The sequence below is a fragment of the Podarcis bocagei genome, assembly GCF_964188305.1.
Source record: "Podarcis bocagei genome assembly, chromosome: 16".
NCBI lineage: Eukaryota > Metazoa > Chordata > Lepidosauria > Squamata > Lacertidae > Podarcis > Podarcis bocagei.
This window is the reverse complement of record NC_138142.1, coordinates 33,351,307-33,473,202: the sequence shown is the minus strand read 5'-3', so window position 1 is coordinate 33,473,202 and position 121,896 is coordinate 33,351,307. Positions and strand designations below refer to the sequence as shown.

Genomic DNA, 121,896 nt, shown 5'->3' with positions numbered 1-121,896 from the left:
AGCTGAATATGGGAGAGAATAAGAATTTGCTTTGCTCAGCAACCTGCAGCCTGCCTGGCCTGTGCCAGGGTGCCTCAGAACAGCCGGTGAGGGACTGGGCCGCCGCGGAACAGGCTGTTTCTGCTGCCTTTGGTAGTGTGAATGATCTATATGCTATTGTCCTGTTTCTCCCCAAGTCTCTATTTTAAGCCCTCAGCCGGCAAGTATTAAGGTCAGTTCAAGGCAATGGGAGCAGACTCAGCAAAGCATTTCTACACAGGGGAAAAGTCTACATGTCCACAGTGATGCCCACACTATATTTTCTGTACCCTCAAAACACACCATACCCTGCAAGGCAAAACCTTCTAGAGGAATTACAGCAAAACTAATTAAAAGTTTTGTAGCAGCTTAAAAAATAACAGATGCTTATGATGGCGAAAGCTTATGTAGCAGTTTGCATAAAGGGTTATCCTCGTTTAGCAGGTATATAAATACTTGTTATTATTGTTAATTTATTACCTGTCCTTCACCCTAAGGTCCCAGAGCAGGTTACAGCATTAAAAGCAACATTTAGAACAACTTTCATGATGGTCTAATGACATTGCAATATAACAGAATACCAAACCAGAAAAACTACCGTATGGAAAGTCTGTAGCATAGTATGAAAATCCTCTGTAACAGAATATAACTATGCCAGCTAATTCTAAACAAGTAGCTGGACATTTGTTAGAAATAATATTATGTAGCTGCCTTCTTTACCTTGAGCAATCCGGCTGTGATGGAGGGCATAGTAGTAAATTTTGAATTGCAGGTGCCTATTCTGGTAGCCCATATAGTCATTATTAGGATGAGAACAACTGCAATCCTAGCTTCTTAGGAGTGTTGGTTAGTTCTGACTGAATGGGTTCAGCTTATGAATCAGGCATCTTTTAAAGGTCTTCATCCCACTGAAATGCAACCTCTAGCTTTTAATTAGAAATGCAAATAGGCATTATTATCTAAACTGCTGGCATGAAGCTGGAACCTCATCAAAGGAAAAGAAAGAAGTGTCTAGCCTCTTGTTTCCCTCTACAGTGGTACCTCAGGTTATATACGCTTCAGGTTACAGACTCCGTTAACCCAGAAATAGTGCTTCAGGTTAAGAACTTTGCTTCAGGATGAGAACAGAAATCGTGCTCCGACGGCGCGGCAGCAGCAGGAGGCCCCATTAGCTAAAGTGGTGCTTCAGGTTAAGAACAGTTTCAGGTTAAGTACGGATCTCCGGAACGAATTAAGTACTTAATCCGAGGTACCACTGTATTCTAATCTGTTACAAATTTGAAAGCTTTGTTAACACTTCACTCACTTGCCAGAACAAGAAAAGTTACTTAACACTGCCAGTGCTTCAACCAGCAGGTGACATTATTTGCTCCTGCTCGGGTGGGCAGAAGTAATCCCAGAGCTGTGTTTTCCCTCATCATTACACCACTGCTAATACTTTCTATTAAGACCAGCTAAAATAGGAGAAAGGAGAAAGCCAGCTTTTGTGTTCAAGGTTTCGTTTTTAAAAAATAAATTAATGCTTGTTTGTTTCATTGTGACCTTTTTGTTCAGGTGCAGGGAACCTTTGGGCCTCCGGATGTTGCTGAACTACAACTCCCATCTGCCCTAGCAAGCGCAGCCAGCGGTCAGGGATGATAGGAGTTGTAGTTCCGCAACATCCAGCGAGCCAAAGATTCCCTACTGCTACTTTAGTTGTTCCCTAATGAATACTGTAATATGCGCTAATAAGCAGTTCTCTTGAGTGCCAGTGCTTATGTATCTGCATAACGTTCCAGAGCATTGGCTGTTTTTAAAAAAAAGTAAAGGTGCTAAGAGAGTCCCAGCAGATTTTCCATGAAATAAGTGAAGCTGCTATGGATGTTAATGACAACAAAGCTAGAAAGAGTGAAGGCAACACAACTACTGCTATCAACAGGCACAGTGCTTATCAGGGCTGGGGAACGTTTGGTTCTGGAAGTGTTGCTGCACAACATCTGGGCATGAGAAGTGCTTTGAACACTTGAGAGAAGAATACAGATAGGAAGCATGATACTCTTTATAGCGTAGCCAATGTACAGTGGTACCTCGGGTTAAGTACTTAATTCGTTCTGGAGGTCCGTACTTAACCAGAAACTGTTCTTAACCTGAAGCACCACTTTAGCTAATGGGGCCTCCTGCTGCTGCTGCACTGCCGGAGCACAATTTCTGTTCTCATCCTGAAGCAAAGTTCTTAACCTGAAGCACTATTTCTGGGTTAGTGGAGTCTGTAACCTGAAGCGTACGTAACCTGAAGCGTATGTAACCCGAGGTACCACTGTAGTGCCCAATATGGTAGAGGGAAGTGGGGGGCAGATGGGGCTGGGAAGGTAGCCCATCTAGGAAAAGGAAAGCTCTGACTCTTGCGAGATATCTTTGGGAGAAGAAAAGGCTAAGGCGGTTGTTATCAACCAGTGTGCCGTGGCACCCTGGGGTTCCTTGAATGATGGTCAGGGGTGCCACAGGCAACACTGGACTCTGTTCCTCTTTCCCTCCCGCTTCTGATGCCCTCTCGTATCTCTGCCTCCCCAAGGCTTGCACAGCTGTTTGTTGCAGCGGCCCTGGCTACAAGCTCCACAAGTGAATAGTGCCTCGGGCTGGGCAGGGGGTGCTGGCTGCCAGAAGATGAGGCAGCCTTGAGTAAGCAAGCAGGTAGGCAGGCAAGGGAACCCAGCCAGCCAGTCCTCCAGCCCTTGCTGTTGGGAAAGGACAGTGTGAGGCACATGAAGTGTAGGTGGGTTCCCACAAGGCAAGACACAATCATAACAGCAAGAACCTTTATTGAACTACATAACTGGGAAGCAGGCAAAGCAACCGCTTATATACATTTCTGAAAGCTTGGGCCACTCCCACTCACAATGTGATTGGCTGTCTAAACTTCCAAGCTGCAAATCATGACTCAGAGTTCAAGGGCCAATGGAAGAGGCCCAGATCCTGAAATGTTCTGTGATTGGACATCATGTATCGAATCAGAACACAGGAGCTCAGAATCCTTAGTCCAGACTCTAGCTCAGGCAAACACAGACCACTGAACACATAACACCACATCTCTTTGGGGTGGGGTAAGATCAGAGACAGGGACGCGGGTGGCACTGTGGGTTAAACCATAGAGCCTAGGACTTGCCGATCAGAAGGTTGGCGATTCGAATCCCCGCGACGGGGTGAGCTCCCGTTGCTCGGTCCCTGCTTCTGCAAACCTAGCAGTTTGAAAGCACGGGAAAGTGCAAGTAGATAAATAGGTACCGCTCCAGCAGGAAAGTAAACGGCGTTTCTGTGCGCTGCTCTGGTTTGCCAGAAGTGGCTTAGTCATGCTGGCCACAAGACCTGGAAGCTGTACACCGGCTCCTTCGGCCAATAAAGCGAGATGAGCGCTGCAACCCCAGAGTCGGTCACGACTGGACCTAATGGTCAGGGGTCCCTTTACCTTTAAGATCAGACACCGGGGCGGCAGCAGCACCAACAGCTGCTGCCCAGAGGACTCCCAATAAGAGAGGAGAGGAGACTGAGGAAACTCCACAAGGGAAGGGTGTTCGTAAAAGGATGAGAGACTGCCAGCATTGCAGGCAAGGGGTGACATAACTGGGCTCCTGAGCCCCACAGGGGTGCCACAGGAAGAATGTAGTTGGTCAAGGGTGCCATGGACTCAAAAAGGTTGAAAACCTCTGGGCTAAGGAGTAAACCCTACAGAAACCAGAATCCCTAAGATGGTGGGTCCTGCCTGCCGCCTTCCTCCTTAGTCTTAGTGTTGCCCATTGTATTGCTCAGCGAAGAGGAGGATGTGAGCAATGCTAGAATTAGCTGGCTCTGCCTGTCCTTGGCTCTGGCTCCACCTGCTTTGGGGCTCCCTGCCTTCTGCCCCACAAGTCCCCATGACACACCAGCCACCACTGTTTACATCGGATGCATCCGCACGAACTTGGCTGCATGAACAAAGCCTGTGAGATTATAAAGGTTGCAAAGTCGAGGATTTCAGTTGCCTGGGCAACCTAAACCGAGCCTCCTCTCCCCCAACCCCATCGCTTTTCGGTTAGTGACATGGTCTTAAAGCCAGCGACTGCTGTTTCCCTAAGGTTCTTACCTCACTTTGGCGCTCTGGGCAGGGAGGAAGGGGCTGGTGGGTGGATCTCGATGTTGTTCTTGCATCGTGTAATCCAAGAGATGGGATTAGTTCCTTTAAAACCTGCGTGAAAGAACGGCTCAAAATTGAATTAACAATACTGAGGGATTTGGGGGAAGGTGGGGGGGGGGAAGCCCCAATGTGTTTCTGACAAATTGAACAACAACAACAAGTAGACAAAGCCTCCAGAGTACAAAGCCCAGATTCCAGGGATTTGCATGGGGTTTAGAGCCGATGTTTTTCTAAGGTATGTTATGTGCCGAAAACCGCATCTTCTTGTGTGTGCCCTACCCCACCTCTCTGGCCTGTGAACTGATTAGGGCATATATATATTTTTTGGGCTGACTTAATTTGGATCACTTGCAGCTGATCAATCAGTTAATAAAGCTAAATGCACATGTGTACCACCCAAACCAATATATATATATCAGTGCTGTTGTTATTGTGATGAAACATTTGCAATATATGAACCCACACATGCAGAAAATCTGAATCCGTTTCTAAGCCTTTAAAAGAGGGAGATTCTATTGTTGTGGTTATTATTTAAGTTTACATCTGGTCCTTCCTCCTGAAGGAGTCCAGGGCAGCAAACACACAAACACCTTCCAAACAATCCCAGTACAGATGCAGACTGGGAAATATCTCATCTTAAAAGGCTTGTTAAAAGGCCTTCAGCAGGTGCTGGAATGGCAAGAGAGACCATAATTAATGGGAAGGAGATACAAAGGGGTAGCTAACACACAACACAACACAGACCCAATTCCTATATCAAAAGATGATATCTGCCAGAGGCCCTCTCCTGCTGCACACAGTGATTGATTGGGTATATAATCTTTCAGGTATCCTAATCCCAAGCTGTAAAGGTAGCTTTTTGATATAATCGAGTGCTGCAAGGCTGGCATCAATGGTTGGTATGGCTGGGCATTTTGTTTTTCAAAGCAGGTTTCTAGTCCTCAGGAACGCTGAGGTTCCAGTTGCAAAGGCAGAAGTCTGAGCAAGGCTTGCTGTAAAGGAGTGACTCACTGAAGGAGAGAGGCCATGGGGTCTTGTCCAAAGGATCTGTAGAAACCTGGTACAGTACTGGGAAGAAGTGTGAGAAGGTACAAGTGAATTGCAGAAGCTGCTGCACATTACTGTAGGGCAGGGGTGGCCAACTCCCAAGGGACTCACAGAGTTAAAAACTGTCAGTGATCTACCCCCCTTTTGGGGGTTCAGGTCAAAGTTGTTGAGCTTCTTTTAGGAGGGAGGGAGGGCTTTTTTTAGGGGAGCCAGAGTTGTTGGGCTTCTTTGGGGGGAGCCAGTGATCGACCAGTGATCTACCACAGATGTCCAGTGATCTACCAGTAGATCATGATCTACCTGTTGGACGTGCCTGCTGTAGGGGATAGTCCTCTTGCATTACCATTTCCCATTCTTTTTGACACCAGAACCAAAATGGCCTCCCTGAAATAAGCTTCATCCCCATTTATTAAAATGTGGCGATAGAATCACCCTGGTTCTGAGGCAGGTGGTTGGAATGGTCAAAATAGGATTAGGAAGACCTGGGTTCAAATCCCCGCTCAGCCACGAAGCTCATTGGGTGATCCCAGGCCAGGGACCAACTCTCTGCCTAACCTACCTCACAAGACTGTTGGGAAGACTGAAGGGTAAAAGACGTGGGGATGGAGAGAACAACCTTGAGCTCTTTGGAGTAAAGGTTGGGGTATAAATGGAATAAAGAATTGCATCTTGAAGGAGCCCTCAGTTATTATAACATTTATACCCCCACCTTTCATTCAAGGTGGTCAAGGTGGTGTACGTGGCTCCCCCTTCCCCATGTTATCCTCACAACAACCCTGTGAGGTAGGTTAGGCTGAAGTACAGTGAATGGCCCACAATCATGGGCTGGATGCAGATTTGAACCCTGGTCAAGGTTGGGGTTATGAGTCTAGCGCTCTAACCACTATACCACATACCTCTTAAGGCTGCCTCCATTTTAAAAAGTTGTGATTTGGAATTTTAAACTGCGGTAGGACAAGACTTTTGTCTTTTGTTTAGAATGGAATATGAACGTTCAGGAAGGAGCCTGGAATATCCTTGAGGAAAGAGAGAGAGACACACAGGCACACATATTCCAATCACAACTTAAATGAATAAAATATTCATTATTGTGTGTAACTACCCACTGATTCATTGGAGCAATAATCTTAATTAGAATACCATGTATTATTGAAGTTCTGTTGAAGGAGGGGGGGTGCACAAACACTCAGACACTACCACCCCATTAAAAAACACCACAAATCTCCAAAAAGGGATCCAACAGCTTGCTTTGGCAGCTCCTGTTGACAACTGATCGATGCTTCTGACAGAATAGAACATTTTGTCAGATTTCATCAGCATGTGAGGAAAGAAGCTCTGAATGTGTGTATTAAGAGCCGTCTGTCTTTTTTAAGAGTTATGGGGGGAAGGACACACTGAGAGACAGACACAGTGACCAGGGCTGCGGACACTCCACATACTGAACACACATTATTTCCTCCTGACAATCCCGGGAACTGTAGTTTACCCCTGTAGTTTATTCCCACTGGTTGTGCTGGCTGGTGCTGGTGGGAGTTTTAGTTCAATAGCATCTAGTCAGCATCATGTTGGCTGCCCTTGTACCTTACAGAAGACACTTCTATGTAGGAATTCTTGAATAAAACACGCCGTGTACCTATCTTACCCATACATATTTGTTGGCTTAAAAATTTGTTGACTAAAAAAAGGGTTCTCATAACATCTTTCAGTCCTAACACACCAGACATTCCTCTCACACACTGCGCTTCTGTCAATCAGTTGCACCACTTTCCCTCCCTCCTTGCCAGCCACAACACTGTCTCCCTCATGTTTTTACACAAGTGTGCCCATGCACACCAAAATGGAACTGCCCTGGCCTCCCATTCAGCTCCCTTTTCCTTCACACGGAGACCCCGTGCGATTCTCACACACACAAACACACCCCTCTCGTTTTCCACCCCAACCCTTGTCTGTTCACACGTCCTGCCTGTGGTGAAGGCACTGTGTGTGTGTGTGTGTGTGTGTGAGAGAGAGAGAGAGAGAGAGAGAGAGAGAGAGAGAAAGAGAGAGAGCTTGCAAGTGAAAGAAAGAACTGCATACATAAGAGAGAGACGAAAGAAACAACTGCATACATGAGAGAGACGTTGCGAGGAAACCGTGAATATGAGGGAGCTACTGAAAATACGGGTGAGAGGCAGGAGGAGACATAGGAATGGATTTGGGCGGGAAAGAGAAGAATGAGGTGTGAGGAAGAGCCTGGTACATCATAGCACAAGCACACTGCTTCCTCACATTTCCCTTTCATGTTTTTCTCCTCATAATCCACACTCCTACACAAGCCTTTCCCAGTAGTAGATAGGTAGCCGTGTTGGTCTGTCATAGTCAAAATAAAAAAATTCCTTCCAGTAGCACCTTAAAGACCAACTAAGTTAGTTCTTGGTATGAGCTTTCGTGTGCATGCATATTTCTTCAGATACACTGAAACAGAAGTTGCCAGATCCTTCTATATAGTGAGAAGGTGGGGAGGGGTGTTACCACCACCCTTCTGAGTAACACCCCTCCCCACCTTCTCACTATATAGAAGGATCTGGCAACTTCTGTTTCAGTGTATCTGAAGAAGTGTGCATGCACACGAAAGCTCATACCAAGAACTAACTTAGTTGGTCTTTAAGGTGCTACTGGAAAGAAGCCTTTCCCAGTCACTCTTTCCTGACAGGATATGTGCCCCATTCTCCCCTGTCTGTCTGACACACACATACACACACAATGCATTTAAAACACAGTCAGAATCCTCGGAACAGCAGTTTGTTCCTCACAGAACTACAATTCCCAGCACCCTTAGCGAACAACAGTTCCCAGTTTATTTGGTGGTGAGGAGCCATGTGCTTTAACGTATGGCGCGTAGGCAAGCCAGTTGCCCCGTCGCTCTCCTCTATGCAAGCACAAGCCCCTCATGCATCCACACAGTCACACCTCTCCCCAATTTCCTTCCTCCCCCCTCTCATTTTTGTATCATGATTTATCATCCAGATTTGTTAGCCACTACATAAAACTTTCCGGGGCTCCGAGCAATAAATGGGGAAGTGCGGATTCCAACGAAGTTCTACTCACAAGCAGAGCCACTGAAATGAATGGGCCTAAATGAGCAGTGTGCTTTTATTCCAAAGTGGCTACACTTAAGTAGATGTAACATGATGGGCTACTGCTCAATGTCTGCATGTGTATACGGTATCATGCCCCCCCCCCTCCATATGGGCAACCACGACCTCTTTCACACTCGCTTCCACACACTGGCGCGCAACCACATTCCCTTCGATGTTTTCACCCGCGCCTGTATGCAGCGCACGCTAAGCCACGCCCCCTTTCAGACATCCAGAGCCACGCCTCCTCCGACTCACATTTGACGCCCACGATCGGCGACAGCCACGCCCCCTTTTCACACGCGCGCACACTCCGCAGGCTCGCCCCCTTTGAACGCAGCACCGCAGCCATAACATCTCCTTTTACGCATCATTTATTATTATTACCCAAGGTCCCAGGGCGGGTTACGGTATAAAACACAACATTAAAAGAACTTTGAAAAGCGGGTCCTATACTGTGTATCTCTCTCCATGCATGTATAGTGTCGAAGGGCAAGGGAAAGACCCCTTTAATACCTCCACGCTACTGTATGAAATCCTTTACCCCCAGTGTAAAGGTGTAGTGGTTAAGGAGCTGGGCTGGGACGCCAGAGACCAGGGTTCAAATCCCCTGGGACTTAACTTCCGAGTAGACACCGCTAGGACTGCACTGTAGATCCCATATTACAGATCTCATTTTATTGATTGATTGCATATCCTACCTTCCTTTCCCCACCCCACCCCTCCAAGGTGCTCAAGGCTGGCTTGGCACGTGGTTCCTCTCCCATTCCGCCCCTCCATCTCATTTAATCCCCACAACAACCCTGTGAGGTAGGAGGGCAGGGCAGGGTTCAAGATGAAAGCTTCGTGGCTGAGGAGGGCGGGGACCCCAACCCTGTTCTCTCCGCGGTCCTCCCGCAATGCTCTAGTGCCAAGAAAGGGCAAGTAAGCCCTGTCCCGCACCATCAACCACACGACACACACGCGCGCCACTTGAATGACAATGCTCAACTATTTTATTGGGGAGACCCCGGCCACTAGGAGTTGGCTCCTATGCTCTAACCACTGCACACCGCTGCCTTATTCCGACTGGAGCCCCACGAGGCTCCCTCCCTCGCTCCTTCCCCCACCAGCGCAGGCCCGCCACGTGCTCCTCCTTCCCTGGGAGCCGAGCAAGGGACTCTCCCTCTTACCCCCCCACCCCCCGGGGGGAGAGCGGGGCGCGCACCCTTCCTGGGGCGACTCCCTCCTCCCCGCCCGCCCTCTTTCTCCAGCAGCAGCAGCTCCTCCAGGTAGAAGCAGCCCCGCCAAGGAAACTCTCCTCGGTGGCGCCGCCCCGCTCCCTTCCCGCCGCCGCTTGCAGCTCCTCCTCCTCCTCGTCGTTGGCGGCGAGGGCGCCTCGCTCTCCCTCTCCCGGCAGACGGCGGCGAAGGAGCAGGATGAAGGGGGCGTCGTCGCGGACCTCGCAGCAGCAGCAGCTCCTCTAGCCGCCTCCTCGCACCTTCCTCGCCTGCCGCTCTGCCCCATGGCGGAGTAGCTGCGCGCCCGCCTTTGCTGCCTTCGGGGCGGGGGGTGGGGGAGGGAGGAGGAGGTTGCCAAAGTGGGGGGAGGTCGCGGGCCGCCCCCTCCCTCGACAGCACCGCCGCTACTGGGACCACCACCGACGGCGCGCCCCCTCCGCCCCGCCATGGCCTTCACCTTTGCCGCCTTCTGCTACATGCTCACCCTAGTCCTCTGCGCTTCGCTCATCTTCTTCGTCATCTGGCATGTGAGTCGTCGGCTTCCCCCCACCCTGGAAGGGGGGACATGTGGGGTGGGGGGGGTGAAGAGCTGGGCTGGGTGTGTGGGGAGGGCTGTGGGGTGGGGGGATGTTCCAAGCGGGGCAGGATGGGGTGGGGGGCATTTATAGGCAACAGGAATGGGGTGGGAGGTTACAAGTAGGGCAGCAAAGGGTGCATTTAAATGCACCTGGGGGCTGAGGCAGATCCAAGCAGGGGGGGGGCTCTGTAACGGGCTGGGGGTTCATGGAGGGGAACATCTGGGGTACCCCAGGGTGGGGGGGGGAGAAGAAAGAGAGCAGGGTCTCTGGGGAGGGCAAGATTGCAGTGGGGCTGCGAGTGCGGAATGAGCGGTTGGTTGGGATGTTGTCAAAAATGGGGGAAATAGGGGTGGAGAGATCAGGAAACTGGAGGGGGGGCATTGAGGGACTAAATGGGATTAGGGAGGTGGGGGCAGGGGACTCCTCAGTGGGACTCAAAGAAGGGGGCAGCAGCTGCCAAAGTGTGTTGGGGGGTGATATGAGACGGCAGAGTTTTCCAATGGGGCAGGCAGTGGGGTGGGAGAGTAGGGAGGCAATTGGGGTGAGAGAGGGGTCAAGCTGGGGCAATTAAAATGGATAAGCAGTGGGGAGCTAGGGAATGGAATGGGGGGAGCACAGGCAGGCAGTGTGTTGGGGGGGATAGATGGCAGTGGGGGGAGATTGGAGAAGGTGATGATGGGGCTGGAGGAAACCCCACAGAGAGGTTTGGTGATGGGGAAGTTGGGAGCGCTCATCTCCGAAAGGGTTGGTGGCGGGGCAGTGATGTTTTTACCCAATTCCTTCTCGGCTGCATGTCTTCTTCCCCAGTCCCTTGAACCCTGAGCCAGCCGCCTGCCGTCTGGAAGGAAGGCTGTTGCCCAGTGGTAGAGGGCATGAGGGTTTTGGGATGGGGGTGGCGGCAATTGCTTGATCTCAAATAGTGGGTGCTGGGGTCACTAAGCAAGGGGGGGGTGTAAATGGTTCAGGGGGGCAATAGCAAGGGGTCCTGGGCATTGTGTTTAAAAGCTAAAGAAACAGCCCTCCAAATGTGGGGCACTGTGAGCAGCTGTCTTATCTGCAAATCTGGTTTGTGGGTTTGCGGGACGGTTTGTGGGGTTTCTTTCTTGCTCCCTGCTGGAACGCAGGTGGGTTTCTGAAAAGAGGGGAGCATGTGGGTGAGAAAACCGAACAGTGGGGGGGGATTTATTTGGATGGGTGGGGACAAGGTGTGGTAGGTAGAGATCCCTCTGCATTTGGGGGTCCGTAAACATGGCACTAGAGATTTTCATGGGTTTGGGTTGGGAAGAGTCGGGCAGTCGGCATCTTGTATACCAGGAACCAGTGTTTCTGTGCTACAAAATCCAGCATTATTTCTGGGCCTATTGGAGGAAATTGATACTCTTTTTTTGGGGGGGTGCTGTTACCGGGCAAAGAATCTCATTTAGGGGGACAGTGGGAGAGGATTTCAGAAGCCAGCAGATCCTACTTTCACTCAATCCAGCCACTACCTGCTGTTTCTTTCCCCTTCCTTCATCTTCTTTGCTCTCCCTATAGTTATTAAGGTATGTGGGTTTTTTTGTGGCTGGGGAGAACTGCACCTCAGATAGGACTGCACCTCTGACTTGATATTTAACACCCTTCCTCTCAATTCTGCCCATTCCGTTGTTATTTTTTTGTTAAAGAGGAGGAGTAGAAGAATTTTTTGGGGTGGCAGTGGTGGAATATGCACTTTTTTTTCTTGTGGGGCTCAGAATCCTCTCCACCACCCCCTCCCCACACGTTCTCCCTATTATTGCATTTTTCTTTGCCTGAAGAGTCGGACAGAAAATAGGGGAGGTTCGTATTAAAATAGCTTTGGTTATCTATCCGTTTGTATTCCTCATGTGCCTTTTTCTGGGACGACCTGACTCTCTGTCCTCTTTCTACCCCCCTTTTTTTGTTCCTTCCTTCCTTTTCGGTGACGCTTCCAGGAATCCCAGAAAAGAAAAGGGGGGGGGAGAGGAACACACACACACACGCATACACACACATACACACACACACACATTTTCCTCCCTCTGTTCCATCCATCCCCTCCTAATTTTGCTTTCCCTTCTCTCCCCCCCCTCCCCACCCTCCATCCGTAACCAAGGAACCTGGCTCTGGTTGCCATGGAAACTACATATGTTTACAAAATGATGCTCCCTACTAATAATCCGGATGCTACTGTCTTTTAACCCCTTGGCTGCTGCAGCCCTGTGTCTCCCTCTCCCTTCTTCTGCTCGTTGGATGCGCTCTTCCCCCACCCACACACCCATGCACACCCACACACAAACACACCTTCGTTGGCATTGATAAGTCGGGGTGGGGGTTGTTTATTATTAACAATACGTTGAAAGGTTAGGGAATAGTTTGGGAAATGAGACTCAAAAATGACAAGCTGTGGCAAGGAATCCTGATACGTGCGGTTTAGAACAGAGCGCCCTGCACAAACCCTTCCACAGCTCTGGTGCATAAGACCACATAGCACAGTCCGGTTACCTCTGTCAGGAGCTTCAAGCCTCATCAGTCATCTTATGCCCTACCAGAGTGGCCTGGGGATGGAGGCAGCCCCCAGGGGTGTCTGCTTGCCATTGGGGCTGATTGGGCAGCAGGCAGGGAGCCCGCCAGCAGGTGGCGCCAGAGCCAATGGCAGGCAGAGCCAGCTGAGTCTAGTTTTGCCCCCCACCCTCCTCCTTCCTGCTGAATAATATACAAGGGGCAACGCTGAGTCCAGGCCACCCTCTGGACTGGCTGTAAGTAAGAAGGTAGGCTGAGAGCAGGCTCAGGAAAGGGCCATAGCTGCTTTGGGGGGATTAATAAACATTAAAATGGGAGGGGAAAGGAAAGGGCCATAGCTTAGTGGTAGAGCACCTGTTGTGCGTGCAGAATCAAAGGTTTGATTTCCCACCTCTCCAGGTAGGAATGGGAGTGTCCCTGGCCGAAACTCAGGAGAGCTGCTGCCAGTCAGTGTAGGCAATCCTGAGCTATATGGACCAATGGTTGGCATGGTACATAATAAGGCAAATTCCTATGTTCGTACAGGGGTTGGGGCTGTGCCCCCATTCGCCCTACCAGAATAGCCTCCCTTCCGGCATGTTAAAGGTAAAGGGGACTCCTAGCTGTTAGGTCCAGTCGTGACCGACTCTGGGGTTGCTGCGCTCATCTCGTTTTATTGGCCAAGGGAGCTGGCGTACAGCTTCCGGGTCATGTGACCAGCATGACTAAGCCGCTTCTGGCGAACCAGAGCAGCGCACAGAAACGCCGTTTACCTTCCCACCGGAGCAGTACCTACTTATCTACTTGCACTTTGAGGTGCTTTCGAACTGCTAGGTTGGCAGGAGCAGGGACCGAGCAACGGGAGCTCACCCCGTTGCGGGGATTCGAACCCCCGACCTTCTGATCGGCAAGTCCTAGGCTCTGTGGTTTAACCCACAGCGCCACCTGAGTCCCGTTCCGTCATGTTAGGGGCTGCTTATAGGTGGTCAGGATTTTGTTCTGTGCTTGTGTGCATGGAATTGTGTGGTGGGTGGGCAGTGATGTGGTTAGGCAATTGTTCAGATTCTGGACTAAATGTTCTTGTAAGAGGCTTGGTGTTCTCCTTAGATGAAAGTGGGGGTTATTTAATACACTTCAGAATGTGGTAAGCCAGCCCATCCCCCAACCCCCTGCTGCATTTGAGAAGGCCTTCCCAGACAGCACCGGGTTCTCTCAGATGAAATTACACCATGTGCATCAGGTGTGCCGTCCCCAATATGGCATCCCAGCCCGCCCTCCTCTCTGTCTCTGCCTCCTACGCTCAGGTATAATATGCACAGCTGATTGGCATGGCTTTAAAGTCATAGCCAGGCTTAATTTGAAAGGCAAAAGTACAATCAAGCATGTGCAGAGCACCTTTGGTCTGTTCCCCCCACTGAGGATGTTTGGAGAGGGAGCTTAACTCAGAACTGCACCGTAGAATATTTTCTGTGCAGGATATTCCAAGGGTAACTGAACATGTGCAGAGTGCGTTTGCTTTTTCCACCGAGGGAAGGCCCATAGTGCAGCAATAGAGCATCTGCTTTCAGGTCCCAGGTTCAAGCTGCAGCCCTTCCAGCTAGGGCTGGGAGAGCCCCCTGCCCGAAAATCTGGAGAGCTGCTGCCAGTCAGTGTAGACAGTACTGAGCTAGACGGACCAGTGTTTTGGCTCATTATAAAGCATCTCCCTCTGTTGCTAAGGGAGAACAGCCCTCCATGCAGAACATCCCAGATTCAGTCACTGGCCTCTCCACTGGAAAGATGATGAAGAAGACCCCCCCCTGCCTTAGAGAGCCACTGCCGGCCAGAGTTGGCAGTGCTGGACTAGATGAAGCTACAGAGATTGCTCAATAGCCTGATGCCTTAAGGCAACTTCCTGTGTTTCTAATCAAGCTATACTAATGCTTCGTTCCTAATAGACAACAGGGGGCTGAAAGGTCACAGAATCTAACCTTGTATATAAGACACACCTCTGTGTTCCATCCTGTGTTTGCTGATGAGACTTAAAGGGCTTTTCAAACTTCATGCCTTGTGTGATTTGTGTAAGCCAAATCAATTGTTTTCGCAGAACCGAAAGCAGAAGGTGTGTTAGGTGTGTGGGGTTGCAACGCAAGCGAGTCTTCTGACCAATTTATTCCTGGGACATTTATTCATTTAATATACGCCCCCTCCCCCAGTTCTGCATGGAGCATAGGGCTGGCTTGCACGGTTCTCCTCCTCTAATCCCCACAACAGCCCTGCGAGGTAGATTAGGCTGATAGCCAGTACTTGACTCCAAGGTCGCCCCGTGAGTTTCGTTCATGGCTGAGTGGGAGATTCGAACCCTGGCCTCCCAGGCCCTGACCCCACACTCTACCCACTAACAGTGCACCGGCTCTCATCCCTGACCATTGGCTGTGCTGCTTGAGGCTGGAGGATCTAGGAGTCTTGGTTGACCACAAACTTGACATGAGCCAACAGTGTGACGCGGCAGCTAAAAAAGCCAATGCAATTCTGGGCTGCATCAATAGGAGTATAGCATCTAGATCAAGGGAAGTAATAGTGCCACTGTACTCTGCTCTGGTCAGACCTCACCTGGAGTACTGTGTCCAGTTCTGGGCACCACAATTCAAGAAGGACACTGACAAACTGGAACGTGTCCAGAGGAGGGCAACCAAAATGGTCCAAGGCCTGGAAACGATGCCTTATGAGGAACGGCTAAGGGAGCTGGGCATGTTTAGCCTGGAGAAGAGGAGGTTAAGGGGTGATATGATAGCCATGTTCAAATATATAAAAGGATGTCATATAGAGGAGGGAGAAAGGTTGTTTTCTGCTGCTCCAGAGAAGCGGACACGGAGCAATGGATCCAAACTACAAGAAAGAAGATTCCACCTAAACATTAGGAAGAACTTCCTGACAGTAAGAGCTGTTCGACAGTGGAATTTGCTGCCAAGGAGTGTGGTGGAGTCTCCTACTTTGGAGGTCTTTAAGCAGAGGCTTGACAACCATATGTCAGGAGTGCTCTGATGGTGTTTCCTGCTTGGCAGGGGGTTGGACTCGATGGCCCTTGTGGTCTCTTCCAACTCTATGATTCTATGATTCTATGGTGCGGCTTCAAGTCCAGCCACATCTGGATGGCCACAGGTTCCCCAGCCCAGACTATCCCACTCTCCCGCGACCCCCCGTTGAAGCAGGAACTGCTTGGAGCCTCATGTGTGAAGCCAGGGATGACAGCTAGCGGGGCATGCAAAGGCTTTGAGGCTGACGACCTGCCGTCTCCGTTAAGAAAAATAGAAAAAGGACCTCTGAACGCTGGGATCAGTGGAACTGCTGGTCTGCCTCTCCTATGTGCGTCTATCTCTTTCCACCCATCTGTGATTACTGTGGAGGGACTCCATCTCAGAGTACACGATGTGCGAGGCTGGGTTTGAAGTCCGCCGTTTCTCATTTTCAGGAGCATCGGGTCGCGGTGACACGCCAGTTGCGGCAATCTGTGCCGTGGTCTGGGAATGAATTATAAAGCGGTGGCGGCAGTGGTGGTGGGCGCAGCCCTCTGCCTGCTTCTTTACAATACATTTGCCTTAGACCCACCGGTAAGGGGGAGGCTTGGCGGATGTTGCAGGGGGAGAAACGAAAAAGCCATGTGCTCAGCCGGCTTGATGGTGAGAGCAAGTGTCCTCCTTACCAGGCTGTGGGGGCTCTCCTTTCCCTCTCCATCCTTGCAAAGTCAGCATGGGCTGCCTCTCGGGATTTGCGAGCCCGGGGAGTCAAGCGAGTCGGCTCACCGCAAGCCACAGGGTCAGGCAAGTCGACTCACACCCTCTGGTTCACTCCGAGAAAAGCCGGATTTCAGCTTCTGAAACAGAAAGTGAGGGCTGCTTCGCAGGCCAGATAAGGCAACAAAGGTGGGGGAAGAATATCTGCTTATGGACAAGACACCCCCTCCTCAATCCAGTTGGTACCCCCACACACATCGGGCGTGTGTACATACCTTTGCCACTTCAAAAACACTTGCTTCCTTCATTCACACGTTGAACTTTTAAGCCACGGAAGCAGTAATGGCTGCCTAGTAGCGTTCGAAGCCTCCCTAAGCTTCTAGTTCTCATGAGGTAGGGGAAATCCTTACGTTTCAAATACACATGCATTTGGAGCACATCCTGCCCTAGCCTCCCCCCCCCAAAGGACCCTGGGAACTGAAGTTTGTTGAGGGGGTGCTGGGAACTGGAGCTCTGCGAGGGATGCAAACTACAGTTCCCATGATTCTTGGGTGGGCGAAAGATGTGCTTTAAACGTCTTCCTTATTTGGGTAGCTTTGAAGCCTGCACTCTGCAGTCATTGCTGGAATATTTAAGGGTTTTTGCAGGTGTGCAGGTATCTCACTAATCTGTGTCTTCCCCCATCAACCCCTGTTTTCTTTATTTCCATTTTTTACATTGCCTGCGGAAGATGATTGAGCTGTGTTCTCTCCTCCTAGAAAGAGCCTCTCTGCTCGGGGTTCCTGCCAAGCCTCGTTGCTGCTGGTGCCCACTGGGGCTGGTGGGGCAGAGGGCAGGGGAGCCCAAAAGGGGTCGGAGCCAGAGCTAGTGACAGGCGGAGTCCCTCCTATTCTCCCCCTCCCTGTTGAGTTCTTCAAGGGGCAACCCTGAGGAAGAGGAAGGTGACAGACAGTGCCCACCCTCTGGACGGGATGTAAATGGGGCAAAAGATTCCTGCATTCTGGGGCAGGGGTGCCCCTTCCAACTCTCCCATTCTGTGATTCCAAGGGGGCAGGCAGGTGGGGGCTGGCCCAGGGCAGACTGAACGGACCGGCCTCCGCTGCCTGCAGGATGCTATAAGCTCATACATTTTTGTTATTACAATATTTGTATCTCACCTTTTCCTCAAGGACCTCAAGGTGATAGATATGGTTCTCACCGCTCCTACTTATCCTTAGAGCGACCTTGTGAGGTAGGTTAGACTGAGAGATGGCGATTGACCTAAGATTGTTTGGATGTGTGGAAACTGGAACTCGGGACTCCCGGGTCCTAGTCCAACATGTTTCCCCCACCTCCAAAGTTTTCAGTCTTCTACCCCCCCCCAATTCTGTGAGTGATAAGGGTGCTCAATTCTTCATTGGGGTGTTTTGAGGACGGGTTGCCCCCTTTGTTTAAATATTTCTTTTCATTCCTTCAGCCCTCAAGGTTCCCTCGAGCGTGCTGATATCTCTCCCTCTTATGTCTCAGTTCTGCAGATTTCTTTAAAAACCTTCTCTTCTTGGGTGTAGAAAGAAAAATGAAAGGAAGAGTGAAATGTTTGTTTTTATTTTATTTAACAACCTTTATACATTACTTGATTGTAGTAAAACCTCCAAATGGGTCGCAAGCGGTGTTGAAATTATCAATAAAAAACAGTGAAAAGCAGTGAAAAATAATTAGAAGAAAAGGAGATTAAAACAGGTCATCAGCTGCCTGTCTGGATAGGCTTAAGCAAAACTGCTTTAAGCAGGCACCAAAATTATTTGTTAGTGAATGTGGTAAGTACAGTTTTGCAGGCCCATCTATCGCATGCAGGTATGCTTGTAATGGAACAACGTCAAACGTGGTGTGGTGGACTGTTAGGAGTGTGTCTCTAGGACTTGGAAGACGAAGTACAAATCTGTCTTCAGCCATGAACCATGCTGGGTAACCTTGCGGCTAGATCTCTCTCATCATCAACCTCATAGGGTGGTTGGAAGAATTTTTTAAAAAGAAGAAGGGCAAACTGTGTGTGCGCAACCCTTGGAGCAAAAGTGGGGTGAATAAAAACGTAACGTAAGCAGATCCTTGGTGGCAGACCCTGGTTTGTGCAAGATGTCTGCACCTGAAACAATACACAAGCTAGCCATGGTTCCAAGGTATCCGGTTTCAACACATAGAGTCACAGAATGGCAGAGCTGGAAGGGACCCCGAGGGTCATCTAGTCCAACCCACTTCAATGCAAGAATCTCAGCTAAAGCATCCCTGGCAGATGGCCACCCAACCTCTGCTTAAAAACCTCCACAGAAGGAGAGTCCAGGTAGGTCTGGGGATGCCCATTGCGGTGGAACCGACGGCCTGAGTCAGTATAAGACGGCTTCCTATGTTCTGTTGTGGAAGGACTATGCGTGGCTCAGGGGTGGAGCACCTGCTTTGCATGCAGAAGGTCCTGGGTTCAAACCTCGGCATCTCCAGGTAGGCATGGGAATGCCTCTTGTACGAAACCCTGGAGATCCACGGCTAGCCTGTTCTGAGCTAGATGGAGCTGTGGTCTGATTCAGGAACACAGGAAGCCCTGTTTATCCTGTGTTCTCATCTTCTACGAAGGTGTTCTGCGTGGTATGTGGTGTGTAGGGTTTCTCTCCTGTCTCCCATTTTAACTGTCCTGGACCCATTTTGCCCCTTGCATGTACCCAGAACCTCCAGAACAGCTCTTGTTCACATTTTAAAACGAGACTCCCTATTTATTCCAGAAATTTATTGGCCACCCCCCACCCCGCAAAGCCCCCCCATTCCGTTTACGGCATAGTAGCATAGTAAACAACATAATGTCACGTACGCAGCATAATGTCCGTAAAACAACGTTTAAAAAACAATACGCCAATACAATTCACCATAAGCAATTCATCTATAAGCAGCTGCGCCAAGCCACGCGTCAGGCCAGCCCAGTGATAAACTCCGCAACGTGGCCCCTGCGAAACGCAAGTTGTCTAATAACATAAATTATCATCTGTGCTCAGGTGCAACTAAAAACATACAGCATATTTAGCGCCACCAGCAGCAGTTTGAAAAATAGGGTTTTAGAAAGCCAGCAGTCGCAAGACCTAAACGCACAAAGGGTGTTCAAAGTGTGTATGCTTGAACACAATAAGAGCTCTGGCTGGCAAGCAAGACTCTGTCAATTTCTTTGAAACTTGGTACCCTTTTTTGGGGTACCGTTCTCCGCTGGAAATCCCAACGTATTATTAATCTCTGTTCCACGGAGGGGGGGAAAATCTGGTGGGATTTGTTTATTTGTCGTTTTGAAAAACCAGTAAATCTTGAAAAACCAAAACGTGCAAACCTAGTTCTAAACACATAACGGCAGGCCCTCTGTCGGCTCTCACTTGGGGGCTTTTCCCATGTGGGATAATTTCCTGCAGCGGTTGGGGGCAGTGGGTCAGGCCCATGCCAGCCTCTTGCTTTGCCACCCTACGTGCCAGGCTATGTAAACAGCTGCCTCATCTCACTTGACAGAAGGGCCTGCTTTGCCGAAAGGGTGTTTTAAAATAGAGCCTCTCTGTGTGTGTGTGCTTGCGCGATGGGTAGCAAATCGATGTTGGAATGATCTTGTGAACGTGCCCTTGGAGAGCTCCTTGCCCGCTGGGTATGGTTTTAACTCGCTGGGTCCCCTCAATTGGCAGCTGTTGTTGCCCTGGCAACCAACCGTACCTCCCAGGTCTGTGCGGTTGAGGTGAAAAAGACTCGGCTGTATTTATTTCCCCCCCCAATCCCCTCCTCCATCATCTTCCCCCCTCCTTCCCCATTGGGGGCAGGTTCTTGTCTCAGTGGGAACGGGGGGAGCTGTGCTTCTACGGGGGCGGATGGAAGTAGAACAGAAACCAAGCTCCCAGGCCTTTGATATCCGTTCTCACTGTGGGGCGGGGGGGGGGGAGAGAGGAACAGCTTAGTTTGAAAGTAATGATACGTGGGGCACACGTCGCCCCCGGGTTTGGTCGCTTTGGCTCCAGATTTCTCAGCGGCGAGGTGATAGGGGGACGACAGAGACAGAGAGGTTTCTTTGCAAGGAAAGAGCAAGGGCTTGTGGGGGGAAATGCCAGGTATCTAGGCAAATTTGTGTGCCCGGATGCTGAAAAACCAGCGGCAGAGATGACGGGGGACATCTTTTCAAGAAAGAAATGCAAAAAGGGGTTTGGGGTTGTGCAACTTTGGCAGCCCGGAGAGGCAGGAGGTGGAATGGCTGGCTCAAGAGATTCATAATAAAACTCGCTCCCGGGGTCGTCGTACGCGAAAGGGGAATCGTGCGTAGAACTGCTCATGAAAGTGTGAGGTCATTCATGGGTTGTTTGCGTCAATTTTATTCATGGAACTGTAGAGTCGGGAGAGACTCCTGTGGTCATCTATTCCAACCCCCTGCCTTGCAGGTATCGCAGCTCAACGATTCCTGGCAGGTGGCTGCCCAACCTCTGCTTAGAAATCTCCAAGGAAGGAGAGTCCGCCATCTTCTGAGGGAGTCCGTTCCCTGTCAAACAGTTCTAACCACCAGGAAGTTTTTCCTAATGTTTAGTCGGACACACTTGCCTTCACAAAAGAGCTCTGGGTGGTGTCCATGGTTGTCTCTCCCCTGCAAAATAATTCTATCTTAATATCATCCTTGTGAGGTAGGTCAGGCTGAGAGGTCAAGAACAGCCATAGCAGAAGGCTAAGTTCACTCTCCAGCATCTCCAGGTAGGACTGGCAGAGACCCCTGCCTGAAGCCTTGGAGAGCAGCTGCCAGCCAGTGTTGACCAGGGGCAGGGAACTTAAAGACCAAGGGCCATGTTCTGTCCTCCCAGCCTCTCTGTCTAGCACTCTGGACTTTTCCCAAGTCACAACGCCTCAGTGGTGTAGCATGGGTTGCTGGCATCCGGGGCGGGGCAAGTGTTGTGCCCCCCCCCCAGTGGACTGGGCAGCTGGGGTAGGGGCACACGCCAGGGAGGGGGAACAGTGCCCACTTCCAACAAGCTCCTTGCCCACTGCCTCCATCCACCTGCTCACTAGACCAACCCTCCTGCTGCCTCAGCTGCCAGGGCTGTGTCCTTGAACTGTAATAAAACGTCCTGCTTGCCTGGATGAAGAGCAGTGGTTGAGAGTGTTTAGAAACCACTGGTTTTCCCCTGGCTGCAGCTTAGGGCCAGTTGTGACCGACTCTGGGGTTGCAGCGCTCATCTTGCTTTATTGGCCGAGGGAGCCGGCGTACAGCTTCCGGGTCATGTGGCCAGCATGACTAAGCCACTTCTGGCGAACCAGAGCAGCGCATGGAAACGCCGTTTACCTTCCCGCCGGAGCAGTACCTATTTATCTACTTGCACTTTGACGTGCTTTCGAACTGCTAGGTTGGCAGGAGCAGGGACTGAGCAACGGGAGCTCACCCCGTCGTGGGGATTCGAACCGCCGACCTTCCGATCAGCAAGCCCTAGGCTCTGTGGTTTAACCCACAGCGCCACCTGCGTCCCAGTGGTTGCAGCTTTAGCCTGCTATAAAAAAGGAAAGCGTAGCACCTGTTGCTCTGCCCATCACTGACGGGCAGCCCCAGGGGGGTGCGCCACGAGGCAATGCAGGTCTTGGCCTGACAAGATGTCCCCCACCTCTGAGGCCCCTTCTGCACTATGCATTTGAAGCAGAACCATGGCACTTTAAACAACCATGGCTTCTCCCAGAGAATCCTGGGAATTTGAGGGTGTTGAGAGCTGCCCCCTATTCGCTTCCCAGTTGTTAAACTACAGCTCTGCGAGGGGCAGAGGGGTCTCCCAACAGCCCCCCCCCCCCGATTATTGGGGGGGGGTGCGGAAGGCCATTGCTGTTCAAAGTGGTGCTTTAAATGCATACTTCAAATGCACACATTGACGGTATTGAGCTAGATGAGCCAGTTTTCTGACGTGGCACGAGCCATCTTTGTAGGGTGGGTGGTCTAAGAAAGTCAGAAGTGTCTGGCAGCTGGATCAGGCCCATCTCACCCAACGTCCTGCTCTCCCAGTGTCTGACCAGATGCTCCACCAGGAAGCTTGCAGGCAGGACCCCTGAGCACGGCAGCCGCTCTCTCGCACCTTGCGATTCGCAGCGACTGGTCTTCCGATATTGGGGGTGGTGCACAGTGGGGAGTCTGGTGGCGTGTTTCAGAGTTTGTTATGGAATCCTGATTAGTCTGCACAACTGAGCGAATATGCTTAGCTTAGCTGCAGAGGAAAGGGGAGGAAAAATAAGATAATTTCTGCCCAGGGCTTCGTTTGAGTGAGGGCTCATGGGCATTCTCTTCAAGGTCTGGGTTTGGTTTTCTCCCCCTCCCTTTTAATGCAAGTTCCTGAAGCATGTGAAATAATCATGCTTTATGAGCTCTGGGACTTTGTTGTCCATGAAGTGCAGCGACCTGAGATGGCCTTTTAAAAAGGACTTGGACAACTTTGCAGAATCAACTGCTTTTGGCAGTGATTAGAGGAGAATGGAGCCCCTCCTCACCTTCAGAGGTGTGATGGAGATAATATTCCTGCCTCTCCAGCTTGCCAGATTTACCAGATGTTGGGATCAACCACCTATAGCAAGCAGGAGAGGAAGGCGGCTGCGTTGATTAACCCTCCCCTCCCCAGATGTGACTTCCCACTGACACCCAGTGTTAGAAATTTGGATATATAAAGGTAAAGGGACCCCTTACCAGTCCAGTCATGGCCGACTCTGGGGTTGCGGTACTCATCTCGCTTTATTGGCCGAAGGAGCCGGCGTACAGCTTCTGGGTCATGTGGCCAGCATGACTAAGCCGCTTCTGGCGAACCAGAGCAGCGCACGGAAATGCCATTTACCTTCCGGCTGGAGCGGTACCCATTCATCTACTTGCACTTTGACGTGCTTTCAAACTGCTAGGTTGGCAAGAGCAGGGACCGAGCAACGGGAGCTCACCCCGTCACGGGGATTCGAACCGCTGACCTTCTGATCGGCAAGTCCTAGGCTCTGTGGTTTAACCCACAGCGCCACCTGCGTCCTTTTGGATATGTAAGTTAGGTGCCAAATGGCTCCTTAAAACCAGGGTTGCAATCACCAAAACGGAATGCCTAGTTGCCATTTGGGGGCCAGACGGCTCGAGAGTCATATTTTTCAATGTGACTTTTTGGTTCCTGAAATTCATTCCGATTGTGCAGATAAAATATAACTGACAGAATTCTGCAGGATGTGTTGCTGTAGTGTGTAAAAGCAGTCCAGATCCAAGGATCCCCAGGCAGGAAACTCCAGATAGTGGAGATGTCAGGTGCCATCCTGGCTCACGGGCATCTTCACTTGACTGATAGCAAGTTACAAAATGTCCCTGGTGAATTTTGAATGAATTTTGACACCCCATCCCTGGATTGCCTATTGTTGTTGTTGTTTAGTCGTTTAATCGTGTCCGACTCTTCATGACCCCATGTACCAGAGCGCGCTAGGTACTCCTGTCTTCCACTGCCTCCCGCAGTTTGGTCAAACTCATGCTGGTAACCAACCATCTCGTCCTCTGTCCTCCCCTTCTCCTTGTGCCCTCCATCTTTCCCAACATCAGGGTCTTTTCCAGGGAGTCTTCTCTTCTCATGAGGTGGCCAAAGTATTGGAGCCTCAGCTTCACGATCTGTCCTTCCAGTGAGCACTCAGGGCTGATTTCCTTCAGAATGGAGAGGTTTAATCTTCTTGCAGTCCATGGGACTCTCAAGAGTCTCCTCCAGCACCATAATTCAAAAGCATCAATTCTTCGGCGATCAGCCTTCTTTATGGCCCAGCTCTCACTTCCATACATCACTACTGGGAAAACCATAGCTTTAACTCTATGGTCCTTTGTTGGCAAGGTGATGTCTCTGCTTTTTAAGATGCTGTCTAGGTTTGCCATCACTTTTCTCCCAAGGGAGAATGCCTATTAGGCTTGTGGAAAAGTTTCATGGGCATCTATAGGACCTTCTGGTTTTCTTTGGGGGGGGGGGAGCCTAATTGTTGCACAGGGAGGGAAGCCACAAACCATATCCGGCTCCTGGGAAGCAGGTTTCACACCCTGAGCTATTTGTAGAACATAGGAAAATTCCTTCTGCTGAGTGAGACCGTGGGTCTAACTAGTTCAGTGCTTCCTACACTGATGGACAGTGGCTTTCCGGGGTTTCAGGCAAGGGGTCTTTTTCAGCCGTTCCTGGAGATGCCAGCATCGAACCAGGGACCTTCTGCATGCAAAGATGGTCTGCCAGTAAGCTATGGCCCTTCCCATAAGGTATCAGGTGATGGCAAGCACCTTTCTCTGCACTGCCAGGCCCTTTCCAGGCATCCATTCTTATTTTTCATTCATGATGGTTTGTGCTCCTGATGGTATCAGGGCAGTTATAAGCCACATTTCCACAGTATTTGTGTCTTGGACAAGGGCACCTCCGTCAACTCCTGGAAATCTCCAGAGTAATCTACTGAGACAATGAACGTGACATTACCTAATGCCTGTGATTGATCTCAATTTTTACGCGTGATTTGTTAAATAAATCACCTCTGTGCGAATGATACATATCTGCACAGGGAATGAATGGGGAATAGGAGGTTCTTTTGAGCCAGGCGGTTTATCTGTCTTTATTGCCGAGGCTTTATAAATAAAGACTATTACAAAACAACATTTCTCCCTGCGGAAGTTTTGGGTCTCTGTGAGTTTTTCAGTTTAAAATCAGTGTCTATCCTGTAACTTTCTGCACCGCAAATGTTCTGCAGGTTGTGTTTCTTTGCCCTACTTTTGTTGTGCAGTAGTAGCCTCTCTAGACAACAGTGTTGTGGTAGCGTTGAGGAACTGCCACAGAACAACAAATGGAATAAATCAACCACTAGTGTGTTGTTGAGCTCCTATTGCTCAGTCCCTGCTCCTGCCAACCTAGCAGTTTGAAAGCACATCAAAGTGCAAGTAGATAAATAGGTACCGCTCCGGCGGGAAGGTAAACAGCGTTTCTGTGCGCTGCTCTGGTTCGCCAGAAGAGGCTTAGTCATGCTGGCCACATGACCCGGAAGCTGTACGCCGGCTCCCTCGGCCAATAAAGCGAGATGAGCGCCGCAACCCCAGAGTCGGCCACGACTGGACCTAATGGTCAAGGGTCCTTTTACCTTTACCTTTAGTATGTTGTTGTGTCAACAGAATTATACCTGCAATAAAACCCCAATGTGGAGGGGCCCTCTGTCAGAACTGTCAGTACACGGCAGAGAGGGGGCTCTCGGAGGTTTGGGGTGGGCTGCCACAGAGAACAGCCCTCTAAGCTGTGGGATTCCCTCGCCTGGCACACCCTCACAGTACAAATTTGGGTGAATGCTACCTTTGTTCTCAGGATCCACCCTGCTCCAGTGACTGCCAACTGTTCTTGTTTTTGAAATAACCTTTATTAAATAATAATGGTTGCATGTTGAACAGGGGGGGGGGAATGACAAGCTAAGGAGGTTTCTCCCCCAAAATCAAACAGTATATAAATTTTACGAAATACATAAACACCCCACTCTTTCCCACCCACCCCAGTCTGAAGACATTGCTCAGCTCTAAAGAGAAATACCAATAGTTTACAAAGGAACGGGCATGCAAAGGGTCCAAAAGTTGTTAATATTGATACAAAGGAAAACGTTAGCAAAACCATATATTACGGAATGAGGCAGGTACAGTTTGTCTTGTAGTGTCTCTGTGCGTGCTAAATGAATGGACAGTCTCTCAGGGGTTTCTAGCTACACAAAGTTTTTTGCATCCATTTTTCGGGAAGTGCTATGTCCCAAATTACATTATACCATTTTTTGTACTTTTTGTACATTTAAACCCTTTGCGTCTTTCCAATTGCTTGCTGTCGATACTATTCTTGCTGCCACTAATAAGTCACCAATTAAATGTTTATATAATGACCTTTTGGTTGCCTCCTCTGTCATTTGTTTTGGCTGTTTTTAATAGTGAATCTTAAATTGTTTGTTAACCTGCCCTGGGTCCTGCTGGAGAAGGGCAGGCAATAAATTTATGATTCATAACAATTCTGAGCTAGGTGACGCCGTAGCCTGGTCTCCTAAGGCAGCTTCTGAGCGTTCTCCCATTCTGGTAACAGACTGGGGAGCTGTCCATAGTCCTGAATGTTCAGATGCAGCCGGAGCTCAAGTGATTTCCTGCTCTTAGCTCATCCTCCGATGGAGGTAGAAGACGACATAAAATCAGTGGGTGGTTTCCAGCTAAATTCTACTCAGAGTAGACCCCTTGGAAGTAATGCACCTAAGTCAGTCATCTTGATTAATTTCAGTGGGTCTACTCTGAGTAGGACTAACGTTGGATACAACCGATTTAATCTGAACATAGAATTGTAGAATTGGAAGGGGTCATTTATTTATTTGTTATTTATTTAATTTATATACCACCCTCTACCTGGGGGTCTCAGGGCGGTCATCTAGTCCAACCCCCTGAAATGCAGCAATCTTTTTGCCCAATGTGGGGCTCAAACCCATAATCCTGAGATTCAGAGTCCCGTGCTCAATGGACTGAACTATGTAGCATGTAAAGGTAAAGGTAAAGGGACCCCTGACCTTAGGTCCAGTCGTGGCCAACTCTGGGGTTGCGGTGCTCATCTTGCTTTATTGGCCGAGGGAGCCAGCGTGCAGCTTCCGGGTCATGTGGCCAGCATGACTACGCCGCTTCTGGCGAACCAGAGCAGAAACGCCGTTCACCTTCCCGCTGGAGTGGTACCTATTTATCTATTGCACTTTGAGGTGCTTTCGAACTGCTAGGTTGGCAGGAGCAGGGACCGAGCAACAGGAGCTCACCCCGTCGCGGAGATTCGAACCGCCGACCTTCCGATCAGCAAGCCCTAGGCTCTGTGGTTTAAACCACAGCGTGACCCGCGCCCCTGATTTAGCATGTAGTCAGTGTTAAAATGGGCCAGTGACTACATAATGATTTGTGTGTGGGGTTGACTGATGCCCTGCTTTCCCTGGAGTCCGGGGCGGGGGGAGAGAGAGCTTCCTTTTGGCATCCTGCTCTGATTTCTGGATGCACCAGAGCTATTCCTTTTTGGTGGGATCAGCATTTCTTTGCTGACTTCCGCTGTCTGCTTGTCTCAGACCATCATTTGTCTGTCTGGCTTTCTTGGTTTGCTGCATTTCTGTCTTCTCCCTCCAATAATGTCGGTGACTCTGTGTGTGATGGCGAAAGGGGCTCATATCAAATTATCCTGACAACAACCTGTGAGGTAGTCTTCAGTGGAGAGAAACCATTTCAGCCAAAGTGCTGGTGAGCTTTTGTCCCTGAGCAGGGATTTAGATTTGCATCCTCTGGGTTGTCTCCAACCGAGTTCTACTTTCGAGTAGACCCATTGAAATTAATGGACATAGCTCTGTTTATTAATTTCAGTAGGTCTACTTTGAGTACAAGTTAGACTGGATACGGCCTTCTGTGCCCAAACTCAGCATTCAAAACTGCTAAACTGTGTTCACTGGAGAACCTGTTATAATCTGTAGCTTATATATTTTTTATGCAAGAGCTAATTTATTTTATTGGATTGATTGGTTTGTCTTTCAAAGTGTACATCCTGCCTTTTTGCAGCAGGTGGACTCAGAGTGGCTCACCGTGTAAACACCTTAACGGGGTATGAGAAATAAAGAATTACCTCCTGCTTTTCCTTTATAGCCGTGGTCCCTGCTTTTATCCCACAACAACCCTGTGAGGTAGGCTAGGCTGAGCAATAGTAACTGGCCCAAGGCCACCAGCTTTGTGACTGCCTATCTGAACCGAGTGATTGCATCCAGTCCTGTGTGTACCAGTTTCCCTGTCCGGGAACAGGAGTTCCTCTCCCCACACACTGTCAGGATCTGCACCCAGGATCCTCCAGCCCCTCTGGAGCAGGTCTTGAGGGGTGGGAATGTTCAGGGGAGAGGAAGGGAGGTTTCTGTTGCACAAGCAGAGGTCTGAGAGTGGATTTAGGCGGAAGGAATGAAAGGGAAATGTGTGTGAGAGAGAGGAATGTGTTTGTGCGTTATGATGCGCCTGGTCTCTCCTCACACCTAACACTTCTTTTCCCCATCCAAATCCATAACTGTGTTTTCTCTCTCACACATATTTGCAGTCAACACCCTCCTATTCAAAGTTTCCTTGCTGTGCGTCTCTGTCTCTCATACACACACACACACACACACACACACACACACACACACACACTGGACGCTCGCACGGGTTGTGATTCAGCGCTTCTGCACATGCCCAAGCGCCAAAACCCGGAAGTAACCCGTTCTGGTACTTCCAGGTTTGACGCGGTGCGCAACCTGAAATCGTGCAACCCGAAGCTTCTGCAACCCGAGGTATGACACACACACGCCATATTTTTCTCTGTATAAGACAAGGTTATATTCTTAAAAAATTATGCTAAAAATTTGGGATCATCTTATACACGGATAGTGGAGAGGTGGGATGGGCGATTGGTGGCTGCTGTGAGCAGGAGATTGTCAACACTGTTTTTGCAGGCAATTGGCGGGTACGTCAAGGTCCGGTTGCTGCTGCAATCGATTGTGCGATTGGCTGTGGCGATCATCCTGGTTTCTCCTCAAAAAAAGCTCAACAAGTCTGGACAAACCCCCCCCCCCATTTTCTCAAATTGGAGTCCCAAAAAGAGGGGGCATCTTTTGGGGCATGTTATACACGAAAAAATATGGTGTGTGTGTGTGTGTGTGTGTGTATGCATACAGTTATTTCTTTCACTGAGAGACACACTACCGTCACTTCTTCAGATAGGTGCAGGGAAAGGCAGTGTGTGTGAACAGACACGGGTTGGGGTGAGAAAGAGGAAAAGAGAGGTGTGTGTAAGAATTATATGGGGTGCAAATGTGAAGGAAAAGGAGGAGAACGGGAGGCCAGGGCACCTCCATTTTGGTGTGCCCGGGCCCATTTGTGTAAAAACAGTTGGAGTAGCTCATTCGGCAGAGCATGAGACTGAAGGATTTGGGCCCCAACTTGGGCAAAAGATTCCTGCCTCTCTGTAGGGTTGGGCTCCACAATTCTGTGTGAGAACGTGAGGAGACAGTGTTGTGGCTGGCGAGGAGGGAGCTGTCTGAGAGAAAATGGTGCGAGTGAATCACAGAAATGGCGAGTGTACCGGGAAACTCTGAATCCAACGCTCCGACCATTGCCCCACGCTGCTCCTTCTCGCCGGAGTGCAGAGAGCCGCTTAAAGGTTCTGCCTGCACCACCGCTGCTCCTTTTTGACGCCTGCATGCCTGTGGGGCTCTCTCTGTCTCTTGCAAATTGTTTGTTAAAAATATTCCATTAAATTCAAAACCGAAAATGTCGTCTTATTAGAAGGCATCGATGAAGTGAAGGCTCCCTCTTTAAGCGTCTCATCGCACTCAATTGATTTCTCCTTCTAAACTCTGCAGCTTAAGAGAACCTATCTCATTAAGAATAGTATACCATATCAAAAAAATAAAAATAAAAATAGAAAATAGGATCAAGAATGCATGGCAATAGCGCCAAACGAAATTCTTCAGCTGATGAGGTCTTGGGGAAAATATTCTTCTTTTAGGAATAAATCCTTAAAAACAAAACAAAAAAACCTAATTCTAATATTACAGATGCAACGTGATTGTTCTTAAATTCCTCATATCAAAATGAATGATAGTGGAAATCTACCGGTAATCAGTATAAACAATATATTTTTGTCACTGTTCTCCTGTGGCTGGAACTATACTTTTTTTTTTTTTAAGCTTTTGGAGGTTTTTTTTATGGGGCTTCTGAGCAAACATAAAACATATTTACTTGAGAGGAATGCCTTATCCCTGCATTTTGGGGGGTTGGACTAGATGGCCCTTGGGTTCCCCTTCCCACTCTGCAATTCTACGATTCGCTCCCGTATGTACTGATGTGATCACTTCAATCTGCAGACTTTGCCCTTCTTCGTGCAATGATCATTCCATGTTTATATGGAGTTTTTTCTTAAGTTTTTTTCTTAAGTGCGGCCTGTTCGTTGGAACTCACTGCTGATTGACCCCATCTCCATTTAGACTTTTGTGGGAAATGTTTCTATTTCAGCGGAGTCTATCCAAACATGTGATTTGGTTACATCTGTTTTTCAATTTGTTTCAAATGTTTTTTTTAAACAGTTTTTTAAACATTTCAGTTATTTTATTTTATTGTTATTCTTTCTTTTTTTATCACTGCCCTATTGTTAGGTGTGTTTGCCATCCTGGACTCTTTTTGGGAGATAGGATAAATAAACAGATAGACAGATATTTAAAAAATAACTTATGAATAACATAAGAAGCATCCGACGTTAAGGGACCAGGATAGGAAAAATACAAGAACACAACACAAAATTTATTTTATTTCAATGACAAAAAGGCAAAAAAACTATAGGGTTGAATATTGTCTTGGGATTTATCGTTCTACAACATCAGAAAAATACTCCATCGCTCTCTAAACTCGTTTGGCTGTTGATCTTCAGACCTGCTTTCGTAGTATGCCAATTTAGGTAGCTGTAGTCTGTATTTTTTAAAAAAACCAAATAATTTTGTGCCATGTTCCATACTCCTAAAGCTTGTCACTCTACTGTTCCCAGCAGCAACGATAAGATCGATAACCATTTCCAAAACATCACCAAGGATTAAACCTTTTAGATAAATTTATTGGGGTTTCGTGGCAATTTGGGGGTCAAAATTCAAGTTTCGATTAGAAACACAATTGGTTGTTCCCAGCCATAGAACATATTGACACACAATCTAATATTATGCCAATTGGCATCCCTTCTGGCTTGTGGATTCTTTAATTGAGGGATGGGTAAATTTGGGGGAACCTTCAGAAGCTGTTGGACTTCAGCGCCCATCAGCCCCAGCCAGCACACCCAGTGGTCAGGGATGATGGGAGTTGGAGTCCCACACTCTCTGGGAGGGCCACAGGTTCCCTGATTTAATCTACCCTCCCGATTCTCACATTCCTCCGCACTCAATGCAAGGGGTGTGCATTGCGTACATCCTCCTCTTGCCGTTGCCTTTTAGACAAACATGTTTACTCAGACACGGCTATAGCCTTATTATACAGAGCCCCAGGCCATCGGCCCACCTAACTCAGTGTTGCCCACACTGACTGGCAGCAGCTAGTCAGGACTTCAGGCAGGGGACTCTCCAAACCCTCCCCAGAGATGCTGGGGATTGAACCCAGAACTTCTACATGCAGGGCAGATGCTCACCCACTGAGCCACAACCCTTCCTCTGTCTTCCTGCCATCCAAATACAGTGGTACCTCAGGTTAAGAACTTAATTCGTTCTGGAGGTCCATTCTTAACCTGAAACTGTTCTTAACCTGAGGTACCACTTTAGCTAATGGGGCCTCCCACTGCCGCTGCACGATTTCTGTTCTCATCCTGAGGCAAAGTTCTTAACCCAAGGTACTATTTCTGGGTTAGCGGAGTCTGTAACCTGAAGCGTCTGTAACCTGAAGCATCTGTAACCCGAGGTACCACTGTACATCTTTTTAACTGCAGCCCTGTCCCCAGGACTTTGACCACCTCATCCTCTTAAATCCCCCCCAAACTATACAGCAAAAATCTTCCACTATTATTTTTTTTAAAAAAAGAAACCCACCCCAATCTCTTGCTTACCGTTATCTAGGGATTGGGATGGGGGGGTGGATCTGATTCAGCAGGCAGTCCTTCCTAATTTCTGAAACAATAAACGAACCGGAGAACAGCCGTCCTTTGGGATTTGCACATCTCCAAATTCTGCAGCTGTATGTCCTCCAGGCATGCGACGCGTACGAAAGCACACATATTAGGGTAACGTGTGCCTATAAATCCATACATTAATGAAAATGACATATAGAAAACAAGACTGTAGGTTGAAAGGCACGGCATAAATAAATAAATGCTCTAGAGACGATTGCTTGCACAAATGTGTACTGTACATTAAGGCGTTGCAGAAGTGTGCACACCAAGAGAAAATTCACATGAAAATGCTGGTGAATTTTCATTAGGACTCTTCCCCTCCCTCCCCCAGTGCAAACTGATGTGGAAATGTGGAGAACTTAAGTTTTGTGGGGGGTGGGACAAGATCCTGCATTTGACTTATTTGCTCTCCTTAATACTGCTTTTTTATAGCATTTCCTTTCAAGGTCTAGGCTGATGATCTCAGAAATCTCGCCCTCCCTTCCCCGCCCTGCCCTGTCCCCCGGCCATATTTTGGGGTATTTGGTGGCCAGTGAAGGAAGCAGAGGTGGTTAGGAAGCTGGGAGAGGAGGTTGGGGTAGGAAGCGAAGGAACCCAGGGCTATGGAATGTTCTCCTGTTCCGAACGGAGGAGAACGCAGCGTGCGAGTGTCGCTAGGCAACCCACTACAGGCGCCTGTAGCGCACGGTGTGCCTTTGACAGGTGACGAGTGCCGGTTCAGTCGTGGCTGTCAGAGGAAGGGAAAAGGGAAGAGGGAGACCTTAGTGAAGCAGGGAGGCGTTCTCTCTCCTTGGCCCGTAGGTGTGCGGGGATCACTGTTGGCCAGAGCTTAGGACATCAGCTGGACTCTGGAAAACCACTGCAAAGTGGAATGGCCTATTCAGATGGTTCCCTCCAGACTGGCGGTGGGTTTTGTGTGTGTATTCTGCAACAATGCGATTGGCACACTCATAGTGCAGTAGGGGAGTCAGTGTGGTGTAGTGGTTAAGAGCGGTGGATTTGTAATCTGGTGAACCGGGTTCGCTTCCCCGCTCCTCCACATGCAGCTGCTGGGTGACCTTGGGCCAGTCACACTTCTCTGAAGTCTCTCAGCCCCACTCACCTCACAGAGTGTTTGTTGTGGGGGAGGAAGGGAAAGGAGAATGTTAGCCACTTTGAGACTCCTTCGGGTAGTGATAAAGCGGGATATCAAATCCAAACTCTTCTTCTTCCTCTTCTAGGGGAGGATTTTTGCAGATTGTTCCATTTTATCGATGGTGTTTATATCGCTACTCTTCACCCCCCCCAAAGGAGCTCAAGGTGGCATTAGTGGTTCTCCCCCTCCTAGTTTTATCCACACAACGACCCTGTGAGGTAGGTTAGGCTGAGAGCCAGTGACTGGCCCAAGGCCACCCCGGTGAACGTTGTGGATTTGAACCTTGGTCTCTCCCAGCTGCTAGCCCGACACTCTATCCCAGCGGTCAGCAACCTTTTCCAGCCGTGGGCCGGTCCATCGTCCCTCAGACCATGCAGTGGGCCGGACTATATTTTGGAAAAAATAATGAACGAATTCCTATGCCCCACAAATAACCCAGAGATGCATTTTAAATCAAAGGACACATTCTACTCATGTAAAAACACGCTGATTCCTGGACCGTCTGTGGGCCAGATTGAGAAGGCAATTGGGCCGCATCTGGCCCACGGGCCTTAGGTTGCCTACCCCTGCTCTATCCACTATGCTGCCATTGGAGTTGTTTTGCGGTGCTTCCTGCAATGTTACCCGCATTGCAGGGGGCTGGACTAGATGACCCTCGGGGTCCCATCCAACTCTACAGTTCTATGATAACCATCTGGAGGGAGCTCTCTTGCGCTGCAGTGCAATGGAAGCAGGATAAAATAGCAGCAGCAGCACCCCCAGAACATTTTGACTGCCTAAGGACTAGCGCTCAGATAGTTATTTGTGTGTTTCATCCTTAAAATTGCATATTGCATTTGACTGTAAGAAGAAGAAGAAGAAACTTCAAAGCAGTTTACAAAAGGGATACAGAACAAATATATATAAATTCAACAAACAAATAATAATAATACCAATGAAATAATCTGTTAAATAGTTAAAAACAACCATTTGAACATTCCAAAGATAATGGAAATCAACGATGATAAGAACCAGATTAAAATACATGCAATGTTCTATATGCCTAGGTAGGCTTGCCTTAAAAAAAATGCCTTTGGCAGGGTCCGAAAGCAGTACAACAAAGGTGCCTTTCTAAATGTCAATAGGCAGGGAGTTCCAAAGTGCTGGGTGCTGCCACACAATAAAAGATTGGCTTCTTATAAATGCAGAATGAGTATTATGCAGCACCTGGAACAGGGCTAGTTCTTCAGAGTGGACATATAAGGTGTAAAGGGGTTTATATGTTTGGGTAAGGCAAACTGAGAGAGCAATTGGTTTGTACCTCGGGTTAAGTACTTAATTTGTTCTGGAGGTCCGTTCTTAACCTGAAACTGTTCTTAACCTGAAGAACCACTTTAGCTAATGGGGCCTCCTGCTGCCGCCGCACGATTTTTGTTCTCATCCTGAAACAAAGTTCTTAACCTGAAGCACTATTTCTGGGTTAGCGGAGTCTGTAACCTGAAGCGTATGTGACCTGAAGCGTATGTAACCTGAGGTACCACTGTATGAGAGTTAGTTAAAGCTTCCTGGCATAAAGCTAGCGAGAAAGGAGGCTGAACGCTGTTGTGGATGCTCAGGGCTGCCAACAAGGAGGGTATAGGTGAGGCGCTTGTACCGGGCCTGGTCTCTGGAGAGTCCTGGCACCAGCACCACAACACAGCTGCCCCACTTACTTGCAAATTGCATTAGCTGACCCAGCAGGAGGAATCCATTTAACGCACCCGGCAGCTGCAAGGACAAGTTTCAGAGCGAGGCGAAGGAGCCCTTGAAGGAGCTCGGGAGAGCCCCTCTCGGCCCAAACCCAACCCTCTCCACTCCAGAGAAAGATGGCAGGCCAGGCTTGTTCTCGGGAGGGGCCCATGCCACTCTGCCCCATGGCTGCTGCCCCATTTAGTTGTGAGCTGCACGAGGCAAGCATGTCAATTCAGCTGCAGATAAGGGTTGGTTTTCTGCACCTTTGTGTTTGTGAGCAGGAAAACCTGTACCATATACAGCCACATTTGTTTGCATGTGGTATAATTTGTGTGCGTATGTGGGGGGTATTCATCAACGTTTTACCCAGAGTAGACCTATTAAAATTAATGGACCTACGTTAGCAGTGCCAGATTACCAAACAGACAGAGTAGGCACCGGCCTATGGACCTCCTGCCTTTTAGAGGCCCTGCCACAATGGATCAAAATAATACTGATTTGCTCTTGAAAGAAAATAAAAAATGTATTAGGAGATAATTTGCAAAGGGGCCCCCGAGATTTCTAGGGGCCTCCACAGGGTTTAATCTGGCACTGTACATTAGTCATCTCCATTACTTTCGATAGGTCTACTCTGGGTAGGACTAACATTGGATACAACCCATATTCCCCCGCTAGTTATAGGAAAGAGCATAGGCTGTGACTTTATACCAAGCTGAACGATCCATACCTGTAGCTTAATATTGTCCAGTTTGCACCTATCACTAAACCATGGTTAATGTAAACCATGGTTAAAGGTGAGGCATCTGGCAGACGATTACCTAAACTTTGGTTCATTGTGTCACAGAATAGTTTAAAATTGACAGCAACCAAGCCTTGAGAGACGTCTGAACTTTTGCCTCCCTTTTCTCACAGCTCTGTAGATTTGGGGCATTGATGGCTCCTTAGCCATAGCTAACGAGGTCACGGTCTGTGATCCCACGTATTGCTAAGCCATGGTTAACCTTAAGTATGGTTGATAAGCCAACTAGAAAACCTTGGTTAACAAGCTGCTTTTAACCATAATTAATAAACCTTAGTTAAGATGGTGGGCTGGGTTCACACAGAACAATAAGCCATGGTTTCTTAAATCACAGTTTAATAAACCATGGTTTAGCATTGGTACTACTTTCTTGGGCCTACCTCGAGATGCTTGGGATTGGGCAGGTGGTCTCCCGCTGAGCTACAGCTCCTCCAAGAAGACAGAGCTCACACAGGCAGCCCCCTCCCCAGGTTTTCCTGCAGCCCTCATTCCATGTATAAATGTTGGATTCCATCGCCAGTGTTGGCTGGCGACCATTGGACAGAATGCAGGGAGCCCAACAGCAGGTGGCTCCAGGGCCAATGACAGGCAGAGCTGGCTAATTCTACTTTTATCCCCATCCTCCTCCTCTTTAGGTTATTAAAAATAACCTAAAAGCTTTTGTTGGGCTCCTTTGCCCAGACTGCCAGGAGAACTCTCAAGGGGGCTGTCATAATTAACAGTTCAACAATGAGATTAAGGAGGAGGAAGCTGACCAGATGGGCCAACTCCCTGGAGTAAGTAAGAAGGCAGGCAGGTGGAGGCTGGCTGAGGTCCCTAATGGGCCACTCTACAAAGTGCACAATGCCTTTACAAAGGATCAGAAGGCAAGTCCCTGCTCCTGAGGAGCTTACAGTCAAAAATCTGATGACAACAGAGGCGAGGGCGACCAGGGGAAGGACGTGCACTTATTATTATTTATGTGGACTCTGGCAGAGTTTCAAGTGGAAGACTAAGCAGTTGGCCGTGCCAAACGTTTCAAAGAACAATAATGAATTTTTAAGAGTGGTAAATGACGGATTAATGCATTGTGTGGTGTTGGGACTCTGTTCCTCTTCCCCAATCACTGGAACTCATTGTTCAGCAAGCCCTCTGGCTTCTGAGAGCACTGATAAGGCAGGCGGACGTCTTCAGTGTTACCTCGCGTTTTTAAAATTCAGATTCTCAAGAAGCTAATAGCTGTCTTGACTTTGTATACCCCCCCTCCTTCTAAAAGCCCTCTAAAGCTAGGGCTGCCATACATCTAGAATTCCCTGGACATAACTGGGATTTTAAAGGCGGAATTGACATCCGGGGTGTGTGTGTGTGTGTGTTTTGAAAGGCTGCCTTTTGCCCTAAAAAATGCATTTTGTTAGCTCAACAACTTTTGGGGTGCCCTGGTTTTTACTTTTTGAAATACGGCAACCCTGTCTTAAGCTAGCAGCCACCAGCAGCTCACCTCTTGTGGCAATGAGTCCCAGGGGATGTTGCAGTTGCGTAAGAACCTCAGCTCCCAGGGTGCTTTTTCTGTGGTGGGCAGAGATCCTCGATCGAAAGGCTCTGCCGCTCAGCTAGTGATGATGGGGAGGAGACACCTAGCCCCGTGGGCGGCTTCGGCACATGCCAACCGAGCCCTGGGGGCTCTGAGCCAACATCCTTCCCCCCCCCCCCCACTTCCCCATCCCCGCTCTGGAGACTTTGTCACTCTGAAGATCTGGGATGACTCACCCGGTTTGGCTGCTTCCTGTAGGCCTCCTTGTTCCTGAGAAGCTGCTTTGGGTAGGAGACCATATGGCGCTGAAGAGAGGAATGGAGGCACCAGGGGTCGGCACGTTAAGGGAACCTTCTGGGTAATTAAATCCGCCCCCTGAGCTCTGTGAAAGAGGCATGACGTCTGGAAATTTCCTCCAAAATGCTGGAAAAGAAACATCGGAGCAGAGGATCTTGTGATTTTGAAGGGCGGGGAGTTACGCATAGTGGGAAGCGAGGGGTGAACTGGGCAACCAGAGAATCCTGAGTTATGGCAGCACAGATCAGAATGAGGCCTTCGGATGGAAAGAAAAAACCGCCCTCTTTCTCGGAGTTTGATTAAGACCTTTAGAGGCTCTAAGCACTGAGGAGATTATGGTGCCGCCGCCCCCAACCCAGATATAATTCAAAATAAAACCAATGCTAAACCATAAAACAACATTTTTTTGTGATGAAGTGACATGAAACTTACAGGCATGTCCAAATTGAAATACAGTGGTACCTCTGGTTACGAACTTAATTCCTTCCGGTTCTTAACCTGAAACCGTTCTTAACCTGAGGTACCACTTTAGCTAATGGGGTCTCCCGCTGCCACCGCGCCACCGGGGCACGATTTCTGTTCTCATCCTGAGGTGAAGTTCTTAACCTGAGGTACTACTTCCGGGTTAGCAGAGTCTGTAACCCAAAGTGTTTGTAACCTGAAGTGTTTGTAATCCAAGGTACCACTGTACCTCCTTTCTCAGTTTTCTGACTGCAAAATTCTAAATACCGTATTTTTCGCTCTATAAGACGCACCAGACCACAAGACACACCTAGTTTTTGGAGGAGGAAAACAAGAAAAAAAATATTCTGAATCTCAGAAGCCAGAACAGCAAGAGGGATCGCTGCGCAGTGAAAGCAGCAATCCCTCTTGCTGTTCTGGCTTCTGGGATAGCTGCGCAGCCTGCATTCACTCCATAAGACGCACACACATTTCCCCTTACTTTTTAGGAGGGAAAAAAATACGGTAAGTTTGAAGCTGACTCAAAGAAGCCCGTCTGCTTCATGCAAAGGAGGGACAGTGACTCAAGTGTGTCCTGGCACTTTGTTCTCCTCTGAGGGTTTTTCATATACTGAATATTGATAGCTAGGTAGAGATATATAATTAGAATCAGTTGGAATATAATTAGTTGGAAGGGACCACGAGGGTCATGTAGTCCAATTCGCTGCAATGCAGGAATCTTTTGCTTGATGGGCTCAGGCCCACAACCCTGAAATTAAGAGTCTTCTGCTCTTCTGGCTGAGCTAAGGGCATGGAATCCATCAATAATAATAATAAACATGTATTGCAACAATACAGGATCTCCATTAGTAGGGCACCCCCTAGTTCAGTGGTTTTCAACCAGTGTGCCGTGGCACCCTGGGGTGCCTTAAATGTTGGTCAGGGGTGCCGCGGGCAACACTGGCCTCTGTCCCTCTTTCCTTCCCTCCCTCCTCTGATTCCTTCTTGCGTCTCTGCCTCCCAAAGGCTCGCACAGCTGTTTGTTGCAGCGGCCCTGGCTACAAGCTGCCCAGGTGAATGGTCCTTCTGGGGCTGGCCAGGGGGTGCTGGTTGCCAGAAGGTGAGGCGACCTCGGAGTAAGCAAGCAAGTGGACGAGGGAACCCAGCCAGCCGGTCTTCCAGCCCTTGCTGTTGGGAATGGACAGACTAGTGGGAGGGCAGGCAGGCAGGCACTGCACTGGCCTTTCTTGTGCTTGCTGTGTGCAGTGCCAGCCTGGGAACTGAGCGCCCTGAGGAGCCTTTTCCTCATGCAGGCTTGGCAGTACCTGCCGCCGCCACTGCTGCCTCCCAAGGTAAGGTGCTGGCCTCACCTTCACCTTTAGCCAGTCTCCTTTGGACCAACGTGGGTGGCGCTGTGGTCTAAACCACAGAGCCTAGGACTTGCCGATCAGAAGGTCGGCAGTTCGAATCCCCGCGATGGGGTGAGCTCCCATTGCTCGGTCCCTGCTCCTGCCAACGTAGCAGTTCAAAAGCACATCAAAGTACAAGTAGATAAATAGATACCACTCCGGCGGGAAGGCAAACGGCGTTTCCGTGCGCTGCTCTGGTTCGCCAGAAGCGGCTTAGTCATGCTGGCCACATGACCCAGAAGCTGTACGCCGGCTCCCTCGGCCAGTAAAGAGAGATGAGTGCCGCAACCCCAGAGTCGTTCGCGACTGGACCTAATGGTCAGGGGTCCCTTTACCTTTGGACCACTATGGCTGGGGGCATCCTCTTCCCAGGCCCCTGTGGGGCAGTGTGAGGAGGCAGCTCTCTTTGGGGTGGGGTGGGGGGCAGCTCAGAGACTATGGGTGGTAGCAGTGACTGCCCAGAGGACGTCCAAGGAGAGGAGGCTGAGGAAACTCTCCACGAGGGAAGGGGGTTCAAAAAAGGGCGAGAGGCTGCCAGCTCTGCAGGCAAGGGGTGACATAACTGGGCTCTGAGCCCCACAGGGGTGCCGCAGGAAGAATGTAGTTGGTCGAGGGAGCCGTGGATTCAAAAAGGTTGAAAATCTCTGTCCTAGTTTAGGTGGGAATAAGTACAGTGGTACCTTGGGTTAAGAACTTAATTCGTTCTGGAGGTCTGTTCTTAACCTGAAACTGTTCTTAACCTGAGGTACCACTTTAGCTAATGTGGCCTCCCGCTGCTGCCTCGCCACCGCCACACAATTTCTGTTCTCATCCTAAAGCAAAGTTCTTAACCCGAGGTACTATTTCTGGGTTAGCGGAGTCTCTAACCTGAAGCGTCTGTAACCTGAAACGTCTGTAACCTGAGGTACCACTGTAATTTTTAAAAAGCAGGAAAATGGGGAAGAGTGCAGAGTGTAAGGAAGTCTAACAAAGTTCTGGTTTTCTCCTCGATTACTACTTGCATGTTTTTGTTTTAAATATCAAATTCTTCCAGATGTTGCAGAGCTACAGCTCCCATCCAACTAGTGGCCTGGGATGGTGGCGGTTGTGGTTCAGCAACAACTGGAGGGCCAAAGGTTCCTCACACCTGGTGTAGACAAGGCTAAGCGTGATGGACTTTGTAGTTATAAATTCCAATGTTGAGATTCAGGGGAGACCCAACAGCCGCCCCCAAATATCAGCAAGAGCTGTCGTGTGGAAGATGGGGCTCACTGTTCTCCTTCGCTCCAGAGGCCAGGATAGGAACCGGTGACTGGAAATTTGAGAGAAGCAATTTAATGTTATTTATTTTTTAATTAAAAGAATGGTGCTGATAAAAAAGAGCACAGCTATTTCTCTGTGTAGATAACAATGTGCAAATCACAAATGCATCTTATTGATTATTGACGTTTCCCTAAAGGTACACGCTGGACTTGAAAATTACAAATGTGCTGTTAATGTGTGGCAATCTACCTGCGGGTTGCATGTTCAAGTGTTGATATTTTTATGAGCTATTCTTAAACATTTTTTAAATTTTCTTTTTTATTGAGTCTCCACCCAGCCCCCAGTTGTGAACAATTGTGCAGAAAAACACAGTCATTAGAGAGAATGGAAGTAATAAATAGAAATTTCCAAAACAACTACAGTGTGCGGTGTGTGATTATGGACGCAGATTTTAACAGGGTGCTTTTTAGAGGCGAGATCAACACGGTCACATCGGAAGCCTCCACCCTTTGATCTGGCCCTAGCTGATTCATGTGTGCTTCAGAGTTCGCAAATGACTGAGTAGAAACTAATCTGTCTTTGATGAGGGTGGGAAATTGCATTGTTGGACTTTTGGATTTCAAATTTCAATGGCGTCCTGTGTGATACCAAAATTTGGTGCTCCCACACCTCTTGGCTTCCGTTCTACATCACTGCTGCAGCATCCTCTCGCCTCAGCACCCCATGCAGGTGAACAGGTCATGCTCCCCTAAATCTCCCTTTGATCTTTTTCAGTCTGGGGACTGGATCCCCCTTCTGGGCCACTTTCCTGGGGCCAAAAGCTAGTGATGGAAAGAGTCAGAGAAAAAGCAGGCAGAGCAACGGAAGCAAATTTCCCCTTTGGCTGATAACAACAACGGCATCATCAGCAACAACAACATTTCTATACCACCCTTCATCCGAGGATCACTGGGCAGTTTACAATATAAAAAGACAAAAAAGCATGACATAGTAACAAACAAAAACAGTAACACCGCCCCGCCCCCAGTATAAAAGCCCATAGAATGTTTAAGTAGCCAAAGGTCTGGGAGAAGAGTATGTGTTACGAAGGCGCCAGGTGAGCCTCCCTGGGGAGAACATTCCGCAAGCAGGGAGCCACTGCAGAAAAGGCCCTGTTCTCGTCTTGCCACCCTCCGGATGGACCTCTCGCAGAGGCTAGTTTCTGCGCACATGCACACACAGCCCCTTCTGTCCTCCATTCAGGCAAGCGAGAGGCATGATCAGAGTTCAAGGACACATTCCAGCCAGGCAAAAAACACCCGAGGGTGAAAAGCAAGACCGGACAGGGGTTGTGGCCTGGGGAGAGTCCCAAGGGCCTGATGGAAAGGTCTAGAGGGCCACATTTAGGCCACACCCCTGTTCTATGACACAGATGTTAATGTTACCTTATTAATTATATATTTATTTAACAAAATTTGCAGCCCGCTTTATCTGTAAACAATAAAAAGTTTAAGCAGTTTGCAAAGAATGTAACATACGTATTAAAATTGTTAATAAAAAAAAGTGATGTTAAAAACATGCTGATTTTTAAAACAATGATAATGTTATGGGCAGTTCAGGTCCATGCACATTTCTTGCAGCTGAATGTCCAGGTGGCCATTGTGGTTGTTTTTAAAATGTAACACCCAAAATGCATCTATTTGTTATCTACCTTTCTGTATTGCTCAGGAGGCAATGGGCGGTTCACAAGCTCATAAAATTTATTTATTAATGCATTTATTTCATGTGATTTATCTACCGCTTGGTTGCAATAAAACCTCTACGCAGTTTACAAGAAGAATAAAACAATAAAATCATCAGTAAAAAACTTTTGTCTAACACATTCAAATAATAATTTAAGTTAACGATAAACTAAAATCCCGATTTAAAGCACATCAGTTTTCTACAAGTCTGGAGAGGGTTGCCTAAACAAAAATGTTTTAAGCAAGCACTGAATAGAGTACAGCAAAGGTTGTCAATAGGCCGGGAGTTCCGAAGTTTTGGTTCTGCCACGCTATAAAAGATTGAATTCTTATCAATGCAGAACAAGTATTATGCAACACCTGGAACAGTGCTAATTCCGCAAAATGCCAGAGCTGAAGAATAAAAATAAATAAAGAGAGTGAAATCTGTGGCAGATAAATGCATCTGGAGAATAAAGCTACTGGCAAGTGCAAAACTGTAAAAAAAAAAGGCACATTTGTTTTATTTTCAAAAGAGCAGGTTCCCAGCCTCCAGATGTGTAACTGGTGGGAGCTGCGTCCTTCCTTCTTTGCTCCATCTCCTCTTTCCACTCGCATTGAAAAACTCCTTTGCGCAAGGAAACAGCAGAAGAAAAGCAGAGCGAAGCCATTCAATAAACGACAGGAACGTATCCTTGATTTACATAAACACCTGCGTTGGCGCTTGCTGATGCTACAGTTTGATGTTTGCTTCTCATGGCTTGACAGGTCCTCTCAATAATCTCTCTCTCTCTCTCTCTCTCTCTCTCTCCCCCCCCCCCATTTAGATAATTGCCTTTGACGAATTGCACATGGACTTCAAGAACCCCATCGACCAGGGCAACCCAGCCAGGGCAGTAAGTCTATACATGTCGTGTCAGAGGTGTCTCTGTGTCCCATTCGTTCGTCTTTCCCTGCCTCCAGTCTCATCCTTCGGCAGTCTTCCTCTTTCCCTTGTTGTGCAGACCCAGACCTGGTTTACATTCAGAAACCAGCGAAATGCAAGGCATTGTAACAGGCAGGAAGCATCTGCAGGGGAAGCAGGGGGGCAGTGCCTCTCTAGGAGTGTCCTTTCCCACACCTCATTGGTAAAGCTCGGCATTCAGAAGGTCCCAAGCTTACTCGTCGGCCTCTCTACTTCAAATTTATTGTGATTTATTTTCACTTTTTATATCCCACCTTCCCTCCACGGACCTCAGGATGGCGTACTCACCCTCTCCATATTATCCTCCCAGCCGCCTTGTCAGCTTTGTGGTTGAATGGAGGATTCGAACCCAGGTTCTAAGGGACTGAAGAAAAAGGTTGCAATCTGGGGTTTTAAACTGTGGGGGTAGGACAAGACTGTCTTTCATTTGAAGCGACAGATGAAGATTCAGGGAGGAACCTGGAATATCCTCTGAGGGAAATAAGCGCACACAGAGTACAGAGAGTCACATGTGTTGTCCTGCCCACTTTCCTCACTGGCAATGGCTGCCATTGCCATGTGGCCCTAGTTGGTTGTCCCCAAGGGGAATCCGGGACCTTTTGCGGTTAGGAAAGTGACAGGGGAAAGTGTTGTGTAATGATTAGAGCATGGGGAGAGACAGTGGTTCGAATCCCCTCTCAATTCATGAAACTCGGCCTAACCCACCTCACAGGGTGGTTGTGAGGACAATAGGGAAAGTGGATAAGAGTCGTGGGAAATAAATGTAAAAAATAAGTAAAAGCAAATCCACTGGAAAGTTTGGGGATGAGTGGAGGCAGTAGGATAGCCATCTTTGAATACCTGGAGGGCTACCTCATAGAAAGGGAGCAAGCTTGCTTTTCTGCTGCCCCGGAGGTAAAGGTAAATGGATCCATGACCATGTCGTGGCAGACTCTGGGGTTGCGGCGCTCATCTCGCTTTATTGGCTGAGGGAGCCGGTATACAGCTGATCATGTGGCCAGCATGACTAAGCCGCTGCTGGCGAACCAGAGCAGCGCATGGAAACGCCGTTTACCTTCCCGCCAGAGTGGTACCTATTTATCTACTTGCACTTTGACGTGCTTTCAAACTGCTAGGTTGGCAGGAGCAGGGACCGAGCAACGGGAGCTCACCCCGTCGCAGGGATTCGAACTGCCGACCTTCTGATCGGCAAGCCCTAGGCTTCACGGTGGCCTTTCCTATTATTTATTTGAGAGTTTCAGACAGGAGGTCATAGAGTCATAGAATTGCAGGGTTGGAAGGGACCCTAGAGGGCAATCTAGTCCAACCCCCCGCAACACCACAGCGCCACCCACATCCCACTGCCCCGGAGGGGAGGATTCAACTGCAGGACAGGAGATTCTGACTAAACGTTAGCAAGAACTTTCTGATGGTATGAGTTCCAAGGCAGTGGAACGGACTCCCCCAGGAAGTGGTGGACTCTCCTTGATTTTAGGTTTCTGAGCAGAGGTTGGACGGCCACTGCCAGGGGTCCTTTAGCTGTGATTTCTGTATTGCAGGGGACTAGACAACTGACCCTTGAGTCCTTTCCCACCTTATAGTTCTATGATTCTTTATCTTGGTGGATGGATAGGAAAGCTGAGATTCCTGGAAAAGGCTCCAGATTCAGGCCCTGGCATCTCCTAGCAGAGCTGGGGGAGACTGGGTATCTGCCATGGATGTTTAAGTTTAGATTTCTGCATTGCGGGGGGTTGGACTAGATTGCCCTCTAGGGTCCCTCCCAACCGTGCAATCCTATGACTCTATGACCTCCTGTCTGAAACTCTCAAATAAATAATAGGAAAGGCCACCGTGAAGCATAAAATAGCAGCTGTGCAGTTTAAAGCATCATCAAATCACCTCCTCCCCGCAAGGATATATTTGTTCGATAACCCCCACCCTCCAATCTGGGTCTGTAGGGTGAACTCTCAGAGCAGAGACATTGGACCCTCCGGAGAAGGAGGCAGCGGAGGGGGAAGATGGGGTGGGTGGGTGGTGAGGAAAGAGCTGTTTTTGAAAGCTGGCAGGGCTGTTGTACTGCAATTGGGAGGATAAAAGGTGGCTTTCATCCGCCGCTGAAAGAGCACAAAGGAATGGCAGGAGTCGGGAACATTCAGCCATAGGAAACCCTTTGAAATCCCGCCCTGAAAGTGTCGCTCAGCAGCCTCCTCGCAGAAGCAGGGGGAAGCCGCTGCCCCCTCCCCAGCGCTGCGTTGCCTCCCCCGCTCGCGCTGCCGCAGACAGGCTGGCGGATGTGCCGGCGCTGTTCATTCAGAGATAAATATCAGAAGAGGGAAGATATCAGGAGGTTCTCAGACCAAAGGCCCGTCCAGTCTAGCATCTCGTGTCCCCCAACCAGATGTGGATGGGAGTTGGACAAGCGGGACATTGGCATGGCAGCAACAGATCTGGCTCCATCGGCGCTCTCCATCTAAAGCAGCGTCACACCACTTCAAAGAGCCCCAGAGGATTCTGGGAAGTGTTGTTTGTCAAGGGTGCTGAGAGTTGTTAGGAGCAGATGCTTCCTCCCCTCACAGAACTACAATTCCCAGAGTCCCCTGGGAAAAGGGCTTCGTTTTTAAACCACTGTGGAATACAATGGTACCTCAGGTTACATACGCTTCAGGTTACACACGCTTCAGGTTACAGACTCTGCTAACCCAGAAATAGTACCTCGGGTTAAGAACTTTGCTTCAGGATGAGAACAGAAATTGTGCTCTGGCGGCGTGGCAGCAGCAGGAGGCCCCATTAGCTAAAGTGGTGCTTCAGGTTAAGAACAGCTTCAGGTTAAGAACGGACCTCCGGAACGAATTAAGTACTTAACCCGAGGTACCACTGTATATAGCTCTGTGTGAGGGGAACAGGGGTCTCCTAACTACTCTCAGCAGCTTTAAAAGTCATGTTCCCCCCCCCCCACGAGGATGCTGGGAACTGTAGTTCGCGAAGAGTATGGTTAGGAGGCCCCTGTTCCCCTCACAGAGCTACACATTCCACAGTGGTTTGAAAATGAAGCCTTCTTCCCAGGGAACTCTGGGAGTTGTAGCTCTGTGGGGTGAATTGGGCCCTCCCAACAACTCTCAGCATGCTTCAGCTCCCATAATTCTTTGGGGGAAGCCATGATTGTTCTAGTGTTATGGTGCTTTTTTAAATGTATAGTGCCGGTGGAGGTACAGTGGTGGGAAACTCTTAAAAAAATAAATGAATGAATCTTTCTTCCGTGGGAACTCTGGGAAACTTGCCTACTGTACAAAAGTAAAAATTATATCCATTGCTTCACCTAATTGCTTTTTGCCTCTGGCCCCGACCACAATTGGCATGTGGCCCCCAGAATGTTGCAGTGCGGCCCACGGGGCTGAAAACCACACCCCAAGACTGACTTAACGTTTTCAGAATGGGAGCTTTGCACACTTCAAACTCCTGTGCGTCTCTGTGCGAGGACAGGATAGTACGATGCAAGGATTGTCCTACGAAAGAGGGCGATAGAGTTCTCTATTGTCAGACTCCAGCTCCCATCAGCCCCAGCCATGGGCATAGCCAAGGGAGGGCAGGGGGGCAGCAGTGGCGGAGCTTCGCACTCCAGCACCGGGGGGGGGGGCAGAGAGCAGGCAGGGGCAGGGCTGGCACGCATCCAGGGGGCGGGGGGCGCTTTCTGGGGGCGGGGATCGCCCCTCTTCCTCCGCCAGTGGGGGCAGCTGCCCCTCATCAAGTAAAACAATAGAAATACTTAACTAACTGACCAATCACGTCGGTTCTGCCCCCCAACAAAATTCCTGGCTACGCCCATAGCCCCAGCCAGCTTTGTCCAGTGGCCTGGAATGATGGGAGCCGTAGTGCAACAGCATCTGGAAGGCCACAGCCCCTGCCCCTCCCCATCCCTGGCGCAAAGGTTCTGCAGGTCATTTTTGGCCCACGTTTAATTGGCACCGACAGTGGTTCCTAGTAGGCCGGGAGATGGCATTATATGAGTGAAGTCCACTATCCTCTGAGCTATCCACTTCATAGCATAGTTCAAGTCGGTAGACCGTGAGACTCTTCACCTTAGGGTTGTGGGTTCGAGTCCTACATTGGGTGAAAGATTCCTGCATAGCAGAGGGTTGGATTGGATGATCCTTGTGGTCCCTTCCAACTGTACAATTCTATGAAATGGAGGTGCAAGATCAAGGACAGCTTGGTAACAAAAGTGGAAGTTTTCGAACAAGGGAAGGAACTATTAGGTTAGCTCCTGGGCTGTCCATGATAACTTTCAAACACGAGGGAAAGAGAGAGAGCGCTGGCGCAGTGCCAGGAAGGTGGCACGTCTTCTGGGTTGCCCCCTCCCCTCCCCTCCTGCAAGTATAAATAGTTTTGTTTGACCTCAATTTCTCTCCACGTGTCACAGGCACCAGAAGAGGAACTCACAGCGCAGGCCAAGGTTAATCTCCCGTCCCCTGTCCCATATCTCTCTTGGGATTCACCATGTGGCCTAAGGGGAGGGAAATTGGGATTTTGGCAAGTGGACAAAATGGCCTCATGAGCTAATTTGGACAGGTGGGTGGGGACGGCCAACTGCCAATCATTCCCGACGTCACAATGACACCGGGTTCAGTTTTTGTGCCTCAAGTGACTGTCGGGGCTCGGCAGAACCACATGCAAGTGGGACACCCAGCCAATATTTTGGGATGGGGGCCACGACCCTCACATGTGAATTACCTGACATTTGGAAGGTACACTGTTTGAGAGTTTGGCTCAGCAAAGCACCCCACAATCAGCTGTGGGGCAGGTAAAACAATGGCTCGGCCTAGAAAGGGTTTGCTGGTCCTGGCAATGAGCTGATTGGTGGCACCTGCAAAACCCTGCGCAAGAGGGCTTTTTGAAAAGGCCTCTGCAAGGCCCGACTATCAGTCTCGGCAGAGCCCCTTTCAAAGCACAAGACGGCAGGAACAGAACTGGCTCGAAGGAGAATGGCAGGGATCATGGGTCAGCGCCGAAGGGTGTCTCTGCGTGGAGCCACTGCTCTTGACCTCCCAAACGATGCGGGTCAGGATTTGAAGGGCTGCCACCAGGGCTTACAAAATAATTACCACCAATTAGTTAAAAAATACAATTTTGGGATTAAGGGGCTGCAAACCAGATAAGGACAGAGCGCTGGATAAATGCGATTTTTGAACGGTTCATTATCCCCGTTCGCTGACAGATTTATTCCCCACGCACCCAGAGGATTACACGGTGTGTTGCGTTTTGAGAAAAGCAACCCGATGGGCTGCCTGTTCACACTTCCGGTTCAGATTGCGGTGCTGGTGCCAGGATTCGGCCTCTGAGGGTCAGCAGCCTTGTCAGATTCCTATGTAGCATGGAGAACTTTGCATCTTTCGCTCCGGCAGTGGCAAGGAATAAATAGCTGGATCCGACTCTCTTCTTCTTTTTTTATTTTAAAAATGCCTGCTTTGGTTTGAAAAAAAATATTTTGTGCATGTTGGTTAGCCCCCCAAGAAGCTTTAGGGCTTCTTGTACAGTGGTACCTCGGGTTAATAACTTAATTCGCTCTGGAGGTCCGTTCTTAACCTGAAACTGTTCTTAACCTGAGGTACCACTTTAGCTAATGGGGCCTCCCACTGCCGCCGCGTGATTTCTGTTCTCATCCTGAGGTAAAGTTCTTAAACCGAGGTACTATTTCTGGGTTAGCGGAGTCTGTAACCTGAGGTACCACTGTATTTAGAAAGTGAAAAGGATAGTTGTATGTTGTTCTAAATTCCTTTGGGAGTAAAGGCAGCAGAAAAATATAATCCCTGTGGTCAGAGTGTCAGACTAGGACCTGGGAGACCAGGGTTCAGATTCCCACGTGGCCATGAAGCTCATGGGATCACCTTGGCAGCCTAGCCGACCTTACAGGGCTGTTGTGGGGATTAAATGAGGAGGAAGAGACCCACGTAACCCTCTTTGAGATCCTTGGAGAAAAAAGGTGGGATATAAGTGTGTGTGTGTGTGTGTGTGTGTGTGTGTACAGTGGTACCTCAGGTTAAGAACTTAATTCGTTTTGGAGGTCCGTTCTTAACCTGAAACTGTTCTTAACCTGAGGTACCACTTTAGCTAATGGGGTCTCCCGCTGCCACCACGCTGCCAGAGCACAATTTCTGTTCTCATCCTGAAGCAAAGTTCTTAACTCAAGGTACTACTTCTGGGTTAGCAGAGTCTGTAACCTGAAGCGTCTGTAACCCAAGGTACCACTGTATATATATCCCCTACTCTCAGTAGACCTAGTGATAGGAGTCTACTCTGAGTAAGACCAACATATATATATATATATAATATGTCACTTTTTACCCCCCCCCCATGAACTCTAAGCAACTTGTGGAAAACAAAGATAAAGAATAGATAAAAAGGAAGGATAAAACCACCCTAAAATGCTCATATTAAAAGTATTCCTGGAGATGCCAGGGATTGAACCTGCAACCTTCTGCATGTGAGGCAGAAGCTGTGGCGCTGAGTTATGGCCCACCCCCTAAAAATAGAGGAAGATTCCCCTTCTCATGGTTCTAGATGGGCTGGTTTAAAAAGGAGCCCAGGAAGCTGCGTTATACTGGGTCAGACCACTGGTCTTTCTAACTCAGTTTTGTTGACACTGACTGGCAGCCTCCTGACTTGGAGAGTTCCATGGGTTGAACCCGGGGCCTTCTGCAGGCAAAGCAGATGTTCTGCTGCTGAACCACGGCCACTCCCCACATGAGAAGGCTTTTGCAGGGCAATCTTAGCAGAAGCACAAAAACATTTAGGGGGGTGGGAAGACCAAAGGAATGGGGAACAGGAAATGACCCACGGCCCAATAAGGACTCATCAGCAGGCTCACTGGGTGTGGAATGCTGACTGTTGGGGGGTGGGAATGGAAATAGAGGAGGAACGGAATGGAGTATCCAGGAAACGGGCCAATCTGCCTGGTTAGCTGGCACCCACAGTAGGAGGACTTTGCGCTGCAACATTCTGTTGCTGTTCAACCCCCCCCTCCAACCTCCCCCTATACAAATCCTTACAGAGATATTTAATGTTCTCTGGTTACATCCCTGAGGATCCATCGACTCTCCCCCTATCCTCCCCCTCCTCCCTCCATCTTACCCAGTTGCTCCCCTAGTAGTTTGACTAGTGTTTATTTCATTTTTTTATTTCTGTACTTAGAGAGAGAGGTTGAAAAACATCGAACGCATCTGTTGCCTCTTGAGAAAGGTGAGTGCCTTTTTGCCTCTTTGTCTGCTGGTATCTTTCACCCTCATTTAACCTTTTCCCTTTGAGAACCCTATGACACACTCATCTCCCTGATGGGCAAACCTGTCAATTCCAGTTCCCCTTGGTTTCTCATCTTTCTGATGTTAAGGTCAGTCCTCCACATCAGTTTGTGATTCCCGCCCCCTCCCCCAAATTTCATGAAAATTCATCAGCAGTTTAGTGCAAATTTTCTTCTAATACACACATTTTTCTGTCCCATTTTGCTCAATATATCTATGCTCTTGCAAGCAGTTCTCCCTAAAACAGCCCATTTTTCTACGTTAGTTTCATTAATATATGCATTTATATGCACATGTTTTTTGCACTTTTGCCTACTATAAATGTTTTTGCAAAGCATGTTTTCCATAATGTTTGTATTTCCCCAGATATAATGCATTTTGTATGTTATTTTCATGTACACACACACACACCTCATTTTCAGCACCCCTTAAGGTAAAGGTAAAGGTAAAGGTAAAGGGACCTCTGACCATTAGGTCCAGTCGTGACCGACTCTGGGGTTGCGGTGCTTATTTCGCTTTATTGGCCAAGGGAGCCGGCGTACAGCTTCCGGGTCATGTGGCTAGCATGACTAAGCTGCTTCTGGCGAACCAGAGCAGCGCACGGAAACACCGTTTACCTTTCCGCCGGAGCGGTACCTATTTATCTACTTGCACTTTGACGTGTTTTTGAACTGCTAGGCTGGCAGGAGCAGGGACCGAGCAACGGGAGCTCACTCCGTTGTGGGGATTCGAACTGCCGACCTTCTGATCAGCAAATCCTAGGCTCTGTGGTTTAACCCACAGCGCCACCCGTGTCCCTTCGGCAACCCTTACCTTACCCTATAAAAAGCATTATTCAGACTAGCAGTTTGCATGACCCGCTAAGGAAGATAACAACACAATAAAATCCAAAACAATAACAATTAATTGCACAGCTATTCAAAATGTGATTAAAACTCTTTAGTTTAATTAATTCAACAAAATGGATGGGCTGGATTCAGTGATAACCAGCTTTCCAAAGTCTGGTAGTCGTTCACACCTCCAGTGCCCCTCTGCCACCCCCTTGCCTCTGAGCACCCTCCCCCAAGTAATCCCACCGCCTGCCAGATGGCGCCACTGCCCAATTTGGGAACCACTGTTGGCATTTTTCTACACATTGTTAAGAGAAATTCATGGCAAACCTTGGAGAGGTGCAAATTTCTAAGGCTGTGTTTTGGGCCACAAAATATTGGGAAGTATTAATTAGTGCAATTCAACTTTAAATGCAAACAGAGTCAAATTTCTACCCCCACCCCCGTCACACTCTGGGATGATCCTCCAAAGCATCTTTAACTCTGGCACCCAAGGGTGTCAGTTGACGAGCCATAACAGATGATCCAGAAACTCCAGCGGGTGCAGAATGCTGCGGTGAGACTCCTTACGGGGTCCTCACTGTGGGATCACATTCACCCGGTGCTATACCAGCTCCACTGGCTCCCGGTGGAGTACAGGATCAGGTTCAAGGTGCTGGTTTTAACTTTTAAAGCCCTGTACGGCTTAGGACCCGCGTACCTACGGGACCGCCTCTCCTGGTATGTCCCACGGAGGACCTTACGGTCTTCAAATAAAAACATCTTGGAGATCTTGGGCCAAAGGGAGGTTAGGCTGGCCTCAACCAGAGCAAGGGCTTTTTCGGCTGTGGCTCTGATCTGGTGGAACGCTCTGTCACAAGAGACTAGGGCCCTGCGGGACTTGACATCTTTCCCCAGGGCCTGCAAGACAAAGCTGTTCCACCAGGCCTTTGGCCAGGGCACAGCCTGACCCCCTCCTTTGGCAATCCTCACAGAACTCTAGCCAAATGGTTGCCATTAATTTGATTTGAACTGATTTTATAATGAACTGATTTTAGAATGTTGTATTATTTTTTTACTGTTGTTAGCTGCTCTGAGCCCGGCTTCGGCTGGGGAGGACGGGATATAAATAAAATGTTGTTGTTGTTGTTGTTGTTGTTGTTGTTGTTGTTGTTGTTGTTGTTGTTGTTGTTGTTGTTATTTGCTCCCACTTTACCATTCTCCCCCCTCTTTCTGATGTTCTTGATATGCATGCTGCTGTTTACGTATCCAAAACTGGGATAGCTCAGTCAGTAGAGCACAGGACTCCTGATCAAAGGGTTGTGGGTTTGAGCCCAACACTGGGCAGAAGATTCCTTCATTGCACAGCATCCTCGTACGTGACCCTCGTGGTCCCAACTCTACAGTTCTGTGACTCTGTGAAAACCGCCCCACCCATGCAACTAGGGGGTTATCAGCAGACATGTGGGAAGAAGCTAGAGCTTTGCAGGATTACAAAAAAAAAAGTTAGGACGAATACTCTAAAGGGGTGGTGAGCCCCCCAAAACTGTCTAGTGAGGACTGAGTATATTCAGTGGCTACAGAATGCTGACTGATGGGGGGGGGAGGTGGAAAAGAAAAAAAACATGGAAGGAGAATAGAATGTAGTGACTAGGGAATCTAGAATAGGGAGGGCAGTTCTCACTTGTCAAGCCCAAGGGCACACCTACACCCATTTAAAGCACTGTGATACCACATAATATTATTAATATTAATAATAATAATATTAATAGCAACAACAACATCTGGCTGGATTTCCCCAGCCACTCTGGGCGGCTTCCAACAGAATACAATAACCTATTAAACATTAAAAGGTTCCCTAAACAGGTCTGCCTTCAGATGTCTTCTAGAAGTCTGGTAGTCTCTTTGACATCTGATGGGAGGGCATTCCACAGGGCTGGTGCCACTACCAAGAAGGCCCTATGCCTGGTTCCCTGTAACTTGGCTTCTCACAGTGAGGGAACCGCCAGAAGGCCCTCGGAGCTGGACCTCAGTGTCCGGGCAGAAGATGATGATGGAGATGCTCCTTTAAGAGTCATGCCCTCCCCACAAAGAACCCTGAGAACTGTTGCTTGTTAAGGCTGCTGAGAGTTGTTAGGACACCCTTCCTAGAGCTACAATTCCCATAGTGGTTTAACAACCCACCCATCTTTCCAGAAGAGCTGTAGCAAAAGAAGGGTGACCGGGTGCCCTACTTTCCAGTTCTATGTTCGAAGGACTTCTCTGCTTGCAGGTCTTTAGGGTCTAAATCTGGTGGGCAGGGTGGGGGGAACAGGCTCGGGAAGATGGGAGTTGTAGTCCCAACAACATTTGTCGGACACCAGGTTTTGGGGGAGGCTGTTTTTAATAGGTTCTTTTATCTGCTGTGTGTTGCACTGAGTGCAATATGTGCCCAAAATAGCCTCCCTTTTTGACCAGAGGGTTTCTCTTGCAGCTCGTCGTTCCCGAATATTCCATCCATGGCCTTTTCTGCCTGATGTTTCTCTGTGCAGCTGAATGGGTGACTTTGGGACTTAATATCCCGCTGCTTTTCTACCACTTGTGGAGGTGAGGCTGAACACCAACACGGCCTAAACACACCCCAGTGCTTCCTTGCTGCAGTTCATGACAGGGAGATTGTAGCCTTCCACATGTTGTCGAACTGCAACTCCCTCCAGCCCTCGCCGTTGGACATCCTGGCTGGGGGAGGCGGGAATTGGAGGCCGGCAATATCTGGAGGTTCATCGTCCCTGGTTTACAGCACTGGGAAGTAGTTTAACACCAGAATCAATTTCTACAGCCGCCAGGAAGACACTCAAATCTTTCACTTCTGTTTTCAATTAACCACAGTTTAGTGTTACTGTACATCCAAACCGTAAACTGTGGTTATTTTTTTAACTTAGACTTGTTTGAAACAAGCCAGCTTCAGAGATCATAATTTGAATCTGGCTTATTTCAAGCAAACCACAGCCACGGTTTTGGCAGTTTCAGACAACACAAGATGAATTGCAATTAATTACAAATGGAAACTGTAGCCGATATATAACTTACGTTAAAAGAAAGGAAAGTTGGCTTATTCATTTTTTGAAATATAGCACCTGGATTCCAGGATTTATTGTGTTGGGTGCTGAACTGAAGTTTGGATGAAATTAAAAACAAAAATACACACACACATATACCATAAAACCTGACACAGGTTTTTAAATTGTGTTAGCTGTGAAACTTGACCTGTTTGCAAAACATAAATAAATAGCTTTAGGGGATCATCTCATTCCCTGCACTGGGACAAACCTGTAAGGATAGTTAGATTATAGTCTATTTCTGTACATCTCTGTAGGTTTGAAGTTGCAGCCCAGGAAATTGATGCTTATAGAAACTTGTGCAGGAGGATGCAGGAAGCAGGAGGGGAAGGAAGATTGCCCTTTGCCAGCAGAAATGAAATATTTAAATTGTATCATTAGACCATACCTGCGCCATGTTTCTGGGTCTGAGAAAGCAGGAAGCTGACGTATACCCAGACTATTAATCCCCCTAACTCACAATTATCTACTTTGGGGCCCTCCAAGTTGTTGGACTCCAACTTCCATCAGCTCCAGCCAGCATGGCCAACAGTTGAGAATCCCACAAGGTGACAGGTTTCCCACCCCTAGCCTTGGAGGAAAGGCAGGGTTAATTGTAGTAATAAATAATGCCTAACTGATCAGGGAACACCTTTTTTGCATATGTCTTATCAAGAGGTTTTCAATAAATGAATCTAAGCAATGAATTGGCTCAAATGTAGCAGATCTGCTTTAAGACAACCACCACCTCCACGAGATGGAAATTTAGGGAAGAGATTGGACATTTTCACTCACCTCTTTCCTCCCCACCTGCCCTCCAGGTACTTCCACCGCCCAGCAGATGGCTCAGAAGTGATGTACGACGCCGTCTCCATCATGAATGCCGATATCTTAAACTACTGTCAGAAAGAATCGTGGTGCAAACTGGCCTTTTACCTGGTGTCATTCTTCTATTACCTGTACAGGTGAGCTTCGTGTGGTCAGCTCTGATTTTAGAGAGAAGTTGGCGGGGGGGGGGGGGGTTTGCTGCAGACTCACTATGCACAATAACAATCTGCTGTATAGAGGATCTTTAGGGCACAATCTTTGAGATCCACGGGGCTGCAGATTTAACTGGGCTTTAGTAAAGGCAATCCTGTCTCTCCATTTCTGTGCAAATCCTTAAAATGAGAAGGTAGCACCAAAGGAGTTCTTATACAATGCTGCTATTTTAGAAATGGATGTTGCTGCTCTGTCCATTTGACGGGATACATCAGATAATCGCTGCTTCAAAAGCCTTTTCCACAAGCTCCACCCCAGCTTTTAACTTACAGTTCAGAAAAGCCTAATATCCCCACTGGGGATGAAATAAACTGCTTCCAAGGTCCACAGCTACCTGAAGAGGACAACACGGCTACTAAAAATATTTTTTAGGCAGAAATCTCATATTATTTTTATGCCACTGTAAGCATTGTCATTGTTACTGGTTCAGCTGTGTATAAGAAGTAGTCCAGTGTAGAATAAATACAGTTTTTAAAAATTGATTTCTAGTATTTATGGACCACTTTTCACCATAAATAGTCTCAAAGCAGTTTACAGATGAATCAATAAAATAACGCACCAGAGGTCTGGAACCCGTGACCCTCCAAATGTTGTTACTAAATGGGAAAGGGTCGAGGTAGCTCCATGCTCCTTATAAATCATTTTTTTAAAAAAATCATTTTTATTGATTTTCCAATAAAAAACATCCAATTAAATATCCAATCATAATACTTCAATAAAAAATTAAAAAAACTAAAATAAAAAAGATCAATTTATAGTCCAAATGGTATTTATTAATTTCTTGGGGCTCCCCACGGTCTGGATCTCTGGAGAGCATATCTCCACACCTTAGTCCTGCTTCTCCTTCTTCTATCCATATTTTCCACATCTCGATATTAACGCTTGGTAATTTTTGCTCCTTATTAATCCCAATGCGTAGTTTGTTTCTTAGCTACTATTATTATGAGGTTGGTGGGGTGGGGGGTGGGGAACCTGTGATCTTTGCTGTCTTCGTCCTGACTTTGGTGACGGCTTCTTCTTCTCCTTCCTTTCTTGCTCCACGTTCCTGCTTTCCAGTATGGTTTATACGCTGGTGAGTTTCTAACAGACACCCTTTGCAGGGTGGGGGACGCCCACCTCACCTGGACTACGAAGTTAACGTGCCAAGACTGTGTGGCGGGGTGGGACGGACCCATGCCAGGCCCGAGGGCCCCCCACCCCACTCCCATGTCCGAAGCCAATTCACGCTGCAAGACTGTCCTTTTCCTGGCTGCCTTGGACAATGATACTCTGCTGCCTCATACCAGATAGGGGGGCCTGCCGTACCACCACCACCACCACCAAACCCCCCCAGCCCCAGAAATAACGACCGCCGGCTCTATATTTTGGAAAAGGAAGCTGGAGCCGGCCTCTCCGCTGATGGACCTCCCCGTTGCAAGGAGCTCATTGAGGGAGGGCTGCAGCCGGAATGGAGTTTTCGGTTGAGGGGTCCAGACCGTATTGGGGTGCAGGGCACTATGTGTAAAGCAGAACTAGGGTCTCTCTCCAGCTGCATTTATCTCCAGCTCTCGCTGGACAGGGAACCTTTTGTGTGTATGTGTGTGTTCTTCTACTGCTTTGGGATATTTATATATTAAAAAAAATAAATCTGGGGAGAAGGTGTGTGTGTGGTTCACCCCACTCCCCAACTTCTTTCCACGGCCCCAGCTCCTGGGGAGGTGTTCCTCGAGATATAGTTGAATGTCGCGTCCCCCCGCCTTATTTTTTTTGGTAGGTTTGGTGACGGTAACAACTTCTCCACAGTGGAAGGAAGGAGGAGGGCTGGAGAGGCGAGGGAAAGCCTCAGCAAAACCGCAGTGGCAAGGTTGGGCGGCCATTTTGTCACCCTTGCTAGTGGAGGAGATTCAGGGAGGGGGTTCGGAGGGGAAAGCCCCCCTCCCCAATTCTTCTGCTTTTGTTTCCCCTCCTCTTGCTCCAACAAGAGCAATCAGTCTGCTATGGGAAGCGGTTATTCAGCAAGCGCAGTTTCCCTTTTCTTCTCCTTTATTTCCTTCTGAATTGAATTGCTGAATGTTGTCAGATGGGGAAGGGATGCTGTGACTGGAAGTCGTGGAGGCACTCTGTTGTCATGGCAACTCGTGGGCCTATCTTCCCCGCTGGCGCTTTTCCTTTTTGGTACAACTCCTGGCTTTTCTGGGAGGGGAGTGAGAGGCCTCCCTTTCATGGGAGACGGACCCTGGTTTTATTTTTATTTTTTGGTAGGGCCAGAAATCACTCCCTGCCTGAAACGCTTGAGCTTCTGCAAGCCAGTGTTGACAATACTGAGCTAGATGGATGGTGGTCTGATTCAGTCTAAGGCAGCGTCTTTTTTAAAACCAGGCCTTTCCATGAGGACTGGAATCTTCCTTTATTTTAGGGGATAGGTCCCAAAACTCACATAGCCCACAAGTGTCCTGGGAAAAGCCGAGAAAGTGGCGGCCATTTTGTTTGGCGTGATTTTGCGACACAGTTTCTCCCCTGAAAAAGTGTGGAACCACAGTGCAAAATATGTGCAAGATCACAGCAACCCCAATGGCTGCCGTGTTCTCGTGATTAAAAAAAAGGGTGGCATCCTGGATTTTGACTTCATGGTGCTGGAGGGTATGAAATCAGTGGCATAACATCTGCCTTGCGTTCAGAAGGTTCTGCCACCACTTGCCCCTAAAGGCAGATGTTGATAAATCCAAAATAAGAATCTATATAAGAAAAAAATAGACCTGCTGGGCCAGACCCCATGTTCTTCTTAATCCAGCATCCCAAACAGTGACTAGCCAGATGCTTTATGGGAAGCAGGGCTAGAAAGGAAAGGGCCTTCTCATCTTGCTTGCCCTCAGCTTATGCTAACTGCTCCTGAACATGGAGGCTCCATTACCTATCCTAGCTGACAGCTGTTGATAGACTTATACCCCCACCCCCTTCAAGAATGTGCCTCGTCCTTTTCTAAAAGCCATCTGAAGAGAAAGCCCACATGAGCCAGGAAGGACCATAACTCAGTGGGAGAGCATCTGCTTTGCATGCAGAAAGTCTCAGGTTCGAGTCCTGGCAGCTCCAGGTAGGGCTCCTGTCAGAGGCAGCTGCTGCCAGTCAGTGTGTACAACACTAAGCTAAGATGAACCCATGGTCCGGCTTCCTCTGTTCCTAAAGGCCCTCACTGTGTCTTGAATTGAAAATCAATTCGGCATTTTTTAAAACAAGCCTTTTGAATGTTTGTTTTTGTTGATTGTGCTTAAGAGTCCACTTTGCAATAAAAACGGCTTACAGACAGTAAAATCCACATCCAAAACTTAACTGATCCACATAAGGGACACTGCAGAAAAAGCAGATAAGTGGCTGGGTACAAATAATAAAATTATTGTTATTGTTATGATGCTGATGATTATTAGGAGTCAGTTTAAAAGAAGTGTAATTAAATGAAAAATATAAACAGTAAGCAGCAGAGAAAAACCAGCCCAGTAGTCCTCAGCACTTATTTAAGTGAAAAAGGGGGGCGGGCTGCCTATTGATAGGGCCAAAACTCACATATCCCACAAGTGTCCCGGGGAAAACGGGGACATCCAGTTTTTTAATCTGGAGAAAGTGGCAGCCAGTTTGGTTGGCGCGATTTTGCGACACAATTTCTCCCCCGAAAAAGTGTGAGATGTGTGCAAGATCAATGATATCCAGATATTATTTTTTGTAAAATATCTAAAACTTTTAATGAATAATCATTTAAACCAGGCTTTTTCCTGGTTTTTAATACCCTAGTCCTTGAAGCTGTTTTTCTACCCTAAAAATTCCAAAAATAATAATGATAAAAAATAGTCACCCTTAGGCACTACTGAAATTATTGAGATTTATACACAAATAATTTCTTCTGGATTGAGGTCTGAACATGGTAATTATTCTTACTCTTACCTCTTAGTCTAAGATGCTCACGCACAAAATATATATGGTGTGTGGGTGTGTGTGTACACACACACACGTATGGAAAATATTTTCCCTCAAACAAGTAATGATATTTGTAATCACCGAGAGGTGAAAATAGCAGAACCAAAGCTGGGTGTTACATCGTCTGTCAGGCCAGTTTGTTGCCCAGCCCAGAGGTACTGCAATACACCATCTTATTTATTTTTTTCATTAAAAAATTATATACCGCTTGATTGTTAAAAAGAAAAAAGAAAAACCTCAAAAGCAGTTTAGAGAAAGAAGAAAACAACAAAATGCTTAGCAAAAAAATAAAAATATTTTCAAACAAATTATTGAAAATCAACAATAAGATAAAACCCAGATTAAAGGTCAGCATTTCTACACATCTGGGTAGGCTTGCCTAAACAAAAACGTTTTTAGCAGGTACCAAAAAGGGTGCCTGGATGCTAATAGGCAGGGAATTCCAAAGCATGGGTGCTGGCACACTTAAATACCGACTTCATACAAATGTGGAATGAGCATTATGTGGCACATTTGGAGCTGTCAAGTGGGCATATATGGGGCAAGGCCACCTTGCAAGTAATTTTGATGGATTGATTCAATTTCTTACCCATCCTTCACCCTCAGTAAGGTCCCAGGGGCAGGTTACAGCAATACAGTTGTAAAAAAACAAACAAACAGATAAAGCAGTTAACAATCAAAACTGTTCCCAATAGAGCAGAACAGTAGAAATCCAACAAAACGAAATACCTTTAACTGCTAAAGGTCGGGGTACAGAGGTGCTTCTCCTGCATACGGCAGAAGCTGTGCAGTGACAATGCCATATACACACCCCTCTCTGTGCAGAGGGAGGCCCAGCCATTCAGGGAGCTGTCACAGAGCAAGCCCTCTCCCAAGAGGTCATTTCCTGAACTGCCGAAATAGCCTCCCCTGCCCCCCCCCCCCCGGTAGATCTGTAAACCCAAGAAAGTTGGTAGGGATGGAAATGCCCTTTCAAATCCATGTATTTATGTGTGAGTTTTGATTACTGATCTGGATACCCTCTCCATCAAATCCCACATAAATTTCTCTCTCTCTCTCTCTCTCTCTCTCTCTCTCTCTCTCTCTCTCTCTCTCTCTCTGTGTGTGTGTGTATGTGTGTGTGTGTGTGTGTGTGTGTGTGAGAGAGAGAGAGAGAGAGAGAGAGAGAGAGAGAGAGAGAGAGAAGGCTGTGAAAGGCACTCTGTGCGTTCTCAGAGGCTCCTCCTGCCGGCATTATTTACAGCGCACGGAAACTTGGATGGAAGTCCTGGGCTTAGGGGATGCCAATTCAGCAGTTTTTTTTATAAAAAAAATAATCTTTTTAAAAAACAAAACCCAAACCCAACCTGGCCTGCTCCTGTGATTTTTATTTATTTATCAAACGCTTGACCTTCAGAAACCAGCAGGGGGTGTGTGTTCCAGAACATGTTGATGAGTATTATCATTTCTTAACATTTGTAGTTCAAGTTGGGTTTTCGGAGCAATTGTCACTTAATTATGTTTCTCGGGACCTGGTTAAATTTTGTGTGTGTGATATAACCCTATGACAACCTGCTTTCTATTTGGATTTTCTTGCCTTGACGGTGTCCTCTTAGCTCGTTAGGGGAGAAGTGTTTTTGTCTGGATCCAGCCTGCTTATGATGCGTCCAGTTTAGGGGTGGTCAAAACAGAAACAAATGGGACAGACCGCAAATGAAATCTGGAAAGTCTGGTCCTAGAGGATTTGGGGTGGTGGTGGTGGGAACGGTCACCTCACCGTGGTACTATTGATTCCTAAGCCCCTTCCCTTCCTTGCGCTCTTTTTTAAAACTGATGACCCCCCCTCCCCAGGGGACTGTTGTATAAAGAAATTCTGTTGGAAATAAAAAAAGAAACGATTTGACTGTGGCTGGTGAATAGTCCCATTATCCTGATATATTGGGGGGGGGGGGCCTCAGGCACACCACATTTCCCTCCCAGGGTTAGAAACTCATAAATATAAGCTAGGCACCAAATGGATTCTTAAACCAAGGTTACAGTCGCCAAAGCGGAATGTTTAGTTGGCATTTGGGGGCAAGCAAGATGGGATGCGGGTGGCGCTGTGGGTTAAACCACAGAGCCTAGGGCTTGCTGATCAGAAGGTCGGCGGTTCGAATCCCCACGACGGAGTGAGCTCCCGTTGCTCGGTCCCTGCTCCTGCCAACCTAGCAGTTCAAAAGCACGTCAAAGTGCAAGTAGATAAATAGGTACCACTCCAGGGGGAAGGTAAATGGTGTTTCCGTGCGCTGCTCTGGTTCGCCAGAAGCGGCTTAGTCATGCTGGCCACGTGACCAGCTGTATGCCGGCTCCCTCGGCCAATAAAGCGAGATGAGCGCCGCAACCCCAGAGTCGGCCACGACTGGACCTAATGGTCAGGGGTCCCTTTACCTTTTTAAGATGGCGCCAAAGTCTTATTTTTCAAATGATGGACTGGCGCATTCTCAGTTAAACATCTGGCTAGTTCAGATGACAATCTTGAGCTCAGTTAATTTCTTTTAAATTAACTGGCGCATTCTCAGTTAATTTAAAAGAAGAAAAGTTCCTTGACCTAGGGAATAATATATATTAGCCTATTCCGACCTCTTTTTCTTAATGGTGACATGAACCATTCACAATGTAAGAATATTCTTCACAACTGTGAGCAGGGCAGTGGGATGGGGTATGTGAAGCGACAACAATTCACTATCACATTGTTCACTGCCCTTGGCTCAGGCTGCACAGGAAAATAATTTTGGTTCCTGAAATTCATTTCAATTGTGCAGATAACTGATAGAATTCTACAGGACGGGGTATTAGTGTGAAAGCAGTTCAAGGATCCCCAGACTTTCACCTCCAGATGGTGAAGATGTCAGGCACCATCCTGGCCGTTGGTCAATGCAAAATGTGCCTGGCTAATTTCAAACACTGTTTCCTCCTCTAAAGTGGTTTGCCAACTGACCAGGAAAAGACCAGCCAGGCCTGCTTATGTGTAGTGAAAGCACCCGCTTGATCAGTTTTCCACGGCAACCAGCTTTTATATCCAGGCTGGGGAAACTGCAACCCTCAGTCCCCAGGGAGCACGGCTGCTGTGAGTTGTAGCCAAGCAACAGCTGAAGGGTCAGAGGTTGCCCTTCGCTGCTCTGCAGTTATGTCCCAACTCACAACGCCAAATGTGCCTCCCTGTACAAGGAAAAGCTGGACCAGGCGAAAAAGGGGCCGCATCCTGTTCTCACAGTGGCCAACCAATGGGAAGCCCATAAGTGGAAGTCGAGTGCATCAGCCTCTCCCTTCTGCATGCAAAGCATTGTGCCTTACCACCAACCAGTGCGCTTAAATGCTCAGATGCGCTTAAGCTACATTTCGTTTGGGAGAAAGGATTACAGAGGGAAGGCAAAGGGCTTAATAGAAAAAATTGAGTTTTGAGAAGCGATTTGGAAGAAAACAAAGAGGGAAAGATGGAGCCCTGCTGAGTCAGACCACAAGGCCTCCCTCTCTAATCCAGCAACACACTTCCTATAGTGGAGCGAAACTCCAGAAGGAAACCATCAGGCAGGACCTTCAGTGCAATCGCCTCCTTCTTATATTCAACCCTGGTTAGAGGCTGGATGAATTTAAGGCTGTTTGGGACAGAGGTAGGGATCCTTTAGCACACCAACTGTTGGTGGACTACAACTCCCATCATCTCCCATTGGCCACACTCGCTGCAGCTGGCGGGAATTGCGGTCCAACAACAGGACCTCACCTGTCCTTTAGGATGTCCCAGCACCTGTTTGAGGTGGCCTCATTCACTATGGATCTGGTCCTCCAAGTTGTTGAGCTCCAACTCCCATCAACCCCAGCCAGTGTGGCCAATGGTCAGATGATGGGAGCTGGAGTACACCAAGACTTGGAAGGCCACACGCTCCCTACCCCGTCCCTGCTATAGGGCGTCAGAGGCTGTTACTGTTCTCACCTGAGCAATTCACAGATGTATCCCACGGAGCCTGAGCCATCCGCAGCTGGATTCCTCTTGAAATAGCAACGCTTTCTCGAAAAGCGGCAGTCCCGGCAGAATTTCCCTCCCCAGAGGAGCCAGTCAAGCTGGAAACATCCTCTGCCTCCTGGTCGTTCCTTTTTCTGTAGCGGTGCAGAGGCCTCTTGCTTGATTTGAAACTAATGCGCAAATTGATTCCGTCCAGCCAGGTGAGTCCCTCTTCTCCCATGTTCACGGAACCCAGATGCTTTGCCCCAGGGCGGAATAAGTCCCGCTGTTCCACACACACAACCCAAAAGTGCACCTGGTCTCCTGTGACTAGCAGCGACAATGAAGGACTGCAGCTGGGCCCTTTTGTGTGCAACAGCCTCTCTCTCTGGATGCGGAACAGAGGGGGAAAGGAATTGGTTTTCTGTTAGTTCCACAGGCCTGGCATTCAGCAACAATTGGAGAATTAATGGTGAGCTGCGCTGTCGTTTTGCAGCAGCAGTTATTGTGTTGGGAGGTGAGTGGCCCTCAGCTTGTTTTTAAACAGCAAACCTGTGTCCACTGACTGAGAGACCGTTCCCTAAATAAAAGAAAACACACATATGGTTTTTGTGACCTGCATTCTGTGACAAGAGGGCAAATGACCAACGGCTCCCGAGGATCTAAGCTTGTAAAGGTGCAGGATCTGTCCCCGAGCATTGCCTCTTATCGAAAGAATCCTAGGCTGCTGTCTGCCTGCAAAACCCAGCACAGAGTGGGGTCAGCTGTTAGACTGCGTCTGAGAATATTCTGGGGGAGAGGGGTGAAATGTGTATGCGTGTTTTGTATAGGCACAGTTTATAAGAAGTACTGTGAATGGGGTGTCTGCAAGAGGGAGGGAAGACAGGACACATAGAGACGCTATTGCACACACAAACAGCCGCCCCCACATCCACGAATGTGTGCAGATCTCCACTTGCAGGCTGCAAAAAAATGTAATCTGAAGCCGTTTGAAGGCTGTCAGCAGACCCATCTCTCCATCCTTCCACACTTCCCCTCCCTCTCCCCCTTAACCTTCTGCTTGCGAGGCTAAACATAGCCAGTTCTTTTCAGTCTTCCTTTCTCCTCTTGTTGCTTAGGATTTTTTCCCCTTCTTCTGCCTCAAGCCAAAAGTGTAATTGTGCTCCATGATTTGGTTTCATGATTCATTTTAAATGCCGTGCTAACTGTTCTGCGTCCCCTGCATACATTGGGGACAGAAGTGCCTTTGTGAGAAGGGGGTGATGTTCTGAACTGGGGAGCAGTGGGGGGCAGTCAATGGCCACCAAACTGGATGGCTTTAAAAGATTAAACCAATCCATGGCTGGAGCCAGTGCATGCTGGCATAGTGGTTAGAGCAGGCATAGGCAAACTCAGCCCTCCAGATGTTTTGAGACTACAATTCCCATCGTCTCTGACCACTGGTCCTGTTAGCTAGGGATGATGGGAGTTGTAGTCCCAAAACATCTGGAGGGCCTAGTTTGCCTATGCCTGGTGTTGGGACTAGGAGAGACTAGGGGTCAAATTCCCCACTCTGCCACGAATGAAGCTCACACTGGGGGTGACCTTGGGCCAGCCACTGTCTCTCAGCCTAACCTACTTCACAGGGTATTTATGGAAGAGAGAACCATAAAGGGGGGAAATATGGTAAGATACAAATGCAATCAGTAATGACAACTATAAATACCAGTTGCTGGAAACCACAGGAGAGAGTTGCTGATACTCTCTTGCGATTTGGATCCATTGGTTCCAGTCCTGCCCTCTAGGGAGCAGCAGGAAACACTCTTCCTCCATCTTCCAATGTGACAGCCCTTTAGATATTTGAATATGGCTATCGTGTCACCTCCCAGCTTTCTCTTCCCCAGGCTAAACATACCCAACTCCTTCCACCGTTCCAGCAGGGCTGTCTGTACGCCTGTTGCACCCCTGCTTTCTCTCCCGACTTCATTAGCAATGCCACAAACGTGCTGCCTCTGCCCACACAAGCAGTGCCCACCCTCCCCGTTGCTTTCTGCGCTCGTGGACCGAAGAAACAGCCACTGCGCGAAATCAAAAATTAAAGAGGTTTTGAATTTCTGCCTCAGAGCACCTGGCATTTGAGATGCAAAGGGTGAAGCCCTGGGCCTGGGAGTTCGGAAGGGAAGGGAGTGTATGGAAAAGAGGCTTTGCGCAGATTAAATCCTTACACCGCAGTTTCGCATTGCAAGTTCTGCAGCCTCCGAAGGGCTGCGTATGGGCACACAGACATCTAAGGCAACTTTGAAGAAAAGACAGGCCCTTGCAGGTATACATATCCAGGCACGTAGAAGAACACAGACAAGTATTTTTTTGTGTGCATTTTTTTTTGCGTGCATTGTTGACTTTAGCTTTTAAATGTCTCCAAATATGTGCCAAGCTTTTCCAAAGGATAATTTTGATGTTTTAACTTTTTTTTGTAAACCGCTATAAGGTTTTTTATTACAGTTGAGTGATATAGAAATTTTGTTACATAGCAAGATATAGAAATATATATATATATATATGAGAGAATGACTTTGGAGGGCCTGAGGTTCCCCACTTCTGCTGTGGAGTGAATACACTCGACACACAAATTATGTCCTAGAGAGTTCTGTGGGGCTCGGTGCTCATTATGTAGTTATTATACCTGCTGACAACACAAGAAAAGAAATAAGAAGAGTGAACACCGAAAATCTCCTTAAAAGCTGCGTCCTACCATGACCCCCTGCAGCAGAGGGCTCTGGCCTCTCACCTTTCTGAATCTCACCTGTGTGAATTGACAGCCAAAGGGAGAATAGGCAATGCTCAGCAGCTGCCAGAGAACGTCTCCTTCAACTCCCTCCTGGGAACAAAAAACTGGTCCTCTGAGAAGTTCCCCCGTAATTGCAAACAGTGAACAAAATGTTTTTTCTTCTTCACTCCAATAAACGCTCCTTCAGACAAGCCACTGAAACACAAACAGGCACGCACACAGACATCCCACACAAAGCCAAGTACCAAACCAGTCTCTCTGCAGCTGGTCCGTGATGTGTCTGCTGCCGCCTGGCGTCAGAGGTGAGTAACTATTCTAAGCTAAGAGGATAGCAGGGAAGTGAAGGCCCACATTCGCTCCACACATTTAAAAGCACTAGGGTACCACTTAAAACAGCCGTGACGTCACCCAAAGAATCCTGGGAAATGTAGTTTGTTAAGGGTGCTGAGAGTTGTTATAGACTTGCCTATTCCCCGTTCACAGAGCTACAATTTTCAGAGTAACCCTGGCCATTAAATCACTCTAGGAATTGTGGCCCTGTGAGGTGCTAGGTAGTCTGTGAACAATACTCAGCACTCTTCGGGGAAGTTTTTAATGATTGTTTTACTGTGTTTTTAGTATTTTGTTGAGGGCCACCCAGAGTGGCTGGGGCAACCCAGTGAGATGTGTGGGGTATAAATAATAATTTATTATTATTATTATTATTATTATTAGTATTATTATTATTATTATTATTATTATTAACAACACTCCCCTATTCCTCACATGGCTACAGTTCCTAGAATGGCTACACAATATATCCCTCCTCCCAGCGGACTCTGGAAATTGTAGCTCTGTGAAGCAAAAAGGCGAGTCTCCTCACAGCACCCTTAACAAATGAGAGTTCCCAGAATTCTCTGGGGGATGCCATGACAGTTTAAAGTGTTATCATGCCCCTTTATGGTATGAATGTGCCCAGAGAGAAAACCATGAGGGGTTGCTTTTCACGGTGGTACTAGATCAAGCAAAGCTCATTTAGTCACACACCATTCTTAAAATAAAGAAGCACAGGCGCTTTGCTGGGGGAGGGAGAAAGTTGGCAGCCACCCCCCAGCCGTATGAAATGTGAACACACGCACAAGTTGTCAAGCACATTTTTATCATCGCTTCCAAGAACGAACTCTCCCATAAACAGATGGGGGGAAAGTTGAAATGCGAAGTCTTTCCTCTGAAAGTTGGCTACAAGACACAACTTAGTGGCTTTGCAGATTTCGTTAAGATTTCCCCCCACACCTCCCTGTCTCCCCAAACCCACCTCTTTGCTGGCTTGTATCTGTGGCAGTAAAGACATTTTTTTAAAAACCCAGCAAAGGTTAATATATATATATATAAAGAAAACAAATGGGGAATAGTTTGAAAGTACCTCAACAATACAGCATCTGAAGTGTTATGACCAGTAGTACACAGTCCTTGAGAGGTGAGGGCCTCTGCTCTCTGACAACACAACAGCAGAGGGTGGGGGGGGCTTGGGGGGTGCACTGTCAATACTCAGCTGGTGGTGCTGGGGGTCAAAAGACCACCAGGTGGGGGGCAAGCAGGAGAAGTCATTTAAAGTAAACCAGCTGATTTTCAGAAGAGGGGAAAAGGGTGCTTTGCTCCAGAAGGCAATAATAATAATAATACACCAGAGGTCATGTTCTTAAAAATTCTTTGCATAGCAAAAGTGCTCCCAGGAGCACGAAGGGGGTGGGGGGAAGTGTCTGGAACAACCCTGCCCCACCCTATCTGAGTCTGCCCCCATGAACACCCCAAGCAAGGAGACGTTTGCAACGACCAGTGGAAATGGAACAGGCCACAGATTTGGGAGTCAAGCCGAGTGGGGGTGGACAGGCAGGCAGTGTCAAGCCTGGATAGTTTTGACAGTCCTCACTTCCCCTCCGCTCTCATGATTTTGTGGGGGGCAGGGAGCCCCTCGAGAGGCCGTGGCACCTCCCTTATTCGGCATCATTCCTTGCGTCAGCGGAGCCCCCGTCCTCCTTTGCGAGGCCCAGGATTTGGACGGCCAGGAAGAAGTGGAGTGTGTACTTCAGGGAATTTGGGGGTGGTGGGTGGGAGAAATAAGAGGGCAGGAAGAGAGAGGGGTCCTTGCAAAGCCAGCCCCCCCCCCCCCGGGCAAACGTTGGGGCCGCCACGGACGGGTCCTCTCCTCCACGTCGCCTAATGAACCAGCTGTGCAGTCAGCCAATAGAGGATCAGAGGCTGGAAGGCGGCGGCTGCTAGGGTGACGTACATCTGTGCCCTCCCGCTAGGCCGGCTTATCCCTTCCTGCACCACTGAAGGAAGGATCTTCATCCGCAAGGAGCGTACCTGGTTGAGAAAGAGGAAATATGCCACACATCAGAGGTTAAGGAAGAAGACTCGCCTCTCTCCCCACCCCACAATTCACTCCTTTATTGTAAAAGCAAGAGTGGGCGACCTGCAGCCTCCCTAGGTGTTCCTGCAGCTAGAAACTTGTGACCCTGCTATCTCACAGAATAATATCGAGTTGGAAGGGGGCCCTGGGGCTCATCTAGTACCAGTCCCCTTGACCTGCAAGAATAAGCAGTTGTCCCTTAACGGGGATCGAACCTGCAACCTTGGGGTTGTCAGCACCACGCTTTAACCTGCTGAGTGATGTTGCTGGACTCCTCAACTCCCATCAGCCCTGAGGCAGCATGGCAAATAGGGATGGTGGGAGTTGTAGGCCACAGTCACATTTAAAGCACTGTTATACCACTTTAAACCCTCAGGGCTTCCCCCAGAGAACCTTGGAAAGTGCAGTTTGCTAAAGGTGCTGAGGGGTGATATGAGACCCCCTTTTCCTTTTATATATATATATATATTTCTTAATTTTTTAACATATTGTCAGCAATCGTGTAACACAATTTCATATCTTATACAATTTTTTTACTTCCGTCAATCACATCTGAAAATTTTCCAATCTTTTCCACTTTACATTTCTTAACTTCTCTATTACTTTTAATTTTCTTAACTAATAACTCTCTTCATAATCTTCCTTGCAATATTTCATATATTCCTCTGTACAAAACTTCCTGTATTGCTACTAGCACAATCTGTTGATTACAATTGCTTTTCAAACAGTTCACATATTTATTCCAGTCCTCTCAGAATCTCTGGTCCCACAGGTTTCAAATCCTTCCTGTCATCTTATCTAATTCTGCAGAGACCCTCTTTTCCATTCACAGCTGCAATTCCCAGAGTTCCCAGGGACAGATTGTATAATCACGGGGGCGGGGGGGGGGGGAGTGCCGCCTGATAACTCTCTGCTCCCTTACACAAACTGCAGCTCCCAGCAGGGTCTTCTTACCCATAGACGCTAGGGGTGCGGGGCTTTCAGGGGCGCCAGGCCGAGAGTCCAGGGCCCAAGAGTTGAGTCTGGGGAAGAGCCCACCCGTCGGTCAGAGAGCCACAGCAGGCTCTTCTGCTGCGGGCAGCTGTGCGCCGCGAGTTCAGGGGCGATTGAGCCAGCGAGACACTGAGGCGGCCGGCTGGCTCCGCCCTCCTGCATGCCTGGGACTGGGCAACCGGGGGGGGGGGGCACCAGGCGGATCTTTGCACCCCGGTGCCACATATGCTTAAGACAGCCCTGGCTCCCAGAATGCTTTGCGGGAAGCCATGGCGGTTTAAAGTTATCTCCCGCTTGGACTACTGCAATGCGCTCTACGTGGGGCTACCTTTGAAGGTGACCCAGAAACTACAACTAATCCAGAACGCGGCAGCTAGACTGGTGACTGGGGGCGGCCGCCGAGACCACATAACACCGGTATTGAAAGACCTACATTGGCTCCCAGTACATTTCCAAGCACAATTCAAAGTGTTGGTGTTGACCTTTAAAGCCATATACGGCCTCAATCCAGTATACCTGAAGGAGCATCTCTCCACCCCCATCGTTCTGCCCGGACACTGAGGTCCAGCGCCAAGGGCCTTCTGGTGGTTCCCTCATTGCGAGGAGCCAAGTTACAGGGAACCAGGCAGAGGGCCTTCTCAGTAGTGGCGCCCACCCTGTGGAATGCCCTTCCACCAGATGTCAAAGAAATAAACAACTACCTAACATTCAGAAGACATCAGAAGGCAGCCCTGTTCAGGGAAGTTTTTGATGTGTGACATTCTAATGTATTTTTAATCTTTGTTGGAAGCCGCCCAGAGTGGCTGGGGAAACCAAGCCAGATGGGCGGGGTACAAATAATAAATTATTATTATTAAGTGGTGCCATAAATGTTTTAAAAGTGAGTGTTGTTGTCGTCTAGCAGCATGCAGAAGCTCGCAGGCTCCTCATTCCCTTTTGTCTGATCTACCAGGAACTCTATACGTCCCCGGGAAAGGCCTGCTGACAAGACTTCCTGCCCCACGGCACCCTGGGAGTGCTAGGGCCCAGATCCCAGATCCCAGTACTCACCATGAAATACATAAGAGCACAGGAAGCCCAAGCCAAGGCGATATAATAGCCATTGCTGCCAAATGCGAGGCCGCCCACCACAGCTAGGATCATCCTGGAGGAGGAGAAGGAAATGGCTGTTAAATCCCCTCCTGTCAAGGCTGTCATCCAGACCCTGCATTCTGAGATTCACAGCTGTTGTTAAGATCTCTGCCAATCACCCCCTTTTAGTCAGGCGAGACGCATGTCAGTTCTCAGCACTGAAAGCTTTATAGAAATTTTTAAAAGCTTACGAGGTGCCGGGACACAAAGGTGCCTACGCAGAGCATATTAAAAAGAAACTTTGGGGAAATGATGTAATCGTGAGGGCGGGAGATTCTTAAAATTGTGGGCATAAATATATTCGGCGCTGGAATCATACAAGTTCAACTTAAAATTTTGGGGGAGTAATACTGGAAGCATTATGGGAGGCAAAAATTCTGTTTATTAGTAAAAGCAGATGGCGGTAGTTTTTAAACAAGGTAACTGCAGAACTAGAATCATAGAGTTGGAAGAGACCCCAAGGGCCATCGAGTCCAACCCCCTGCCAAGCAGGAAACACCATCAGAGCACTCCTGACATATGGTTGTCAAGCCTCTGCTTAAAGACCTCCAAAGAAGGAGACTCCACCACACTCCTTGGCAGCAAATTCCACTGTTGAACAGCTCTTACTGTCAGGAAGTTCTTCCTAATGTTTAGGTGGAATCTTCTTTCTTGTAGTTTGGATCCATTGCTCCGTTTCCTTATATGTGACATTTATGTGTATGCATAATTTAGGGCTGCCAAAAGTCAGTAGTCAAAAACAGTGTCCAGGCAGAATTCACTTAAATGTCCAGGAAAACCCATGTATGGAAACCCATGTCTGAAGTCTAGATTTTGGCGACTTTCCTTAAAAACAGCTCAAAAACTTCAGGGTTGGTTTTTTTTTGAGCTCAACAACTTGTAACCTAATTTTCACTTTTTGAAATGTGGCAACTCTAGCATAATTGTACAGACCCTCTGGATAGATACTGCAGATATCAATCACATATTTGCTAACTTACTGTTTTGGGAAATTTCCCCAGAACAATCTTTCCAGTTATAAAATTTAAATGTATATCACAATTTCAAATTTAACCAAATAAATATGTCTGTGCACATGTGTTTTTAAAAGGCTGCCTGTACATTCACCTTCTGAGTCAGAAGTCTTTGCTTCCCATCTGAACATGGATGGGACATTAGGTGGTGGCTGTATTTGGCAAATGCCCAGAGGCACATTATAGAGAATTTTTAGAGAGTGGCAGGACCTAGAATGGATGGGGAATGTGGATGGTGCTCCAGGTGTTGCTGGACTACAATTACCATCATCCCTGATCACTGCTGGCTAAGGCTGATGGGAGCTGGAGTCCAATAACATTCAGAGGGCTGCACCTCACTGAGATGCCATCACAACACTGCATGGAGGTGTGTGGCGAAGTCATTGCAAAAAGGGGGTGGATAATAATAATACTCTGTACAGTGGTGCCCCGCAAGACGAATGCCTCGCAAGACGAAAAACCCGCTAGACGAAAGGGTTTTCCGTTTTTCGATGCGCTTCGCAAGACGAATTTCCCTATGGGCTTGCTTTGCAAGATGAAAACGTCTTGAGAGTCTTGCGACTTTTTTCGCTCCCCCCCTTTTTCTAAGCCGCTAAGCCGCTAATAGCCTTTTAGCCGCTAAGCCTTTAATAGCCGCTAAACCACTAATAGCGCTAATCCGCTAATAGGGTTGCTTCGCAAGACGAAAAAACCGCTAGATGAAGAGACTCGCGGAACGGATTATTTTCGTCTTGCGAGGCACCACTGTATATTCCTCACAAAAGTGACCCAAAGCAACTTACAAACACAAGGTAAACACTATAAACAATTGCAGCAAACACAACACTTCAAAACACAAACCAAAAACACAACTACACACACAAAAGACAGGTCTTACAGATCCAGCCCCACTGAAAGAGGCCACAGGTACTCTAATTAAGGGCCAAAAGGTCACACTAAATAAAAGTTATTGCCTGGTGCCTATACAGTGGTGCCTCGCAAGACGAAATTAATTCGTTCCGCAAGTTTTTTCTTCTTGCGAGTTTTTCGTCTTGCGATGCACGGTTTCCCATAGGAATGCATTGAAAATCAATTAATGCGTTCCTATGGAAACCGCCTTCAGACCAGGTCCGGGGACAGTCTGTCCCCCGACCTCTTCTGAAGGCTGGGGGGGGGGGGACAAGGGCTTTTCTTCCCACCCCCAGCATTTTAAAAAACCCCGGGACAGCGGAGGACTTCTCCGCTGTCCGGGGCGATGTAAAAGCCCCTGGGAAGGCAGGCAGGGGGGACAAAGACTTTCGCCCCCCGCCCGCCTTCAGAAGAGGTCCTGGACCTCTTCTGAAGGCGGGCGGGGGGCGAAAGTCTTTGCTCCCCACCGCCTGCCTTCCAAAGCCGTCCGGGACAGCGGAGAAACGTGCTGCCTTTCTCCGCTCTCCCGGGAAGGCAGGCAGGGGGAAGCAAAGACTTTCGCCCCCCCGCCCGCCTTCAGAAGAGGTCCTGGATTTAAAAGAGGTCCCCGGAGATTTCCCTATGGGCTTTCTTCTTGCGAAGCAAGCCCATAGGGAAATTTGTCTTGCAAAGCGCCTCCAAAACAGAAAACCCTTTCGTCTTGCGGGTTTTCCGTCTTGTGAGGCATTCGTCTTGCGAGGTACCACTGTAACTAGATAAAGAGGGGGCCAGGTGAGCCTCGCTGGGGACAGCATTCCACAAGCAGGGAGCCACCACTGAAAAGGCCCGTCCCCATGTTGCTGCCCTCTGGACATCCCAGAGAAGAGCCTCAGAGAGTGATTGCAGGGTCTGATTCAGTTTATGTGAGGAGAGGCAATCCTTGAGGTATTGTGGTCCTGAGCCACATTAAAGCCGCAACGAAGAAAATACAAGCGTCAGTTTAAACACTACTCAAGACCCCAAGTGGAAGAGCCAAGTTGGATGAACATGTGACAAGAAGTCTGACCTCACGTAAACACAGCCTCCTATGGTCCCAAGGACCGCTAGGCCAGAAATGTGGCCCTCCTGATGTTGCTGGACCCCAGCCGCCGTCATTCCTGACCACTGGCCTTGCTGGCTTGGGCTGATAGGAGCTGGAGTCCATCCAATATTCAGAGGGCTTATGGTTCCTTCCCAGTACGCTAGGCCAACATTGTACCGGCCACAAGGCAGAAGGGAGAGGCCCACTTACCCAACGTATTTGTAGCCGCAGTAAGCAAGCAGGTCAAAGGTGCCCAGGTCGCTCTGGACCGTCACAAGGTACAGGCCCAGCAACAGGGCGAGAACCTCAATCACGACCCACACGAACGCCGTGCTGGCACACATGCCCAGGACCTCTGGTGAAAACCTAGGAAGGAACAAGGCAGAAAGAGCAGAACGGAATGGATGTCAGGAACCAACATAAATATGTAAGAGGAGTCTGGCTGTTGGAATGCAATTTTGATGTGCTGTCTATAATGTCTAAGATATTACTTTGTCAGACAAAGGACGATGTCAAGGGAATTGGGGTTGCTTGTGTGTAAACCTCCAGCTGTTCCAAACTGCTTAGGGGTGGTTGTGTCTTTCCCTGACTGAGCCGCCCTTGGCGCTGCTGCTCAGTCGCTAGCAGAATCCGTGAGTGGGCGTCTCCTAAATTTCCTCCAGCATAAGAATTCCTTGACGGACAACCTCCTCCTCGCCTCTCTGCGCGGAAGACTTCTGCGCAGAGTGGGCGTGCCAAGTGGTGGTCCTCCACCCTCCTCACTGACTTCACTGGAAGAGTCTCGGAGCCTCACCTCCGAGATGCTCTCTCCCTCTCCCTTCTTCCTGGTGTCACCTGGACTTTCTTCCCCAGATGACGTTCTCTCTCTTCCCTTACTCGTTCCCTCCCCTGCAGAATCTGGGAGCCTCGCCTCTCCCCTCTGCTCTGATGTCAGTTCCCTGACAGACGAGCAAGTAAAATCCTCAATGATACATTGGGCAATAGATATTGGTTATAATATAGATATGGAAGCGTGGGAACGATTGTGGAATACGGATATAAAATTCACAGCATGCTATGGCTTAAGAGAAAACTATATGGAAATGTTATATCGATGGTCTCTAACACCGAGTAAACTGGCAAAAATGTATAAATCAAAATCGAATAAGTGTTGGAAATGCAAAGAGAAGGAAGTTACTTTTTATCCTATGTGGTCTTGTGGCAAGGTTAAAGCTTACTGGGAAATGATATGATGAACTGAAAAAGATGTTTAAAATAACATTTGTAAAAAACCCCAGAAAAAAACAGAAGCTTTTCTTCTGGGAATTATAGGGGTAGAACTACCTAAACAGTATTTAAATTTATTCAGCGGCAAGAATGTTATCTACCCCAAAATGGAAATAAGTCCCAATGAAAGAAGAATGGATACAAAAACTTGTGGACTATGCAGAAACGGTGAAACTTACCGGAAAAATAAGAAATCAAGATAACAAACTTTTTATAAAAGCATGGAAATGGTTTATTGAATATTTTAAAAAACAAATTGTAAACAGATGAGGACATTGGCAGGATTATTGCAATAACATGCAGTTTCATAAGAGTATATAATTAAAGTAGAAGAAAATAATAAGTTAATTTGTAATATGCAGGATATGATAAAAATAAAAGTAAGGAACCACAGAAAGAGGAGGAAGGAAGTCGAGTTTTACAAGAGCATCTCTGCCTACTTGTAATCATAGAGTTGGAAGGGCCATCTAGTCCCTCCCAACTCTATGATTATTTAGCACCATTACTACAGAGGGCAATTTATGAAATGAAGCAGGAATAAGGAATCTGTGACTCCAGATGTGGGAATTAAGAGGTTTTTTTGGGGGGAGGAAACCTCGTCGCTTACCTTTTCTGTAAACCAAGTGCCATCCCAGCAAGTAAGATATAGGTAATGAAAGCCATACCTGGAGAGAGGGGAAGAACAAGAATCACACTCATGAGAACTAGCCACTTTGATGGAACAAACTGCAGTTTTCCAGGGTGGCAGGGATGGAAAGGGTAGAGAGTTAGCTTCTACTATAATTAGCTATCCTGTCTAGCTTAACTCTAAAACAAGAACAGGGAGCCTGTAATTCTCATCAGCCCAGGTGACGAAAGGTTTGGGATGATGGGGGCTGGAGTCCAATGACAGCCGCAGAGACACAGTCTCCTCATCCCTGCTCTAAGAGAGAGACTAAAAATTCAAAGCAAGACCAACAATTTCTTTAACTCTGTTGCTTTGGAAACTGGGTCCCATCTGTGCTGCACATTTAACAACAACAACAACAACAACAATAGTAATATATTAATATTAATATATTAATATATATTAATAATAATAATAATACCCCAGCCACTCTTGGCAGCTTCCCCCCCAAAAATATTAAAATACTGTAATACATCAAACATTAAAAGCTTCCCTAAACAGGGCTGCCTTCAGATGCCTTCTAAAAGTCTGGTAGTTGCTATTCTCTTGGTTCCCTGTAACTTGGTTTCTCGCAGCGAGGGAACCGCCAGAAGGCCCTCAGAGCTGGACCTCAGTGTCCAGGTAGAACGATGGGGGTGGAGACACTCCTTCAGGTATACTGGACCGAGGCCGTTTAGGGCTTTAAAGGTCAGCACCAACACTTTGTGCTCGGAAGCGTCCTGGGAGCCAATGTAGGTCTTTCAAGACCGGTGTTATGTGGTCTCAGCGGCCGCTCCGCAGGACCACAGCACTTTAAACAGTAATTGGGAGTCCCCCAGCAAATCCTGGAAAACCTAGTTTGTAAAGGGTACTGAGAGTTGTTAGAAGACACCGCCCCCAATTCCCCTCACAGAGCTGCAATATCCAGCGCTCCCTGTGAAAAGGGATTCATTGTTAAGCTACTTTGGGAGTTGTAGCTCCGTGAGAGGAATAGCGATGTCTCCTAAAGCACCCTAATACACTTATTCCTCTGGCCCTGCCCACAAATTGAATGTGGCCCCCAGGAGGCTGCGTACATAGAAATGTGGCCCTCAGTCTGAAAACCACTCCCCTCCTCTGCTTTAGAAAGTGCTTTTTAAAACTAACAAACCCTGGGTATTAGGCCAGGGCGGAGGTGAACATCAAGAAACACTGCTATGAATCACCTGTTCAGTTTTCCCAAAAACTATCAATACAGTGGTACCTCAGGTTAAGAACTTAATTCGTTCTGGAGGTCCATTCTTAACCTGAAACTGTTCTTAACCTGAGGTACCACTTTAGCTAATGGAGCCTTGGGAAAAAAATATGCATTTGTGGTAAAAAAACCCTCAAAAAAAACCTTGTGGACCTTGGCTACCACAGAAAAAAATAAACTGTGTTTCTGGGGGTACAGAAAGCTGGCGGTGGATCCAGAATGCTTTCTTGTCATCAGGTAAGATTTTATTTCCTGTGCTTCGTACTCTAGTGCTAAACATTCACCCTCCACGCCAACTCAGGAAATAAGGATGGTTTGATTTATATTGGTGTGCTACCATTTCTTTCTATTGTTACTGATTGCTTGTTTGCTTTGAATATGGTACAATGAAACACTGTGCTACTGTACTTTTGGGTTGTTACTAACGGTAAAATAAGGAATAAGTAAAGAAACCCTCCTATGTTCAGGAGAGGGCCTCCACTCACTAGGAATGTAGAGGTCTGGAGCGTTGATGTCCTGCCGAGGCGTGAGGGGGACGTCCCTGTGGTAGCGGACTTCCCAGTTCTGTAGAGGAACAATAATACGCACAGGTGAGAGCTGGCTGCCCAAAACCTGTTTCAAAACACTATTATTATTATTTTTTAAGGGGGGTTCACATTTGTTCTCAAATGGCACTGAAGATGAGGTGGGAAAAGCGCGGATATTTTATTTTTATTTTTCTCTACAGTGGTACCTCGGGGGTTAAGTACTTAATTCGTTCCGGAGGTCCGTTCTTAACCTGAAACTGTTCTTAACCTGAAGCACCACTTTAGCTAATGGAGCCTCCTGCTACTGCCGGAGCACGATTTCTGTTCTCATCCTGAAGCAAAGTTCTCAACTTGAAGCACTATTTCTGGGCTAGCGGAGTCTGTAACCTGAAGCTTATGTAACCTGAAGCATATGTAACCCGAGGTACCACTGTACAGCTGTATTGTAGAATATTTGAGCAGCATTCACTGTTAAAACATAAAGCACCACAGATTTTGTTTTTAAAAAATACACATATGCATTGAGGTGACAGGCGAATTAAACTTGAAACATCTGCCCAGGCCTGATAGCATTAAAAAGTCTTCAAGAGACTCATGAAAGTTAACAGCAAGGGTGCCTGCCGCATCTCTGACTGAAGCGTGTTCGACAACCTAATGCCCAACTTTGAATTGAAGCCAGGCTGAAACACAGAGGAATAGCAAGCCGCTCTCCTCCAAACGATCTCAGTGATTGAGCTGGGATACAAGACCTCTCAAGTGATCTTTAAGGTATCCTGCACCCAAGCTGTCCCTTTCAAACAAAATGTAGGAGCATAAGAAGCTGCCTTCTAAGATGCCAGTCCTCATGGTTCTGAAATAAATGGCTGACATAACTAGAAACATAGGAACCTGCCTTATAGTTAACTACATACGACGGGTGAAGAAGCCCTCCCTTTCACCTGTCCTGAATCTACCACCACTTCGCTTCATTGGATGACCCCCATTTCCAGTTATTATGAAAGAGGGAGGAAAAAAAATCCTCTATCCACTTCTTCTGTACCATGCATAATTTTGTAAAACTTCACCTTGGCTCTGTATACCTGAAGGAGCGTCTCCACCCCCATCGTTCAGCCTGGACACTGAGGCCCAGCTCCGAGGGCCTTCTGGCGGTTCCCTCATTGTGAGAAGTGAGGTCACAGGGAACCAGGCAGAGAGCCTTCTCGGTAGTGGCGCCTGCCCTGTGGAACGCCCTCCCACCAGAAGTCTAGGAAATAAACAACTATCTGACTTTTAGAAGATGCCTGAAGGCAGCCCTCTTTAGGGACGTTTTTAATGTTTGGTGTTTTGCTGTGTTTTTAATTAGTTGCAAGCCACCCAGAGTGGCTGGGGCAACCCAGTCAGATGGGCAAAGTATGAGTAATTTATTATTATTATTATTATTATTACAGTGGTGCCCCGCAAGACGAATGCCTCGCAAGACGAAAAACTCGCTAGACGAAAGAGTTTTCCGGTTTTTGAGTCGTTCTGCAAGACAAATTTCCCTATGGGCTTGCTTTGCAAGACGAAACGTCTTGCGAGTTCTTGCGAGTTTGTTTCCTTTTTCTTAAAGCCGCTAAGCCGTTAATAGCTGCTAAGCCGTTAATAGCCGCTAAGCCGCTAAGCTGCTAATAGCCATGCTTCACAAGACGAAAAAACCGCAAGACGAAGAGACTCGCGGAACGGATTAATTTCGTCTTGCGAGGCACCACTGTATTATTATTATTATTATTATTATTATTATTATTATTATTATTATCATCATCATCCCCAACCACCACCCAGGCCAATGGCATGGGAAAGGCACTCTGTACGTGCCTGGAAATACTGTGGGTACATGTCTTCTCTTTTTTGAACACACCCAGATTCTTTCCCCCATCCACCAATAGCAGAGAATGGAATCCAGCAGCGTAGTCTTTAAGTTGCTATAATGACCCTTTAAGTCCCTTCCTGTGATTATCCTAACTGCTGCCAAGTTATCAGTCTGAGGAAAGAACTATGTGGCAGAAACTGCCCTGTCCTCCTGAACTAGATGTCTGTCACCTGCTCTGCTCCAGGATCTCATCCATGGAAGCGGCACTGGTCTTTAACAAGGGCAAGAGTGCCAGAACTGCCACTGACACAGACTTTAACACTAAGAACTGTAACTTTGGAAACCTGTGCTTGAGCTTGCTATTTTCCTCCTCCCTCCTCCCTCCTGTTTCCTCACGTGACGTATCTTTTTACGGTGGTTAGCCTGAGGGCAGGGAGGGGCCATCTCAGAACTGTACACCACTATGAAGGGCCTTTTCCAGCTGAAGGGCGGGATGTAAAAGCTGTAAATAAATAAAACCAAGACCCCCAAACCGAAACAGCGGGCAAAGTGCCACCTCCCTATCTGTACCTGGTGTACATAAGGAAACACCAACAGGGCGAGCTTCTTCATCACGTAAGTGGTGTCCACTGCAAAGAAGTATTTCAGCTTGTTCATGGACATAAACCGATGGATCTGATGGAAGCAAAATTCAAGAATGAAAAATTATCCAGCTCAGAGGAAAGCATTCTTCTGAATTACACACCTACTATACCTGGGAGATAGCTCAGCCGATAAGAGTGCGGGATTCTTAACCTCAGGGTCGTGAGTTCGACCCCACATTGGACCAAACATTGCTGCATTACAAAGGGTTAGACTAGATGACCCTTGTGGCCCCTTCCTTCTCTACAATTCTACGATTCCGTAAGGAATCTGACAACTGGACAGGATAAATGGATTCTCTGTGCCCTTACTACACCCAAAAAACCCGATACTGATGTACTGGGAATATAAATCTATGGCCCCTTTCAGTCAATGGATGGAAGATACGACGACAATCACAACTTATGAACACATTGCTTATAGGTGCAGACTTTGTGTGGACAAGTACAGTGGTACCTTGGGTTAAGTACTTAATTCGTTCCGGACGTCTGTTCTTAACCTGAAACTGTTCTTAACCTGAACACCACTTTAGCTAATGGGGCTGCGCGATTTCTGTTCCCATCCTGAAGCAAAGTTCTTAACCCGAGGTACTATTTCTGGGTTAGTGGAGTCTGTAACCTGAAGTGGATGTAACCCAAGGTACCACTGTATAATGATATCTCTTCCCCTATCCCTCCCCCTCCACCAGTTTTGTAGCATGCTGGCAAAAAAAGGTGTGTTTTATATTAGAGGGGGGGGTCCCAAAAGCATGAAGGGGGGGGGGCAAAACCTGTAGCCAGTTAAGAGCACAGGAAGCACACAAAACCCAGAAGGGGAGAATGAACCAAGCCTAAGCTCAGCCCCACCTGCATTACGCATTTAAAGAACTTTGCCATGGCCTCCCCCTTCCACCATTATTTGCTAATGGTGCTTGGAATTGTAGCTCTGCAAGGGGTGAACTACAGTTCCCAGGAATCTTAGGGGGTACAGAAGGAAATATGCAGCCATGGAAGCTTATGATACAATGACTTTATGGCCCCACGTGCACCCTACATTAAAAGCAGCACCGTACCACTTTATACAGGCTTCCCCCAGACGACCTGGGAACTGTAGTCTGACATCGTTCGGAGACCCCTAGCCTCCTCGCAGAGCTGCAATTCCCAGCTTTCCCTGGGAACAGAGACTACTTGCTAAACCACTCTGGGAACTACCAACTCACAGCACACTTAAACTACAGCCCCCATAGTCCTTTGGGGGAAGCCACAACTGTTTAAGAAGACGTGTAACAGCGTTTTGGACATACAAGCCTAGTCCATAGGATGAATGCCTCTTCCTACCTCTTTGTGCACAATGTCCTTGCCCTGAGATGCGATGGTGGTGCCGTAAGCCATCGCTACGTTGGCCACGGGGTCGGCAAAGATCTGGTTAAAACCCATGTCGATGCCTGGGGCCGGGTAACCCGGCTGCTGGGGGCCGTAGGCTGCACTGGTGTCGTCAAAAAGCTGGGGGGCATCTGCGTTCTGCGGCACGGGAGGGATCCTTGTCCTGTGTTTAGAACCTACAAGAGACGGGGTTTTAGTAGGGAGGAGAGAGAATTTTTTTAAAGAAAAGAAGGCCTATCAGATGGGCAGATACACCCTTACAAGAGCTTGGAAGAACAAACACCTACCATGGGTTACATAACGTCCCAAGGATCTTAGGTAAAGGGACCCCTGACCTTAGGTCCAGTCGTGGCCGACTCTGGGGTTGCGGCGCTCATTTCGCTTTATTGGCCAAGGGAGCCGGCGTACAGCTTCCGGGTCATGTGGCCAGCATGACTAAGCCGCTTCTGGCGAACCAGAGCAGCGCACAGAAACGCCGTTTACCTTCCCGCCGGAGCGGTACCTATTTATCTCCTTGCACTTTGAGGTGCTTTCGAACTGCTAGGTTGGCAGGAGCAGGGGCTGACCAACAGGAGCTCACCCCATCGCGGGGATTCGAACCGCTGACCTTCTGATTGGCAAGCACAAGGCTCTGTGGTTTAGACCACAGCGCCACCCATGTCCCTAACCCAATGATCTTATCTGAGCACAATTATTATAAAGGCCAATATGTGGTTTATTTCCTTACAGGACGCTCAGCTCTGTTTCACAACGGTAGATAAGAATCTCAGGAGGACTAAGCTCCTTCCGGAAGGAAACTACTATCCCCCTGTAATAAGGAGGCTGCCGATTAGATACGAGGCCAAGCTACCTGGCCCCTGCCCAACGAGAGAGTTTTGGGGCCACGACAAAACAGTCGCCAAGAGAGGCAAGCCCAGCGAGAACGTCTATGCTCCTGCGAAGGCCTCCAGCAGGAGGAAATGCTGTTTCTGAGCTCAAAGGTGGAGAGTAGGGAAGGAAAGGAGCAACGTGGTTTCTTGCTAAGCATGACAGAGTCTCTTCCAAGCCTCCGCCTGCAGAGAACCAAGTGGGAGGTGAGAGACGGAAGACTGAGCGCTTGTGTATCTGAAGGGTAGAAATCTTGAGAGAAAGGCGACTTGGCGGATGAGGTTTGCCAAAGGCAGAGGAGACAGGGATAGCTCGGTCGGTGGAGCATGAGACTCTTAATCGCAGGGTTGTGCGTTCGAGCCCCACGTTGGTCAAAAGATTCCTGCATTGCGGGGGGGTTGGACTAGATGACCCTTGGGGTCCCTTCCAACTCTACAATATGAGACCGGGGGTGGGGGGAGGAGAGAGTAAAGCTTGCAATGCTTCACTCTGAAAGAGCTGCACAGTTGTAGTTAGACTTCAACTCCCATCAACCCCAGCTAACATGAGCAATGGCAAGGGATGATGGGAGTTGTAGTTCAGCAGTGACTGGACACCCACACAGGCTCCCAAATTCTCATTGAGAAGCTCCACAGGAATCCTCATCATTTTTTCTAAACTACCCCTTAAAGCCCACTGCTACAAACCTCTCAAGAGACCAGTGAACCCTCCTTTTTGCGAGACAAGACTAACCCAGTGTTATCCACCTGGCAGTAGCCTTCCCCCTTTTAACTGGGAATCCCAGGAATTCATTATCGGAATAAACAAACTAGAAACTGTTCTTAACCTGAAGCACCACTTTAGCTAATGGGGCCTCCCGCTGCCGCCACAAGATTTCTGTTCTCATCCTCAAGCAAAGTTCTTAACCTGAAGCACTATGTCTGGGTTAGCGGAGTCTGTAACCTGAAGCATATGTAACCCATGGTACCACTGTACAGTATAATGAAAATCAATTAAAAACAAAAAAAGGAAAACACTCACCCACCCACAACTTTTACAGCACGTCACATAGCAATAACAACAAACTGTATCCAGTGCTAGTTTGGAATAGACCCACTTAAATTAAAAAGCATGACTAACTTAGGTCCATTAATTTCAGCAGTTAAATCCCAAGTGGAACTGAGTTGGGATACAACCCAGGACTAGTAATAATAATTTTAAAAACACACCAAAAAGAAAACGAAAGCACCAACATTTATTTATTTTTTTACTAAGGATTTGTGAAAGAGGCTAAGTCTCTCTTTCTTCTCTCTCTTTTATCCACGAGGGCAGAACACGTAGCAAAGAGGACGTTATAATTATAAGTCTCTATGGAACTGAACCTGGTCCGAGAGCCAAAAAAGCACGTTGCTCTGCGGCCGACTTAAGGCCCCTTCCACTTTGCTCACCTTCGGAAGCAACAGGATTATCGGGGGCGGGGAAAGAGAAAGGTCTTTTGGTGCTAAGGCCCCCGTCCCGAGGCAAGCGCCACCCCCATCAGACCCCTCTTCCATACTGTCTGGATACAACTGCGCGGGGGAGGGAATCGGCACCCCAACATTGAAGCCACGTCCGGGGCCTGTTACCCCCTTTCCGTTTCCCCCCTCCGAGTCCCCCTCAAGGTCTTACCTGGGCCCCCATAGCCAGGGGGATAAGCCATGGCTCCCCGCGATTGTTTGCAAAACGGGGCCCCCTCTTCTGAAAGTGTGATCAACTTGAAATCAAGGTGGGGGGGGGAGGGGGAGGGAGACTTGAAGACGGATCAAAAGGAAGGGGGAGGAAGACGCAAGTCCAAGCCACGTCCTCAAAGCCTCCAGCGCTGCAATCCTCGGCCTCCCATTGGCTACTACGGTGGCTGCGCTCAGGGCTCTGAGCGCTGATTGGCGGGAAATGTATCCATTTCACTCTCTCTTTTTCCCTTGCTTCCTCGCAGCTGTTCCAAAGGGGCGGAGTTCCCGCTGTACATTCGGTAAGAAGTCCTCTTAAGGACGCATGCGCGCGAGGAAGTTCCATTCACCCCGCCCCTCTTTTGTCGAAACAATTATTAGCAGTTAACAAACTGTATGTGGCAGTTGAAGAGTTTATGGCTTCTCCTATTTCTTTACGCCAGTGTGGTCTTTTTAAAAAAGATCTGTATGATCCTTTTTATTGGATGATTCAAATAAAACTGTTTGGTTTTTTTAATATAAGTTTTCAAGATTCTGTTGTTGTTGTTGTTTAGTCCGACACTTCGTGACCCCCTGGACCAGAGCACGCCAGGCACTCCTGTCTTCCATTGCCTCCCGCAGTTTAGTCAAACTCATGTTCGTAGCTTCGAGAACACTGTCCAGCCATCTCGTCCTCTGTCGTCCCCTTCTCCTTGTGCCCTCCATCTTTCCCAACATCAGGGTCTTTTCCAGGGAGTCTTCTCTTCTCATGAGGTGGCCAAAGTATTGGAGCCTCAGCTTCAGGATCTGTCCTTCCAGTGAACACTCAGGGCTGATTTCCTTCAGAATGGAGAGGTTGCATCTTCTTGCAGTCCATGGGACTCTCAAGAGTCTCCTCCAGCACCAGAATTCAAAAGCATCCATTCTTCAGCGATCAGCCTTCTTTATGGTCCAGCTCTCACTTCCATTCATCACTACTGGGAAAACCATAGTTTTAACTATACGGACCTTTGTCGGCAAGGTGATGTCTCTGCTTTTTAAGATGCTGTCTAGGTTTGTCGTTGCTTTTCTCCCAAGAAGCAGGCGTCTTTTAATTTTGTGACTGCTGTCACCATCTGCAGTGGTCATGGAGCCCAAGAAAGTAAAATCTCTCACCGCCTCCATTTCTTCCCCCAAGATAAAATGTTGAAAGCTTGCCCAAAGGCAGTGGCGTAGCGTGGGGGGTGCCAGGGGTGCCGGCCGCACCGGGCGCAACATCTGGGGGGGGGCGCGCTCGCTGCCTCCGGAGTCGCCGAAGAGCCTCGGGCGCAGGCTGTAGCGGAGCCGCATGTCTCGCGGAACCGACGAGCTGTGCGCGCGTCCGGGCTGAAGGCGCCCGGCAGGCAGCGGCTCTCAGCCCTCGCCGCGGAGGACGCGCCAGGCAGCCCCTCCTCACAGCCCCGCCTCCGCCACTGCTGCTGCAGCTGCTGGGCCGTTGAATTTTCCTCGCCTCTCTGCCCCCCTCCTCCTCCGGGCAAGCGGCGTCGTTTGGGCGGCAGCGAGGGGCGCAAATTACTTGCCTTGCCCCGGGTTAGGGGGCGCAAATTACTTGCGTTGCCCCGGGTGCTTACAACTCACGCTACGCCGCTGCCCAAAGGCTTCCAGCCTAAGAAGACACAATCACATTGGCCGGTGTGAGAACAGCATGCTGGACTGTTTGTGTATTTGGCCTTGATCCAGCAGGCTCTTTTTATTTTCTGATGATACAAGAGGAAGAAGGAATGCGGAGGGAAGAGGAAAGCAAGGAAGGGGAATGCATAGGGATGAGATTGATGGGTCCAGCCACCAGATAGCACTCTGTGACGCTCACAAGCAAGGCATAAAGAAGCAGCGTCCTCCTTTGTCTTCCCAGCACCTGTTATTTATGGGTAGCTGCCTCTGACCATGGGAGTTCCATTTTCCTATCATGCCCAATACTGCTTTTAATAACAATCTAAGCCAATGGCTATTGCCACGTCTTGTCACGACAAATCCCACTATTCTTTCTTTTCAGCAACTTTCCCAGCTCCACAATCTTCTTTTGTCAAAATGTGGTCACTAGGACGGAACTGTATGCCAGATGTAGCCAGACCACAGATGTAGAATCTTAGAACTGTAGAGTTGGAATGGACCCCCTCCCCAAATGGTCATCTAGTCCAACCATCTCGACTGAAGTGTTGGTGTTGACCTTTAAAGCCCTAAACGGCCTCGGTCCTGTATACCTGAAGGAGCGTCTCCACCCCACATTGTTCAGCCTGGACACTGAGATCCAGCGCCGAGGGCCTTCTGGTGGTTCCCTCATTGCGAGAAGTGAGGTTACAGGGAACCAGACAGAGGGCCTTCTCGGTAGTGGCACCCGCCCTGTGGAACACCCTCCCTTCAGATGTGAAGGAAATAAGCAGCTATCCTATCTTTAAAAGACATCTGACGGCAGCCCTGTTTAGGGAAGTTTTTAATATTTAATGCTGTATTGTTTTTAACACTTGATTGGAAGCCGCCCAGAGTGGCTGGGGAAACTCAGCCAGATGGGCGGGGTTATTATTATTATCATCATCATCATCATCATCATCATCATCATCATCTATGACAGCTGGCCATCCAACCTTAAAAACCTCCAGTGAGGGAAAGTCCACACCTCCTGAAGGAGTCCATTTGTGTGTCAAATAGCTCTTACTGTCAGAAAGTTCTTCCTGATGTTGAGTTGGAATCTCCTTTCTTGTAACTTGAAGCTATTGGTTCGGGTCCTACCCTCAGGAGGCAAAAACAAGCTTGCTCCAGCTTATATGTCACAGTCCTTGAGATATCTGAAGATGGCCATCGTATCTCAGTCTCCTCTTTTCCAGGCTAAACATACCCAGCTCCTTCAACCGTTCCTCATCCAGACCTTCTTGATCATCTTGGTTGCCCTCCTCTGCACACCTTCCAGCTTGTCAACATCTTTCTTAAATTGTGGTGCCCAGAACTGGACGCAGTGTTCCAGGTGTGGTCTCACCAAGGCAGAACAGAGTGTCTACTTTTCTGTTTCTTTCTTTACAGTTCCTGGTGTGGAATCTGCTCACTGTAGTGGCACTCTTGAACTGGAATACAGAAAGGGAGGTGTGAGGAGGTCAAGAAACTAGTGAGTAATTTATAATATATGGAGATATAATCTTTTTCTCTGCACTTTTTTCTGGGTGGTTTCATTGGTGTTTGGTATGATCTTTTTATCTTTTTGATAACTGTTTTTGTTTGTTTTGCTTTGTATTTTTCTTTTATTATTCTTGCAACTTTATATGTTTATAATCTGTTTAAAACTTGTCTTAATAAATATCATTATTAAAAAAAGGATCCCTTTCCTGTTCTCCTCTAGTGGAGGCCCCACTGGGGTATAGAATGGATGGGTAACATCTGTTGTCCTCCACCAAGACCATATAACACCAGTCCTGAAAGACCTACATTGGTTCCCAGTACGTTTCTCAGCACAATTCAAAGTGTTGGTGCTGACTTTTAAAACCCTAAACGGCCTCAGCCTAGTATACCTGAAGGAGCGTCTCCACCCCCATCGTCCAGCCTGGACACTGAGGTCCAGCTCCGGGGGCCTTCTGCTGGCTCCCTCACTGTGAGAAGTGAGGTTGCAGGGAACCAGGCAGAGGGCCTTCTCAGTAGTGGCGCCCACCCTGTGAAATACCCTCCCATCAGAGGTCAAGGAGATAAATAACTATATAGCTTTTAGAAGACATCTGAATATGGATGTATATGGAAGGTTTTAATGTTCGAAGTTTTATCGTGTTTTAATATTCTGTTGGTAGCTGCCCAGAGTGGCTGGGGAAACCCAGCCAGATGGGTGGGGTATAAATCATAAATTATTTTTAGTATTATCCATATGTTATTATCCCAGACAAATCAGTCCCCAGCCAATCAAAGATCACATATTAAATGCACTTGCAGAGGTATAAAGGGAGGGTGGGAAACCTGTGAACCTCCACGTGTTGCTAGACTCCAGCTCCCATCATCCCCAGCCAGCAGGGCCAATGATCAGGGATGATTGAAGCTGCAGTCTGACATCTGCAGCATCAAAAGGAATTCTGGAGGGTGTCAACACGAGAACAGGGCTTTTTCAGTGGTGGCTCCCTGCATGTGGAACGCATTCCCCAGGGAAGTTTACCTGGTACCACCTTTATGTATTTTTAGGCACCAGACAAATACTTCTTAGCCAGGCTTATGGCCCTTCATTTGAAGGGTTTTTAAGTATTTGTGGCCTATTTTAGTAGGACAGGCCCTCTAAAGCTTTTTATTGTTTGTTTTATTGTTTTATTGTTTGCTTATCCTAATTGGTTTTAGCATTTCTCTGTGGCTTTCAGTCATTTCCACAAGTACAGTGACTAAATAATAATAACAATAATATTTATTTTTCTATTTATTAATTAATTGCATTTATATCCAATGGGTTTTTTCCTTCCAAGGAGCTCCAGGTGGCGTACATGGTTCTCTCCCCCTCATTTAATCACTACAACAACCCTGTGAGGTAGGGTAGGCTGAGAGGCAGTAACTGGCCCAAAGTCATGCCCAGTGAGCTTCCTTGCTGAGCAGAGGAGGATTTGGACCCTAGTCTCTAGGTCCAGTCCAATGCTCTAACCACTAGACCACACTGTATTATATAACAACAACAACATATTTATTATAGTCATACCTCGGGTTACAGATGCTTCAGGTTGAGTTTTTTTGGGTTACGGACCACCGAAACCCGGAAGTACCAGAATGGGTTACTTCTGGGTTTCAGCGGCCGCGCATGTGCAGAAGCGCTAAATCACGCTTTGGCATGCGCAGAAGCACCGAATCGCAACCCGCACATGCGCAGACGCACCGCCGCGGGTTGCGAACGCTGCGGGTTGTGAATGTGCATCCTGCACAGATCACGTTCGCAACACGAGCGTCCACTGTATTTTTATTATTATTGTAAATGCAAGCGAACACATGCGCACACACTTTTCTATCCTGCTTCCATTTAATGAACGGAAGTGCGGCTGTACCCATTTCACTCAGCCCAGGTTAAATTTAGAATGCATTCACATTTTCTTAATTAACATCTTCTCCCTGGTAAAGTTTTGGATGCAAGTCGCGCGCTCCCTTGTCACAATCTGTTCAGGGGCTCCTGCCCTCCTCCCCGGCAAACTCTCCCCCCACATCCCTGCCGCCCTCCCGTGTCCCACTCTTACTTCCTACCATCTGTGCTCAGAGAACTGAATCTGCACAGGCTCCTTCAGGACATCTCGAATGTGTGATCGAAAACATATGGGCCGTAAAATCTCCGGAGGGAACCTGCGTGGCAGCAGCAGCAGCAGCGTGCAGCGAGTTCTTCAAGCCCTCTCCGCTTTTCAAAGCGCTGGGTGGGCTCTGCACAGCCCACGGAAAGGGGAGACCAGAGGGGGGACTGTACCACTTTGGGCTAATTGATGGGGAAATTGTTGTCACCCCAAGGGCCACATTCCCATCTGGGCAATCTTCCAGGGGCCATTTGCCAGGGCTGGGTGGAGCCAGAAGCAAAATAACTGAGTCTGAATAACTATCAGGATTACACATCATTTCTTTAAGACTTTCAAATTAAATTGCAGCTGTCCTCTGAGCTTTAGAACTCTATGCCTTTAAGAAGACCTACGGGATCTCATCTACCGCTTTAAATGCATGTATAGTGGTACCTCGGGTTAAGTACTTAATTCGTTCTGGAGGTCTGTTCTTAACCTGAAACTGTTCTTAACCTGAAGCACCACTTTAGATAATGGGGCCTCCCACTGCTGCCGCGCCGCCAGAGCACGATTTCTGTTCTCATCCTGAAGCAAAGTTCTTAACCTGGAGCACTATTTCTGGGTTAGCGGAGTCTGTAACCTGAAGCGTATGTAACTTGAAGCGTGTGTAACCCGAGGTACCACTGTAAAAGGTAATAGGCTTACTTCCAAATTGAAAACGCACAGAAAAGCTCAATATACATGTTGATCTACCCTCACTTAGGTGAGGAATCATATGATTATATGCTGCTTTGGAGTTTTTAATTCGATTCAACACATGTAATTATTATTAATATTCATTATTTCCAGTCGTTATCTCTGAGAAACGTAGAAAATAACAGGATATATTTATACAAATTCTTCAAACTTACACGACCCCTTAAAAATTAGGTAAGGAACCAAAAGTTGCATAATACTGTTTTATAATTTATGATAATTTAGAATTTAAATGTATTTTCATGTAATGCTTGATACTTCCAGCTGATGAAGGTGAATACATCGAAACAGGACCCTGTCCTGGTTTCTGATCCATAACTGACTTCTGACTTCTGCACAATGAATGAAACTAAGACCTTCACGTCAAATCTGACTATGGACTTACATGAACTTATCTCTACTCATAAACTCTTATCTTTAATACTGTAACGAATTATTGTGTTATACATATCCTTATGAGTTTGAGTTTGTAATCTCTATTTGGGTTTGTAATCCTTGTAAGAATATATACTTTTGAATGGATTAGTTTTTGTTACAATTGACTATCGATTTGTGAGTAGGGACCACTCCCACTTTTGAAACTTATATTGGCCAGAGTTCTTGCTTTTTTCTTGGTATATTTAATAACAATAACTCCAACTTGTTCCTACATGCATTCATTCACCCTTCTCTGTGCTCCTCCCAGGCAGGGGTGGAGGAAGGGGGGCGGTGGGGGTGGTCCGCCCTGGATGTCACCACTGAGGGGGGTGACAAAATGCCGGACGGCACTCACCATGGGGCCTGCAGTGCAGTGGCGTAGTGTGGGGGGTGCAGGGGGGGCCGGCCGCACCGGGCGCAACATCTGGGGGTTAGGGTTAGGGGGCGCAAATCCACGGGTTAGGGGGTGCAAATTACTTGCCTGGCCCTGGGTGCTGACAACCCGCGCTACACCACTGCTGCAGTGTGCCTGAGCCATGCAGCTCTCCTGGGAGTGACGCGGTGGCTTGGGCGCCCAAAGTCTCCACGCTGCCCCAAATGGTCTGCCTGCTGCCTCCCCTTCAGCTGTAGGGTGGCAGAGTGGGAGGAGGCAGGCAGACTCCTCATAGGCCCCATGGAGTGTCCTGCCCCTGCTGGCCCCAACCCTGGGTGCAGGGCATGCGCGCCGCCCCAGGCGCCCAATCGGCTTACTCCGCCACTGCTCCCAGTGTGGTGTAGTGGTGGACTTGTAATCTGGGGAACCGGGTTCACTTCCCCGCTCCTCCACATGCAGCTGCTGGGTGACCCTGGGCCAGTCACAGTTCTCTGAAGTCTCTCAGCCCCACTCACCTCACAGAGTGTTTGTTGTGGGGGAGGAAGCGAAAGGAGAATGTGAGCCGCTTTGAGACTCCTGAAGGGGAGTGAAAGGCGGGATATCAAATCCAAACTCCTCTTCTTCTTCTTCCCAGGCAAGCAAGATCAGAGGTCAAGGGCAAATTTCAGCCAGGCAACAACATTCAAGGAGTGTGCACAGCAGGGCTGGTGAGGGCTGTGGTTTGGGGCACTAGCATGGTTATGGGGTAGGGGTGGCTGCATGTTTGTTTCGGCGGCACAACAAGAGAAGCAGCAAACTCAGTGACTGCCTGGGTGGCGAAAGCCCTAGCTACGCCTCTGGCCTGGGGAGAGACCCAAGGACCAGGCAGGTGCCTGGAGGACTGCATTCTCCCCTTGGGCCTGAGGTTCCCAATCCCTGATGTAGGATGATGTGTGTGTCATTTTTGAATGCTTCCCCCCAATTTTTTTTAAAGAAACACAACCCACTAATAACTCCCTGCAAGTAAATAAGTAGCTCATCAGGGAAATAGGTTGTATCCCAGCCCTTTCCTTGCTCTCTTAGTTTTCTTCTTGATGGGAGTTTGGTTTGTTGATTTAATGATGTGTATACACAGAGAGGATAATTGTAAATGCGACCCCTGCAGTTGGATTCTGAAATGGCGCAACCTCGAACTCTTAGCACCTCATTCAGAGCCAATCTGCTCAATTAATTTCTCAGATTTTTTTTAAAGTGTTGCACAGACTAGAACCAAATTAGTAATAGCAATTAATTTCAATGGGTCTGCTGAGACTGGCATTGGCTAGAACCCTGAAACTATGTATATATGGCATTCCTGTCTGTCCGAAATCTCCCAAAATTCAGATTTTTGGATTAGCCCTGGGCTCTAGTGTTATGAGAGATGGAGAAAAATTATTTTCTATCCACCTTCTCCATGCCTTAAATCATTTTGTACACCTCTGTCATGCCCTGCCCCATCACTTTTTTTAAAAATAAACTAATAAATCCCAAATGCTGGTACATTTATTATAATTTATAGAAGTAAACAGTAATTAATGACCATAACAATATGTCCTCAGGCAAGCCTTTACCTGCCTACATCCTTGCCCCAATCAACATACCATCACACAACTCATTACTGCAATATGATCATATAGTTATATTTTTACAAGAGAATATTAACATTCGCTCCCAACGCTAATACTCCCTTAGGACTAATTCAGGTGTATTTCTCAACTCAATCCTGCCATCTACTGAACAGCTGTGGAAATGCAAGTGTTCAGCTCCAGCTGGAGGGTACTCTGCTCTTATGCGGTTCCATGTAGGGGATGTGTTCCATGTCTGTGCTGTGCTAGGGCTGATGGGAGTTGTAGTCCAAGACTTTGGGAGGACACCAGCTTGGGAGAAGCTACCATAGGCCAATAGCCCCTCATTTGATAAGAAGAACCCGAGGACAAGATGAGAGCAGCTTGCCCAAATTCATGCAGCTAATCCACAACGTTATGGGTTGAGATGAGGCCATGAGCAGGGAACCTTTCCCCCCCCCCCCTGTCAAATTAGTCAAGGGCCACATTCCATCTGGGGTATTGTGTTGGGGGCTGTATACTCAATGATATCTGCAATGAATATGGGGTTGCTCGTGCATAAGTTGCCGCCACTCCTGGCTATGTTGCCTTGTTAAACCTTTTCTGTCTGGACAGCCCTTCACTTCGTGGCTGCCTCAGTCGCTAGCAGAATCCGTCAGTGGGCGTTTCTTAAACCTTTTCCAGCATAAAAGTTGTTTGACCCCAAGTCTCCTCCTACTCTCCCTGCGCGGAAGTCTTCTGCACAGGGAGGGTGTGGGTAGTGGAGGACCCGTGCTCTCCCCGCTGGTCTCCGGCGAGGAGTCTTGGAGCCCCCTCGCCGATTCCCCCATCTGCCCCTCTTTATCCCTGGTGTTACGCTGATTTCCTTCCCCAGCTGATGAGCTGCCTCTCTCCCTGCTGGGTCCCTCTCCAGCATCACTTGAGAGCCTTGCCTCCGCCTCTGGCTCCGATGTCAGTTCCCTGACAATATCCAAGGCAACATGATGACCAAGTGCAACAATGTGATGTCAATATAAACTCTTTATATAATCTATACAGAACATTAAACAGTATGAAATACAGTGGTACCTCAAGTTAAGAACTTAATTCGTTCTGGAGGTCCATTCTTAACCTGAAACTGTTCTTAACCTGAAGCACCACTTTAGCTAATGGGGCCTCCCGCTGCTGCCACGCCGCTGCTGTGTGATTTCTATTCTCATCCTGAAGCAAAGTTCTTAACCAGAGGTACTACTTCTGGGTTAGCGGAGTCTGTAACCCGAAGGGTCTGTAACCTGAAGCATCTGTAACCCGAGGTACCACTGTATATGAAATATGCACTCTCTGCAAAACCAAATACTGTAACCAGAGATCTTATAAATCTCTGAAAGTCACAAAATATGCACTCTGGATGGATTCTCTTGAAAACATAGAACCAAATAAACATAAGTCTTATAAGTCTCTGAAAATCTTTGTAGACTATGCAAGTCTCTGAAAGAAGCAATGGATCAGATTCTTATCTGGTGAAAACAAGCCGTAAAGCTTTGTTTTATGACGTCCAATGCTGCCGAAGTGATCTGCAAACAGACGTAGTGAACAGTGATTCCAGATATACCCACTGTTTCGTGGAATTCTTCTTCAGCAGAGCAGAAGGATTAAGAAATGCTTCATAAACCCATCTATATGGTGAATGGAATTGTATAACAACAATTGCTATGGAGCAGGGGTCATCAAGTTATATAAAGGGGGCTGTATACTGGCAGCTGACACAGCCAGAGACAAAAGTGGATGGAAACACCCCCCCCCCTTCTGGGATAGCTCAGTCGGTAGAGCATAAGACACTGAATCTCAGGGTCATGAGTTCAAGCCTCATGTTGGTCCAAAAATTACTACATTGAAGGGGTTGGACTGGATGACCCTTGGGGTCCCTTTCAGCTCTATAATTCTATGATTCTCTCTCTCCCTCTTTCTCTCTCTGCAACCCCCTGCACACACTCCCTTCTCTCTCTCTTTACCACCTTTTCTTTCTCTCTCTGCCACCCCTTATTTTTTATTTGTCACCCCTCCCTCTGCCACTCCTTCTCTATATCTCTCTCCCTATGCCACCCCTCTGTTTCCCCCTGCCTGCCCACTAGGCTGCTTGAAGAGGGACAGGTGTCTCTTGCCAGAGGTCTGAAGTGGTTGGTCTCAAGGGTCTAAGGCTGCCCACCCCTGGAGCAGGATAGCTGAAAGCCTGCCTTCTTCCATACTGTAATGAGTGCAGGGGTGCCAGACTCCCCCCCAAAAAAATTCCTTGATCTAGTAAATGTTAGAATTTAAGCAAGTCTCCTTGGGTGAAAATATAAGCCTGATCAGTTTCCCAATGAGGTACAGTGGTACCTCAGGTTACACACGCTTCAGGTTACAGACTCCGCTAACCCAGAAATAGTGCACTTCAGGTTAAGAACTTTGCTTCAGGATAAGAACAGAAATCAGACTCCAGCGGCACGGCAGCAGCAGGAGGCCCCATTAGCTAAAGTGGTCTTCAGGTTAAGAACAGTTTCAGGTTAAGAACGGACCTCCAGAACGAATTAAGTACTTATCCTGATGTACCATTGTAATCACCTGGGAGATGAGCCATTAAAAAAACAAAAGGAAATGTAACGGTCCATTAAGAAAGGATAGGGAGCTCCCAGCCAGGTGCCAAAATGAATGGGGTCCCTCCTCCATCTTAGCATTACTTAGAAGAACAAAAGCAAGAGTTTAGAGTTGGCTGGAATATGACCTGAAGGGAAAAGGTTGCAGTCTGGTAAATGCGGCAAGTTGGAGAGAGGGTCAGAGCATAATGGCTGAGATCTGGTTTTGGATCCAGGCTGTGCCTATCAGAAAAGCAAGATCCTGTGGGAGTGTTAGTGCTGTGAGCCCCTCCATCTCAGGCTCAGGTTACATATATGTGTAAATAAACCATATATCATAAAGACACCACAGTCTCCACTGCCCCTCATTTCCAAATGGAAACACGGACCCTGGGTAAGCACACCTGGAACCCCTGGGATCTCGCACGACTCGGAGAATGGGTTGGCATGCAACAATATGAACCAGCCTGCCTACTGAGAGCATTGTAAGAGGGCCCTTCTCCTGTGTGGCAGAATGCCCCCTGAAGTCTTCTTGCTTAGGGCCAGGGGGTTCGACTACATGGCCCTTGGGATCCATTCCAACTCTGCAGTTCTATGACCAGGAAGAGGTCCTCTTCAATGGCTGCACCCAGGCTCTGGGACTCTCCCAAGGGAAGCTCACCTCACCCCCTCCCTAGTAGCATCCATATCAGGGATGGGTCCTGCAAGTGTTCTTGGACTCCAGTTCCCATCTCCCCCACCAGCCATTTTGAATCAAGATGGCAGAGAGAACTTTTCAAAGCTGCACTGATTTTAACCAAATTTTCCATGAGATCAAGGAGCAGGTTTTTGTCCTTGTTTGGATACGAATGGATGCCATTTCAAATCAAGATGGCAGGCTGAACTTTCAAAACTGCTCTGATTTTAGCCGCTGGTTTAAAAACTGCACTGATTTCTCTGGGTTTTTTTGTGTGTGTGTTTTTAGACTTCCTGGTCAATGAATGGCTGATACTAAATAATTGTAGCTTGACTAAAAATATTCCCACCAGCAAGCCTCAGGAAGATACCATGTTGGATCCATGTAAGAATCTATTTGCAAGTTTCTCATCTTATACCCAGGTGGTCTCTGTGTGCTTTTTCTGTGGGTGACGATGGAGAGAACCCACCTCAAAAACTGGATAATATGAAGCCCTGAATCGATAAAGGGAGCAAATATAACCTGGATTATATGAGTGAAGTAGGCACATGACTTCCCTCAAATAATCATGGGAACTGTAGTTTACCTCTCACAGAACTACAATTCCCAGCACCCTTCACATACTACAGTTCTCACTTGTGAGGAGGTCGATTTAAACCTATGGTGTGTACATCCTTGAGACTCATTGTGCCTTGAGGAGGCAAAAGAGTGTTTTAGGGCAACACAGCTAGACTAGAGAAACATCTAGGTCACAGATGGACTCCAGCCCTCAACAACCTGACCATTGGCTATGGCTGGGGCTGAGGGGGGTTGGAGTCAGGCAGAACCTGGAGGCTTCCCAGCTTTCCCATCCCTGTTTTCTAGTTTCAACATCACTTGGATCTGGTCCACACATATTATATATACATCAACTGATGCCTCCAGGGGCTTGATAAGTGCCAGGAAGCTGAGATTGCAATCCTATGACCTCCTTGCTTAGGAATAAGGTCCATTAGCCTCAGAAGGGCTGACTGCCAACTCCTGCGGAGGCTGGTGCTCATTGGGCAGAAGGCAGGGAGGCTAACAGTAGGTGGCGCCAGAGAAACGGCAGGAAGAGCCAAGTCATTCTAGTTTTGTCCCCATCCTCCTCCTCCTCCTCCTTTTTGCTGAGTTCTGCAAGAGGCAACACTGAAACTTAGGGGGAGGGAGCTGACAGGCAGCCTTCTGGGCTGGATGTAAGTAAGAAGGCAGGCAGGAGGGAGCTGACTCAAGGCGGATTGAGGTTGCTGGAGCAGGGCTCCACTAACTTGGACTGCTTTCAAAAGATTATCAAACAAATTCATTGGTATCAACGGCTAGTAACCAGGATGGCAGAGCTGTGCTCTGAATAGGAGCGGCTGGGATCTGCAATGGGGGAGAGTTCCCTTTTAGTCAAATCCTGCGTGCTGGTTTCCCCCAGGCACCTGCTTGGCCACTGTGAGAACAGGTAAAAGGTAAAGGTAAAGGGACCCCTGACCAGTGGCGTAGCGTGGGTTGTCAGCACCCGGGGCAAGGCAAGTAATTTGCGCACCCTAACCCTAACCCCCAGATGTTGCGCCCGGTGTGGCCGGCCCCCCCTGCACCCCCCACGCTACGCCACTGCCCACTCCCCACTCCGCCAGTGGTGTAGCGTGGGTTGTCAGCACCCGGAGCAAGGCAAGTAATTTGCACCCCCTAACCCGTGGATTTGCGCCCCCTAACCCTAACCCCCAGATGTTGCGCCCGGTGCAGCCGGGCCCCCCCTGCACCCCCCACGCTACGCCACTGCCCCTGACCATTAGGTCCAGTCGTGACCGACTCGGGTTGCGGCGCTCCTCATGCTGGACTAAACGGGGCCTGATGGTTTATTTTGTTCGCATCCCTGTGCGCCTCCAGGGGTGAAGTCAAGCCACTGCGTTAGCAGCACTGAAGTGACCACCGCGGGGTTCAAGCCTGGGCACTTGTGTCTGGAGGTCCTGGGCTGCCCAGATGACAAGAAGACCACCCGCCTCTCGGCCTTACCAAAAAGGACCACCGTATAATGCCAAGGTGCATAGAACTGCGAAACGCCTGCAGGACTCCTCTTAAAGCAAAAGCAAGGCGCCTTCCGAAGTGACGTGAATATTAGATAGGAGAGGAGGAGCAGGAAGAGGCGCTCTCCGGAGTCGCGTGTGCTGCGTTCAGACGAGCAGCAGGCCAGAACCCTTGACCGCGCGAATCACGGGGCAAACACGTGGGCATCTAGACAGTGCTTAGTCATGCCCCCAAGGAAGAGATGGAGGATTGGGGCGAAGCGGCTGGAGAGCTCCGGGAGACGCTGAGGCGGAGGCCGCGCGTGGCCCCTGGCTTGGGCCTCGGGCGGGGGTGGCCCAGCGCGGGGAAGGCGGCCCTGGCTCGGTGCGGGCTCCCTTCCAGCCGCTAGGAGGAGGGCGGAGCCGGAGCTGAGCGCGCGGGCGGCGAGCGGAGAGCCCGGGGAAGGTGCGCGCCAGGCAGGCAGGCAAGCAAGCAGGCGAGGCGGCCGTCTCCATGCCCCGCTGCAGAGACTGGGCGAGTCGGCGCCGCTCCTGCCTCGGGGCCGCGGAGCCCCTCGCCCGCCCCTAACATGCGGCCGGGGCGCCTGCTGGCGGCGCCACGCGTGAACCATGCCAGGCTTGGCAGAAGAAGAGGGGGCGCAGCAACCGGGGGCGGGGGAGCTCCCCACGCTCACCCCCGCGGGGGGACCCCCTCGGGAAGAGGTAAGGCCGGCCAGCCCCCGAAGCCCAGAGTCAAGAGAAAGGCGCGCTTTGCGCTGCGCCCTGGGCGCACCGATTTGGAGACCCCGGGGGGCTTCTCCAAACTCCGGGAAAAGCGGGGTGGGGCAGGTGGTCGAGACTCCTGGATCGGGGCCCGATTCTCGGAGCTTCGGCCCACTTACCCCACCCCCCACCCCCGATGGTGGGCGAGGCTGCGTGGGGGTGGGTTTTTTGGGTGGGGGGGAAGGGAGACAACGGCGGTTTTGCTGCAGGGAACACGTGCTGCTTTGTGTCTTATTAATAGCCAGACGGGGGTTAAAAATAAACGGGGATGGGGGGGGAGCTGGTAGAGGGGACGGCGCGAGCAGGGCTTCATTTGTCCCATCATCACCATAGGAGACCCTCCCCCCCAAATCCTCGCCCCCACCATCACCACTCTCGGCAGCATCGCCGGGATTTTTTTTGCCGCGTTGTGATTTGGAGTTGTGTATTGTGCGCGTCCAGAAAGGGGTGACGGTGGCGGGTTTTCGCGGGGGATTCCGAGCTCGGGGATGGAGGGAGGGAGAGAAATCGGTTAGGGCTAGAGGAAGCCTTTATGGATCTGCAAAGAAAGGGGTGTGTGTTTTGCTACCGGCGTTGGGGGAGGGGGTCGTGGCGGGTGGGGTGGGGGGAAACGTCCGCCCGCACGAAGTTCTGCATTGCACCAGAAGCAGGCAACGTCCTTCTCTCCGCTTTGCTGCTCTCTCTCTCTCTCTCTCTCTCTCTCTTTTTTCCTGCTGGTGGCCGCGACTCCTGATGGGGATGATGGAGGGATTGTCTCTGAAGAAAGGGGAGTTGTCGGGGGTGGGAGACAAAGCGAGCAGGCAAAGGACGAGGGAGGGGTGGTGGCTTGGTGGGGTTTTTAATGTGAGGGGCGTCCGATGGCGAGGGGGAGAAAATCTTGCCACCAAGCCTTGCAGGTGGAAGAGAAATAATGAAAAAAGGGGGAGGAAAGGCTGTATTTTTGGAGATGATTGCGCACCATTGGGAGTTGATGATGGTGCAACCTTTCCACCATTTCTCTCCTAAGCCTGCAGAAAAAGCTGGTGTTAGGTGTCTTGTGGCAAGAGGAGAGAGATAAATGGGAACAGTTTCTCCTTTAGCTGATCAGAGAAAATTCAGATTTATCTGGAGGACAAACCTGCCCCGCTTCCTTCCTCCAAAGCTCCCCAGATCAATATCCCCACGCACGCACACGTATTTATTGTTTGTTTACTTACAGAAGGGGTTTATACCCCGCCCTTTTGCGAAAAAAAGGCTTTCTGATAGAGGCTTGCAAAAGTCATTCAGAGACGATCCCTGCCCTCAAGCTTTTTAATCTGAAGAGACATGACACACAAGGAAAAAGGAATGGGGAGGGAGGAGGATAAAGCAAGCTTAAACACAAGTGCACAAGTTACATGTTTTAAAACACCGTTGAGAGCCCTAGCTGGTGCTAGCAGCATTTCTGGGTTTCTTGGTCTTGATAAACAGAGCCCACCCAGTCGGATCCAGGAGCGGAACTGATGACAACATCCAGGCCAGGAGGACAAGGTAGCTCCTGCAGTACAGCCTGATACTTGGTGGCTGCTAGAATCCACACAGAAGCGAGCTTATTGGAGTCACCCACCGCCCTCATCAACAACAGAGGCAATATTTAAAGTACAGGGAGCTGAAATGGGAATGTTTTTGGTGAGACGTCTCATGGATTTGCTCATAGAACATAATAAGAGCCCGTTGTATCAGGCCAATGACCCATCTGGTCCAGTGTCCTGTTCCTCGCAATGGTCAACCAGGTGTCCCGAGTCTGCAAGCCGGACCTTAATTGCAACAGCATCTCACCCTGCTTACGATTCTCATCATCTGGCATTCAGAGGCCCCATCTGCGCTTCAAGCAATATACTACTACTTTAAACAGCCCCCAAAGAATCCTGGGAAGTGAAGTTTGTTAAGGGTGCTGACAGTTGTTTGGAAACCCCTATTCCCCTCACAGAGCTCTAGTTCCCAGAGTTCCCTGGGAAGAAGGATATATCGTGTAACTACCCTTGGAACAGCAGTTGTTAACAGACACCCCTGTTCCTCACAGGACCAAATTCCCAGAGTGAATTAATGGCCAGTTCATCTGCCCAGGGTGCTCTGGGAATTGTGGCTCTGTGAAGAGGAATGGGGGAGTCTCTTAAAGGATTGGCTGCTAAGTCACTCTGGGAATTGTCTCTGTGCGCAAGGAACAGGGGTCTCCAAACAGCGCTCGGCACCCTTAGCAAACTGCAGTTCCCAAGATTTAAGTCAGGACAATTGAAAGCGACAGGATATTGCTAGCCTTCTAGCCTCCGACTCTTCACATTACATCTTTCAAGGTCCTTCATGCTCCCTCTTCTTGAGCTGCCTCTTTCCTGTCTGCCAATTCCAGTGCCCTTCACCCCCCGTATCAGCCTGATCCTGCCAAGCGGAGGCACCAACTGTTTTCCCTGCCTGTGCTGAGATGACAGTTGTTCTGAGCCCCAGTAGAATATAAGGCAAAGCCCATTCTGCCACATTGGCCCAGTGGATCCTCCTGTCTGGTATGGGGTGGACCAGTGGCCCTTTGGATCTTGTGGGACTCTTAACTCCCATCAGTCCCAGCCAGCATGGCCGATGGTCAGGAATGATGGGAGTTGGAGTCCAGCATCATCTGGAGCAGGGTTTCCCAAACATGGGCTAGCTAGCAGGACCAGTGGTCAGGGATGATGGGAGCTGTAGTTCAAAAACCGCAGGAGACCCAAGTTTGGGAAACACTGTCCTTCCTGCTCTGATCTATTATAAGAGTTTGGATTTGATATCCCGCTTTATCACTACCCGAAGGAGTCTCAAAGTGGCTAACATTCTCCTTTCCCTTCCTCCCCCACAACAAATACTCTGTGAGGTGAGTGGGGCTGAGAGACTTCAAAGAAGTGTGACTGGCCCAAGGTCACCCAGCAGCTGCATGTGGAGGAGCGGGGAAGCGAACCCGGTTCCCCAGATTACAAGACTACCGCTCTTAACCACTACACCACACTGGCTCTCAAACTAGAAAAAGACATAAAGCAGTAGCTATGATCTATTATGACAGTGAAGGCTAGACGTTAGTCCTGCCAGGCAGGAAGGGGGTCTTGAAGGCTTCTCTCCTCCAGGAGGCAGTGATGGCCGCCATCTTGGATGGACACTGTGAGAACAGGGTGCTGGACTAGTTAGGCCACTGGACTGATTCAGCAGGCTCTCTTTCTGCTGGTGTCTTGATGGGTGAAGCCAAGGATTGCCAACATTTTGCGCCCAGTGGGCACATTCTGAATTTTGAGAGGTTGCTGGTGGCACCAGTCACAAATCAATAGCTCTCTGGGTGTGGGTGTGGCGTAACACAAAATGGCTGCCACAGGGAGCACAACATAACATGAACTTGGAGAGACGGCCACCTCTGGCAACCTTACGTTTCCTGCGGGGTGTCAGCAGCGTCCTGCTGGCCCTGATTGTGAAGATCACACAATATTGATTACACACAGGCCCTGGCGCTGCTTCTGCCTAACAGCAACAGGGAGCAGTCTTCAGCGCCAGGAGAAATATACAAGGCAGCTGCAACGCAATCTCACTTCACATAAATCGCTTAGAAGGTTACCTGCACATTTTGCCACATTTTGCGCTTTCCAGGAGAGCTAGAGATTTTTAAAGAAAGAATGAAATGAAATGGGAGCTCTGAGCCTTTGGTGGTGCTGGGTTGGCGATTCCTGGGCTAAGCCCCCCACAGCTTTCAGGGGCACCTGTATTTCAGTGCTGCAAGATCCTTGTATCCTAGATCCCATGAGCACCTAAAAATTTGGCATTTCAAGTATCTAAAACATTTTTTCAAAAATCTTGACTCGGGTCAGTGTCCGAATATTGTTGGGGAGAAAGAATCTTGACCATATCTTTATATAATTATGATTAAATAACATAGTCAAATCAGTAATTTAAAAAATACCCTTCAGGCATACTGTGCACTTAAGCAACTAGAAGCAGATATACTTCCCATGATGCCCCGTCCATTTCCCATAATTCCTTGTGCCCCCCACCATACTGGCCAGGAGTAGTAGTGCAGTGCCATGTTGTGTGTTCCAATCTGGATGGAAATTCTATTAATATCGACATGAGAAATTAAACGGGGGCCCTCAGCTTGTTTTCTTCAACATCTGTGGGGTAGTGCGGCCCTTTTCAGAGCTAGCTGCCCATGCAGTTTGTGGGCCTGATTATTGATTCCCCCCAGTCTGGTTTTAGTGTTTTCATTCCTGTTTATACACTTGGCAGAACAGAGCGTGGGCTGAACCACACCGGGCTTTTGCTTGCAGCTGGTGGGAGGAGTTTTGCATGTTTAAATGTAATTCCACTAAAATAAAGCACATGTCACTGCATATAGAAATCTAGCAAGCCAAGGAGAAAACTTAAGCGGAACGCTTTCCCCTGACGCTCTGGCTTTTTACATGCAGGGAGCTTGCTGCGTACTTTTCTTTAAAACAAAAACCAGTATAGAAATTATGACGGTGATAATGATAAAACTCATTGGGGGAAAAGGTGCCTAAGCATTCTGTTGTAGAGACCAAACCAAGGTTTAAGGTGCCCTTTGGCTTATAGATCTGAGTTTCTAACACTTCTCTGAGGAACTGGATTCTGGACTCCATAAGCTTTTTAGTTCAACCAAGCCGCAGTCCTCTTACACTCTCATTGAGTGTTTTCCTTTCTCTTCTCTACCTCCTGCTCTCTGAGTGCAGGACTGCAAATGGACAAGCTCCTTCCCAATGCCTCTCCCTGCCCCCCCCCCCAGGGACCACCCTAATAGCCATTTGCTCTTGGCACATTTCCCAGAAGCCTTTGCCAAAACCTTTGCATCCTGGGATGGGAAACCAGGGTGGGAGGATGTGGGCAGCGCTGGTCCAAGGCAGAACGACTATTAGCACATAAAGCCAGAGCATCGCTTCCCACAACAGAGGGCGCAGTTCACGAGGGAGATGGGTCAACCGTAAACCTCGTTGAAAAGTTTTAAGCCAGGTGATCCACGTGGCAGGATCACAGTGTCAGATCTGTGTCAGGAGGACAGTGACCACACACAAAATGAAAACACACCCCTGCTCGCCTAACCTGGAACCATGGTAAAGGTACCCCTGCCCGTACGGGCCAGTCGTGTCCGACTCTGGGGTTGCGCACTCATCTCGCTTAAGAGGCCGGGGGCCAGCGCTGTCCGGAGACACTTCCGGGTCACGTGGCCAGCGTGACGAAGCTGCAGCCGGCGAGCCAGCACCAGCGCAGCACACGGAAACCCCGTTTACCTTCCCGCTAGAAAGCGGTCCCTATTTACTTGCACTTAGGGGTGCTTTCGAACTGCTAGGTTGGCAGGAGCAGGGACCGAGCAACAGGAGTGCACCCCGCCGCGGGGATTCGAACCGCCGACTATACGATCGGCAAGTCCTAGGCGCTGAGGTTTTACCCACATCGCCACCCGCGTCCCTATGGAACCAGTGTAGCTGCAGTGAAACCCAGGGGTGGGGACAAGAACCAGTCAATGGTACAGTTTCTGTAGGTCCAGAAGTTTGTTGGGGTCTGAATGGAGCCGACAGGCTCAGGAGCAGTCTACCCCCAATGCTAAAGGGTTTCCAATGGAAGGAAGACATGCTAGTTTCCTAGAAACACCAACCTGTCCACCACAAGAAGCAGGGTACAGTGGTACCTCGGGTTAAGTACTTAATTCGTTCCGGAGGTCCGTTCTTAAACCTGAAACTGTTCTTAACCTGAAGCACCACTTTAACTGATGGGGCCTCCTGCTGCTGCCGCGCTGCTGGAGCACGATTTCTGTTCTCATCCTGAAGCAAAGTTCTTAACCTGAGGTAATATTTCTGGGTTAGCAGAGTCTGTAACCTGAAGCGTATGTAACCTGAGGTACCACTGTACTGGGTTAGACCCTTTGGATCTGATGTAGCAACAGCGTTCTTCTTAATGTCCCTAAAAAGACTGCTCCCCTCCAGTGTTGGCTAAACAGCCTAAATCCAAGTCATGTGCTGTGTTCCTTGATGTGTCTAGTAGTTCTGAGAGCGGCAACAGCAAGATGTGGCCAGGCCTGTCATTCATCATAGCTGCCAGGATGCAGGAAAGCAGGAGAAATTTGTTTCTCTTAACCATCAGATGGTCAGAATCCTGCCAATATGCTTTCTTCCATATACCAGTACTGGTCTATTAGGGCAACTGGGGCACTGGCCCATTAAGCTCTGCCTGCCTTCTTACTTCCAGCCAGTCTAGAGGGATGACTTTGCCTGTCCTCCTCCTCCTTCTTAGTCTCAGTGTTGCCCCTTGGAGAACTCAGCAGGGAGGAGGAGGAGGATGTGGAAGGAGCTGGAATTCATTGGCTGTGGCTTTCACTGGCTCTCTGGCTCCCCCTACTGTTGGGCTCCCTGCCTTCCACCCTACCAATCCCAGTGGGCACCAGCAGGAGGACTAGCGACTTGCGTTGTATGTGCTGTTTTTAACAGAACCTGGGTATTCAGGGACAGAGTCTGGAATATCTAGCTGTCAGGGAGCCACCCAGCAATAAATCACACAAGGGTACACAAATTTAACTCTTTATTAGCAGAAACAAGGCCTGCTCAGGGCAGCTGAGCCTACTGAGCACAGCAACTCTTTTTGGTAGGCCTTGCCCCTGTGAGGCAGTTGCAGAGGCTGAGGATCCCTGCCTTCCCACAGCTGCCTAAATCTCCTCTCCGTCCTTCCCAAGCCATCTGATACTCAGCCTACTTGCCTGTCTCTGCTCCTTTCTCTTCATACCTCTTCTGGTCCTAGGAGTTGCTCCCATGGATCAGTTGCGGAGAGGTCCCTGCATCCCCACAGCCAGCTATGTCTTCTCCTCTCTCCAGGGTTTCCCCCCAAGCAATCAGAAACTGCGCCTTTGTGCCTGTCTTTCCTCTTCCGGGGGGCGGGGGGGGGGAACTTGTTGCAGCAGGAGTGGGAGACACCCGTGACTCTTCACAAGCCTCACCCATCTGCTTCTTGGCCTCCCTTCTCCAGCTTCTGACTCTGACTCTGGACTGCCACAGTCTCTCCCCACTCGTTAAACCCTGCTGCCTCTTCACCATCTGACACCTCTTCCCCACAGTCTTCTCCCTCTGACCCACAACTATTCCCTGAGCTCTGAGCCTTCTCCCCTGAGTGGTTCCCCAGCTGGTTGTTGTCGTTGTTGTTTATTGAATTTATATACTGCCCTATACCTGGGGGTCTCGGGGCGCTTCACAGAATAAAATCAAGATATAAAACCACAAGATACCTAACAGGAATGAAAACAACAACCCAATAGCCCCCCCCCTCAAAAGCACATTTTAAAAGGGCATAGGATGTTAATTGGATCAACCAAAGGCCTGATTAAAAAGGACCATTTTTGCCTGGCGCCTAAAGGTACGATGAAGGCGAACTTCTTTGGGGAGCCACTGCAGAGAAGGCCCTGTTCTCATGCTGCCACCCTCCGGACCTCTCAAGGAGGGGCCACACGAAGGAGGGCCTGATAAGGTGATCTCAGGGTCCGGGTAGGTTCATATGGAAAGAGGTGGTCCTTGAGGTATTGGGGTTCCTCCACCATTCCTCTACGGCCGGCCGGCCCACGGCACTAACCTACCATTTTGTTTTTCTCTGTCTCTCTCTCTCTCTGAGCAGCAGCGCCCCCTCAAGCAATCTCTGAGCAGCTCCCTCTGCCGTGAGTCCCACTGGAAATGCCTGGTGCTGACGCTGCTGATGTACGGCTGCTTTGGCGTCATGGCCTGGTGCCGCCTCTCGACGGTGACACGCCTGAACTACGTCGACTCCTACCGCGACGCCTCCCTGGTCTACCACGACAGCCCTTGCTCCAACGGCTATATCTACATCCCCCTGGCCTTCCTGGGGATGCTGTACGTGGTCTACCTGGTGGAGTGCTGGCACCGCTTCGCCAAGGGCCAGATGCAGTACCGCGTGGACACAGCCAGCGTCTACGAGAAGGTGCAGCGCATGCAGCAGGCCACGCCCTGCATCTGGTGGAAGGCCATCAGCTACCACTACATCCGCCGCACGCGGCAGGTCACCCGCTACCGCAACGGCGACGCCTACACCACCACGCAGGTCTACCACGAGCGCGTCAACACCCACGTGGCTGAGACCGAGTTCGACTACGCCGGCCACGGCGTCAAGGACGTCTCCAAGGAGCTGCTGGGCCTCTCAGATTACCCCGTCACCAAGCTGCGCTTCACCAAGTGCTTCAGCTTCGCCACGGGGGAGGCCGAGGCGGCCTACCTCACCCAGCGGGCCCGCTTCTTCGGCGAGAACGAAGGCTTGGACGACTACATGGAGGCCCGCGAGGGCATGCACCTCAAGAACGTGGACTTCAAGGAGCACATGATGGTTTTCCCCGACCCCGGGCGACCACCCTGGTACACCCGCCGGTGGGTCTTCTGGCTGGCCTCTTTCCTCCTCCTCTCCTGGCCCTTGCGGGTGCTGGCGGAGTACCGCACCGCCAACGTCCACTACCACGTGGAGAAACTCTTTGGGGCGGACGACGGGCCCAGCCCGTTGGACGCGGTAGGCGGCTACGTCCGGCGCATCTCCCGCGTCAACACGGTGGACATGACCGAGCTGGAGTGGCACATCCGCTCCAACCAGCAGCTGGTACCCAGCTACTCGGAGGCCGTTCTCATGGACTCCACTGTGGTGGCCGGGGCGGCCTACCTGCGCAGCTGCCAGCGCTGTCGCCGGACTGTCAGCAGCAACTCCTTGCCCTCGCGCGGGACCCGGGCCCTCTACGCCCGGCTGCCCTTCAGCTGCAGCCGCTTCTCGCTGAGCGGAGCCCGGCGCTGCGGGGGGATCCTGCGCAGCCTGAGCGGCAGCCATGTGGGCAGCAGCATCGAGACGGAGCCCCTCGAGAGCCCCCCCTGCTACCAGGACGCGCTCTACTTCCCCGTGCTGATCGTGCACGGCGGGGAGGGCTGCCACCGCAACGGGCAGAGGCCGGGCCCCGCAGGGAGGGCCTCGGGGACTCCGCTGTGACCCCAGAGAGAGAGGAGCCCCACCGGGTGGGAAGATGAAATGGAAAAGCAACCCAAAAGCCTCCGCCCTGGCTTGTTCCCTTGTTACCTGAGTGCCCCTGCAAAAAAATCAAAAACAAAAAACGGGCTGTAGGTTGATTTGGCCCACCCATTTCCAACCCCCTCTAAGTTATCTGGGGAATGGGGAAACGAAGGACCCTTTTTGTGTGTGAGTGTGTGTGTGAGTGTGTGCACGCGCACGTGTGTGCAAACGGAGCCAGTTGTGCAAAGGCTGGCTTGTTTTGCACAACCCATTGCTTCAAAACAAAATGCCCTTCTTCTTTTTCTTAGAACGTGGTTGTTCAACAAGTTTTCTGAGAATGGAAGGAAGTGGGGGACGGGACACGGAGGAAGGGGTGTCTGGCTTTGAAGCAGGCCGTTTCTGGGGCTGAGGGAGAGAGGAGAGACCAAGAGCAACATGGGGTGTGTGAACCCCTATGTTTGGGCTGCTTTAGAAGCCTTGACATCACTTCTCCCCTTAAGTTTTGTTTTTTTACTCTGCACCACTGAGCCCCTCCATGATCACGAGGGCTAAGCATCACACTCAGGGTGTCAGGAGGCCTGCAGCTCTTTCTGGCATTGTAGTTGCAGGAGACTGACTGCTCCTGGCCTTTAGATGCATTAAAAGGGGGGCGGGTTAGAGGATTCCCTTCTGAAGCCTGACTGGGAGTTGGGTGGCCCCATTTTTCACCAATTGAGGATCTGTGCCTTTGAACAGCTTTGTAACAGGGAGAGATCAAAGGGCCAGGCGCCTTGACCCACCCCAGTTTTTTTTGCCTGCCGTTTAAAACGACAACACCACACATGCACACCTTTCTTTGTGGGCTCAGCTCCTTGGCTACCTAAATGTAGCCTCTGGGTTCAGGGACAGTGCAGGCAACTCCCCGGTTATGTGCAATCAAGGCACCAGAAGTGGCAAAAACGTCCTTTAAAGAGTGCGATAGTTGCAAAAATAGCGCCCAGCAATCTCAGGAGCCTTTGACCTCTGAGGCCTGTGGAAAGTTGGGAGTTTGAGTGAAGTGGTTTGGAGGGAGCAATTGTGGTGAAGTTTGGTGCATTATTTTTTTTAAAGGGTTTTTTCCAGAAGTTCAGATGGTGTTTACAGGCTTTTTCAACAGCGTTCCCAAAACACGCAATTTCAGTTAAAGGCATTGAGATGTAACCAACGTGTAAAAATGGGGGATTGCCTATATGCCTTCGAACGCCAGGTGCTGGGGACAGGTAAATGGGGAGAGCTCTTGCCTTCCTGCCTCGCTGGTCAGCTGTCAGAAACGGGATACTAGACTAGACAGACTTTGAGTCTCATCCAGGGAGACGGTACTTCGCTTCCAAAGCAAGCTGTCGGGGCAGGCGAATGCTCTCGCTTTTGGCTATCCATCCATCAAAAGCAGAATCGACGGACCAAATGTTATTGCGGAAGGGGGGGACACCTCCACCGCAAAAAAAAAAAGGAGTAACTGAACGGCTTCAGGAATCCTGGGACCAGACAGGGCCGGTCCTCCCATTAGGTAGAATGAGGTGGCGGGTGTTGGGGGCGCTGGAGGTGGAGCGCTACTCAGCTGTTCCTCCTGATTGGCTGTCCAGCAGCGACGCTTCCTTGGTTGCTTGTGTGACTGGCTGTGTTGCCTGTTCTCTGCACAGCCTGATGGGAAAACTTTGCTGGCTCAACAAGGAAAAGCAGAAAAGCAACCAGCCCCAGCCGCATGCTCCAGGAAGCGCATGCTGTGCCTTGTAAGCGCATGTGTGCCTTGGCTCCTGGCAGTGCTGCTCTTTGCAGTGTCTGAGCTGGCAGGGCAGTGAGTGAGCGGTGGGAGGAGGACAGAGCTTGAGTGTGGGCCATAGAGCTGGCCCCCTAAACTAGCCTGCGGCCCTCAGGTGCCTCTGTAGCTAGCAGGGAAGCTATCGCCTACTGAGTTGGCTTGCATACGTGAAAAGCAAGATTCCTAGGGACGTAGCCATCATTCGGTAGTTCAGGGCTGCTGAGGATGCCGGAAGGTGGAAAAGGATGTTGGGCTTAGGCCATAAACCAAGACAGGACTTGGCCGACATGTCCGGGCTTGCAATGGAGGGCCCAGGCGCACATTTTCCATACAGTCATTCACGCCTGTCTCCTGTGGTCGTGGGCCCTGTCTGCACCCTGTGTTGTGGCCAGCTATGCTCTACTCAAGAGCAGACACACTGGTTTTTCAATCCTAAATTAGTCACACCCAGTCGTTTTAACGGATCTGCCTTGAACGCTGGGAACACCACCACACAGTTAAAACGGCCCTTGAACTTCCACCAAAGAATCTCAGGAACTGTTGTTTGTCAAGGGGGCTGAGAGTTGTTAGGAGACCCCCTTGGTGCTACAGTTCCCTGCACCCTAAGTAAACTACAGTTCCCAGAATTCTTTGGGGGCAAGGAGACACGGCTTAAGGTGGCAGGAGGGTGTTTTTGCATATCTGGTGTGGGTGCGACCTTGGGACAGCCACAGATTTAGGCTGGCTTAACAATTCGTTCTCCCTTTTCTGAGCAAATGACGGGAGCACCATTTTAATTTTTCTTTTAATAAGGCTTGGGCTAATTCTGAGCACTCCTGGAATGCTGCGATCCTCCAGGGAGGGTGGGAGCCTCAGCAAAGCCAGTAACAAGCTTGTAGTGTAGATACACCCTGGAGTAGCTCAGAAGGTTGAGCATGAGACTCTTAATCTTAGGTTCATGAGTTCAAGCCCCAGTTGGGAAAAAGATCCCTGCACTATGGGGGTGGGTTGGATTCGGTGACCCTTGTGGTCCCTTCAGACTCTACGATTCTATAAAAAAGTTTAGGAAGAAACACATTTGCTTTCTTCCTGCCTCTTCCAGTATTCTGGATCCCAACCATTGTTCCATGTTCCTGAGATAGGACTTTTCTGGACTGTAGTGGTTCTGCCTCTCCCAAAATCTTAAGGAGGCAGGGCTTCTTCCAGCCTTCAAATAGCCTCCTGCCAGGGACTTTTTAGTTGTGGCTCCTGCATTGCTGCAGGTTATGTCAAGGGGTGGGACACACCCTTTTTCCAGGCTTCCTGATGCTCCTTAGACTCTACCATGCGCAGGCTACAATGCTCTCACCTCGTGAGGAAAGCATGTGTGTGCGCGAAGGGACCGGCGTGTGTGAGTGTCCAGGGGGAGATGTTGCCATTCCCAACCCCACCATCCCATTATTATGACTGGGGGGGGGGTGTCTTCACATTTGACAGGCCCGAGGAGTCCCAGGTGGGGGCCTCCATCGCCATGCTGTTGTAACTTCAGTGTGAGTTTGCATCGAGACCACTGGTTTCTTCCTGTTTTCCTGGGGGACGGGGTGGGGGGGTGGCGAGGTATAGAAGCTCCTCCCCCCCCACATTCTCCCTCCCTACTGCTCTCTCTCCTCCCGTCTCCATGCAACACAGGCGCAATTCAAGAGAAGAGACTCTTTCTATTGTGCAACATGAATGTGGACATGGAACTGTTAACCTAAATCGGAGGGGGTGGGGGTGGGGGCGACGTTGGGACTTGTTGATGTTGGAGTGAAATAAAAATTACTTCGAGTCCCTCGCTCATAGGACAATAAAGATCTTTCGAGGTAGGCAGGCGCCTCTCGTGTCCTTGTGGGGGTCTTCTGGATGGGGGGAGTGGGGGCGGAAACATTGGAAAGGAAGATTGGGGTTCAGGGACTCCCATCAGCCCCCAGCCAGCGTGCCCAGTGGCAAGGGATGATGGGAGTTGTAGTCCAACAGCCTCTGAAGGTTCTGAGCCTCCTATACGCAGGGTTAAACCACAGAGCCTAGGACTTGCCGATCAGAAGGTCAGCGGTTCGAATCCCCGCGACGGGGTGAGCTCCCGTTGCTCGGTCCCTGCTCCTGCCAACCTAGCAGTTTGAAAGCACATCAAAGTGCAAGTAGATAAATAGGTACCACTCCGGCGGGAATGTAAACAGCGTTTCCGTGCGCTGCTCTGGTTTGCCAGAAGCGGCTTAGTCATGCTGGCCACATGACGCGGAAGCTGTATGCTGGCTCCCTCGGCCAATAAAGCTAGATGAACACCACAACCCCAGAGTCGGCCACAACTGGACCGAATGGTCAGGGGTCCCTTTACCTTTTACTGACCTGTGACCTCTCAAATATACCTGCCCCCTGCTGTTGCAGCCAGTTGGGGTTGAGCTGACAGAGTGATTGACAGACACTCAATCCTATGAAGGGTGAATTAATGCTGGGGTGGCATCTTCCAGCTTTCTGCAGCCTGGTGCCCTCTCTGGGTGTTTTAGACTGTAGCTGAGGGCCAGGCACAGAAGCTGGGAGGGCCACATTCTGCCCCTAGGCCTGCACTTTCCCAACCTTGGTCTATAGTGACCACCAGCAGGCTCTGTGGCATTTCTCAGCCTAGGGATGGTGGGGATCAAACGGGGATCCTTAGCCATGCAAACCACAGCTCTTTCCCTCTTGAGTTAGCCTCTTAGCCAGGGGTTGGCAAGGCTTACCGGCATCACTCCCACGGAGATCCTCTGTGGGCCAGGCCGGCACAGCGCAACACTGAAAATCGCGCCTGTGCAGAGGTGATTTTTGGCATCTGGGCATGCACAGAAGCGATTTCCAGAGCTGCGGAAGAGAGTCCCCCGCCACGCTGCACCAGTTTAGTGCAGCGCGTGGGGACTTGCCGAGTAGGCGGCTCAGTTTGGGGGTGGCTCATGGGCCAGTTACCAGGGGTCAGCAGGGGGCCAGTCCACTGTCCCTCAGACCTTGTGGGGGGCCAGACTATATTTTGAAAACAAATAATGAATGAATTCCTATGCCCCACAAATAATCCAGAGATGCGTTTTAAATAAAAGCACACATTCTACTCATGTAAAAACATGCTGATTCCTGGACCGTCTGCGGGCCGGATTGAGAAGGCGATTGGGCCAGATCTGGCCCCCAGGCCTTAGTTTGCCTACCCATGGGTTAAGCGATCCTCATGGGCTGCTTCTGGCCCATGGGCCTTAGGTTGCCGACCTCTGCTTTTAGCCCATCACAGAACAGTCCTTCTGTTCTGGTCCTGCTGACCATCTCCCCAGGGGTCTCGGAGACTGCATAAATTATTTCAGCAAGGTACGTACAATCTGTAATAGTAAAAAAAAGTAATGTAAAGCTGAGTGTTAAAAGAATAGAATGAAACTGGCATTTTCCCACTTAAAACTGGGCAAGATGCCATAATTTGCACCCAACTTTTTTGGCTTTATGACTTTGGGGGTGGTTGCCCAATTTTTGAGATTTGGCAGTGAAAGAACCGTTTAAAAAGCACCAACTAACTTTTGGGGTCTCTGGTTTAATTTTAAAGCAGTAAAAATTACAAACTTGCCAAATAGATTGGTTTGAATATTAGCCTCCCAAATCTGCCATGTATAAAACCTGAGTGCAGCCTATCATTGCCCTCATAAGGTGGAGAAGCTGCGATCTAAGAGATTGGGGGGGGGGGAGGCTACTTTCAGACCAGTACAGTATACTGTATAGTCCAATACAATATATGTTTCCTTGGTGCTTACTCCCAGGTAAGAAGGGCAGCTTAGTTCCACCCCCCCCCCATCCATCAGTGGAAAACCTAAAGGGAAACAATTAGATTGGGGTGGTGAGCCTGTGGCCCTCCAGATGCTGCTGGACTACAATTCCCATCATCCATTTCCCATGCTGGCTGGGGCTGATGGGAGTTGGAGTCCAACACCATCTGATGAACCATGGATGCCCCATCCTCTTAAGATATGAGATCCCTGATTGGTTAGGACATGTGCCAATGACAGGAGTGGGGAACCCGTGGCCTTCCACATGTTGGACTCCAACTCCCATCGTCCCTCACTATTTTAGTGCTGGCTGGGGCTGATGGGAGTTGAAGCAGTTGGCTACCCCTGCTGTAGCCCATCATCTGTTGGGCCCTCCTGATGTTGCTGGACTCAACTCCCATCAACCCCAGCCAGCATGGCAAATGGGGATGATGGGCACTGTAGTCCAGGAACACCTGGAGAGCCACAGGTCTTCCCATCGCCACTCTCCTCCCTCTCATTTATTTGCCTGTGTGTTTTATTTTTCATGACCAATTAAGCCCAGGCAGAGCAAGGCCAAGGTTTTGAGGCCCTGCAGCCAAGTTGTCTGTATCTCTTTCCCGCTTCTGCCCTGGCAACCGCAGCAGCTGAGGAGAGATGCCTGCCTTGGCAGCGAGCAGATGGGAGTCAATTGCTCGGAAGTAAGTCGCTTCTCCCCGGGTGGTGGCTGCAAGGAAGCCTGTGGTGCTGTCCGATCCCTGCATCCTTGCACGCCTCAGAGCATCCTCTCATCCTCCCGGCGTTGCCATGGAGATGATGGCAGAGTGGCGGGGAGACTCAGGCAGGCGGGAGAGACGGGAGCAGATCTCCCCTTGCTCTCTTCCTCCCCCTCATGCGGCTGCCCAGTCTTGGCCTGTAAAATCTCAACCTGCTGCCTTTTTCGCATAGCCAAGAACACCAGAAGAGCTCAGCTACATCAAGCCCGCCATCTTGTTTTCACAGTGGCCAAGCAGATGGCGACCCCGGAATCACCCCCCAGCAGGACTGGGGTGCAACAGCTACTCTCGCCACTTGTGATTCCCAGTAACCATCATTCTGAGGAACTTTTGCTGCCTCCAACACGAGGAGGAGAACATAGCCGTTGTGGCTAGCAGCCGTTGAGGGTCTTACCCTTCGTCATTTTGCCCAATCCTCTTTTAAAAGTCGGCGGCCGTCACTGAACAACTGAACCTTTCAAAACCAATCATTTCCCACACTATCGATCTGCAGGTTCTTCTCTCTTCCTCTACCCCATCCCTGCTCCCCAGCTTTACCGAACGGCTTTTCCGTCTTTCATTTGATTCCAGGAAGATGGTGCTACAGGGGCAGTCTTGTTAGGGTGTGGATAATTGGGCCTGACTGCCTGCCCAGATGGCCCCAGATCGCCTGCCCTTCCCCACCTTAAAAAATAAAAATAAAAATGGCCCCCACCCACAGTTTAAAGGGCATCTGGTCTCACAAAGACCCCAGCACTCCCAATTTATTTTGTCCAGAAGCATAAGTTTGCACACACTCTTCTTTTATTATTACAGTGGTACCTCGGGTTACAGACGCTTCAGGTTATAGACTCCGCTAACCCAGAAATATTACCTCAGGTTAAGAACTTTGCTTCAGGATGAGAAAAGAAATCTTGCTCCGGCGGCACGGCGGCAGCAGGAGGCCCCACTAGCTAAAGTGATGCTTCAGGTTAAGAACAGTTTCAGGTTAAGTACGGACCTCCAGAATGAATTAAGTTCTTAACCCGAGGTACCACTGTACATTTATCTCCTGCCTTTCTTCACAAGGAGTTCAAGGGGGCAGACGTGTTTCTTCCCCACTCTCCATTTTACCTGCACAACAGCCCTGTGAGGTAGGTTAGGCTGAGAGGCAGCGACTCCCTCCCTACCAAAGTCACCCAGTGCGATTAGTTTGCGGCCAAGTGGGGATTTGGACCCTGGTCTCTCAGGTCCTACTCTGGTAACCCTAACTGCTGCACCCCTGCTGGTGTGTGCCCTGAGGCTTCTTAGGAATGGAGCAAAGGGCACTGCTGTGCTGGCTTGGAAAGGCTGGCTCTAGACTTGGGAGCAATTAAAAAAACAAACAAACCTGTATAGATTGAAACTTCCTTTCCCCTGTGGGCTTGTCTTGCTGCTGTGATCCCAGGAATCAAGGCTGCTTTGGAGCCAGACGTATCTGATAGCTCAGGAGAGGAGACTAAGGGCTTATCCTCACTTATCTTATGCCCTGCTCTTTCCAGGCAGAGGCCCACACTTTAGCACGCCTTGTCAAATCATTTTTGGATTTTTGCCCCAAGCTTTCCCTGCAAAAACACACTATTTAAAGCAGTGGTGTAGTGTGGGGGTGGGGCATGGGGGCGGTTGTCCTGGGTGCAAAATTGTTAGGGGGCACAAAAATTCCAACACCTGGTGCTGCCTCAATGCAGCCGTGTGCTTTCATCATGGAAAATGGCTTCTCCACGCGAACCAGGAAGTGACCTCTCCAGACAACTTAAACATTCTTCTTACCTCTGTCGCTGCGATCTCCTGGGTGACGCAGCCGCCGTTAGGCAGTTGAATGCACATGTATACTCCGTTCTTTTCCCTTTCTGCCACCCACCACTTCCACACAGCCCTGAGTGCTGGCAACTGTTGTAAACAAAATCTGGTCTTGTTCCCTTATGGCAGGGGTCTGCAACCCGCAGCTCCGGAGCCGCATGTGGCTCTTTTACACCTTTGCCACGGCTCCAGGGCAGATACTAGCGAGGGGAGGAGGCGCATTGTGCGCCCCGACACGCCCCACTGTGGCGGGTGCTGTACTGGCTGTGATGTCACATGGGGGCGGTGTGTGCGTTAGTCACGCACCGTCCCGACGTCACCTTCCCACCCACCCGCCTGCTACACTGTAAGGGGCATGTACGCTGGTCACTGTTTTGAAGGGGAGTGAAGAACACACACACACAAAAAGGTAACTTGTTAATTTAACGTTTATTTCTATGAGGAGGAGTAATTCTGAGGAGTCAAACAAAGAAATAATAAAAAAGTGACAAAAAAGTTATTTTTATAATGACGAGTTTTGCGGCTCCCAGGTTTTTTTTCCTTCGGAAACGGGTCCAAGTGGCTCTTTTTGTCTTAAAGGTTGCAGACCCCTGCCTTATGGGGTGCACAAGAGCCCTTATAGAGTCCTTTGTAGGTTCCCCATCGGTAGGAGAAAATAACAGAGGCCAACCAGAGAATATTGAGAAGCAAAGCAGCTAGTATACCTGATCTTTATTAACACTGTTGCAACAGGGTGCTCCCCTCACATACAGGAGGATGGAGGAGGACCCAGAACAAAGGTGTGCCTCCCCTTATATAGACATTTTGAAATTCCCTGCCCTGGAGCTCAAGACCATCTTCAGAAACATACGGTACATACAGACTTCACAGAAGGGGTGTAGCCCAAGACCACCCCCCAGATACATCATAGAAAAGGTGGTCTACAACAGAAATCTGAGTGCTTTGTTCATCTCCTGTCCACCAGGTTATCTGATAATGCCTTATCTGATTGCTTTTCCTGGTAGTCTGGCCATTCCTTTGAGATGGTAATCACTTAATTCCTGAGACAATGGGAAGGTTCCCTCTCCCTCCTTGCAGAGAAACATTTGGTCAATTTGGGAGTCAAAATGGTTTCAGGATTATATTCCTGTGCTGCTCCAGACATGTGGTTTATATATTTATGTACGTGTTTGCTTGGTACATTTATGAACATTTATTATATATCTAAGACCTTAAAATTCTTATAACACAACCCACAGTACACCACTACATTAAGGCTGAATCGGAGCAAAAGTAAATCCAGCTTTTATGCAGATTGCCGCTTGCTCCGATTGAGCTTTAAAAGAGCAGGTTTTGTGGGGAAACCAAAATAAAGGGTTTGCTCAGACATGGAGCTTTCAATTATGGACCATGCCTGGAAAGAGCAGGAGTCATATAAGTGCTGAGAAGCCCTGAGAGTGGGACTGGTTGGAATTAATACAACCGGGACCATTAAACAAAATGCTGCCAAGTGGCGGGCTTCTATTCAGGGTTCGAGCCATGTCCCTTCCCAGCACGCTCCATGCCATGCCTATTGTATGCACTCAGTCCACACTGAAGCTGTTTCAGGTTCCTTTTAATGGTGGCTGGTGCCCATTGGGGCAGAAGGCAGGGAGCACACCAGTAGGTGGCGCCAGAGCCATTGACAGGCTGAGCCATTCTAAGTTTGGTCCCCATCCTCACTGAGTTCTACAAGGAACAACACTGGGACTAAGGAAGAAGAAGGTTTCAGGCAGCAGCACTGGACTGGATGCAAGCTAGAATATTTGAGTGGGGGACCTGTGGCCTTCCAGAACTTGCTGGATTACAACTCCCATCCTCCTGGGCCACTTGCAATGCTGACAGGGCAGTGCCTCATTTGCCCTAATGGGCCAGCCTCCACTTGGATCCCCAGGTGCGGTTTTTTGCCTACATATGGAGAATGACTTGGCTCTTGGATGTGACTTAGCAGCAGATTTTAGGGAGGACAAGGCTTTCATTTTTTTAAAAAAATAATATTTATTGAGTTTCCAAAAATTTAAACACTACAAACAAAAAAGCAAAAAGAAAAAACAAACGAAAAACAACACAATACAATACAATACAATACAAAAACACTACAAAACACTAACACATAAGACAAATAAAACAAAACAAAGACCATTTAAAACACATTAAACAATTTCAATGTCATATCTTTCGTTCGCTTATTTCTACGACTTCCTCACACCTCCATTTTTGTATTTTTAATTATTTCAGCAATTCCTTTCCATCTTCCTCTGTTTTCTATCCTATAATTATCTTAACACATTCTAACCTTATTTTGTTCCCTTTAATGCTCTATTAATCTATTTATACTTAATTCCTTATAACATTTCTGCTAAAGCCATATAACTTCATTCCAACTTTGTTCTAACATTCATTAATTTTGCAATATTCCTATAAATAGTCTTTAAACTTCCAGTCTTCTTCCACCAGCTCTTCTCCCTGGTCTCGGATTCTGCCGATTCTCTCAGCCAGCAAAAAGCAGATGATTCACAACAAAATTTGGGGTCTCGCAGGGCAAGTCCACCTCCTTCTTTAGCATCCGTTAATATCTTAAATTTTACTTGAGGCTTCCTGCCCTGCCAACCAAATCTAGAGACGTCCCTCTGCCACCTCCTGAGACAATCCCTCCCATCCAAAGCTTGCAATGTTTGAAACAAAAACAACATCCCCGACATCACAGCAACCCTCGTCCCCACCACAGCAACTCGGCCCAACAATAACAACTTCCATTTTAACCCTATTTCCAAATCCCCCTTCTCTTCAAGCCAACGTCCTTCACAGTTGCCCTTGAATAGATTCACATTTCTGGCGGTCATACTAACCCCCAAATACCTCTCTTTCTCAACCAATGTTAGTCCTATCTCCTCCTGAAACTCTATCAAGCTTTTCTTTTCCTCAGGTAGGGCTCTGATCCTAAATTTCATCTGTTTCTCTTTAAGTTCAGTCATAACAAGTGTCAGCTTGTATTCATCAAGTTGTCCTTGTATGGATGGGACTCTCTCTCTCTCCAATTGAATTACTTTAACTTCAGCAGCAAGGGTTTCCTCCTTAACTTCATCCGCAGTTTGCCGTATCAGGGTAGATTCCTGTATCAATTTCTGGGTGGTTTCTGTATTGGTATTCACCTTTTGTCCCAGATTATTTAAACTTTCTGCCATTAAGTCAATTTTAATATTTACAGCATCCACTTTCATATTTATCACATCCGTTTTCTTGTGAAGCTGTTCCAGTGAATCATTTATTTTCACTAATACAACCGCTAAGGCCTCTTCTGGCGACATTCCGTCTTTCCCATCTGCCATAACACTCAATAGATTCAAGGTCAGTCTAACAGTCTCACGGTTTTTATCTTACAGCTGGAAATTTCCAAGCCCAGATCTTATATAGCCGCCAGTTTCAAGAACTTCCACTAGAGGGAAACAGTTTCTATTTGTATTGATAAATAATATCCCCTTATAGGCACAGTTCAAACGACCCAAAACTAATTTCAATTTTCAGTTACTTTCACTGCTGGAGACAGTAGAAACAATGTGTCTTCTCTTATGCTAACTGCCAATGAACGATCCAAACGCTGTCAATAAATGTCCCACCAAGCGTCGGACCTACTAGCAGCCCGTTCCCAGGGTCCGAGCGGCGGTATTTTACCTCTCTTGGTCTCTTCCGCAGGCAAACTCAGTCCACAACTCCCCCCCCCCCGTTCTCCTGCCTCCAAGGGGGGGATTATATTCTTTACTTATGAAAATTTAGTCTTTTACAAAAAGCTTTCCAAGACTTCAGCTTGCAGCCTCAATTGCTTCAGTCTATTTACAAAAGGGGAAGGCGGACTTCCTGTATTGAACCTTCCCCGTTTCGATGCCAAATTAGACGTTTTAAAAATCCAATTTCCCCGATTAAGCTCTACTCACGGGTAGTTACTTTAGAGTCAAATTGTCCACAGGGAAAAGTCAGCGCTCTCCGACAACAGCTATGCGGCTTCGCTCCGTGGAAGAAGCAGATGATTCGAAGCCCCGTGCCGCTCACCCCACGTCGCTCTGGATCCCTGAAACCGGGTTTCCCCACGAGTGGGGGAGGCGCAAGAGGTGCCCGCCGAATCCCACGCTTACAGGCTTCTCCCACCTGTGATTTTTAACGGGTCTCTGCCTTCGCCGTGGCGGCCAGACCCAGATTTCCACGGAGCTGATTCCTCCCGATCAGAGGAATCCAGCCATTGCCGGAGGCGCCTCCCCGGAAGTCCAGAGGCCAAGGCTTTCAATGGCTACTAATCACACCTCCACTTTCAGAGGTATCTTGTGCCTCTGAATATCGGCCTAAGCCAGCAGGCTTGCCTTAGCTCATGGATAGGTAAATTAAGGCCCGGGGGGTCGGATCCAGCCCAATCGCCTTCTAAATACGGCCCGCAAACGGTCCGGGAATCAGCATGTTTTTACATGAGTAGAATGTGTCTTTTTATTTAAAATGCATCTCTGGGTTATTTGTGGGGCACAGGAATTTGTTCATTTCCCCCCAGAAAGTATAGTCCAGCTCCCCACAAAGTCTGAGGGACAGTGGACCAGCCCCCTGCTGAAAAAGTTTTCTGACCCCTGCCTTAGCTCTTCTTATTACACAGGGTTCCAGCCTTTTCAAAGTGTTGATCACAGCTGTATCCCTTCATTCCTTCTCATTCCAAACGCTTCTCTTCTCAACCTCATGCCTGCAAAAGGGAGCCACTAGAGCATCCCTTTGTTTGTTTTTAAGTGACGCATCGCCTCTGGAATGCAAAGCCACCATCATTTATTAATGCGGCGCTGGCATTTTTAGTGGCGCTCTCTAGATATTAGAATAGAATTGTTTTATTGATACTGTGCCGTAAATATACTCAGCAGTTTACACACACAGAGAGAAACAAACAACCCCGAAAGAGAGGCCTCTGCAGCCCCCGCCCCCCGGGGGAGACCTCAATCTAAATTTATGTGGCAGAAGATGAAATCAGAGGGGTGAGCCAAACTAAACAAGGGATTAATGCAAGGAGATGCAGGATACCTGTATGGACATCTTGTTTCAACTGAGGGATGGAGGGATGCAAAGGGTTTAGCCAAAAGCTTCATGGACACAGTGGCTGGGCCCCAACCCCTAGGTGTGGCTGCAAGTGCCCTGGCTGCTGGTATGTCTCTGACAAAGTACACCCAGTGACCAAAAAGGTGCGGAAAGCTGCTTTCGACCGTTCCCCAGAAGGTGATTGGTGCTGTCAGTTATTTAACAGACATTCCTTTGGATCAAAATCAGCAAGAGCATCACTGATATAGGTGCATCCATCCTTAACCCCTGCCCCAGACCTCTTTTTAATCTACAAATACCCCCATATATGTTCTCTTTCTCTCCTTACTTCTCATTCACTTCTGCTTTAACTCTGAAACCTCCCAAATATATTTCCTCTCCCCTCACTCCTGGCTTCTCCTCGCCCTCTTCTCTCCAGTCCTGGCTACAGACTCAGCAAGACGTCATCCCGGATGCCTTCGTGAGCAGGGAGCCCTTCCCTCCCACTGGTTTAGGACCCAGAGAACTACAGAAGGGCCTGGTGGTGTGAAGTGAAGATCTGGGGAGGCTTATTGTTTCATTCTGGTTAAATTATTATGCTGCCCAAGGCAGGCTTGAGAGAAGAAAGCCTGGAGTCTTCACTGCTCGGGAGCCTGTAATTCTTAAGCCCGGGTCCTGGCGCCCCTTCTCTCGAGGCAAATAAACCTATTTTTTGTAAAGTGGCAACGAGACTCCAGGTTTATCTCCTTCGAAGGACGCCAGCGCTGCAAAGCTGCTCAGGGGAAGGCAAGCGGGATAACAGGGAAGTTAGCCAATGAACTCTCCGTTCCCATAATTCCTGCCACACCCTCAATCTTGGCACCTGGTTCTCTTTCCTTAAAACCTCCCCAACCCCATTCCATAAGTAATGGGGTTCGTGATGACTGCATCTCATTCCCATAAGTCGTGCCCTGCATCTCCCACAACCCCTCGGCTGGATCAGTCTTCCCAGGTCTCCCCTGCTCTTTGGCTGTTTTCATCGTCACTGGTGGCTGCGGTGGGATCCGTCTGCTCCCCGGGTGTGCTGCTCTCTTCCACCAAGCACAGCTTGCTATTTAGGGTCTCAGTTTGGACGTCTCTAGGCTGGGTTGACGGCTCCTTTTGCAGCCTAATAATAATAATAATAATAATAATAATAATAATAATAATAATAATTTCTACCCTGCCCACCTGGGTGGGTTGCCCCAGCCACTCCCAACAGAATATTAAAATTATGATAAAACATTAAAAACTTCCCAATACAGGGCTGCCTTCAGATGTCTTCTAAAAGTCAGATGGTTGTTTATTTCCTTGACATCTGAAGGGAGGGCATTCCACAGGGCAGGTGCCACTACCGAGAAGGCCCTCTGCCTCCCTCCCTGTAACCTCACTTCTCGCAGTGAGGGAACCACCAGAAGGCTGGTAACAAATGGAGGGAGCAGAACAATGGAATATTTTTTTTTTAAAGCCATGTGGATTTTTTAAAAAGGGGGCTAGGAAGGAACCACCCCCCCATGGTTACTGAAGAGTACGGTCGATTCATCCCAGCCTGTCTTCTTGAGACTGCTGCTTAGGTATTCTTATGAAATGGAGATGCCAGAGATTGTAGTGGGAAACTTTGGCATGATAGAGATGCAGTGGCGTAGCGTGGGGGGTGCAGGGGGGGCCGGCCGCACCGGGTGCAACATCTGGGGGTT

The 121,896-nt window shown here is 48.8% G+C and overlaps 4 protein-coding genes and 1 long non-coding RNA gene across 6 annotated transcripts in view; 2 read left to right on the top strand and 3 right to left on the bottom strand.

Annotated features, from left to right (window-relative positions):
• Window positions 1-3,463: 3,463 nt before the first annotated feature.
• On the bottom strand, window positions 3,464-8,530 carry LOC308575034. The gene is made up of 3 exons (XR_014002679.1): window positions 8,300-8,530; window positions 6,109-6,228; window positions 3,464-4,216 (listed from the first exon to the last, which is right to left on the bottom strand). It is a non-coding gene; the product is annotated as an uncharacterized lncRNA (long non-coding RNA).
• Window positions 8,531-9,650: 1,120 nt separating this feature from the next.
• CNIH2 (cornichon family AMPA receptor auxiliary protein 2) lies at window positions 9,651-61,232 on the top strand. 2 transcript variants are annotated; one of them, XM_081173416.1, is made up of 8 exons: window positions 9,651-10,075; window positions 43,071-43,139; window positions 50,372-50,419; window positions 53,761-53,873; window positions 55,186-55,329; window positions 56,462-57,807; window positions 58,930-60,482; window positions 60,537-61,232. In XM_081173416.1, exons 1-6 carry the CDS (start codon window positions 9,995-9,997, stop codon window positions 56,487-56,489), a joined length of 483 nt encoding a protein of 160 aa, XP_081029542.1. In that variant the 5' UTR covers window positions 9,651-9,994; the 3' UTR covers window positions 56,490-57,807; window positions 58,930-60,482; window positions 60,537-61,232. The 2 variants fall into 2 exon arrangements, with proteins under 2 accessions (XP_081029542.1, XP_081029541.1); XM_081173415.1 differs by having other exon boundaries at window positions 56,462-60,482.
• A 5,964-nt stretch (window positions 61,233-67,196) lies between these two features.
• On the bottom strand, window positions 67,197-83,772 carry YIF1A (Yip1 interacting factor homolog A, membrane trafficking protein). Its single transcript, XM_081173386.1, has 8 exons — window positions 83,571-83,772; window positions 81,012-81,232; window positions 79,624-79,728; window positions 77,184-77,262; window positions 75,426-75,483; window positions 73,763-73,918; window positions 70,511-70,604; window positions 67,197-68,421 (listed from the first exon to the last, which is right to left on the bottom strand). Exons 1-8 carry the CDS (start codon window positions 83,599-83,601, stop codon window positions 68,272-68,274), a joined length of 894 nt encoding a protein of 297 aa, XP_081029512.1. The 5' UTR covers window positions 83,602-83,772; the 3' UTR covers window positions 67,197-68,271.
• A 13,481-nt stretch (window positions 83,773-97,253) lies between these two features.
• On the top strand, window positions 97,254-110,628 carry TMEM151A (transmembrane protein 151A). The gene is made up of 2 exons (XM_081173344.1): window positions 97,254-97,955; window positions 105,645-110,628. Exons 1-2 carry the CDS (start codon window positions 97,863-97,865, stop codon window positions 107,004-107,006), a joined length of 1,455 nt encoding a protein of 484 aa, XP_081029470.1. The 5' UTR covers window positions 97,254-97,862; the 3' UTR covers window positions 107,007-110,628.
• A 10,517-nt stretch (window positions 110,629-121,145) lies between these two features.
• The window catches only part of LOC308575007 (homeobox protein SIX6-like), a 3,391-nt gene continuing 2,640 nt past the window's right edge, over window positions 121,146-121,896 (bottom strand). Inside the window, exon 3 of the mRNA XM_081173404.1 lies at window positions 121,146-121,328. Coding sequence (XP_081029530.1) covers window positions 121,160-121,328 — 169 coding nt within the window. The 3' untranslated portion in view covers window positions 121,146-121,159. The remainder of the gene's footprint in view (window positions 121,329-121,896) is intronic.

What these genes read in the sequence shown, in the direction of transcription:
- CNIH2 (XM_081173416.1), top strand. Translation starts at nt 9,995, where the DNA reads ATGGCCTTCACCTTTGCCGCCTTCTGCTACATGCTCACCCTAGTCCTC. An exon ending in CTTTTCTACCACTTGTGGAG is followed by an intron (nt 53,874 to 55,185) that starts GTGAGGCTGAAC and finishes CCTGCCCTCCAG; the next exon opens with GTACTTCCACCGCCCAGCAG. An exon ending in TTCTTCTATTACCTGTACAG is followed by an intron (nt 55,330 to 56,461) that starts GTGAGCTTCGTG and finishes CCTGCTTTCCAG; the next exon opens with TATGGTTTATACGCTGGTGA.
- YIF1A (XM_081173386.1), bottom strand. Translation starts at nt 83,601, where the DNA reads ATGGCTTATCCCCCTGGCTATGGGGGCCCAG. An exon ending in TGTTTCCTTATGTACACCAG is followed by an intron (nt 77,263 to 79,623) that starts GTACAGATAGGG and finishes GTTCCTCTACAG; the next exon opens with AACTGGGAAGTCCGCTACCA. An exon ending in GCACTTGGTTTACAGAAAAG is followed by an intron (nt 73,919 to 75,425) that starts GTAAGCGACGAG and finishes GTTCCTTCCTAG; the next exon opens with GTTTTCACCAGAGGTCCTGG.
- TMEM151A (XM_081173344.1), top strand. Translation starts at nt 97,863, where the DNA reads ATGCCAGGCTTGGCAGAAGAAGAGGGGGCGCAGCAACCGGGGGCGGGG. An exon ending in GGGGACCCCCTCGGGAAGAG is followed by an intron (nt 97,956 to 105,644) that starts GTAAGGCCGGCC and finishes CTCTCTGAGCAG; the next exon opens with CAGCGCCCCCTCAAGCAATC.